At 39.7% G+C, this 122,025-nt stretch overlaps 2 protein-coding genes across 3 annotated transcripts in view; both read left to right on the top strand.

Annotated features, from left to right (window-relative positions):
* Positions 1–30,235: 30,235 nt before the first annotated feature.
* On the top strand, positions 30,236–91,508 carry MMP17 (matrix metallopeptidase 17). Of its 2 annotated transcripts, none has more exons than XM_053471575.1 (10): positions 30,236–30,706; positions 70,203–70,335; positions 73,190–73,319; positions 75,393–75,676; positions 83,289–83,465; positions 84,249–84,348; positions 86,562–86,644; positions 87,027–87,179; positions 89,297–89,554; positions 90,933–91,508. In XM_053471575.1, exons 1-10 carry the CDS (start codon positions 30,578–30,580, stop codon positions 91,244–91,246), a joined length of 1,761 nt encoding a protein of 586 aa, XP_053327550.1. In that variant the 5' UTR covers positions 30,236–30,577; the 3' UTR covers positions 91,247–91,508. The 2 variants fall into 2 exon arrangements, with proteins under 2 accessions (XP_053327550.1, XP_053327543.1); XM_053471568.1 differs by having other exon boundaries at positions 84,207–84,348.
* An 18,904-nt stretch (positions 91,509–110,412) lies between these two features.
* The window catches only part of ULK1 (unc-51 like autophagy activating kinase 1), a 42,328-nt gene continuing 30,715 nt past the window's right edge, over positions 110,413–122,025 (top strand). The window contains exons 1-3 of the mRNA XM_053471558.1: positions 110,413–110,998; positions 112,342–112,434; positions 112,524–112,565. Coding sequence (XP_053327533.1) covers positions 110,909–110,998; positions 112,342–112,434; positions 112,524–112,565 — 225 coding nt within the window. The 5' untranslated portion in view covers positions 110,413–110,908. The remainder of the gene's footprint in view (positions 110,999–112,341; positions 112,435–112,523; positions 112,566–122,025) is intronic.

Here is a 122,025-nt window from a genome sequence, read left to right as displayed (position 1 = left end):
AAAACGTCAGTAAAACTCTGATCAAACACAGACTGACATTATGAAGCAAGCACTGGCTTGATTATTAATGATGTAATTATATAGTATAATTTTACAATTCAGTGCTGTCTGATGTTACCGTTTTGTGTAATTTACTTAATGCAAAATAGGGTTATTGAACTCTTCCATACAGAATGTATTGTATAGTATTTTCTTATTAAACAGTAGACTTGTGCATTCGGATTCGTACAAATTGCAAATTTACAGAATTTTGGTAAATAATGCAATTTGTATGAAGCCACGAAAATGAGGCCACACTCCCTACAAAATGGACAAAAACAAAGCAAAAAGCTCAGAATTTTCATTTGAAAATATGTGGGCTCGTATTCACTAACAAACAAACAAAAATGACCAGAGTGCACTAAAACTGTTGCAACACTGTTGTTTTATTTAGTTTATTTTTTTTGTTATTTTGGCATATAGGTTTAAAGAGGCTCCAGAGCCTTCTAACACGAATACTAGCTTTGATGCTAAGGGCAAGTGCAAATGATCTTAGAAAAGGCATGTTTTAAGTTTCATATGTCTCAAAAGATCAGAAGAGTGCAAAGTGAAACAAGTTGACTACAAACAAGGTATACGTGTCCGTTTTAGAAAATGTGGACATTTAGGATAAATTGTACATGAATTCTTTCTTTTTTGTAGACGGGCTGTAAAATACATATTCCTAACATTTTTAAATGAAAGCTGTTCTATCTCTGAGGCATATATCCTCTCTACTCCAGCAAGGTCCGTGCATGCCTATCTTTCTCTGTGTAAGAAATGAATTTAGTTGATAAATGACATATATAGTATCTGATGGGGCCAACTAATCCTCCTGGAAGGGAATGTGTCTCTCTTTATTGCGCATAAGAAAATGCATTGAGTTTAAAAATGTAGTTCATTCACTTTCATTTCATAGTACATCCACACGAGGAACATCTGCAAGTTGCTGACATAACTCAAGTTTGTAGTATGTTCTTCTTCACCAGAAAATTTATTCTTCAAGAACCATTACCTTGAGGACAAAGGTACCATTTGTTTGCAAGCAAAGTCATCATGAATGTGGAACAATGACATTTTTTCTAAAGCAATAAAAATATATGCACTTGCCAATCCTTGTGGAAAAGGTTTAACATTGAAGGACTTCACTGATATATTTCAAGAAAATACAGGATATATGAACCACTGTATAGAGTTCATATTGATGACTTTCCTAAGAAGTGTGTACTGTCAATTCTGCATATTCAGAAAACTGGATTATGCCCTTATAAAGAACTAAATTAAACCATTATAGAGTTTGATTCACTACTTCAAGTCAACTGATAAAAGATGATTTTTTTTTTGAATGAACAGGTAAACCGGTGAGATTATTTTTATTAAAAATTCCAATTTTATAAACGGCTCTTAAAGATAAGTAGCGTAAACAGATGTGCATAGTTTAACCCGTTCATGACCAGACTGGTTTTCAGTTTTTGCACACTTTGTGACAATGGCTGTTTTAACATTTCCACTGTGTTTGTGTTTTGCTGTAACTTTCTTCTTTCTCATTCACTGTACCTAAACAAATTAGATACTGGTTTTTTTAAAGAGAAGGTTTATAGATACCATATTATTATGATCATATTATTTAATTTACTATAAACAAAATAAAATATGGTGAAAAAAAAATGTTTACTCGTCTACAAAATCTAAAGAAAAAAAATGCAAAATAGATTTTAATATTTGTTTAGAAATTCCCAATGTTTTTTTAAGTTTTGTGGGGTTTTTTTTTTGCTTTTTTGCAAGTTATAGGGCAATAAGTGGTGCATTGTTATTTCAAAACCATTTTTTTAAAATCTGGTCATCCCGCGCCGATGTTCTACTTGGGACATCTTTGAACCTGGCCAAATCAATTTCACCCATCAAACCATATATTTTGGAAAACTAGACATCCCAAGATATTTCAAATGATGGTATTGTAACACTTACCATGCACTAATTCTACCACCGGTCTTTGTCAAAGTTTGTGGTAGTAATTTAATTACACAAAAAGAATTACTACCTTAAACTTTGACAAATGCTGTTGGTATTAGTAGTGCATGGAAAGTGTTTTCCGTGACGTGCCTGGCACATCAATTGTGATTAAGGGGTTAATATTATAAATTATTTCTACATGCAGTCAATTTAAAAAGCGTGGTTTCCAAAGGAGGCGAGAGATATCTTTTTGAAATTTTAGTTGGTGGGTTCAGTATCATTATAGAAAATACAAGGTGAATTTTAATGTATTCAGAGTGTCAATCCATTTATCCCAATTATTAATTCAGTGTTTTAAAACACCACATCAGGGGAGTTAACAATCTCTTGATTATTTGTATGATATTTTTAAACTTAAACTTCTAGCAAAATAGGTTTAATCTTACTACAATACCACCATATGTGTATGTGTGTCTCTGACTTGCCTCTTCAACAGATGGGAGAGTAATTAGGATTTATCTTTGCCATTTCACTCGGAACTAAATACCATTGATTTGTCAAATAGCAGTAAATCTCTGCTAAGTTTAAACAACGAAAATGTATATTACCTCTTGTAAACTCCATGGACCAATCATATACTGTAATTGAAATGGTTATGTTCCTTCTCCCCAGAAAATCTCTCTTTACATAGTTTAGTCTGATAAGATCTAGCCACATTTCCCTCCCTGCAACTATTCAGACCATCCTTTTTTACATTATGGAGTCTCAAAGTATTAATAGCTGTTAAAAGTGTCTGTTTTGTCTGGTCTGGAAGGATAAATCCAGAAAGACCTCTATTTTTCCATAATCATCATGTTGGATGGATTTTTTTGCTCTCTTTAAATATATTTTCCATCATCTTGTAGGAGTAACAGCAAATCAGCATGTCTCTGGGAGTAGTTTCATGTATAGATTTGGGTTTTGGTATCCTGTGGAATCTCTCCAAAAAAATCATTCTGAGATCTATTTTGACCTATTTCTTTAAAATAATTAATTTGGCATTCTTCTAATTTATCTTGTTTTACCAGTTCAGAGTTGTTTCTTAGACATAAGTCCACGGGACCTATAGTCTAATTCATATATTTTTAGTTCAAGATCTTCCACCTTTTGTGACCAAACATCGATACCTTCTTGGGTAGGACCCACCTGGTAATCTAAATTTTCTATTTTCGCTTTATTTTTAAAACAAAATTATTTCCAGAATTATAATGTCCTTAATTTTGTTGGAGATATTTAATCTGTTTAAACTGATGGTTTATGGAAGATTTAAAAAATGTGGCCAATATAGCTTGCGGATCAAAGTGTTCCTTAGGAGGATCTTTTTGTCTCCCAGCTCTGCTCCTCACCAAATGCATGTTTGCATTTCTGTTCCTCAGAAATAAAACACATACACATTCTCAAATGATCAGGACATTATTATTGCATTTTAACCCCTTAATGACAAAATGCATTGTTTTCAATGGGTTTAGGGACCGCCCATTGTCCTTAAGGGGTTAAATGTCAATGCCATGTAATATCATTAACGATTGACTGTTCATAGTTTCACATAATAGTAAAATACAGGTAGTTCAAGAACTGTTATCAAAATAGTCTTACAACATTCAGCTAAAAAAAAAAAGTTTACCAAAAACAAATAATTATTTGTTATTGTTTGTTATTTTTCAGAACAGCAACAAGCCTGTGTAGTAAAAGAGCAAAGTGGCAGTAGAAAGTTCTTACTGGGATTCGGCCATATCCACACTGAAATGAGATAGACACACTGACTGTTAGCTGCTTAAATTCTTCTCCTATTCTCTAGTTAATTTTCAATGGCTTTGCATGATGAGCTGGTGCAGATCCGTTGCGCGACAGACCTGTCAATATCTCTGCAACAAAGCTCTAAAGTGAACCCCAGTCAGCTCCACCAATCAACTTCACACCAAAGTATGTGGTTACGGTGCTGTGTACAGTTCACACCGACATGTATGCCTACCTTGCTTTACTCAGATTGTGTAGCGTGCATTGCATGCTACTTTGTCTTTGTCTTCAAACCTCCCAGTGAGATTAATTTAAACAACTATCTCCAACTGAATTATGTAGAGGGAAGCCCTACATTATGTATAGTTAGATCAGTGTTTACATATTTACATTTGCATAGTACACAAGGTTGAAAAAGACCTAAGTCCATCAAGTTCAACCTTACCTTCCTACCCTAATTAAGCTACTTCAGGGGAGAAAAAAAAAATTCCTTCTTGACTCCAAAAGGCAATCGTTTTCTCCTTGGATCAAGAAGCTCTAAAATATTAATTCTATTTATATCCCTGTATGCCTTTCTAAAAAAAAATATCCAGACCCCTTTTGAAGGCATCTAATGTATTTGATAACACCACGTCCCTTGGCAGTGAATTCCATACCTTTATTGTTCTTACTGTAAAAAATTCCTTTCTTTGTCGTCTATGAAATCTCCGCTCTTCCAGTCTCAGAGGGTGACCTCTTGTTCTTTGTACATTTCTGTTAATGAACAGGTCACCGAAGAGCTCTTTATATTGGCCCTGCATAAATGTATATAATGTTATCCTATCCCCTCTGAGACGCAGTTTTTCCAGTGCATATAATTTTAACTTTTTTCCTCTCTCTTCATAACTAGTATCTCCCAATCCCCTTATTAATTTTGTAGCCCTCCTTTGCATGTTTTCTAGTTCAATAATGGCCTTTTTAAGGATGTTTCATTATGCTGTAATTAACAGTTTAATGAATAATCCCTTTAATATTAAACAACATATAATCCTTTGAACTGTTATACCAAAAAAATATGTCTATAAGAGGTAAACGTGGTTGCAAGATTTCACAAAATATCCTCATAACTATATGTGTTCCAGAAATCTAAAGAGAAAACAAAGATTAACCTTATCATTTAATGCGTCCCTCATACCATAAAACAGGTTCATTGTCTATATTAATCACTGTTGGGGATATTAATTTTAAGTCAATTTCTGGCTCTGTGAAAGCTCAGCAGTAATGACTGGGTGTATACATATGTCAAAGAAGCTGCTGCCTGGCTGATGTCAATCTGCCGCCAGCACACTGAGCTAAATCAGCCTTTCTAGGAGTCCTGTATTTTAGTTAATGACTTTTGGAGGTGCTGATTCAGCACAGCAGGAGAGCTGCCGCAGTGTATTCAGGTAACCAACAGACCGGCACAGCGACTACAATAAACTACCTAGAATATCTCTTGCCAACTTGTCTAGCAATTAAAAAAAACATCATTAAAAAGGACCTGATGTAATTGCCTTCACCAGCCAAGACTCCATCTGTATTAAAGAAATCATACCAGAGCACAGGTCTGCAAACTGAAAATTAGCAAGTGCTCATTACAGCAAACAGATACCGTACCGTGATGAGCTTGAACTTTTAACCATTTACATGTCTTATAATTGCATCTTGCACGTTTGCCAACAAATCTGTGCCAAGTATGAGGCAAGCGATTTGGATGGATGGGCATCAATTTAAAGACTTGTGTCACACTGTTATGGCCTTTTCAGTATGGATTTTAAATGGTATATAATTTAGACTTGTGGCTGGAACAAATTGAATTGATGCAGCTCTGCAAGTTTTGAAAAAAAAGTATTAGGCGTATAATTGGGGTCAAAATGAGTTTACTAAAAGTATATAGAGTCTAGAAGAACAGGCAGTACTGGTTAGCAAGTAATAGGCAAGAATGTTGAGAAACCTTGGTATTGAAACATCCTTTGTTACAGGTATGGGAGACTAAAGCTGCAATTTAATGTAATGTTATGGAATTTTTTTGTACGTACAAATATTTTCATTACGGTATACAACAGCCATAAAGGATAAGGTCTATTCAATGCAATAAAAATTGTGCAAATGTGTTTTGCATCTCATTTGTTGTAAAGAGCCAGTAATGGTCATTTTATACTAGGCAACAGTGGTTGAACCCTGTCACCTTGCTTCCATCCAGGATAATAACAGGCTAACCATACCATGTGCCACACAAACACTATAGATAAAGGGGAAGTTTGAAGTAGGCTAACATAATTAGGGTAAAGAGTAGGAGGGAGCCTATGCAACTGACTGCATGGCTGCTGGGAAGAGGAAGTGGCTAGTTGTTGGGGGGGGTTGGGTTAGGTAGTTAGGCTGAGTTGGGAAGTTTCAGTTTGAAGAAGCTAAAGAACTGTTGACTGTCCCCCCTTTTTGTAATTGTTATTGTATTTATGTTTGTTCTTTCTTATTTTACTGCCGCAGCTTGGCAGAATGTGACCTTGCCAGATAAGGGATTATTTACATGCACCCTGCTTAAGCAGGGGCGGGCATTGGGACACGCCCACAGTTACCCGTGGCTGGCTTATGGTTGATATTTCAGGTTGGGGTTTTTGGTTTAATATGGGATGTCTGTATATTAAGGAGATGTTGTTAATTGCTTTATCTGCTGTTAGAACCTCCTTCTTAACTGTAAAATCACCGCAAATACCATTTTCTCTTCCATAAGCGTGTGAGAGGACTGAGAGAATTTCGGTATTCAGAAAGCACATTTAAAAAATATTTTGTGCTTTGTATGTAATAAATGTTTTGAAACTTATAGGTAACAGCCCCTGAATCACATTTCCGCTGTTCAATAAGGCCAGTTTGAGATATAAGGAATCTCCTGTGTAGCAGACCTACTTACACATAGCCTCCATAGTATTTCTTCCTACACTAATCCTTATGAGACATGGCACCAAGATATGACATCAAGTCCTGGCGCTCAGCACCGAGTGTGCAATATGAGGAAAAAGTAAAAGACCTTGGTGCGAGGGTGCACTTGGGAGGGCTATCCTGGGTAAGACCTAATCAGCAACCCCCATAAATACTTCACTTATTATAGGAACTTCCTATGGCTTTGAAGTTTATTGTTTGTATTATTAGTTTATAACAAGCAATGCAATATTAACATGACTTGTTCTAATTCAAATGTATCTTGTCACAGTATGAAATAGCGAAAATTCTGATACTGTGATGAAAACGTTTTACTTAGTGTTTAAGGGACACTTCAGCAATCATTTGCACCTTAATGCATATGACAGCATATTGTCTCCTTTAAATTATAACTTTTGCCCTTGTGCAAATGCATGGAGAGTTTCAGAAGAGACAGCCATGCATTGGACATGATCTCAATACTTTCAGTGGAAATGCTTTTCGGTCACTAATTGGTTTCTTAAGCTACCCAAAAGTGGCATGAAAACCAGAATTGAGTGGGTCTCGGACATATAGGTTAAAGAATGCATTTGAAAGTACTAGGGCACTATCCTGTAAATGTTTTGTTTTACTTTTACGTTTGAGCAACACATAAAATAAACACAAACTGATGTCTAAATGTATATTACATACATTTCAAAACATTTGTATTCATAGGTGCTATTACAGAAAAAAAACAGCGCACCCACAAATAATTACTTAGCTGCTCCTAGAGTTATTTCAATGCAGTTATCTGTTATAGCAATATTCCAAATCATAAGAAATTCAACAGGCAAGCTTAATTAGCGTCAAGCCAAGAAACCACATTTCAGGAGGTGTGGGCAGTGAACATGTTCTTTCTCAAGGACCTAAGCAAATTGTGAGATGTGGACTTTACCTCCTCTATCCAATTACAGTAGCACAATGTCATTAGGGAGCATTGAAATCCTTCACTAGGCCTACACTGGTTTATGGTAAATAACTGCTTAATTCCTCAGCTGTGGCAGATTTCTCTATCTTAAGCTGTAACCATTGTTGAAAACAAGTGTGACATTTGAAAAAAAGGTGTATATTATATATATATATATATATATATATATACACACATATTTGTGAATAAATTTAGCATGATTAACAATGTACATTTTTGCTGAAGTATAGCTCCTTTCCTCCCATTTTGATTTCCTTTAAAGGCTTGTGAGTCTTTTCATTTCATTACATTTGAGTAATTTCACAACCAACAGGCCTTGCACTCCTGCATATCCTATCTTTGCTACCTAGGATTGTTGCTACGTTTTCTTTTGTTTAGTCATTGGCCTTGTTAATAATTAATTATTAATTAATTGTTCCATTTGCAAGTAATATGACATTAAAGACTTGTGATTCACAGTATTAAAACCTGCTACAATTTATTCTGACCTTTGCCTTTTCAAATAACCTGCGATATTTTTTTTGACTTTGTGTTTATCCTTACTGATTTACTACATAGTGACCTCAGCTCATAATATTTAATATTGGCTACTTCACTGTCCTTTACTTTCATTTTTTAATCTGACTAAAAATATTTGTTCTTCAGGGATGCAGTATTGAATAGTATTAGTCTAAAACAATGGTGTTCGACACAATGGTCTAGATTCAAAGACTGTTGAAAGATGAAGGACCCTCTTGTCATTAAAAACACTTCCTCAAGATGTCTCCAAATTATGCATTTGAAATAGTCACACTACAAAATGAGGATGGTATATTTCATGAAAATGGTTTCAAAGCAAATCCCAAAAGTCACCTTTCTGTTCACCCTCTGGCTGCAGTAACCTGCACAGTGCATTAAAATATTAATATTAAAATATTATTAAATATTCTTAAAGCTACACTTTTATGAGATTTAGAAAACAATTCCCTCTATTGTAACTTTTTATCATTTCAGGAAAAAGTAAGCTGACAAGCATTTACATTATTGAATTGCAATGTATTAACAGAGAATGGCTAGCAAAATAAAACACTTAGGCCAATGCATGTAACATATTTCATCTACCATGGTAAATAAAATAAAACTTTTGTTAAACTTAACTTTTTGTGGTACTTTTATAAACAGAGTGCAAGAAGTACTGTCACGGATAAAGTAATATAAATACCCATACGTTGGTTTCTATGTTGATGACATGGGCGTAGGAACCCCTAAAAATCTGGGGGGGATGCATTTTCCCCCCATCAGATCCCCACTTTCTCCCCATCTCTCACACTATCTACCCTCTCCCTACCGCCCCTTCTCACTAACTACCCTCTCCCTACACCCCCTTCTCACTACCCCCTTCTCACTAGCTACCCTCTCCTCACTAGCTACCCTCTCCCTACCCCCTTTCTCACTAGCTACCCTCTCCCTAATCCCCCCCTTCTCACTAGCTACACTCTCCCTACCACCCTTTCTCACTAGCTACCCTCTCCCTACCCCCCTTTGTAGTTCACTTACTGTGCAGTCCTGTGGTGGGAGAGCGAGGCCTCTGTCTCGCTGCTCTGCCGCGATATGCGCGGCTTCACTGCTGAGCGCCGGCATATGACGTCACCGAGACAGGCGCCTCACGCTCCCACCACTGAGGCAGACAGCTACAGGGAGCACAGGAGACAGAAAACAATCGCTTGGCACCCCTCTCTCTCCTCCTGCTGCGTTTCTATTGGGGGGGTTCCTACGGCCCGGGGGGGGAGATTTCTTCATTATATGTCCCCCCGCATGAGTTACTGGGGGGATCTGTCCCCCCATTCCCCCCCGGTTCCTACGCCCATGGTTGATGAACACTGCCAACAGTGAGTGTGAACACTGAGGTATACCAAACTACGCTATATAGACAAAAGTAACTATTCAATAATTCAGGTGTTTCAATCAGACCCATTGCCACAGGTCACTTCCACAGAAACCCTGCCACTTACCTGTGCGTTGCTTGCTCTGCAAGCAGCATCTCTTGTTCCACCCAGGACAAGCAGGAAACCAGCGGAGTCACGTGACTTTACGTCACGTCACATAACTCCGTTCCGTTGCTGCTTTCCCGGGCAGTACAAGAGAAGAACGCAGAGGGGTGCAGCGGCTCCTGCAGAAGTCTGCGAGTGGCACAGAGTGATCTGCAGTTCAGGTAAGGAGGTGGGGGAGGTGGTGTGAATGAGTATGCGTGATTGAGGAAATGAATGAATATCTGTACATGATTAGTATCTGTAAATGAGGAAATAAATATATGAATGTTTGTAACAATATTTTGGAAGACAAATTTTCCAGTAAAGCTCACATTCTTTGTGTGCTTCTTCAGCCTTGTGTAATCATATGGTTGTCAGTGATAAAACCACCAGAAATAACTTACTTGAAACATTGTATGTTTTTCTGAATTAGTTTACTCTCTGAAGCAGAACTCTCCTGTGCAAACTCAAGCAACTCTGAATTATTCAACAATGTTCATTTGCTTATTAAACTAATCTCCCCTCTGGTAACAGCGCATCTACAGCTCATAGGAGCCTCTGTGCCAGAAAACAGGTATATTCAAAGTGGGAATCAAATGATACCTACCCCCCACACACACACAAAAAAAAGAAAGTATATGTATTGTAAAAAGACAGAACCGCCCTTTAAGTATCCCAAAAAGCATTTTGCAGGTCTGGTTAAAGGTGTGTGCTAACATAAAACGTGGCGGGGTTAATCATTGGTCAGTGAGTTGATGTCTTACAAAATTGAGTACTTACATGACTTAACTTGGCTTCATTTGAGAATGTTCCCTCATTTCTTCTAGCAGATAAAACTACTTGAGAAACAAGAAAGACATAGGACTAACCATCTCGAAAGAAGAGGGCCTGTGGATTGAGTAAACTGAAACCTCTAACTTGTATGTAATAAAAAAATTGAAAAATCAAAAGAAAATCTTATCACATTGTATATTTCCTATATATATTTCCTATTGTTTCTTACAAAGACACTTGGCATTACAATTAAATTCTGCAGTTTCTTCACTGTCCGTATGGAGACTGGGCTATCAGCCTCGTAGACCTATTTCCTGCATTATTCAGACTGATAGCTTTTCTCTGTCTGTAACCAGACAGGATTCTGCAACATCAAACATTTTATTGGTATATTGAATATTCCAGAGAAAAATATAACCAGAAGCTCATTATGTAAACATTTTGGGGTACATTCTCCAGGTCTTCTTGAGATGTTTATTGTCAGAAAGAAAAAAAGATTAACAGTTTTAATTAACTTCATTCAGGTTTTCAACATATGTAATAATCAACACATGTATCAGGCAGAACAATCTGATGACTTTTTATTTTGTTTGTTTATTCTCGTCTGGATTAATGATGCTGTTGTAGGGACATCTAATTGGATTCCTTTTAGATATATTTCTGACTCTAGACCTGGATGTTTACTGGTCTTTCAAATAATTAATAATGCATACTGTGTGTTTAGTTTATGGAGACATTGGCTGACCTGATTTAAATAAGAAATATAAAACACCAATATGCCAAAACAGACACACCTGATTGGAGACTTGGCTTCTTTTTTGCACTTGGAGCGTATCAATAACTTTCCCTGAAACCCAAATATAGACGTGTAAGCATGCTCTTCAGCATTCATTACACCATACATTGAAATCAGTAACCAAGCAGAGAATCTAAGTATACACATTTTTTTTAAAGAAAAATCAACTCTTTTTTTATGCCCTAAAAGTGAGATTGCACGCACACACAAAAGATGTGCTGACGGCTGCCTCTAACATGTACATTATCTAGACAGCTACTTAGGATGCTGAGTTGGTGTGGGGTGCCATCAGGTTCCCTTTTATGTATATACAGAGGAAAGTGCAGTAGAAATGGTTCATCATATGTGCTTATGGCAAAATATATATATTTTTTTATAAAAACAAAGAAAGAAATTACACCCTGTGTCATAAGTTCCACCTCTCATTCCTTTTCCTATAGTTTTATTTGCCCTGTCAGTTTCCTGCATAATTGATCAGGTTTAATATGCCACTATGTTTATCCAACTACACATTTATTGGAAATGCAAGTCTGTAATCAACACCTGTCTAACATATCTGATCTGCTGCACTTAAAGGTCCTGCAACCAGGAGAAACCTTTTCTTCTGGAGACCATACTGGGAGAAGATCAACAGCTGTTGCACAACATACTAAGTGAAATCAGGCCAGCTAATGTCGCCATAAAATCTGTTCTTTCAGTCATTTATAAATCTACCAACACACATAACGCCTTAAGTTAAATATCAAAAAGTTACAAAAAAGCTCTCAGTGAGGAGGAGTAGGTACTCACTGGATACAAATGTATCAGCCAGTATAATAGTCAAAGCTATACATATGGGTTGTGTATTTTGAATAAAATGAAATTGTCAATTTAAAGACCTGGAGTGCTGACCATCTTTTGAAAGTGTTTTATATATATATATATATATATATATATATATATATATATATACATACATACACAGCCCATGGGACTAGAAATACTGTTTTGTACACATAAATATAGGTGATATTGGTGACCCTGCTACTTTGACTTTATAGCAAGGCCTCTAACTGAAACGTTAGTTTCTTTACAGGTTAGAGGTCCTTTAACTTTACTAACATTGCAGCTAGTAAAATCTGTTCTTTTCTCCATTAAGGAAAAGGCACCAAGACTCTCAGAAAACCTGCCACGGGCACCGTAACAAGAGGAGTCCATTAAACCTGCCTTATGCTTCTTGTAACGCCGCTCTCTCTGCCTGTGGCAAACTGCTACATAATGCATCCGCTCATTGTATAAATATGAAAAGCACATCCAAAGCCACAATAGTGCATTATTGAATTGCTCTCTGCTGTTTAATGGGAAAGGACAAATCCATAGAGAGCCTTTACATCTGCTGTTCTGGGTCGCAATTCGACTGGATGGACATCTCCCTTTACTTTGATGGATTTCCTATTATTTAATGGCTGCCTCAGGCATTTTGCGTGAAGAAGTACTGGAGATGGACCAGTACAGACACCCAAATGACTTTTGTTCCTAGGTGAAACTATATGAGGTTTGTTCTTATGATGAATAGACACATTGTTGAACTCAAAGTGATTTGGGAAACCTTTGTACTCTAACAAGTGACCTCTAGACAGAAAGTTTATTTCCCATCGAAATTAGGCTGTGCAAACACAGTTTAGGCGGTGGAGAAATTATTTGTATGATTCAAAATATAATTATTTTATGATAGAGATACCGCTGTACCAAACCATACATTTGTTCTGTCCTTAATAAATTCAAAAGAGATCAGATAAATATCTACAAAGGCTCAAACCAAAACCATCAAAATGATCTACGTGTTTGTTGTTGTTGCCGTACACTTATATATTAGTATATTAATTAACCCTATGCAGAGTCCAGGTGTTTAAGATTTTTACTGAGCCCATACAATATTGGCATACAACCGGATTATATTATGAACAAAACTGTGTTTATTTGCTATATGATATAAGAAGACATAAGTAAGCACACATTCTACACGTGTTTAATAATTTGCTCCAGTTAGAGGCAAAACAGGGTGCATATGAGGGCATTGGCCCCAACACAGCTTGCAGGGGGCACCAGGGTTTAGGTTATGCCACTGTTTGGGAGCTAATAGAAATAGAAGTGCTGTAAGTATGTAACATACATATATTCATATTTGAATGCATGTGTGTCTTTCAGTTTTTAATTTTTATTAAACCATATCAGCTTTGTGACCTTTTGTTCCTATCCTCTGTCTGAGGCCCAGAGCTGTTCACTTTTTATGTAATTTTATATTCGGTTCCTCCATTAACTACGAGAAATGTAGCTTTACATTCTTGACATTATTTACATAAATAAAGCAATACATTCTCTTTCAACATTTTTAAAAAATAACCCACACACGAACTTAGAGACTAATCAAATGTATAATTAAATCTAATAAAATTCAATGAATCAAACGAAACTAAAAGTAAAAGTTACACATTTACCACAAATGGGGTAAAACATAGGACTACTTCTGGACTCACAAAGTATCATTCTTCAGCATTCTTTCTTGAGAGGAAACCCCCCAGGGAACTCCCACCTAGGGAACCATTGGTGACATCATTACCGTTCCTTCTGGAGAGGTTAATTCAGTATAATGTGTGTTGGTTGCATTTGTCCCTTTTACCAAAAAAAGTTACCATGAAGAAAATAAAAAAAGTATTTAGATATCTGCAACCCTGATACACTCCTAGGTAGTCGGCAACATCTATCTCTATCCACAGGCATCTACAAGTGGTGGGTGGGGAGAGAGGAGGTATATTCAGGGTCACTGTCTATTGAGACATCACAGTGTCATTAGCAGTGTCTATAAAATCATTTACTGTTCCCACTCTTTGATATTGATGGAAAACGCTTTGCTTCAAGCTATATTATTTATCTAGGAATAATTTACTGACATTAAGCCATAATTTAATACATTGTATGCCCGGTGTAATTATATGTTCTATTTATAGATTCAGGTGTTTAGTTTTGATTTTTTTTTTGAAAGCTATGGCATTTAATGCAAATTTATTACACCAATCTTAAAATTGCCAAAAAGGGATATTTTTCTTACAGTTATCTTCTTGTAATAGGCTGCTACGTATCTTTTCCCTAGGAAATCTATCTTGTGTCTATGGAAACCAAGTGAGGCAACATTAGTTTTCCATTTAAGCCACTGTTTGTTATTTTTTGGTAATCTTGTATTGCCCCCACAGCATAGGCTAAAATGTAGGTAGTAGGTTGTAATTCACAGGACACCTGCAGTTTTTTTTATTTTATTTAATGTAAGTTTTGTTTAATTTCAGGATTAAATGGTGGATAAGTGGAACAGCCTCCCAGTAGAAGTGGTAAAGGCTAATACAGTAAAAAAAAAATTAAACATGCGATTGGATAGGCATTAGACTTGTGCATTCGGTTTCATACGGACTTGTTTTTTTAACGAAAATTGCCTGTTTCGTCTACAAATCTCTGTGTCAGAAATGGCACTCATCCCATAATGTACCCGTGTCCTCCGCTGTCCTGCAGGCTCTGCTTCTGACCAGACATGAAGGATCCGGCCTCTTGAAGCTGTCTGCAAGCACCAGCATCCAGTGAGTCTCTGTGACACGCTCTGACTCTTAAAGGGACCCGCACTCATTTTTGGCGGGATAACCCATAAGTACCCTGGTACACTATGTAAGTCTCTGGCACCCCTACCTGGGTACACAGTTGTTTTTAGAGCTTGCCTCCACAGCTAAGCATGTATTCCTGCCCCTCCGTCCCTACCCTGAGTCCTGCACCAGTTCCTATACCTGTACCAGAACCTGTTAACCCGTTGCTGACCTCGGCTTGTACTACCACCACGTCTCTGTCTTCCGAGCCTGTTAACCTGTTGCTGACCTCGGCTAGTGCTACAGCCACGTCTCTGAATACTGGAGCTGTTAACTCATTACTGACCCCAGCTTATTCTGAGACCACGTATCTGGTTCCTGGTTTTTGCCTGCTCTGCAGCTCCCAGAGTGTTTTTCCTGGTCTGGCATTCCATTCCTACTCCTCTGAGGTAGGCCCTGCGTGCCTCTGGGCTGGCCGAAAATAAAGGTGATACAGTTGAAACCAATAAAACGAACTGCAAAGCCACTTCAATTTCGTTACATTTTGTTCATTGGTCTGCCTGCCATAGATGTGCCATCCCTCCCTCTATTTCTGGGATGGTTGCCAGTAATCACAAGGTGTTGCTTTATCTGGGGTCACACAGGCTTAAACAAGCTATGATTAGTATTTTGGTCAGGATTCCCAGAAAATGTGTTAAGCATTCAAAGCACAATAAATCTAACAGGTGCTGCTTATTAAGTTTTAACAAACACAAACTCCACAGGAAACATCAAGGGCAGGGTGCAAAAGATACCTACAGCAAATAAAAAATGGCTTTAGTTAACCATTGCAATGTCATACCTATACTGAAAAAAAAAATCTCGGATCACTCTAAAATTAAACTTTTAATAATATCTTTACAACTTTCAACCAAATTACCAACTTAGACTAGAGACGTACGAAGATGAGAAAAGGAAAATAAAGATCTCCTGTGGACCTCAAGCTTCCTCTTCTCTTGCTTAGTAAAGTAAAACTTTATTGCATTAATTAAAAATCTCAGGATCCTGTGGACCTAAGCTTCTGCCAAGAGATCAGAAGAGATGAGAAAAAGGCTGGAGAAAACAAATGCACCACAAACGAAACAAAGAAAACTTGTCCAAAATGGTTTTGGACCCTGTGCACAAGTCAAGACCAAGGACTGATTAATGTTTGAGCCTTTAAAGCAGCTAATACTGGCAGACTAGATAGGCTGAAATGTCTTATTTCTGGTCAAATTTCTGGTATTTTTTGTCTCTTAAAAAGGAAAGAAAAATTCCAGGGACACTTCCCATTTTTACATAATACTCGCTTCTGGAGCTAAACATACACTTTATGGGCAAGGAAACAAATGCTATCAAACTAATACAGTTTATGAAAACAACCCAACAGAGCAAAATGAATATGGGAATGACAATAAACCATTTCAGTGTCTGTGAGGAAAGACAAACAAATATTATATTATACTCTAGGGCAGGCAACATTTGCTTTCTATTGAAGACCCAGCACATTCTCACACACACATACTTCCCTCATTTCCCCTTTGCGCTCTCCTGCTCTTCAGACAGCTGCTATAGAAGATTTGGGGGTGGAGATGCAGGGCTAGGAAGAGTGAAAGGGCAAGGGGGGCAGAAAAGCCTACGGGGAACTGATATAGAGAGGACTAAGGGGATAATGGCAGGGGGCACAGAGAAAGAGACATTTTCATGGGATGAATTTTGTTTCCAAAAGAAAAACACTGAATTCCATCCAAACAAAATTCATCAGAAAATGTATAAACCAAAAAAAGAAATGAAAAGTAAGTCCAAAACTATTTTTCGCTTTGTGCACAACTTTTCTGATTATTATTGAATTTGGCAAGTAAGCTCTCTTCAATGTTGCCACAAGTTTTCATGTCTGAAGTGGTTCTGTGCACACCCGCAAAGAGGGTGCATTTACTTTCTAAGAGAGTTGTCCAAAGAAGGTACTACATTCGTTTATTAAGGATATTTTAGAATTTCAGTTCATTTGAAGGAAAGAGTGATTTCTTGGATGCTAAAATTAAATAAACAAAGTAAAAAAATACACTATGAAATAAAAAAATGGATTCCTTGGATAATGCAATGTTCTTTAGCAACCCACAATACTAGGACTATCGTTAGGACTTCAATAATACTTCCAGGAACAACACTTTTCATTAACTAGCTTTTTATTTGTTCTACTTCCACCCTATTGATTTACTTGACAAATCGCATCCTCTAAGAGCCTTCACAGCTTTGTATATCACATGCAGTCATGTGGTAGTCATTTTATGTTATTTACTCACTAAATGGGGTATATAAACTGATCTTCGCTAACATCCTAAGCTTTTACTTTTATATACAATGAATAAAGTAGATCTTTTGTCTTATTTTTTTTGTAAATCTGTGAATGAATCTACATTTAGAACACTCTTTGAACTTTTTAAAGGACAGATCTCCCCAGTAATCCACATAACCCTTCCCACCCACAATCAGATAAAGCTATGAGATATCACAATTGTGAAACCATGCTTAGTTTTCATATTTTATTTTCTTGATATTTCTAAAGAATTCTCTTCTAAAGAAATCAGAGAATGAGAGTGCGCAATGGTGAGCAGAAAATATGAATAATCTTAGAACTGGATATGTCGATTTACTATGAAATATAAAGATAATTGGATTTAAATAAGAAATTATCCATAAAACACTGCTATATTGAGTAACCTTTATTTAATGATCTACTACTTGCAATAACCAAAGAAATATATTTTGTAAACACCAAAGAAAGACTAACATTCTGTGTCCGGAGTTCTCAAGCTAAAAAGGCTTGCCATTACTGTTCAATGTCTAACTAGTTGTTTTTAAGGATGTTCTCTTATTAAATAATACAGATGGAATGTGCTTTCTGGAAGACCACATTTCCCATAAGGCATAATTTGTCAAAGTGAAGCATATATTTTGTATACAATTTTGGCAATATCGTCATCTTATCATCCATTGTACTTGTAAGATCTAGACATGTTTATGGCCTTGTTTAGGTAAGCGTTAATAATGACTTGGTCTGAAACAGAGGAAATAGATCCTTATTATAAGCACCTCATCATTATTTTTTCCTAGGATCAGCATGGCACCAAGATATACTTGCTTTCTTTTTTCTTCGTCTGTTTGGGTGTCTTTCTTTTGCTCATTAACGTTCATCTATTTCTACCTCGCAAGGTTACCACCTATATTTTCGTGAAGAGTAAGAGATAACTCCTACACATAGTGTTAGAGACCAATTAAATTGGTTTCGGTGCTCAGTAGCTGTGGATTGTGTTCTAATGCCTCATAGGTGTTGCACTTAAAAAAAAATAAAATTGAAAAAATAAAATTGAAATGTGGCTAGATAAAGGGCTTTTGTAACTGCTGTCTCCCGGCACAATTGACCTTCAGACCCCATTGTGTGTTGTGTTTAGGTAAATATGATGCCTCTTCTTCTTTTAATAATCAAATTGAGAAAGAGAATAAACAGCACCACTGAAATATTCTTGCACTTTTCATCTTCCTTTTTTCATGAGTAGTATTTCCTACTTGAAAGTTTCCTTGTAACTTGATCGCTACTTGATTCTTGAAAGTTTCTTTCTATCCTTAAGGAAATTACATAAAATAACACCAAGATTCATTTTATGCCATATGAAAAACCTCAGCTGCTTTAAGGCCTAATCATTCTCTATGGCGTTTAAGGTTCAGATTTTGGAGCAGTTTGGGTAGATTGACTGTGGAAAATCTATTTTAAAAATAGAGTACACTCTACTTTCTAGCAGGTGAAACCCTCCCCAGTACAGTATAAAGTAATTCACATCACCTGATTTCTTTGAAAGAAAAAAATAACTTCAGTGGCAAAGTAGGAAGGCTTCAAAGTTTGGGGTTGAGGTTGAAGGTGCTGTTCCACCGACTCTGTTGAATATAACATTATTATTATAACTAAATGAAGCGTTATAAACATCATTTCTAGTACAGATACCGTAAATGCCCAAACTTGTACACCAAAGTTTGTAATGTTTGTAATGTTATCTGTAAAAAAAAAATTAAGAAAGACAATTCCAACACCAGTTTACCATACTGGCTGTGTTAGTAAATGTGTCCTCCCTTTCATTAGGGTGCTGATTGGTAGGCGAGTTTGTCACATCGTTAGGGGATCCAGGTACTACTTGCAGGTGTTGGTGGGTTCGTCCTAAGATTAGAGGCATTTTGGGAGGATGGCGTGTGTTTTGGAGTTGGAGACTTTGGGGATGGTGGTACAACATGGCTTCCTTTCAATTTACAAGAATACGTTAGTTGAGATCACATGTACAGACAGAGTACTTAGGTAAACTGTTTGTTTTAATAGAAACAAGCAGTTAGGTGAGAACATGAGTCTCTGTATCTGACTCCAATTATATATGAACACACACAGTAAAATGCACTGACTCTGTTTTATGTGATAGGGGGCATGTAGTGTTCCTTTACCTAACAATGGGATCCCTTTTGAATTCTGGCCCAGAAGATGCAATATTGATCTTTTTTTCAGCATGTCTTTATATATGGGGCAGGTAATAACTGTTACTTTTATGATGCAGAGACTGTTATACATCACTCACAACATGTCAGTATAATAGATGCTTTGTTTGAGAAGTCGACTCATTGAATAACATAGGCCAGCAACGTCCTATGAAACCGCTGTGATAGTTAAAAGGCCCTGTGAAGGGCTTCCCAGTCTCTCTAGCTTGCTGGTAAATTGAATTCAGCAATCCATCAATAGTGAACACCAGCCTTGTGTATACCAAAGTTGACCTATAAACCCAGAGACCACTATATCAATTCTGCAGAGGTGACTGATGGTTATGTGGAAAGTACAAATGGTAGCTGACAGATGTCATTTTTCTTTTAATTTAAAAGTCCATGCTCCTGACCTCTGGGAGCATCACAGAGCCGAAGCCTAGCTTCCTATGGCACAGAGTATTAATAGAATATTTCCTGTGTGTTGTAGTGCCTTTATCTCTGCCTGTGGCAATATGCTACTTAATGCAGCAGCTCATTGTATAAATATGAACAGTGTATCTCAGGCCAGTGTTATTGGATTCAGTCTGACTGTATAATTCGCTTGTGCCAACGCAAAAAGGGGGGTTAGTTTACAAAAAGGGGAGTTATTTTAAATTCACGGTAACCCTTTGGTTGACTTAAAGCTTTTAAAATCCAGTAGGTCTAATGCTTATGGTATTAAACAATCAGAGGCCCTGCTACAAAAAGGGTATTATGTTGGACTGCACGCTACATGACATTGGTAAGTCTGGGATTCTCCTCTTCAAAGGGCTGTCCTGGAGAAACCAAGATGAGTGTATGTCCAAGCCGCTCCTCTGATTCAAGCATCTGCTTAGTGCTCCTATGTATAAAATTGCTTATGGAAAAAAGTATATAAAAGTGGTATTATCATCATAGCCATCAAGACAATGATTAATACATAAACTAACTTGCAATGGTAGCTATTGTGGAACTACAGCAATCATGATGTTCTGACAGACTATAGATTTACTCCAGCATACTGAGTATTTAATATTATCTGAGAGAAGGATGAAACACATTTGGCGCCACAATATAATAAAACATCATGGTCCTCCTTACAATTTACACTATATGATAAGCCACTCTTCCTCATGGCAGACTTCTGTATAATAATTTTATTTCTCATGCACCTTAGTGGGGAACACTTTTTTTTGCTCATTGTTAATCCATTCTTACTGAGCATCGTGTGTGTGTGTGGGAGCTGGATTTATTTTTGTTGACTCCCCTTCTCCGAATACTTATGGAGTGAAATAGGTAGAGTCTATGGGCCGTTTGGTTCTTTTGTGGAGCATTTCTCTACACTGAACCCATATCCCTTTTAGTACAGTGCAACGGTAAAACTTAAGTATCCTACCTGTGGTTAATTAACCTTTGGGCATCTGTGCTTGCACCTACCGATGGTTCATAAAATGATATTAATGACTCATGAAAAAGATAAAAGGCTATATAAAAGACACAGTAGGCTATGGACTGAAAATGGTAATTGTGTCTGAGCATTCTTTCCGCCTCTTAGAAAAGATGTGCTGCCTGGGGGATTTATAGATTAGTGCTGGTTAGTATATCTGACCTGCCGTCTCCTAAAATCCAAGGGATGACCTTGCAAGGTCAACTGTTGCTTACTCCACACATTTATCATGATGTGAGGTGACAGCACAAAGGAATTATTGGTAACATATTGATCTTTTTTCTATAGGGTCAAGGGTTAAAGTCCTGCCTAAGTGGCAAGAAACGCAAAATCAATGCCATTTGCAAAATTAAATAATTTTCTTGGGGCTCTCCTGGGGCATTTTATGTCTAGATGTAGTTAGGGTCTATTCATTTTGCTTGTTTGCCTAAGAGACTGCATTACTTAATGTACCAAACATTACTCATGCTGTTTGCTGCTAATGCAAGTTCTTCTCTGTCTGTACATTGACAGTTTCAGACCTTAATGATGAGTTCTAAAAGATTGAGATGTATGTCTACTGGTCGCACTAGCATGTTAAGTGTTATTAACAATCCTTGTATCAAAATACCTGTAAAGCGTTACAGTTCTTGGTAATATGTACCATCTCAAGGAGATTTCTGAATAAGCAGAACAAGGTCAATCCAATAGTAACCATTAGTAGCCTCTACCAGAAGTCATAATGGGTAGGGCTCTTACAGTGGCTCGTGTCACTCATCAATTGTCCCTTTAAAAACATTGAGAAGAAATATTTCATAGTACGAAGAACACTTACAGTGCCAAACACTTGTGCAATGTTTTGAAAAAAAACAATAATATAATAGAGTTAACATGGTAAGAGAAAATACATTTTCCATAAAATACACATTTCAACCTTTTGCTATATATTCCCCCTGGATCCTCAGAAAATTGAGCTGATATCTACTTACCTTAAAATTATAAAAAAAAAAGAAAAAAAAAACAAAAAAAGAAAAACACTTTAAAGTGCAAAACTAAATGATGCCCTGAACATGTAATGGAAGACAGGAGCCATCAGGAATTTCCATTTTTATTGAATTGGCAAATGCATGTACAAGCCGTAGTTTCTATATTATGGTTTGTGCGCTGTTGAGCCTGCTTGTTGTTATTAGCCTCTGGGTGAGAACACACAGAAAAGAAACAGTTTAACTGGTTAAAGTATTAACCACTTAACTTCTAGAGTGACTTCATCCATTCTTCTCCCAAATCAGGGATGTTCTAATATCTCTTGATTAACAAATGGTAGTACATCTCCCAGGTCAGAGTGAACGATCTCATATACATTCACAGTTTGCTGTTCTTTACCCACAGGCACCAAAATAATTCAAGCTTATATAGAATGGGATTGTTTTGTTTTACCACAGTCTATACTAATTACCTTGGATGGAATTCTTTCTTTTGTCCTGGATATATGAATGCAGCTCAATCACAACGTTAACTGCAGAGAAGCTAGAAATTCTTGCAGCTGCCGATTAGTTATTCAAGAAATGAACTCAAACAAATTAACAATTGTTTTTTTAGACTAAGCAGGAAATGGATGTAAAGTACAGCAAATAACAAAGCCGGGCAGCTGTATTGTCATCCACGTGTTTTGTGTTCCAGGCCGCATAAATTAAAGATCTTGTTGTCAGAACTCAGCATCAGGACAGAAACCCATGTGTTTCCTAACCCGTTAAGTGCTTCTGGGGCCTGGATCACACCAGGCGGCACACACAAACTAATAGATGATTTTTTAAAAGGGAACAAAAATGCGAGTCACAGAAAGGACACAGGAATGGAACAGAGGTTGAACTGCATGAGATTAAAATGGCAAACCATTGAGAATGCTTTCTAGGTTATACATTTTAAAGACTAAACCACACAGCAGTGTGAGATCTTAAATCCCATCCGCACAAGTCCCCCAGAGCGCTCTTTTTAAGATCCAATTCCTCCTCTTCATTTGTATTGGCATTATACATTTAATTTTCCCTTCTTCACTTCAGTTTTCTTTCCACTTTTTCAATTATGTTTTCCCCTGTCCTTTTCTGTTATATACTTGTTTTATATATGCCAGCAACCATATATATATGCATTTACATATAATGGAGCCTAAATAGAAAATCCCAGGGAGATAGAGATATTGTAAGGTCAAAACATAGAGACCGGAACAATTTTTTATTGTGTTAATAAAAACAGATGATGGGAAAAACAACTATTTACAATATTACAGCAGTATTCAAACAATTTAGCTGTCAGCTCACGTTTTGTGTCCCACATGTTTAAGCTGGGCTCTTACACGGCAGTAAACAGAAAGATTCAAAATCTAATGACCTGAACACTTGTGATTTTCTAGACTGAATCATTAAGAATGAAGTCCAGCAGTAAAAGTAACCAAATTCCTAAGGGTAGAGATACTGGTCAGTGTAATGAAGTCATGGGGAGGTATCGCCTCTCAATCTATCCCCAATCAGTACTTATTTCATAATTGGCACCTCTAGTGCAACTTCATACAATATGATGTATTCCAAACTGAAGCTTATGCGTGAGATACAATCAGGAAAATGCTGGCATCCTCATTTACTGAAGGTGTGATTACAGTTATATTATATTACATTGTATTTATAGAGAACAGATTCTGTAGTGCTAATACACTACGGAAAGAGTGGAAAATTAACAGCAACATTAACACTGATCATATACAATTTGACAATAAGAATAAAATATGTTAAGGCATATTGGTAGAGAAGCAAAGAGGGGCCTGCTCTTAGAAGCTTACAATCTATTTGGATTGGATCTGGTGCAGAGTGTGACAAAGCTATAAAACCAATATAGAGCTTTTTAAATTGTGGCAATAATAACCTTCATTCAATAATGATAGGGTGTGACCTGGAAAAAGGTTCATATTACAATTTTTAGCAGCAACACAGAAGCAAGATCATGATAACCATGTTGTGTTTTTTTAGTGTTATATGGGGCTGTTGCTTCAGGTAATAGCCAAGTAAAAATGGCATTCATTTATGTTTAGTGATTTTCTTCTAGGACTGTTTGCATCAAATGTTCATGGACTTTGGGATTTGGTTGGTCACCCCAACAAAGCCACCATATTCTACACAACAGCAAAATAACTGACATTGGACCTGATTGCATTAACTCCAATGAGGTAAACCCTTGCAGATCTATTATCTACTTGTTTTCAGCTGGTGCACCATGACTTTGAAAGTTATTCAAAAACACAATGATTAGTGCTGTCATCTTGCCAAGTATGTGTTTTCTTTGTGCTAAACGTTAAATTAGCAATAAAGTACAAGCGTTAAGGTGTACAGTGGGTCAAACAATGTTGCAGAGGCAGCAAGTTCCATTTTTCAATGTCATTTAAATAAAAGGTATGTTAACACACGGCTGTCACTGTATGAAGCTGTCAGTTACATTAATTGGGATGATGCAGTATTTATTTTAAAATCGCCTCATCTCTGAAGTAGAAAATAGGTTTTTAACGCCCAAATAATAAGCAATAAAATGAGCCTGTGTGTATTCTTAATCTGTTGACAGTATAACTATTCTTTCATTCATAACTGACAGTTGCAAATGTGTAGGAGATAATAAGTTATTGCAATCATAAGAAAAATGCATTTCATTTACTCATAATATTAACTCCCATAGAAACAGCGAGGCACACCTGGTTGTAACTGAAATGTTTGCCTAACTAAGATCTGCAGCCGTTGAACAATTATTGTTGAAGGTTGGAGATGAAATACAGGCACTCCAAAGGAGACACCGCTTGGTGTCAAGGGGTTTTGCTAATGGCTGAATGAAGAAAGTTAATTATGATGGATCTTAGTCCTGATGAAGGTGCGTGTTGCTGCTAAAATACAGGTGCAATAAAGATGTTTCCTTCAAGAGCAAGTTGAAAGTGCTTTTATACTTAACCTCCTTCCCCTAATGTGCTTCCAAGCATAGCATGTCTTTGATAATTATATCTTCCTGTTCACTCAAGGTCTGTGCTTTTCAATATGTCTTTGGTACTTTAAACCAACCATTTTAGTGAGCCATATAGGAAAACCACATTAATATTCACCATTCCAGAGTTTTTAGAAGAGTTCCATTTCTAACTAGCCAACTCCCTTTGGCTTTGGTAAGGTCTACAGTATTCCTGGCAAGCATCTCCTGCAAGCCAACACTAATAGTTCCTTCCCAATTTAATTATGCATTATACAAGCCAACCAAGCGTTTGCTTTATAAGATGGCCTTTCATAATGTAGAGTGAAGTTGGTGAGTTTAAAATCTTGGGCACATAACATATTCCCCAAAACCTTGTCATCTGTGTACTACAGGCCACTCTCCTATGTTACAAAGATTTGTAACAAAACTTATTTTAGCACTTTATTAAGTAAACATACTTATAGATTCTTATGGAGACTGTTATGCATGTAATGCGGTATAATGCTGTATTTGTAGAGCACATGAAATGTTGGACTTTAAATTGTAATAATAATAATAATAAAAATCATTGTCACAATGTATTCTATTGTTCACCCTTCATATACTCAAATGCTATAATATTGAAAAGCCATTTTAAATTATTCCTTTGCCTTCTCATTACTTAGACATGAATCTGGAATAATTACACCTTACTTTACTTATACTATATCTGGACAACCTGGTATGGAACTGCATGCGTAGGAGGTTAAAAAGGGTTTGGAGAGAAGTAGGAATGTAATTTGCAACAAGAAATCGAATCACTGGAAGATGACAATATCTGGAAAGCCGCAGCTTTTGCAATATATCTCTTGGTATTCCTTATGGCGATTAGCTGCTTCTGAACGTAAAAATAGCAGCTTTTCTGTTAATTTACCATCGGATTGCATTAGAGAACCCATGAGCTTCCTACCTTCAATTTAGCTAGATGTGTTAACCCCTTCACTACCCGGGGGGTTTTTTAATACCCTAACTTGACTTTGACTTTTTCCATATGTGGGTTTAATTAAGATTCTCCTTTTTTTGATGTGCCCACACAAATTATACATATAATATTTTTTACTATATACTAAAATGAACCCCTTAAGGACAATGGGCGCGCCCTAAACCCATTGAAAGCAATGCATTTTTTCAACTTTCTTCAATTTTTTTCTATTTATTGTTGTTTTATTTTCTTATTTATTTTCACTGTGCAATATGGATCTTGCATGTCAATGACATTACTGAGCTCACTTTATTGTTTATTTTTTTATATTAGTTTTCATTTTTTTTTATATATTTTTGTGGAAAGAGGAAAAAAACATTCTTCTCCTTTCCACTGATCACATTGTTATTGCTGATTGCAATGTGTGCGACCAGCCAGCAGGGGAATACATTGTAGATTCCACCAGGGTTTAGACTTGTCCTCCCGTGACATCTTAGGGTGAGTCATCAGTAACATCTACCAGAAAGAAATGCTGATTGGCCGGAAGCCAGTGACCAAGGGTATGAGATTGTACAAGAGGATGTTGATTAATCCACACATTCTCCTGGAACAAAACCTGCCTTTAGAATATAACTACCACTTTCGGTTCTGTCCCTACATGAAAGATAAAAGAGGTAGTTGCAGGGATGTAGGAAAAGTTGAGAAATCAACACAACATGCTCCTAAAATCAGACAGTTTAAATTGCTGTTGAATGAGAAACATCTTTAGTATTATTTTGTTGATTTTATGGTTCCTTTAAATGGATAGGCAGATTGTGGGAGATGTATTTATAGGATAATGATCTCATTAATGGTAAATTGCATAGAGAAGGGTAGAAAAATAATGTTATATTTTATCATGTAGACCTGGCAGTACATTTCCAGTAGTAGAGAGATGCAAATCAGAAAACAGATGAACAGACTTAAACATTGGATAATGGTGATGAAAATATCTAAATGGTTGAATCTAGACTATACAAACATCTGGACTCTGGAAGAATGTACATTAAATAATCCGCCATCTGCCTCTGTTCTTTTTTCTTATTCTGTAGGCGTGCTGCATTTTTTGTTCCTTGTATGCTTTACATTTATTTACACCATTGGTCCTAATCATTATCTTTGCACAGGACCCAGGAGCCTGGTAGCTGAGATGCCCAGTGGGGTCACATAACACACGTGGCAGCTTGCAGAGAGTGCAAGCTGTACTAAAAACAGCTATAAATGAGGTAAGGGAGAGAGTTATGTGAGCTCCACTGAAGTTGGGAGAGGGAGTATGTGTGTATATAAGTATAGTGTATGGTGTTTGAGAGTGTGTGTGTACCTGTATGGGGTTCGGGTGAGTGTGCATGAATATGATGTTAACATATTATGATATTGTGGGTATGTGTCAATGTATGGTATTTAAGTGTGACCCTAGCGTTAGTGGCACCATAGAGAGGGGAAGGGAGAGAAGGAGTAGCAGGAAGTGCAGGAAGTGCATGTGTGTTTGTATGTGTGATTATATCCTGTTAGATTGATTGTGTAGCAGAGTGAGCGGAGTGACAGAAGTAAATAGAAACGTAACTCACCCTCACCCCAATGGGTTATGTAGAATAAATGACATGAAAAAAAGACAAGAAAAAAAAATAAAACTGCACTCTGTATAATAAAATATAACATTTTTTTTAAAAAAAAATTATAAAAAACTCACATTCTGATGAGTCAGACAGACTGACTCAAATCATCAACGCCTGGTGTGATTAGGGATCACACACCCAACTGTATTTGAATGGAGATATCTACAAATGGATAAAATCACATAGAGCAGTATTGCAACACATCCAAAATGGACCAGAAACAGGTGGCTACAGTTAGCCTCTCACCTTGCCTAGAGCCTGTAACCTGGCTCCAGGGATAAAGAACACTGCACTGACTTAGGGCAGTACTCCCCCTTTAAGGTGATGGACAGCAAAGTGGATCCAGCAGAGTGTATGGAGTATATGTATATAAATATAATATAAAAGGTGATGTAAAATGTAGAATAAATACTTTATTACATAAATTACACTATCATAAAATATACTCTATTTAAGTGTCTCTGTGAATCCTCCGATATGCGTTTTGCCAGAGGGCTTGAGAAAATAGTTATATTTTACTATACAGAGTGCACTATTATTATTTTTTTCTACATAACCCATTGGGGTGAGGGTGAGTTACGTTTATATTTACTTCTGTCGCTCCGCTCACTGTTGGTGGGTTGTACCACCAATACCTGTCTTTTATCTTGTTGAAGTATGGGAGAGGGGGATTCCCACAGAGTGTTGTAGCGCATGTACACTTTAACCTATTGTTTTTTTATATATTATATAAATCCAATTTTGTGGGAACAGTTTGTGGAAGGCCCTTTTCTATTCCAGCATGACTGTGCCCCAGTGCACAAAGCAAGTTCCATAAAGACATGGTTGGATGCGTTTGGTGTAGAAGAACTTGACCGGCTAACACAGAGCCCTGACCTCAACCCCATCCAACACCCTTGAGATGAACTGGAACAGAGATTGGGAGCCAGGCCTACTTGTAAGTACATCATTGACCTCGCAAACGTTCTACTGGATGAATGTGCACAAATTCCCACAGAAACACTTCAAAATCTTGTGGAAAGCCTTCCCAGAAGAGTGGAAGCTGTTATAGCTGCAAAGGGGAGGACCAACTACATATTGATGTATATGTATTTGTCATAAATGTCTCTGTTAGTGTAATGGTCAGGTATCCCAATACTTTTGTCCATATCGTGTTAATAGAATGACAATCTTCTTGTAGACTGCAATGAATAAAAATCTCTCCCTTTCACTCTCCATCACTCTCCCCCTCCCTTCTCTCTCTCTCTGTGTCTCTATCGCTGACTCTATTTACAATCTATGTTTCCCATTGCAGTCTATGGGAGGATGACTATTCAATTATTTGTTATTAGATTTTTTTTCTCTGGCATTTAATAAGCTCGAGGATGTTGCCTGGCCTCACTGTTTTTAATGTGTTTTTTTTATGCTCAACTTTTTAAAATCAACCTATATGTAAAAATAACAGGTTTTCCAACCAGTAATATTGCTTTGCAGTGTTTTTTTTACTTCTCCTTTGGACATTGTCCAAACTGCTCCATTATTTGCTGTTTCATGGAAACTTAAAAAAAAAAAAAAATTCATCCTTAATATCTGTGGTGCAATGTGTTAAGGGGTTATTATTTTTCACATAGCTATAAATATATTAAGGTAAATTCCTTGATGTACATGGTATAAAATGTTTTATTTACTACTATGTATGTGGTTATACAGTTTAATATTTCATATGTTTATTTTTATTAACACTATAGGGACACATGCAAAGTATATGTGACACTAACACACTTTAACGCACTGGGTTGCCATGACAACTATTTGTTAAGGGATTCTAACATTCTAATAACGCAAAGGAGAAGACTGGTTAATACGCACTCATTTGCGTTGTTTTTATAAATGCCTTATTTAAAATGAGGATATGATACTCTTTTCTGGTATCCGCTTTCTGTCCCCAGTTATTTGCTTTTCACTAAAAGTTCCCAGTTGCATATCATAATTAAATGTCATTAGTCATTTATTCACACCAACAGTCAATAATGGTAAAGAGGACATAACAAATAGTGCATTGCGTAATTTGATTTAAAGAAACTGGAGCCATGCTCAAACAAACAAGTGCATTCTAGTGGGTCAGATGAGATTTAAATGGGCTTTCTAACCTTTTTACTCCAAGTGAGCCCCATTGGACATCAATATATTTAGTGGGTGCCACTTAGTAAAGTATTTTATTTCCTATTGTGAAGAGAGAGAAAAATAACAAATCTCCCCACTGATCAATTTTGGGGATCCAACTAGATATTATGCACAAAGGTAAGCATACATTGTTCTTTATATGCCTTCAGGCGGGTGTATAAAAACAAATGTTCTTAATTGTACTTTATGCTCCATGCATTTTGTTGCAGTTCTTATCTTATTTCATGAAAATTTAAATACAGAAAAAAATACTTCTATTTAGCCATTGTTTTCCTTTTAAAAAGACTTTAAAAAAGCAAGCATCCTACTAGTAGTGGAAATGTCAAGGATCTACCCTATAATGCACATATCTTCTGAATACCAGAGCCTGCTTTCAAAGCAAACCAAAATTCCTGCAAGGCTCAACCCAGCCCTCTATCGTTCAGTAAAATTGTAGCATCTACACATCTCCTTGCTTTGAATCCACACAAAATAATAATAAGGACCCCCCCTCCCTTCCTTGCCCAAGCCTCTCCCAGCCACAGACCGCTGGCACTTATAGGTTGCTGAGCATCCCTTCCCACCCCAAAGCACCTCCTACATCATCCTCAACTCTGCACCTTCTCAGCACAGTTCCTCTTCAAGCTACAGTGCTGGACCGAGAAGATCTCATGACGTTGGCTGCAAGTCCATAGCTGACCCACAGGTCACCACGCAAGCTCCAGCACACTTTGGGATTCCTTCACCTTGCGTGTATTTTCCTCCTTTACACGTGCCTGGAACTGTCCTTGGTGCCGAAACCTGCCTTCTTGACCTGTTGTGCAGAATTTTGCAAACTTAACTTGGATGTGGGGTGATGGGGAAGGTGTGATGGCATTCAGATGTTCTTCAAGCAGACCTTTGGATGTGTGTGTGCACTGCTGATGGTGCAGTGGAGATGTGAAGAAGGATAACTTGCCCACATGAATGTCTCCTTCGCATACTCACGGCTGAGGAGGAAGACAAGGGATGTTGTTGACGATCTCCCCCAAAAAGAGTTATTGGCCACGGGAAATGTTTCTGATCGGCCTTTTGATAGCTCTGCGGGAATCCATGGCAGTACCAACCCCTACAGCTGAGGATATAAACCGAGGAGTTGTAAGTGATCAGCTGGACAGCTGTTTCTCTTATATAACAGACATGTCACCCTATAGACATACACATTCCAGCGAAAGATGCGTGATTCTGATGACGAGTGTGCTTTTTGATAGCGATGGTAAAGCTAACGGCTAGGTTAACCTCTTACTTGCCGATGGGATGGTGCGAGAAGACCGCAGGCTGGACTTTTACCCAGGGTTTTTTTTAAGAGCTTTCCATACAGGCAGTAGTTAGGGTCTCCGACTTATGTATTTTTAAAGGTGGGTGTGATCTTGGTTAGATCACTCTGCAGTAGGTGAATCAGAAATTAGGAAATGTAGGGAGAGAGGTATAGAGAAACCCACCGGATCAAAGCAGATCTAGTACATATTGCTGCATGTGCTTCACCAGCCGCGATCCTAAGAATTCTATTCTTTTATTTTTTTTTGTAGCATCAGAATCTACGCGGAAAAACTAAGCTGTACAATGAAATAAAACGCAGGGAGGGGTGTAGACGGTTAAACCGGTTTCAGGTTTAACTCGTTGATAGTCGCATAGGGATTAGCCACCCCACTCTGTTACCCAGATGGTTATCCTCCTCGGAGTTAATTTATGATTTATCTAAATTAGTGCCTTTCGTCCCTTTGAAATGACCAGCTATTAAAGGAAGAACTCATGTTGCATGCAGATATGAATATGTCACATATGGTTAGAAGTGATGTCCTCAGTGGAAGCTGCTGGGTGTCTGATCAGTTGCATAATTAGGATGAGATGTTTAACCTATTCGGATTAGGCACATTCATTTCCCCACCAATTCTTACAGATGCTGTAAACTATATCTATATCTAAGTTCTGAGTGTCAAATGAGTTGTCTGCAGCAATCCCAGTGCTTTAGGGTACCTATTTGTCTAGGGGTTAACCCTTACATGCTTTAACCCCCATTAATTTATGTTTTCACTAGTACTTTGACTATTATGCTGCCGAAATAACCAGCGGATAACATTCTTACACAGACCACAGGATGTATTTAACTTCTGCAGGACTGTAAAATAACATCATGTCACAACAAGGGGTTAAGCTAGATGCCCCCTGCCCCTTTTGAGGGTAATGAATGGGTCAGTCCCAATATCTAGTGGATTTTTAACCTCATTCATGTGTTTTATCCTCCAAATTGTTGAATTGATAGTACCAAAAGCTTCAAATGCAACACAAAGCAATTTTGTCTTAACATCATTGTATATTAATGTGTTCACTTTTCAACCCAGACTAATATTAACTTGCCCTAAAATATCAACTTGTAATTAATCACCCTCACCATTTAAATTTCTTGCTTAATTCAAGTCTCTTTACTGTCTTATGGCATTCCTATCAACAGGTGTTTTTGAGCTTGAGAAGGATCCCTCTCTTCAGAGTTAAGTTAATGTCAGGTGTTTTAATCTATTGGCTTTATTCCTTTTTGTTACTTTTGTCTCATCCTCTTGTAACGTAATTCTTCAGTAGTCATCATTATTAAAATATAAATAAGATTGGCATTTTGTTTCATGATTTTCTAACATGATTATATAAATGACTATGAATGGCCCTTATGGATCACTGAGGAAGTGGCTCACATTGTCTTTCATGTGAGGTCCTACAGATGGAAGGCCTAGATTTGTTACATGGTAATAAATCTTAAAGGGGAACTGTGGGGAAATTGCAATTCTTGTTTTTAGTAGGCTCACATCAATTTGACAGCCTTCTAGAGAAAACCAATAATGTTTGCGACTGAAGGACCTCACTGTCTGCCCATACAACACAGCTAGTGATTCTTGTATGTTTATCAACATTCACAAGACCTTCCTGGGCATGGGACATTGGCGAGTAAGCATGAATGTAACCCTACCACAATGCTGTGGGTTACGTTATAAATGTGGTGCCCTGGTAACTTTTGAAAAAACACTCTTGGGATCATCCTCAAAACCCAAAGATTGGTATTAACAACTTTCATGCAACTGGGCTGCCTGGTTTCTACGACTTCCCAGGCGGTTGAAACATACACATTTGTTGGAGCATTGTTTTTTGAAACAAGCCCTCTGTGCTCAACATCTTGATCAGCGCCCCATGACTATTTGTTCTTTATGTATGTTGTTAAACTGTAACTATTTGGCTGTGGATTTGTATAACAAAAGTATGAGGTGTAAATGTGTAGAAAGGTATTGTGTGCTTCTATTGGCAAGCAGTGTTTTGCAAGAGATAAAAGTTGCAGGAAGGTAGTGCCTGATGAACTATGTTTGAGGATCCAGAGGTAAGGCATAGCGTACATGTCGGCTACATGCATGTCTTTTTTCACCCTAACCCATCTGAAACAAGCTACCGGTTCACTATGTGTGATTAAAAGCCATGTGTTAAGTGATCAGCAATAAGATCACTAGACAGCATTTCCATCTTCTCCAGCTCTGGGCTGGTTTTCAGTAGGGTCACACAAGGTTGATAATCCACTTCCCTGCAAGGTTTACAGTGGAGTGAGCAACATCTGTGTGCACTGGGCATTAGTGGCATTATGTTTCATGGGATGCATTGAAAAATTGCCTGCGCCACTTTCAGCGCCAGCACTTACCTTGCTGTTTTTAGAGGAACCTCTACAATGAAGTTATTCTGCAGAGCCTGTTGGAAAGTTATTCGATGTAGTGCATTTATTTTATAGACACACAAGCCCATGCCTTTGAGTGGCCAGTTTGCAAGGACAATATTTTAACGGGAGTATGACTTCATGTTTTACAGCGTGAGCACATACATAGATTCCATAGAAGTAATGTATTTGGTGTAGCTTAGCAATATATTCAGTTTATGTTATGTATACATTCTATTTAGGACATTAGCTGTAGCTGGGGTTTTTTTTAAGTTTTTCTATTAACCCCTTGACTGCCAGTGAAATGGTTTTATAAGTAGGATTATTGCAGTTGGAGTATAATAAAAACAGTGCTAAAAATGATCTTAGGAGATGTTTCCTGCAATGCAAGAAACACATGTAACTTTTGTGTTTTCTGCCAAAATATGAAAAAAGGGGCAGCATATCTCCTCATTATTGTTGTTCCTGTGGAGTGTCTGTGTCAAGCTGACTCTATCAGTGCCACGCAGAGAATCCATGATTTGCTCTTGTGTGACAGATGGAAGTTCATTTTGATAAGATCTTGCAGGCAGACCAGACCTGGTGTTTGCTATGACCAAGCCGTGACAAATGCAAATCCATTCAATTGTTTCGGCTGCTGAAATATCTTATAGCCCCTATTCAAAACCTCATTTGTTGCCTTGAGCTTCGGTAATAGGCATACCCTTCAGGATCCATTAAAGTAGCTAGTAGATGTATATAGAAAATAATTGTTCAGATACAGGGCATTAGGGAGGTATGTAGCTGTTCATAATCCACTGTTAAGATGCATTTTAACAGTGTTAGAAATCAAGCAAAGATAACCTGTCAATGGGATTTCTCAGACAAGGTTTTTGTTTTCAAACCAAAATCCTGTCCTGCCGTCAGATCGGAAATTGCCTGTCTTAAGTAGAGACACAAAGAGCATACATTATGAGCAGACAGCATTCTCTCCTTCTCCAATTCACCTTCAGGCATCCCTGGATTAAGATCTTGCAGGTAGGTAGATAGAGTACATTTTGGCAAATGTTCTGGCACTGCAGTTTTGTCCACGAAAAGGAAAAAAATAGAAACATTTTCCTACAACCTATGGTATCAAAGCTGGTTTCCCAATATTCACTGAGCAATATAGCTGACTCCTAAGTCACTCACTAATCATATCATTAAATCCCCTTGAAGCTGTAGGGTCTTGAAGCTTGTTGCGCCACCTTAATGGCCTCTCCCAAAGTCAGTGGGTTAAATCATTATCATCCAACAGAAGGAATAATAAGAAAGAACCCACCCACGCAGCCCATTTTTTACAATGTAATAAGGCAATAATGAAAATACTCAGTGACAACCATTTCCCATAAAGCCTGAAAAAACTGCAATAGAAAATGATCTATCTAGATATAGGTTTTACAGATGGATATATTCATGGGTGTAAAATTATAAAGATTGAACTTACTTGATGTGAATGAGAGCAATCCAGGATTAGATGAAAATCTGGCTGTGGTGCTAATGTTCTGTGTCGGTAGGTAATGTAATTCCTACAGATCCAGAGGGGAAACCAATGCAGCACTTCGCAATATGTTCCTTACACATTGACACTATTTCAGGGAACCCTTCGAGGCTAAAAGAGTTACATTTTATGCAGTTATTTATTTTGGTATGGTCAATAATGTGACCATGTTACCTCCTTTTGTTGTATTTGTGCGTTGTGTTTGAATAGAACTCATTGCAAGTCAAATCTTGTACTTGGAATATTGAGTCTTGGCTTTTATTTGGGGATTTGTTCTGATAATTAAATTAATGTAAGTTATATGTTTTTTTGTCTGTTTTGAAAAACACAAAAGAATGAGCAGCGTGTGTTATGATTGTTGTTTGCTTTCTAATTTCATATAATAAATACATAACATATGTGTTATGTATAAGAAGTCATCTGATTTACTTTTCACATAGTGAGAAGAAGGTTCCTTCTATTTGGGCCTTTCTGTTGGTTGCTATGGGGATAAGACCATCTTTTAAACTTTACAACAAATTCACATTTTATACATAACCTCCGTAGTTTAGATCGTGTGGGTTGCTTCATTGTTGAAATAGAGTGGCTTGTAAAAATGTTACTGAGTATCTAAATAGAGCTGTATTGGTAGCCCTCTTATCGATATCTTGTACTATGACAAGGATAGCCAAATAATAATAATAATAATAATAAAAAAAAACATGAAGAAATAAAATCAAGTGCCAGTGTTTGGTAGGTTTAAATCAATCGGTTTTCAGGCTATTCCTAAAAGTTGAATTGGTAACATTTGTATTTATAACTTACTGGTTCAAAGTAAGCAGACAATGGATCCATGCAGTCACATCTGCTGGTGTTAAGCTTAAACAATCCAGAGTGCATGAATTCATGTACCCTGCAAACCTTATTGCTTCACTTCAGTATTGCCTTTGTCCACATCATAGCTGTATAATGATCCACAAAGAAACCTTAATGAAAATATATAATTGTGTTTTCTTAGTATAGTAGATGATAGGGAAGGAGGGAGGGTTGATTTAGTAATTCATTCTCAGACTAACTCGACTGGAGACGGTTGAATGAAGGTTTTTTTCCAGTCTGCCAGTTAACTAAATATGATCTTGTATTACTGTTTCCAAAGGGTCTGATCCTCCATTAAATGAATCCTAATGGCCTGTGCTAAATACAACAATGATGGTGGAAATACATCATTGTACACAATACCATAAGCTTTCATAAATTATAAAATCATTACCCAGTACTAAAATGGCTTAAAATGTATATTTCAAATTACAATGCTTTTTAACATCTAATGAAAAACAGTTTGTCTTCTGCGACTCCAGCTCTAACAGCAGTGGAAGAAAGCATGGTTGGATTATTGGTCCCCTGTGCATAGACCACTGGAGACCCCATGCTTTCAAAGAAAGAAGAGAGGGAATATGCATGAAAGATTATTAAAGATTATTCAGCCATCGTGATAAGCAATATCTTACTACATACTTGATGATACTTACTACATACATGAAAAGATCTACTGTAACTCTCATCAAGCTCAGTTATCTGACTTTTAAGGGTGAAGGGAATGGCTCTTAAGGAGCAAATAGAAGAAGGTGGTACAGGTTGAGCATCTCTTTCAAAGAAAAATGGTTTCCTTAGAAGCTGGAATATTAACTCATTGGATAATTGCAACTGTTGTGAGATTGTTAGATATAGACACTTAGCAAGTTACAATCTTTTCCCTCTGTGTGTTAATAGATGTACTGTAGATGCAGTGAAAATCCATTGCTTTGTCATTTAAAAAAAATTGAAAAGGACTTTTCCCTATGGTTCATCTGTCAGGCTTTAAGTAACACAAGTAGTGTGACCTGGTTTATAGGTGGCACAGCATATTCATTTGTTATGCAGTCATGCTTGCTTTTCTAGACCCCATGACCATCTGGGAAAAGATGCTCTTTCCAAACAGGTGCCAGATATATTGGCTTGCTCTTTGTGTAATTAAATTCATCTGTCAGGCGTTAGTGATGTTTCCTGCAGGAGCCCCTTCCAATTCAAAAGGCAGGGGCTGTATACTCCGTTGTCTGTCACAGCTAATGTTTGATTTCACTCTTGCTGGAGATGTGCTTTGAGAGCGATTGAAGGACAAGACCCAAAGAATGGTGATTTTTACCATTCAACAGCATGCCAAGGAACGCGAGCCTCTCTAAGCTGATGCTGTCAGCTCTTCTTCGTCTTCTTATTACTATTATTATTTCTTGTAAAAAGCAGTGATTCTCAGCTTGTTTATCCAAGTGTCACCAGTATACAACTTTGGTTTTGTAATTACCCTTTTCATTAACTATTTATAGATAAAAAGTGATACCAAAAAGGGTAGATCAGATTGGCCAACTTGTTTTTTTCTGCCATCACTATTTATATCTATATAAACCTCAAAGGGTGCGGGTACTACAATTCTCTGAAGTATTGGCAAAGTAAGTAATAATGATGTGCCCTAGGCCACAACATACCCTTTCTACTGATGTTGACATTCACGCAAACAGACTATAATCCCATAATGAGGCAACATTTCAGTCCATGTCTGATTTATGAAGTAATTTCTTTTTCTGAAAGAAAAATCATTATCACAACAGAAGATTGGAAAATTTACTTTAATGGCTAGTGGTATTATTATATTTTTCAGTTAGGTTCCCCAAATATTTTCGTCACTAATAGGACTTTGTGTTTAGCAAACAATACTTACAGTACAATATGTTTTAATTGTACTCTATGTATTTGTGTGTGTGTGTATATATATATATATATATATATATATATATATCTATCTATATATATATATATATATATAGATAGATATATATATATATATATATATATATATATATATATATATATATTGGTGGCAATAGCAAAAGTGATTTTATGCAGTGGTCACATACCATACATGTGTTGGTTTTTACAGTAATATATGGGAGAAGATCCCTTATGAATTATACAAATACTTTCATACCTTGGAACTGAGAAATTCTATTGAGGGACTTGGCAGAGGTGACAACCATCACATATTTAAGCAGGGATTTCAACTGTGAAAAGATTGGTTTACAAGCCTAAATGTTCCAAGGTATGGTTACCTAGGATTTAGTGCCTTCATGCAAACTATATTATGGAAGATATTGCCTTATACCACTATCTCATTTGGATTCTCAAAACTCAAAATTATGGTAACATTGTAGCTGACAGAGTGGTGTGAATCTATCTAAAAGTCAGTGTGGGCAGAACAAGTCCAATATCAGTCAGGCCAAAGTTCATGCATAAGTGTCAATATCCAAGGTCCCAATACAATGGACCAACAGGACAGAAACATCAACCGAGTGGTATGATAATAACATTGTAAAGAATGTATGTCTATAACCACTAATGTGTGAAAGATGTTAATATCTGATAAATTGCAGTAGGAATCATGAGAGCCTTGAATTGCCATACAACGTATCTTCGGTTAGAAACAGAATAAACAATTACGTCTTTGTTAGCAAGGAATGGCGTTAGAATCAATGTTTTATGATCCTACAGTCATTTTGAAGAGATCTGTGAAATACTGACATAAATCTCCAATATCTTTGTGACTGCTATAATAAAGATGATCATGTTACAGCTTAATAATAGCCGTTTCTTCCAGAAACTGTAACTGGCAGCGTCAGTAAGCGCGATAATGATAATTGAAGCTTTATCTTGACTGCCTGGGTTAAAGCATTCCTTTCACTGATGACCTTACCCCAATACCTACCATATCTGAGATAGGACATTTATAATACAAAGACATATGTGCTGGAGTGATGTTGTTTGTGAAACATAATAATCGTATTATTTAATATAATGTCTTATAGTATTGTAAACAATTTAATATGGTTGTTTTGCAGAAAAGATGGCTTTCCAACATGATGGGAACATTAGTCCATGTGATTGATGACCACGTGTTGCTTATTTCTGTTCCTCCGATTGAGATGTTGGTACATACACACTTTCACCTGCTTCGCAAGTTATAACAAATACATCTTGTGTGTCTCTGAGAAAGATGGTGCTAGATCACTTACTGCAAATAACATGATCATAAAGCATTAAAGTCCTAAGCACAGATCCTTCTGCTTCATGTGACAGAGACCTCCCACATCCCACCAATTCTGTTTGTAGCTGTGCTGAATCTTTGTCCCAGACTGTTTTTCTAGTTTATACAGCTGTACCCAAAGGAACTTTCAAGGGCAGAGGTAATGGTCGGAATGGGGGCGAGGGGATAGAGAAGGTCACATGTCCGCTGAGCAATTCTTTGTGGAACCTGCTATAATTAGGCAATGCGCTCATCTATTTATACATCATAATAGGGAGAGTACAGAGAACGAAACAAAGTGTGCGCTTGTTCCATTCAAAGAACCCAGTAAGAGCTCAGTACTTAGGCATCAATTCACTGAACCATTAAGTCATGTGGAAACAGACATCGCAAATGCAACCATTTCTCTGTTTTTGTATTTTTGTGTCCACACACTGGGTTATTCTATAGGATTGACCATCTAACCAGAGCATTATACAATTCAGTTACAGCTTTTCGGATTTCCCCAGACTTCCTGTAGGATGCTGTATACAATATATCTATTGTCAATATATATCAGAAACATCTGTGCGTCTCACTGGTTTTCATTGTTTACATTTCACATTAGTAATAAGTCATATTTGTAGCCTTAATATAAAGGCTGTGTTAAGCTCAGTGGCATAGCAGCTGCATTTTTAAAATATATTTTGAGCAGCTATCCAGAATTACTTTGCTGCATAACATTGAAAGAAGACGCAAGAGGTAGAGGAAACCATTACAGATCAATATATATTTTTGACAGAAGGATAATTCCTTTTGTGCTCTATTCTACCTACCGTGTAGTAGTAAAGCCAAACCTTTACCAGAAATAATGATTTAATTGAGTAAACTTATGCCAGATGTTTTAAGTTATTCTACGATTGGATGAGATAATAAAATCAAAGATCTGCTACGGTTTATTCTCTTAGCATACTAGATGTGCCTAAGTGGAACAGCACCTTTAGTATTTATTGGTTTAGATTGTGTCATTATATTCTGTAGTGCTGTACAATGGGTAAACAGGACAAGGCAAACAGTGCATCATATAATTTGGGTTTACAGAAACAAAAGATGAGGAAGATTCTGTTCAAGAGACCGCAACGGTATATTATACAAGAGGTGAAATATTTAGTGGACCAGCCACACAGCCTTATTCCAGTGTACCCCTAATGATGCGGTGTTACAGTTAAAATAATCAGTTTTTCCCACCATAGGTGTTTTTTCCATAAAGCTACTAGGATTGGGTAGAGCTACTGCTTCACGCTACCAGAAGATTTGTTTTACACTTTACTCTGCTATCTCAAAGTTTCATTCTAAATTAAAGATAAATTAAGGTCGTCCTTGTACGTGCTTCTACCTTTTGTTTTCCTTATTGCAGGGAACAAAAACAGCTTTTTTTAAATTAACTACCCTTTAGAAAGTCACAAAGGAATATGATAATTTATTCTTTAAAAAAGTAATAGGTTTCATGTATTGTCATCCTGATTGTTTTAGTAATTTGTGACTCACTTGACTAAACTCTGTGACACACTTGGGTGTCCTAATACTTAGGGTTGATAAACCCTGGTTTAGCTTAATAAATGTTGTCAGAGCTCCCTCTAGTGGATTAGAAAAAAATAATGATATCATCAAAGGCATTTCTTTGCTCCAACCTGTTTCCATTTTAGATTATATTCCCAGCGCATCTGCTTCGGTGCCAGAATCTTTTATTGTTGTCTTATGAACTGTCACTGCTACCCAGGTTGTTAAGGAGGGGAAGCTCTTTGTATAATGAGTGTTTAGCTGTTGTTAACAGAATATAAAGTAGATTCTTAAACTTTAAAGTAAATGTGGCATTGAAACATTTACCACCTGTCTTATCTACCCTGCCCTACAATTGAGGCAGCAGCTTACAATATAAAAAATACCTGCAGATCACTATATGCACATGTACTGTACATGTACCTCATTTTACGTGTAACACTTTGTTTGCCATATAGAAGTACTTTTAGCATCACAATAGAGTTTAATTCATAAGGGGCCTGCCATTCCTGAATCTATCCTCATAATGCAGCCAAAAAATGGTCTAAAATGTTGTGTTGCTTGGACCCTGTGTCCATGCAACTGATGTTGGACCTCTGCTGCTATTATACACAGATCTTGAAGGACCTAGCTCTAATAATACTTTGAGAATAAAGGTCATATGCTGCGTGAGCCTGATTTCTCATTATGCTGTATTTCTGTATTACACATGAATGTGTCTCTGCTCTATAAGCTGACATCCTGCAATAATAGTGATTAGCTTCCCTCTGATAGATGGCTATCCCAAATCTACTCTCTGTTCAAGCAGTGGGAGCTTCCAATTCACGGAGTGAACCAGCTGCTGAGCTATTAGTACACAGTGTGTTCCAGAAAGGCTTTTAGCCACATGAAAACAGTTGGCTTATGCAACACTTTCAAAGGCTAGCAACGGCATACTTTACTTTGTAATGTTGTTGTAGGCTGTACTATGCCATCTCCTTCACGGCCAAAGTAGCCTGTGGAACTCGGCATAGGGTGAGATAAAAGTGCAGTCCAATAACTGGTAACTATCTTTATAGAACTGATAGGTTTAACATATGTGTGAAGGAGCAGAAGACCAAGGCCAGAATAGGCCTGCTCTTCATGTGAACATTTAAAAAAAAGATTGTATAATGTACTCCTCTTGAGATTAAACTATGCTGATTTTGTCCCTCTCGCAGGTTTTGTAATGCATAGGCAAGTTGGTAACATGAAATAGCTCAGCTACAAATTCCCTGGGCCAAAGCATACATGTTGATTGCATCACTATAGTGTATAGTTTAGAGCTTGAAGAGTGTGAGTAACCAAAGATGGAAGTTAAATTGCTTGACTGTGACTCAGATGAGCCAGTCAAGGCAAGTGTCTACAATATAAGTTTGTCGCAAGCTCATCAATAATAAAACATATTTAGTTTGTACTTTCTTGGCTGTTAAAACCATTAAAACCATTTAGAACGTTACTACTGTGAGCCTTGTTGTAACTGGCGTAACTTGAGTAACTGGTGTTGGTAGAGAGTAGACCATAGTTTAATTATGTGGAGTGATGATCATTTGTCCATCTACTCTTGTATCTAAACAAGCCAACTATCCATTTGTTCATACCCAGAACCTACAATGTGATATCTCTCTCAGGAACAATTTTTGTTTGCATAAAGGATTTCACAAAAACATCAGACATGATTTTGGTGTATTTTGCTTTTGTGTCTCTTTCCATTTAATTGTTTTCTTTCTTATTTAATTATTTTCTTACTCAACACTGATTTTTCTCTGTCTTCTTATTCTCTCTTCCTCAGCCTCTCAACTGTCTCTCTTTCATCCTTTCTTTGTCCTTAGCCTGCTAACCTATATTTATTTTGTCTCCTCATCTCCATTACCTAATCTCCCTGCCTGTCACTGGGGAATTACTGTACTTACCATGGTTGGTAGAATCTATTTGATTTAAAGTGATCAAAGAAATAAAACAATGCTTAAAAACAAGTCTGTAATCCCCTTACCGTCTGTATATGGCAGACCGTATTATGCACAGAAATTTAAATCCTGATAATACTTCAGCTTTCTGACTGTTGCAGATTATTCAGATCTGACAGCAATATGAAAGATGAAAATCAGGAACAGTTAGCTAGAGTGTGGTGCAGCCTTTAAATTATTCCTACACAGTCGGACTCGAGCTGCTATCATCTAGGCTACTAATCTTTCATTCTTAGAAGTGTTCTCATTATCTTAAAGTCTCAGTGCTGTGTCTTTATTAGTCTTCCAATGTTCAGACAAAGGATGCGATAGTATTGTTTTCACCATTTATTTATATAGTGTCAACAATATATACAGCATTTTGTACAGTGTGGGGGGTAAGAAACATAAATGACCATTTGAGCCATGTCGTGCAGAATGTATTTTGGAGTCGATTTCCATGCAAATCTGTTCATGCATTCCTTAAAGGAATTTGGGACTTCTCCTCCTCCCCTGGCTTAACTGAATGAGGAAACATGCCTAAGAATGCTTCTTGCACGTGATCTATAGTGTAATAGGAGTAGTGGCACGTTCACCCAGGGCCGGCCGAAGACTTAACGTCGCCTGGGGCGAAGTTTAAAACGCCGCCCCCCCCGCCGACGCCGGGGGGGGGCGGCATTTTAAACTTCGCCGACGCCATAATCTACGACCCCCCCCCCCGGTACTTACCTTTAAACAGTCCTGCGGCGAGTCTCCCTGCTCTGCCACGGTGCCGGCTTGTAATGCTGAGCGCCGGAAATTGACGTCACTTCCGGCGCTCTGCATTACAAGCCGGCACCGGGACCGAACAGGGAGACTCGCCGCAGAGGAGAGAGAGAGAGAGGGGCGCCGAGCGGGTAAGCGAAAACCACTCGGCGCCCCTCTCCATCTTCTCCGCTACAAAAAAAAAAAACAAAAAAAAAAGCGCTTGGGGCGGCAATTGCCCCAGTCTGCCCCATTATAGGGCCGGCCCTGTGTTCACCTATGATATATAAGCAACTGGGTGCCACTAATACCGATGTTTGTATATATACACTCGCTGGCCACTTTATTAGGTACACCTTGCTAGTACTGGCTTGGACCCCCTTTTGCCTTTAGAACTTCCTTCAGCTTCATGGCAATACTGTCTACAAATTGCTGGAAACATTCCTCAGAGATTTTGGTCCATACAGACATGATGGTATCATGCAGTTGCTGCAGATTTGTTAGCTGCACATCCATGATGCAAATCTCCCGTTCCATCCCCTCCCAAAGGTGCTCTATTGGATTGAGATCTGTTGACTGTGGAGGCTATTGGAGTACAGTGAACTCATTGTCATGTTCAAGAAACCAGTTTGAGATGATGTGAGCTTTGTGACATGGTGCATTATCCTGCTGGATGTAGCCATCAGAAGACGGGTACACTGTGGTCATAAAGGGATGGACATGGTCAGTGTCAGGATTCGGCCCCAGCCTTGCGATGCTCAATTGGTACAAAGGGGCCAGGACTGCACACTGCCAGTTCCGCTGACGTCGGGGGCATTCCCCCATTTAAAGGAAAAAATGGGCGGGGAGCGGGGCGTGTGAAGACCCTGCTCCCGCGACCCGGAAGATTCGGGTCTTGACCCAGAGAACCGGAGGAGCAGCGCTCACCCGGCAAACTCCGGGTAAAACCCGGAGAGTTCCCAGGTATGTATATATATATATATATATATATATATATATATATATATATTCTGTAATAAAGCAGAAGACAAGTGTACCCATTTTTGTATGGCAATTGAGAGCTGGGATTTTGATTCTCCCCAAGGAACACAAGTTTTGCTTTAATTTATCAGAAACAGTCCTGATTTGTAAGCCATAGTTAACGGTATTTACTTTTATCATTACACAACGGGACAAATAGTTTCTTTAAAAGCAAGAAAAAATGTGGTCTCCCTTACTTTAGTAGAAGATGCTATATGCCCCTGTTTGAATAAATTCAGGACATGAAGTCAAAGGTTGCATTGGTTGCCATCGCTAGTCTGTTACTTTGAGGTTTGGTGACTAGGTACCTTATGGATGAATATTCCTTCACTATTTTCAAGGTGTCTGTAAGTAAGAGTGCAGTGTTTGATCGGGAAGATTAGTGCCGCAAGTAGGATGGTGTGGCAGAACAGGAATTCAAGGCAGGGGTCAGTGTCTCCAGGAAAACCATCCATACCTCCAAGGCATGCTCCAGTGGCATAACTCACATTTTCTAGATATTGTAAAGGGGACATAAGATTCAAAAAAAGGGAATCCACTGATCCACCCTGCATATCACCACAGAAGTGTAATGGCGTGTAATTCCTATTATGAAAAGACACATAGACATATAGATTTTGACAGCAGATAAGAACCATTTGGCTCATCTAAGTCTGCCCATTTTCCTGATATAGAGACTAATGCTTTAATCAGTCTTTTGCTCTTGTCATAGATTCAAGATAGCTTTATTCTTCTGAGCATGTTTCAATTCCCTCACTGTATTAGCCTCTACCACTGATGGGAAGCTGTTTCGAGCATGAGATTATATATATTTATTTATATATATATATATATATATATATATATATATTATACCAGCACGCAAACATAGGTTAAGAACCATTATTATGTATCAATGCATAGTCATTTTGATTTGTTTGCAGATGGGCTAATGTAGAATTGCCATGGTTACTTGTATAGAGGATAGGACTGTTTGTATTCTCACCTGTAATTATTTCCAGGATCTCCTGGGGATGTAAATGTTAATTCTTTATTTACAGTCATATCTGTAGTTGAAAAGAGTAGATAATCTACAGTTTTTTTCCAGCACTTTGCTTTTCTGTCATCGCATGTTTCAGTCTTTGACCATCTATACACACAGCAAATGCTCTCACTTTCTTTTCATCCTGATGCACTATAATCATCTCCCCTGCAGAGATAGCCCACCTGCACTTCCGCAAGCCTGCATGGAAACTGATTTCTGTCACTCAAACACCCCATGCCTTGAGGCTGCTGTCTCTTTTCTTTGTATCAACACAGCACTGCCTAAAGCCAGAGGCTTAAAAAAGATCCAAAGAGTCCATTACTGCAAAGCCTGCTGACAAAGGTGGGCACACAAGGTTAAAAGCTTTCAGAATCCACATCCATTGTCATCCACCACTCAGAGGGGCGTCAGGCTTTCTGTCCCTGAGCTTTCCATCGCCTAACCATTCCACCAAGGAACGACTTGTTTGCATTTGGTAAACACTGAGCTTGAGGTTGCCTGCCAACATCCTGATATTACGCAGTTAGCTGGCACCTAGGTTCTCACAGCGCCTTTATCTCAACAGGGGATGCATGTGGTTAGCATATAGAAAAATGTGACGCATCATCCCCACTTCACAATATAAAAACCTTTATCCTGGGTAACAATCAAAACCTGCTTTTCAGTGCTGATGCAGAGATGCTATCTTTAAGGGAAGTGTTGTGCATTCTTATTTGGTTCCTATTGTATTTAGAATGGTTTGGATATGTCCAAAGAGCTAAAGTAATTAATAAATCTGCAATGGCAAAATATTTTCTTGAGATGACTTAGTATACTTGTTAAACAGTTTAACAATATGATATTCTATCAGTTAAATGATAGGTGCATTTTTCTGAAATCCCTACTTTTGAATTTGAGACATATTTATTCCACATTACATTTTAATATAAAAACTACATTAGTTTTAAACATGTGAAATTACCATTGGCAGCAGTTTAGCTCGTAACACCCTTGTTGCGACACTCGCTCTCTGAAAACAAATTTCCTAGTGGTCTAGTGGGGGGAGCCACTATAAACCCAGATCTATATTTTCCTGCTCCCTGGCTGTCCATACACAAGAAGATCCTGGTCGTGACCATATTCCGGTGCTCCAGGTCTCAACAACGCACCCAGACCAGCAGGGACCAGCACAGATCTGTTTACTTCCCATTAGACCACCAGGGGCATCTGTCCTAGGGCAGCCTCTTCCACTCCATACAGGTAAATATACAGTATCTCACAAAACTGAGTACACCCCTCACATTTTTGTAAATATTTAATTATGTCTTTTCATGTGACAACACTGAAGAAATTACACTCTGCTACAATGTAAAGTAGTGAGTATACAATCTGTATAGCAGTGCAAATGTGCTGTCCCCTCAAAATAACACACAACCATTAATGTCTAAACCTTGGCAACAAAAGTGAGTACACCCCTAAGTGGAAATGTCCCAATTGGACCCAAAGTGTCAGTATTTTATGTGGCCACCATTATTTTCCAGCACTGCCTTAACCCTCTTGGGCATGGAGTTCACCAGAGCTTCACAGGTTGCCACTGGAGTCCTCTTCCACTCCTCCATGACGACATTACAGAGGAGGTGGATGTTAGAGACCTTGCGCTCCCCCACCTTCTGTTTGAGGATGCCCCACAAATGCTCAATAGGGTATAGGTCTGCTTGGCCAGTCCATAATCTTTACCCTCAGCTTCTTTAGCAAGGCAGTGGTCGTTTTGGAGGTGAGTTTGGCTCGTTATGTCGGAATACTGCCCTGCGGACCAGTCTCCGAGGGGATCATGCTCTGCTTCAGTATGTCACAGTACATGTTGGCATTCATGGCTCCCTCAATGAACTGTAGCTCTCCAGTGGTGGCAGCACTCATGCAGGCCCAGACCATGACACTCCCATCACCATGCTTGACTGTATTTGAGACACACTTGTCTTTGTACTCCTCACCTGGTTGCTGCCACACACGCTTGACAACATCTGAACCAAATAAGTTTATCTTGGTCTCATCGGCCCACAGGACATGGTTCCATTAATCCATGTCCTTAGTCTGCTTGTCTTTAGCAAATTGTTTGCGGGCTTTCTTGTGCATCATCTTTAGAAGAGGCTTCCTTATGAGACGAAAGCCATGCAGACCAATTTGATGCAGTGTACGGTGTATGGTCTGAGCACTGACAGGCTTACTCATACGTTTATCTCTCAAAGACAACCTCTGGGTATGATGCTGAGCACGTGCACTCAACTTCTTTGGCCGACCATGGTGAGGCCTGTTCTGAGTGGAACCTGTCCTGTGAAACCGCTGTATGATCTTGCCCACCGTGCTGCAGCTTATAGCCTAGGCCATCTTTATGTAGAGTAACAATTATTTTTTTCAAATCCTCAGAGAGTTCTTTGCCATGAGGTGCCATGTTGATCTTCCAGTGACCAGTATGAGAGGCTGGGAGAGTGATAACACCAAATTTAACTCACCTGCTCCCCATTCACACCTGAGACCTTGTAACACTAACTAGTCACATGACACCGGGGAGGGGGAATGGCTCATTGGGCACAATTTGAACATTTCCACTTAGGGCTGTACTCACTTTTGTTGCCAAGGTTTAGACATTAATGGCTGTGTGTTGAGTTATTTTGAGCAAATTTACACTGTACACCATGTACACCATGTATAAATGTATCATCTCTAAAGGATATAAATAATAAGTTAATAGTAGCACATCGATCTCATTTTAACACAAAGCCAAATTTCTATCTAAAAGGAATGCATGTACTGCATCCTTCATCTTTGACTCTTAAATAAAGTTTCCTAAGTTGGCTGAATTTAAGTTAAAGAATGAATTCCCTAGTGATAAGTTTCAGTTTGTACATTTCACAATCGCTATTTTGCACATATCACCAGATCCCTTTTCCCAAGGTCAAAGTGATTTATGAAAGCATTTGAGTTCTTGAGAAGTATCACTGTAAGGAGTTCCAGAGGGAGCAATTTCCCCATGAATTAATCCATGAAGTACAAATCCTTATTTTGTAGTTGAACTTCCAGTAACAGAAAATAATGGTAACAGGTGATGTGTCCCTAGTTTGTGTGTAAACTGCCAAGAACATTCTGCCATCTGGCTCAATAAAGAAGTCACTTGAAAAGTGGCAGCTTTTCTGGATAGGGAATTAAGGAGTAATTTAACTGTGTGTACTGGCAGCATTTAACTCTATGAGAATCCTGAAATTCAGAGAATTCTGAAATCCATGTTAGCTAAATGTGTTAAAGTTGACCTGGCAAAGTATGTTTGGTGTCTTGTGGGCTGAAGGAAAATTTGTCAGTATGAAGTACTTAAGAGACCTTTAATGTTTGATTTGCATTCCTGAAAAAATCTGCGGATTTCACTTAGAGGTTCCAGAAATCAGAGCTGATTGCCATGCCTTTGGATCACTGTGTTTATTCTCCAGACAGAGGAGCAGCACATGTTTATGTCCACTCTCTGCCCTAGTTCTGGCTGCTCCCATGGTTGCAAAAAAAAAAAAAACACCACCCCTTCATGCATGGAATTTAATTTCAACTGGAAAATGGAGTGGGGTGAGACCTGTGTTTACCAATCCAACATTGCTATAATATATTGCTTCTTGACAAAAGATGAAAGTCCATCCTCAGTACTTTGAAGTTACAGCTATCCCTTTATATAAGGCGGATGCCCAGTGAAAATTCAGCCCACATCAAGAGTGCTTGACTCTCTCATTTCTGTTGACATGTCAACCGTTATATAAGGCCACATCCAGTGTATGGTTGCACGTCATACAACTGGCAGCCCATCCTAGAACAGCAAGATGTCCACCAAGATTGAATTTATATTTTGTATCAGACAAATCACTGTATAATGTTGAGGGGTTTCCCATTGTCATTTAACAAGAATATTTGGGTTAGGGTTATGGTTTGACCACTCTGAATCCAGGAAAAATGTACATAAGATTTTTTTTCTACAGCTATCCTTCTAAAACATAGAAGCTCTATATGCTTGTAAAAGTGGCAAGAAAAGTAGACAGACAATAAAGAAATCAATAAGGTATGAGAGGAGAGAGGGTGACAATAAAATGAGACAATAAGAGGAGATAAGTGGAAAGAGAAGGAAGAGACAAAAGGAGAACAAGAGAAACAAGGGAGAAAATGATATGATGGTAGACACAAAACTGAGTGTCTTTGGACCGCGGAGTGCTATGACCATAGGCATAAAGCCTCACTTAAATTTGCTAAAAACATTTCCATGTGCAGTTACATAAGAGTGCTGCACTGTGCACATATATTACAAATGAATATATTATTATTATTATGACAGCATAAAGTCAGTAAGCCCTAACTGCAAAGAGAAAGAGAACATGATTCTTTTAATCTAAAGTACTGAAAGTACTGTGCTGGGCAAATATACAACACCTCCATAAAGACTTGCTACTCTTACATTGCAGGTTCATTGTCATTGAAATATCTGCTATCTCAGTTGCTTTTACCAGACTAAATTATGATTAAGATGATAACTTGGACAAAAGCGCGTAATTTCTAAGTGTAAATGTTACAGATCATCAAGGATGTCCCTGTAGGTCCATCAGGGAAGATCATATTACTTTATGGAGAGCCTACCAGTACCCATTTGCATTCACGTGACAGTTCAGAACAATCTTTTCAATAAAAATTGTATTTCCCGTAAAGAGTTACATAGATCATGTTTGTGAAATAGGCTTTTAAAAACAGTTGTTAGAAAACCTAACAAATGGTGATATAACAGAGCTCAAAGATATTCTCAGACTAGTTGTTAGCAGCATCTCTCAGGTCAATATCCTAGGGCTTAGAAAAAAAGCTGCTTATTTTATAAATAACAATTGAGGTGGTCTCATGCTGTTTATTTCCATTCAGGGATGGCACAGTTATGAAAGATTCAAGTCCCTATCGATCTCTAGATTTTTCTGAACATATTCACAAATCTAATATTTTTCCTTGTATCCCTACAAATACAATACCATAATAACTGCTGTGCTATAGAACTTATAGAAATTATGTACTATAACCTTTGGTGTTTTCAACATTGATTTTTAAACTAGTGGGGGATTATGGAGATGTACAGTATGTGCATACCTCCCAACAGTCCCGATTTTTACTGGACAGCCCCAATTTTCAGGGACTGTCCCACTGTCCTGCGTAGATGTCCTTCTTGCTTTGGCAGGCAATTGGGATCAAGGGCAAGGGACAGATGTAAAATTAATGGAGGTGTGTGCTGTTTCAGCTACGGATCGGGTATAAAAAATGTAACATGCAGCCGCATAGATGTAATTTGGCGACCACTAGCCTTAAAGTGCCAGGTCTACTTAGTCATCTCCATTCTGGCCCTGCTTGCCACGCCCACTTATGCTGCTGGCCATTTCCCTTTGTCCATTCCCCCCATCACAGGTCTCTCGATATGGACACCTGAAATGTTGGGGGTTTATGTGTTATAAGAATTGCAGAAGATTACAAATCATTTCTGTTACATGCATGATTGGGAATGCCAGCATGAAATGGAAATACTTTATATTTTACAATGAATTACCGTACTTACCGGCGTATTACACGCACCGGCGTATAACACGCACCCTCGCCGGAACCGGAAGTGCGGGAGACGCGGCTGCAGATCGTGCAGCACAGAAAGTTATCGGCGTATAACACGCAGGTAGGGTTTAAACTTATTTTTTTAGATATAAAAGTGCGTGTTATACGCCGATAAATACGGTAACTTGTTAGAACCTTCATAGTATAGCTACTTTTAGTGTTCAACTTGACACGCTGGCATTTCAGGTCACTTTACAAAATCCTTTTGGTGACTACTGCTTCACATACTGTGACACTTTGTGACAAATGTAAAAATTGTTTTCATTGTTAAAATGCTGCATTCTGACCACTTAGTCATCTAAGATTTGGAGGCAAAAACATCCACATGCATTTAAAAGAAAGTCAATTTAGTGAAATAATAATGTGCAAATATGTAGCGTAAAAACAATAAAGTCACACACGGTTTATATGTCAGTTTAAAAACTTTGAAGAGGCGTAAATTTCTGTATATCCTAGATACATGGATGTGGATGCAAATTGATTATTGAAAAAGAAAATCCTACCTTCAAAAATAAATAGCAGTGTTTTTCTCATTGTCAGTATGCTACTTATACTACTACTAAGTGGTGAAATTAGGGGCACTTTAAGACTGGCATCCTCCTGATGACTGCTAGATGTGTGCTGTCACACATTACTTTTTTCTGCTCACATCATGTGTGGCTGCACATATCCAACTGTTGGCCACGCGCTGCAGCACCCAGCATATGCCCAGTGTAGCAGATAGCCAGTTTCGGACTGGGTAAGACGGTGACCTGAAAATAGAATATATGACGGCAACAAAGAACAATAGCTCACACATTGCCAAGTATCAGTATTTGATTCATGGATGAAAATAATCAATAAGAACCTGAGATCCATGGATAGTGTGGAGTGCTCTCCAGAAAGACATGGATATTTCTGGGAACAGTGTAAAGAAAGAGGGTGTTTGTGGTGAGAGTGCAGAATAATGTCTGCACTGGGGGTTACAGAAAAGACAGTCTGGAATTGTGACAAGAGGCTGGCAGTGCTGTGGGCTGCTCACTAATCATACAAGATTTCAGTTCCAGGAAAGGATTGATGACAAGTGCCAGCTCTGAATGCTCTCTCTGTCTCAATCTCAGCTAGTGGCTGATGACAGTAGTTTTATCAGTCATCACAAATTTTACATAAATTACCAAAATCCCAAAAATGGTTTGCTGTGGCAAAATTGCATAGCTAAAATTTCTGAGGTTGAGCATAAAACACAGAATGTTAAGGTGGAAGAATGTATCCAAGCAAAATCTTTCAGATCGTCTATACATATATAATGTAATCCTATCAAGTAAGGGATATTGAGCAGGACTTGTCAGTCTATGGTACCTCTACTACTTGGGTACTTCAGGGACTTTAATGGCATACCATCCTAAATACTTAGACATTAATATGTAGTTGGTCCCCCCTTTGCAGCTATAACAGCTTCCACTCTTTTGGGAAGGCTTTCCACAAGATTTTGGAGTGTTTCTGTGGGAATATTTGCCCATTCATCCAATAGAGCATTGGTGAGGTCTGATGAAGGCACTGATGTTGGATGGGAAGATCTGGCTCACAATCTTCATTCCAGTTCAAGGTGTGAGATAGGGTTGAGATCAGGGCTCTATGCGGGGCATTCAAGTTTGTCCACACCAAACTCATCCAGCCATGTTTTTATGGACCTTGAATGGTGTACTGGGACAATTTCTGGGTCTTCACCAGATCATACAAAGACCATACAATAAACTGATTACACCCTTAAGCATGCTGGAGCTTCCCAGGTGCATTAAATAGTTAAATTCTAAATGTTCTTTTATTTTAGATTCTCTATGTGTGGCTACGGAACAAAAATGTCATTTACAGCTACTTGGACCATACTATACATTGCAATCTCCTTGTACCACAAGGTTTAATTACCGCCCAATATATCGAATTTTTAAGCGCCAGATGTGCAGGGCTCACTAATGACTTTATTCACAGATTCATTTGTCCTCATGAAAATAATGAGGAGCAGAAAATGCTGCTGATATTGAAACAAATGTCTGCAATTTGTACGCTGTTCACAAACATTTACTTTTAAATGACTGAAGCCCACTAAACATGAATATTACTTTTGGCCTTGGCAAGACGAGTATCTAGTTTTATGTCCTCTGAGCCAGGTTATTGGCTTAGTGGTTTCAAGTACAGTGCATGGACTCCCAGAAAGCCTACCTGCTTATTGCATTGAATATAACAAATGTAGATTTTTCAAACTTTACAATTATTTGGAGGTGAAGCGGGATGGTCAGAAAGGTCAGGGTAATAAATCATACAAGAGGAAAACAGCTACTTTATAACTGAACCTATTTATTTATTTTCTAGTGCTTGGCACAATCCAAACTATAGTGTCAGCTACTCAAGACAAGTTTATCGCAGTATATCATAGTGGCCTATTCTGTTCTAGGACAACTAGGGAAGCAGTTTCGGGGGCCGGTGCATAACAAAATGCAGTTCACCCTACTAGGCAATCAGGGTGCCGCTGCTCCATAAGCCGGTAGGGGAGATATCCTCTAGAGATCCCGCTTGAAAATGGCCCATATTCACTATGAGGACTATACCTAGCTGGACCAGGCTGTATGACAGACTAACTTGACCCTATGCATCCTTACATTGCCATGTGCTGGAAGTTTGCACTCCAGCACTGAAGTTAACAGCATAAATTTCACATGAAGCAGACTGAAAAAAGCCAAAAGTCAGTGCTGCATTTCCATGGTTACAGTATATGCGTTAAATTGTATCTGTCTGCTTCCACCGCACTCATTTTAAAGGGGCCCCCATTCATGAAGAATGCATATCAAAGTACATTAAAATCCATATGATGGTAGCAAAAAGACTCACCTGGTGAAAACACAGAAGCTTGAGAGCTGCAGCAGAATGTCGCATCCACTGTTCACATTTTAAAACAGTTTTTGTCTAAATCAATCAACGTGAGCACTTTCTGTACATGAAGGTCTCATTACACCCACTGGAACTCGGGACTCAAACATAATCCAGAGCTGTGCTGGAGTGCAAATAGCTGGGGAAAAAGGACATCAAATATATAGATGGGATTCTACTAAATATCTCTATTTGCATGCAAAACGATGGAAATTGAATGGTCAAACTTAGCTATAATAGGTATTAAAGTGGTATCTGTTAGTGAAGACCTAGCAATGCCAACTTCTGTTAGAATGGAGACCAGGATCTCAAGATTCTTCTTTCTGGGAAAAAAGGCTCTCTATGGCGACAGTCAGGGTATCTAACAGCCTGGCCTTTACAAAAACATGCATGTCAAATACTTGACATGCGGCAACTCTATTTAGGCTGTTTTTATCAATTGTCACTTGGTTAACCTTGTCTTCCTGGGATGAATGTTGCCATCATCTAAAGGGATAGAAAAGGGGACAATTACCGCTTGGGCGGCTTTGATTCAAAGATTTTGGGCTAGGACCTAAAACTTCATTGTGTGTTTTACTTGCAATTTCACAGAGTCACCTAGGGTTTTGGAGAGAGTTGACTCATTCACTGAATTCTTTTTGTGATTTTAGGCATTACCTTTCTTTTATTGAGTTTTGTACACATTGGTTATGTTGTCTGTATTCTCCCTTGGCCACCAGGCTGATAATGCCCCTCCGGCTAAATGTTTCTAGCCCTCCCATTCTCACAAATGTATTACCAAGATAAAAAGCCAGAAGCAATCCTACATTTAGAAAGATCACCTAAATGGAGGAATGCACAGACTAATGCATTAGTGTCTTTAAATCAAAAATGATTTAGTGGACCCCATCTCAAAAACTCAAGATGGAAAGAATGCATAAGGTAAGGATCACAATACTTATGAGCATTCATTTTTAAACAAATCTTATAGTGATATAACCTCATTTGCAAATACGGTAATTCACTCTTCCTAGATCATCTGAGGGGTCACTAAACAGATTCTTGATCTTCTAATATGGTAGATAGCTTTGAAGGACTGGACTTTGAAACCTAAACCTTGCAGTATAATGATTTTATAGGTCTAAACCATTTGGCGTTGGTTTTCTAGGTTCTGTAATCATGGATTAAACACAACCTTGAAGAATACATTGTGGGGGTGTTTCTTACACATATAATATTGCATGATTTATATGATTTTTTTTAAATTCTACCTGATTAGGCCTTAGATCTCCATTTTCAAGATGCCCTCCACCTAGCTGACTCAGATAAAGTCAGTCTTCATTATAGGCAGCCATGGTTGACATTCTTTCATAACTCGATGTACCATGTTACAAAAAGGATAAAAGAGATGACTAAAGAAGCCTTTCTAGAGGTTCAGTTGAATTTAGTGTGTGTATATATCAGGGCTCGACAAATCCCAGGCGCCAGGTCGCCATGGCGACTCAGAATTTCGTCCTGGCGCCTAGGAGTTTGTCAGACTCTTACGTCCACAAAAAAATGCCCCCGCGTCACCACGCGGGGGCGCTGCTGTCTGCCCAGAAGTCTGGGCAGACAAAACAGCCACTCAGAGCCCGCCCCCAAGCCTGAGATCACTCCCACGGAGTGATCCGGTAGGCTGAAACCGCAATTGCAGGAAAACCTGCAATAGCGTTTTCAGCTGCCACAGGCAGCTTCAGGAAAGGGGGTTGAGTGTTGATTGGGTCCCCACACAAGTGTGGGGACCTGACACAACATCCCCCTACTGCCTGATCGCTCCATGAGAGCGACAGGGCAGCGTTAACCCCTTCAATGCCGCGATCGCGGCATTTAGGGGTTAATTCCCGTTTTGTACGGGGCTCTGCTGCTGGTGGTCTGCCTGGAAGCCCAGCAACAGCAAAAACGAGCCCCCCCACAAGCCCTTTGATGACTCCTGTAGGCATGGAAGCCTACAGCAGTCATCAGAGAGACTCCCCCCTGCAGTGGCTGGTCTATAGACCAGCAGTCGTGTCCCAGCTGCCAGAGGCAGCTTCAGGGACAGGGGGAGAGGGTTCTTTGGTCTTCACACTCATGTCAACACCCCTCTGCTGCCTGATCGCTCCATGAGAGCGATAGTGCAGCGTTAACCCCTTCAATTCCACAATTGTGTATAACACATTCGTGGCATTGCAGGGGTTAACATTTGTCCCCACAAGCTTGTGGTGACTAAATATCAGTCAATGCTGTGCTCCAATGGAACATCAGTATTGAAAGTGTTATATTTATTTATTTATCAAAAAAAATAATAAAAAAAAAAAAAAAAAAAACAGCACTGACTTGAAAGTCCAGGGTGCTTCCAGGTCAAATGCTGTGAGTTTAGTAAGTGGGCTGATGATGATCAGATCACTCCTAACCAACTGTTTAAAAAAAAAAATCCTGGCTCCTAACTTTTTTAGCTGGCGCCTAGATTCACAACAAATTTGTCGAGCCCTGGTATATATATATATATATATATATATATATATAGATATATATATAAATGGGAAATACCGTATTGGCCTGAATATAGGCCGCACTTTTTCCCCCCACTTTAAGTCTTTAAAGTGGGGGTGCGGCCTATATTCGGGGTCTAGCGCCCGACGCCCGGGACACACAGTCCCGGGCGCCGGGCAGGCAGCGGGGTTAGGATACAGATCCCCCGCAGCGGTGCAGGGGACCTGTATCCTACTGTCTGATACGCTCGGGGGGAGTGCCGGCACGGGAGGTTGTCTAAGCGCATCGTCTGAACGTCCGCACGATGAATTTTACACCCCCCCCGACTTACCAGAGCAGACTCCCGGGTGTCTTGCAGGGCCACTGAGTGCCGGCACCGGGAGTTGTATACACGATGTGCATAGATGTCCCCCTCCGGCCCCGCAAGACACCCGGGAGTCTGCTCTGGTAAGTCGGGGGGGGGCAGAGTGGCAGCATATCTCGGGGGGGGAAGGACAGAGTGGCAGCATATCTCGGGGGGGGGGGAGGACAGAGTGGCAGCGTATCTCGGGGGGGAGAGGACAGAGTGGCAGCATATCTCGGGGGGGAGGACAGAGTGGCAGCATATCTCGGGGGGGGAGAGGACAGAGTGGCAGCATATCTCGAGGGGGGAGAGGACAGAGTGGCAGCATGGTTTTTGGTGCTTTTTTTAAAAAAAAAACTTTGGGGGCGGCCTATATCTGAGCCAATACGGTAGATTAATCTATGATATAAATCAACACACAAACCAGGGTTATGTGTTGGCATAAGCCAATGATGTACAAGCCTGGGAAATATTTGGCTGTAAAATGGCAGTTCACTATTACTATTTACAGACAAGTTCATGATGCTTTGACTTTTTAGTATTGTTTAAAATCCAATAATGATTGTGCGAGCAATAGTTTTCCTGAAGTTAAAACAGGAACTATGCATCTCCATTTGTTATGGCATTAGATGCTTTGCTAAGCTCATTTCCAGACTTAATTTTTACAGTTAATTGGCCATCAGTGATAACTAGGCTACTCTTTCATGGTTTCACTTGAAGTGATATGATTACTGTAAAATAATTTCTAAGCTGCCTATGTGATTGTTCACAGATTTGTTAATTTGGTTTTAATGTGCTTTTCCTTTTTCGGCTTCTACAGTTTACTGGCTGTATGTCTTACAATACAATTTCTATACAACACCAGCTGGTTGGACCAGAACCCAAGTGTCCTCAGATAATTAACTAATTGCCATTGTAGAACTGCAACACACAGTCTCCTGCTAGGTACATGCAGTCCCATGATTCTAGACCCAGTGTGAGTAGCTGATGCAGCTACATCTATCCAGTACCACATGGCTGTGGTTTTGGGGCCATAAGGCTTAAAGTATCAGAGGTGATTGTTGGTCTCAGTCCAGGCCTAGACTTAGCATTTTTGGTCCCTGTTTATCACTCCAATGGCTTCTGTAGGCCCAGGGAGGCAGGAACCGAGCTGTACACACACTGTTGAGCTGTATGGAGTGAGAGGTGGGAAGTCTAAAAGTGTTTGTGAGCATGCAGTGCAGAAGTGAGGAACATAGGGAGAAAATGGGAGATAAAGATCTAAAGAGAAATGGAAAAATATGGAATAAATAAAAAGGGGAAATATAATGAGAAAGAGGGGTCATAGGAAAGGAGGAAAGATAAAAGAGAAAATTGAGAGGTAGGGAGAAAAGGCAGAGAAAGAGGAGAGGCCTAAAGAGAAAGAGAGATAAAGAACAAGGGGAGAGAGAAAGAGCATGAGAAATCAAGAGAAAGATCAGGGGAGATAATGAGAAGAAGATCGAAGAGAAGGGGAGCAAAAACATGGAGAGAAAAATAGATAAAGGGAAAGAAGAGCAAAGTGAGAGCTGCAATAAAGAGAAATTGGAAAGATAATAAGAAAGGAGACTGTGAGAGGAGACCAGTATATCCGCAATGTGGGTGCAAGGTAAGTCGTGTGAATGCAATCTAGAGAAATCCTGTGTGTGCAATCTAGGTGCTGGGGCAAATCTTGTGGGTGCAATTTGGGTGTTGGGGCAAGAGTTTATGTAATTATAGAGTTAAAATTGGAAGTCTAAAGTAGATAGATCTGGTTGCATATTTCACAGAGGTTGCTGGAAATGAAGAAATCCAAATTTAATGTTAATCTATTTTTCAAAAAATTGTGTGTGTATATTGTGTGTGCGCACCGACCCCTCCCAAATTGGACTCCACTACTATCAAATCTGCTGTGGGCTCTTGCCGTGGATCTTTTGGAGACCTAGCAACGCCCCTGCTTAAATGTAAAAAAAAAAAAAAAAAAAAAAGCTGGGAAATGTGAGTTACAGTTTTGTGAAATTACATTTTTTCCCTCATATGCTTTTGCTTATGATGACATATATAAGATCACAAAGTACACCATCAATGACATTTCAATTGAAATTATGCTTTCAATAATAATATACATTATCTGTCTTTGTCCAAATATGCGTAGGACCATTTTTTCAGCAACTCAACAGCTACTGTCCAGAATCTTCCAAATAAGTTATTTATGGAGATACTGTCTTGAGTATTTTCAGGATCAGTTCATTTAAAAGTTCTCAGGTATAAAAATAATTCTTCACTACCTACACTAACCCCTATTCATCATTTACTATTGTGTTTGGAGAACAGAAATTGTATTCCAAATACACATTTGGCAGGTCACAGTTACGTTTTGCCAAAATGTGATCTTTTGATGAGCTGCTTTTTTTTAACAAAGAACTGTAGGGGATTATGTCTGTTCATGCAGCTCGTTGTTTGTTACAGGTCAACAGTTGGTGGTTAAGATAATGTATCCTAGAATAATAAAACAGGAATAAGAAAATGCCTGAAAAGCTTTTCTCGGAATATAAATCACATTTGAAAAAAAACTAAAAGGTTGTGCTTTCATATAGGATGATTTACTTTGTATTTTAATTATACCTTTATAGTAGTTGAGGGCGTAGCTCTCATTGCTAGACCGAGAGCTGAATAGTCACATTAAGGGCTAAAGAGCCTTGGCCAATCACTCCTGCTGCGAACACTCATTTATCCAATTAAACAAGAATCAGGCATAAAGAAACTATTATTCTGTATTATGCCTTGAAAATATTCATGTAATATAGTCCAGTTTTATGTCAAATAGAAATGGTCCAATTATTTGTTGAAGACTTGCATTCTCTATCTGCAATAGCTGTTGAAGAACTTAATTATAAGAATTAAGTGACCAATAGACAAAGTAAAAATGTAGCAATGACTTGGCAAAGCATAAAAAAGAAAAGAATTCTAAGGAAAGGATGAGAGTCATTATTTGCATAGCAAGTATAGCAGGTGCAAGTTCTCTTGAAATCAGAGTAAAGTCTGTTACTCCTAAGAAAATTAAGAACATTTTCCCAATGTGTCAGGGTTGAACTGGTGCTCACGTAACGTGCGGCCAGGCATATCTTGCCATTGACCACAAGCTGAAGCAGCAGATTGGGGTAGTATGGGGCGCAGATGGTTGGCTAGATATCCAGTCCAGGCCTGTAGGGTGTTTGCAGTGATATATTTACCTTTGGGACTTACCTAGGGCTGTGCTCCCAGCTGCTCCTCTGTGGTTAGCATGTGTAATACATTCCAGTTGGGAAGATTAAGGATCTCCTTTGTAACCAGCCCATTGCGCAGAAGAGGTCAGGGGCTACCCTCTTGTTTTTGTAGATCTGCAGCTCTAGGCCAGTCCCTCCTTTATCCTTTTTTATGTGTTGCTTGGTTTGCGGCTGGATGTCACAAATGTCTCTATAAACCTAACTCTAGTGAGCACGTTTTGCTTATCTGCGGATGTGCTTTAATATTTGTTGATTTTCTGGTGTTTCACCTTGGCTTGTACGTGATTGTTATGAGCAGAAGACCTACGCTCTAAGGATTTTTAGTCTTCCTAGACCAAGGGTCCCTCTGCAGGCCATTAAGTTTACAAACAAAGCCTCAAATGCAGTTTTCTAGATCTTATTCTTAAGGTCATGGTAACAGAAATGTACCCCTAAGGAGAACATTTCATGCAGCAACCGATATTAACTTGATATCGATCCATCTCACCCTTAACCTTTGAGGAGTCATTCAGCACAATATTAAATTGAAAACATAGGAAAGGTTCCCTTTCAAATTAATAATCAAATAGCTAAGTTCAGATGAATTCAGGGTAGAGTTGGAATCATCTGACCAAGTCACCTATTAGCACAGTGTGTAGGGCTCCCGTAATATGAGCACAAAATGACCCAGACATTGTGTCTGAACAACAACAAAAGGCTTCTAGTAGTTGCCCAGAATGTTCAAACCAATTCCCCCCTGTCCCAACCCTGGATGAGCTATGAACCACACATAATCAAGTCTTCCTAGTCCTAGGTTATTCTATGAACTATAGACACTTCCACGTCTCCGACCTAAGGAAAATGTGCTTGATACAATATGTCATATACATGTGTCCTTCTGTAGGTACACAGAAAGCTTCGCTACATATATCTAGTTTAGCTGCTATGCAAAATACTATATGAAGTAAAACACAACATGGGTTCTTATAGGACAAGATATTTCCAAGGCCACCTAACATTCCTGGGTTCAATTTAAAAATATAGCCTTCCTCCTTTCTTGTGAGTGTTTTTATTCTTTGCATTATTTTCCAATTAGTTTTTACTGTATATTGAGCTTATTTTTGCCTACGGTGAAATAATTTTATAATGTCTTATGAGAAATAATTATTCTATTCATAAATATGAATTCAATTTCTAGAAATTGCAGAAATGAGAAGGGCATGAAATATTAAGAACTAATTGCAAAGATAGGGAAGTAAAATCCAGAGGTTTCCTCTTAGACTACTGGCTAGGGCTGCAGGGTATCTAAGCTTATTGGAGTACAGTCATGCATAGCTGCCAGCAGTCTCGAATTTGCTAGGACAGTCCTAGCTCTTAGCCCTCCTGGTCAATGTTCCAGTTATTTGGACTGTCAGCATACCAAGACATACGTTGTGGGTGAAGTCACCCACATAATGATGTCCCACTATGGGGCATTGCAAATATTTGTAAGTATCGTTAACATAATGGGATGAAATGTGTCATCTTGCCACAGCTCACAGTTTAGAGTAAGGCTACGGCATAAGTTTTAGTACCATCAGTAAATTTTATGAGCCATGGCTACCTGGATTCTGGGATTCTTCCAACCCTGGGGCTTACAAAATGATTTTAAAATGTATTTAACAAAACATAATACTTGCTGGTCAAGATCACTTAATGCTTAGATCCATCATAGTAACACAAAAACACAGCTCATATAGATGTCCTTATGCAGTCATGGACTGAGATATTGAATTAATATTTTTTCTCCTTTATCTCAAAGTAGGTTTCCCTGTAGGTTTAAAAAACAAATAAAAGAAGAATAATGTAAAACGTTTTTTAGATATTATCTCATGTGTCACCGCTTTTCTTTCCTCTTTTAGAATTTTCTAATCTCTGACCAAGATATTGGTTTGCAGCAGATATTTTCTCTCCTTTCATTTTTCTGTATTATTGTGATTATTAATCTTATTAGCGGATGAGTGCAATCAGTATTTTGAATACTTTGCATGTATGTTAGTAATATTCTGATATACCGTATTTGCTCGATTATAAGACGAGGTTTTTTCCAGAGCAAATGCTCTGAAAAATACCCCTCGTCTTATAATCGGGGTCGTCTTCTCAGACCCCCCAAAAAATGTCTGCTGGGGCCATGCTGCTTACCGGTCGCGAGCAGCGTCTCTTCTGTTAGAAGCAGGAGGACAGGAAGCTTGCAGCGTCCTCACAGAGCTCTATCTCCCCCTCCCTCCTCTGGGGGCGGGGCCAGAGAAGTTGCTCTACAGCCGGTCCCCTGCAGAAGTCTTCGAATGAGAGATCTGCAGTTCAGGTAAGGGGGTGGGGGAGGGTTTTTGGGTAAGTATGTGTGATTAATGTGTGTTTAATGTGTGAAGTATGTGTGATTAATGGAATGAATGAGTATTTAAATGTGTTTGTGTGTGATAGCATGGATGTGTAAGGGGGGTGGGGGTTGTAGCATGGCATAGGGAGGCTGTAATCCCACTACTATCATCCCCAGGTTCCAGCATGTACTGGCTGCCTTGGCTTGATAGGAGTGTGATTGCTGTTAGCAGTTTGATATATATATATCAAACTGCTAACAGCAATCACACTCCTATCAAGCCAAGGCAGCCAGTACATGCTGGGTTAAAAGGCATATCATGGGGCTGAGTGGCATATAGGGGGTTAAAATGCATTTCTGGACCTCCAGAAATGCATTTTAACCCCCTATATGCCACTCAGCCCCATGATATGCCTATATACCTCCAGAAATGCATTTTAACCCCCTATATGCCACTCAGCCCCATGATATGCCTTTTAACCCCCTATATGCCAGAGTGGCATATAGGGGTATAAGGCATATCATGGGGCAGAGTGGCAAATAGGGGGGTATAAAGCATTTCTGGGGGCAGAGTGGCATAACTGGGGGGGCAGGTTGGCAAATAAAAGGAAATTTAAAAAATATATTTTTCTCAATCATAGCTTTTATTAAACATGAAAAAATAATTTACATGAATTAATATTTACTGGTAAAACTTTTTTCCTATAGGGTCATCTTATATTCAGGCTTTTTGTTTTTTTCCTAAATTAATATTTTGATTTTGGGGGGTCGTCTTATAATCGGGGTCGTCTTATAATCGAGCAAATACGGTATATCGCTGTTGTCTAACATAGCTATTTCATTTCATTTTTTTATCCATAAAGACAGGATAGGGTGGAAAATGTACCGGTTATTCAATAATGGTAAGGTGGAGATTTGTAGGGGCAAAATCAGGACTGTCCAGGGCCGACCCAAGACATAATGCCGCCTGGGGGAAAGTTTGAAATGCCGCCCCCCCCCCCTTGTACTTACCTTAAAACAGTCCTGCGGCGGGTCCCTCTGCTCTGCCACGGTGCCGGCTTGTAATGCTGAACGCCGGAAATTGACGTCACTTCCGGCGCTCAGCATTACAAGCCGGCACCGAGACTGAGCTAGAGGGCTCGCAGAGGAGAGAGAGAGGGCGCTGAGCGGGTACTGACAACTTGGTAAGCGAAAACTATTCGGCGCCCCTCTCTCTCTCTCCTTTGCTTAAAAAAAAAAAAAAAAAAAAAAGTGTTGCCTCTTCAAAAGTGCTGCTTGGGGCAATTGCCCCACTCTGCTCCATTGTAGGGCCGGCCCTGGGACTGTCCCACACAAAGTGGGACAGTTGGGAGGTATACCCAAGTGTCCCACTTTTTGCAGAATAGCCACAATTTCTGGATACTGCCCTGCTTTTCTGGCCATTGGGGAGCATGAACTGCTTGGGAAGAGCTTCTGATCTCTCCTGACAAAACCTGGAAGCTATAAAATCGATGGGGCTGTGTGCTGATGCAACACAGACCTCCACTGCATCTCCAACATGCAACCTTGCAGTGCTGTGCAGCTGAGCGCCACAAGGCGGATACCTCCACCCCTGGGGGCGTGCCCACTTATGGGACCAGCACCGCCCCTCCGGTTTGTTCATTTCAGTTATTATTATTACTATTACCTAAAGTGACTTAGGCAAATCTTTTAGCACTATGTTTCTAATCTTTGTGCGCAAGGGGAATTCCTACCATTTTCTAATTACTAATCAGATCTAAAAAAAATAATGTTTTTGTCAGTGCTAACCTACTTGATTGTATACAGTGCTGTATTTTATGTTCAGGGAGAAAAATATTTTTAATGAAGTTGGTTGCCTCAATAAACCTCCCCTGAACCTTTTCCCTAGGATCGTCTTTGCAGTTGTCCTTTCACAAGATGCTTTTTTTTTTTTAATAAACAGTACTATGCTAATGAATAAACTATTCTGGTGTATAATACTTAGCAGTCATCCCAGGAGCCAGCTGCAGAGAGATGTGAGCATGTAAAAAAAACATGTCACAAAAATACCCTTCAAGCCCCATGATAATTTCTAATTATCAGTCGTTATGCATTGCATTCCAGGTATCTCTGGTGCTGCTTGCGTGCATCTAATTCAAAATAAAGGAATTCTATCATTAAAAATATATATTTATAGTCACAGACACCAGGGGGCCATTCCAGCATCTTTTAAAGGCACACTGCTCCCTAATATTTAACATCCGAAATGTTCATTCATTGTTACAATAAGGCAGCAATGTTTGAGGCACATTATAATTGCTTAAAACATTGGCTCATTGAACTTGGCATAGAAAAGAATACTTTTCACAAATTATCCTAAACAGGGACCTGTTGGGTTCAGATGATCTTCCCAAACTGACCCACTGTGTTCTGTACGACAAGTTAAGTATTAAGTTGATGTTGATACCGACACAGGAAAAAAACATTACATAAGCTATAGGAATCTCAGGGGTCTCCTTTTCAGGTGGAAGGGATGGGAAGAAATGGCAAGAAAGCGTGTCCCTCTTCTGTCAGCATGATTTTGGTAATATATTTTCTTCTCAATAAATCCCACAAATTAATAAGTCACAGTCAGGTGCAAATGTCTTCATCTTTTTTCTTTGCACGGGCTTCATATTTTTCTTTGCAGTCAGTGTGCTTGTATTTAGCAACCTAATGTACTATGAGCGTTCAGGTATTGCTGTTTTCCGCACAGTACTCCAAAGGGATTTCTCTGTTCAATAGATGGGGCAAGTACTTGGGCAGTGAGGCAGAAGCAGTTGATACCCTCACTAACTAAGTTAAGTCGAGACGGTGTCTAGTATTAAAACATCCTGCCTATGTTTCGCAAAGGAGCTAAGGAAACAGTCCATAAAATGGACGTGGTACTGGATTTTACTAAATATATCGTGTCCTTCGCCAGGATTTTACACAGACAATCAACAAAAGTACAGGTTCAAATGAATAAGCTGAACAGATAATATATTTGAAAGATGTTTAAATCTTATGTAATCCAACCTTATAAGGAATTTATAACAAAAAAAAAAGAAAACTAAAGAGCCTTTGGGAACGAAGTATCTCAACTGTACTAAAAATAATAATGGGATTTACAGCACAAATCCAATGTAACTGTTAAGTTACTTTAACAGTGTAGATGTAGAAAGCTATTGGGCTTACAGATAATGTTCTTTCTTTAAATTTTATAATAACTGTGAAAGCATCCGCTGGGGCCTCTGAATGAAATGTTTTAGTATACCATACCTCTAAGACAAGCCATGGATTGAAACATAAATTAATTAAGGAACATTATACATACACTATGTTCAATTTTGTGTATGTGTGTTTAAGAAAAATATGTAATAAATAAAATATAACATTATCTCTGTAGCATTGACAAAGGTCACTATTCAATCCATCCTCTGATAAGAGGTAGGACCACCTGTGAGCAAATGAAGATGCTCAGGGCAAAATTCTACATTACCCAAGTATTGACCGAACATTCACTCAATGGGTTAAGAGCTGACAAAAACATTAACAAAAAATCACTTTGTTCTTCCACACAATGTAGGTCAAAGCACCTCCAAATGTCACGTCTCTCTTCTTCATGTTTTGTCCATCTTCTTGTAAATATCAATTACATTACATTCTGTTCTTTATTCTGGTAGCCTATTCTCCCCTTCCTTCTTTGGAAACCAACTTCTCCTATATCCCTTCAATCTCTTTCTTTTCCTACTATTACCTTCATTCCACTCTCCCTGCCTTTTTTCACTGCAACATATTTTATTTTATTCTCTTTAATGAGCACATTCTTGCCATATCAGTCTGCTGAAATAAACACTGTTTCTGATCTATATCCCTCATCCTTGCCAGTTGCTCGGTGGGACTGCACAGTAGGGAGGAATAAACATGAGTCTACAATAAACCCACATGCTAGAGCACCACTGCATACTAAGAAGAGGCAACAAGTGCAACCCTTGTGCAGAATCATATCTCAGGGGATTGGGCCCAGCCTATTTATTGCTTTTGCTTGTTGGTAAAACATGTTATTAGCATCTTCATCCAAAGGGAAAACATATATGGATTACTATTAACCGGAACCTTATACTATAATATCTGTCTGTATTTATTAAAAGTGCTAAAAATAAATTCTCACTAAAGCAGTTTACAATAGGCAAATACAGAAAGTTAATTAAAAAATGAAATCCTCATTCCCCTGAGCCAAAGGGTTAACGCTGGTATCATTAATCCCACACATTTCATATGTCAGGAAAATGCTGACAGCAAAGTTAATGTTCTTTACATTTACATGTGCATTTACATTTATTATCTACATAGATAACACTTTCAACAAAATTGATAGACAGATAGATAGATAGATAGATAGATAGATAGATAGACAAACTTCATTCAGTTCACATGCATATCTATTTGTTTACAAATCAAGTTAATAAAGTGTAAGGTATTTTAAAATGTCTCATTATTTATGAACGACATCTAGTGAATGTAAAATAGACTCTAACTCATGTGTCAGAAAACCATATGATAATCAGCACTAGTTATTTGAAAGGTTTTTTCACAAGTTGCTGGTTTAGATGGTAAAAATAGTGACATTTAATTTCATACATTTTCCATTAGGTGCTAGTTACTTCCAATAAAATGTATTTACGATTAAATACACATAGTATCAGTGGTGAAACAGAATACAGTTGTATAAAAAATTCTCCTCATGACAAAGTCTGCTAACGTATACATTAATGAAAGTGTTTTAATCTAATCACAGTGTTTAGACTGCTTAGGAATTTTGGAAATATTAGATGTAATAGAAAAAAAGCTAATAAAAATGTCATCAATGTACCCTCTACATGTCTCTGAATTTATCAAATATAATTCTAAAATACTTCTTGTTGTTTCTACTGTCCCAAACCATGAGACATCATCTGTACTGAAGCCTGGGAAGGGTGTGACAAATCTGTTTAATTACATATGTAATATAAGAAGTTAAGAAAATTATAATCTGTTGATGCTCCGTAAGGATATGAAATGGAGAGGAAAAAAGCGGAGCAAGAAAGTAATCAAAGTAGTACTTACGTTAATGAGTGAACAGAATTTGGCATGACATCTATTAACCACTTCTGTTATTGTGTTAGGTTGCGCCAGGAGTTGGGGCTTGTAAGTGTAAGTGATGAGATAGGGCTTGGAGTCAGGACTGCTTTATCCAGTAGACAATATGTGCATATCCCTGGGCATGTATCATCATAGTAGCGGTTACCATCCAACCACATGTGATTCAATGGTGTTCCTTTTTTCTGTATGTTTGCCAATGTAATAAATGCTATAGTTAAGATTAACCAGTATACAGATGATTGGGGCACAAATACATACAGGGAAAAAATAATATAATAATAGTGCAATATGTATAAACAATAATCAGTGCTGTATGTGATGTGATTTGCACTCACAAACAATTTAGATGCATCAGGTCTCTCCACATTCACTTGTGAGCACGAGAATTTGGTTGTTTAAGTATTTTTATAGTTAAGATTAAACCATCTTGAGAAACATGGGATTTGAAAGTAAGAGAGTTGGAGATTGTCTGATATCAAAGTTCATAGACAAGCAGAGATGCAAGAGGAAAATATACCATATTGGCTCGTATAGGCCGCCCCCGTATATAGGCCGCACCCTAAAAGTTTGGTGCTTTTTTAAAGAAAAAGTTTTTTTCTTTAAAAAAGCACCAAAAAGAAAATACTGCCACTCTGTCCCCCCCCCGCCCCCCGAGATATGCTGCCACTGTCCTCCCTCCCCTAGATATGCTGCCACTGCCCCCCCCGAGATACGCTGCCACTGTCCCCCCCCGAGATACGCTGCCACTGTCCTCCCTCCCCGAGATACGCTGCCACTGTCCTCCCTCCCCGAGATACGCTGCCACTGTCCTCCCTCCCCGAGATATGCTACCACTGTCCTCCTCTGCCCCCTCCCCAACTTACCGGAGCAGACTCCCGGGTGTCTTGCGGGGCCGGCGGGGGACATCTACGCAATACAACTTCCGGTGCCGGCACATCCGGCACCGGAAGTTGCATTGCGTAGATGTCCCCCTGTCAGGGTCCTACCTCACTCCCCCGTCGACGGCACAGGTTTTCCCCCGATGGTGGGGTCGTGGGACGCCCGGGACTTCGTCCGCGTACCACGCGGCTCCGTTGTACGCGACCGCGAGCCACGCGGTCGCGGCTCACTACGGCCTACGACAGGCCGCATCCCCGGACTCCAGTGCGGCGGATACCGCACGGGAGAAACGCCACACGTGGAGGGATGGCGGGGAGGCGTGGTCAGCGCCTCCAGTAATGATTTACTCCTGGTCAGGGGCGGGTCGAGTAGTGATTGACAGTCACTACTCCATTGTACATACCGAGGAGGGGAGGGGTCTCTGTTATTGTTGGGGAGGAGCTGACTTCTAGAGGGCTATTTAAACCCACAGCTTCTAGGTCTCATTACTTGATTGTTCAAGTCTCTACCTACCTGTTTTGCTGATACCCGTGCTACACTTGTATGCTGATACCCCTTTATTGGATTTACTGGACTTTTGACCTCGGCTTGTTTATGGACTTTGATATACCTCTCCTACCCTTGATCTCGGCTTGTTCAATGGACTTTGCTATACTTCACCTGCCCTTGACCTCAGGATTGCTACACGGTACAGTTTATGCCTTTTTCTATTCTGTGGAATAAACTTGCTGATATTCCTGATATTGCCTGTTTGCCTCTATTGCACATCTGGTGCCTCACTGCGCTACGCTCCAAACCCCGCATACCCTACACCCCCGCCGACCCCGCAAGACACCCGGGAGTCTGCTCCGGTAAGTCCGGGGTGGTGCAGAGGTAAAACGCATCCGCACGATGCGCTTAGACAACCTCCCGTGCCGGCACCCCCCCCCCGTGGGAAGTGCTGGTAGGGGAGGCTGTCTGAGCGTATCGGGGAGTAGGATACAGGTCCTGTCTGAGCGTATCGGGGAGTAGGATACAGGTCCCCTGCACCGCTGCGGGGGATCTGTATCCTAACCCCGCTGCCTGCCCGGCGCCCGGGACTGCATGTCCCGGGCGTCGGGCGCTAGACCCCGAATATAGGCCGCACCCCCACTTTAAAGTCTTAAAGTGGGGGAAAAAAGTGCGGCCTATATTCGAGCCAATACGGTATATAAACATTGACCATTCCCTGCAAATCCTACATGTCATCCAATGGTAACTTGAAGACACCACAGGGTCAGTTACATAGGTGAAGGGAATAAACATGGCATCAGCTCACAGATCTCTTAGGTACAGAAAGGTGACATAAAAAGACAAGAAAATATTCATAAGGGAAGGATGTTGGCAATGAAAAACAAATCACAGAATGGATCAGTGATCAGTCGTAAGAAAATATTACGAGAGCCTGGGTGGGAAAATCAGGAGGAAATTGGTGGAGTGGGTGCATGTCAATTAAAATTTCAAATAAATCAAGGGGAAAGAGTCAGACAGAAGTCCAGTTGATATGTATTAGTAGTGACTAGAGATGTCATCCAAGCATTGCCTAAATAAACCCACATGCCTTAGGGTAAGTGAGTAAAGGGATATCTTATGGACAAGTTATGGGTTGGTAATTTGGATAGTGACATAAAGGATCAGCTCGCCAAATCACACATGATCAAATCAGACTTGTCTATCAGATACAGAAAGTCCTTCTTTCCAGATGCTCACCACGACCTACATGTGCTCTGATGGTTTACCCCTTTATTGTCTGTCTGTGAAAATTCTTAATTCATACCTGAAAGTTTAGCGTAATCATTAGATATTACATCATTTGTTCAAATGACCATTTTTATCACTTGGTATGAAGCAAAATGTTTTTAAAATTGTCCACTATAACATGCAGATGTTCATTTTAAATGCCTAAGCTAAGCTTTGGATTCCATGTTGTAATTTAAATAGAGGTATGAGTAAGGAGCAGGAATAACCTCCAATTCTTTTTTTATCTCTTTTTAACAGGATTGGCTGACTAAATTTGGCTATCTGCCCCCACCTGATCCTGTTACAGGACAATTGCAGACTCAGGAGGAGCTCTCTAAAGCAATCAAAGCAATGCAAGAGTTTGGTGGACTGAAAGCCACTGGACTTTTGGGTGAGTTCACGCCCTCAAGCAGTATTAAGAAAGTCATGTGACTCTATGAATGGGTTGACCAACTAAAAGGTTTCCTAAATTATTAGGAATATTACATCCATAAATTTAGTACACATTTTCCATTTTAGGAATCAAGCAAATATTATGATACCATGAAACAAACATACTGATATTAATGCACTAATGTTATGTTTGACTAAATATATGTATTGTATCAAAACTTTACGGTTTACTTTAAACTTCAAATCTGTGGAGTCTTTGAGTATGTGATGACTAACCCACTCTAACAATTTAGTTGAAAGTGATTACCTTAGTTTTAGTGCTTTCATGCATGAGTGGCAAGTCCACATGTGCGGTTTTAAACCGATATACATAATATTGCTTTCTGTTTCATGTATTTCAAATGCACTCAATACATTTACATCTTATAGATATGCCCATACAACAGAATATAACAAAATATTGTTCTTATCACAAAAGAAAAAAATGATACTTAAGTAAACTGTTAGAGGGTCCTGAAGAGCTTCATTTGAAAATAACATTTATCTTCCCCTTCTTAAATTGTATTTTCAAATGAAGCTCTTCAGGACCCTCTAACAGATACAATTGTATCATAGTACTCCATCTGCTTTTCTTTCTCAATTTTGTAAAGAGTGTTAAAGGGAACCAGCACCTTAAATGTTGTAGAGCAGCTTTGTCAAATAAGTTAAACATCAAAGATAGCGCCTAATAACATCTCTTGCACTGAATTCCAGGTGTGCCACGTGCAGAGGCGTAGCTAGCTAGTATGGAAAATTGTGCCCCCAGCTATTTTTACATTTAATTTACACTGCCCTTACACACAACTGCCCATACACGCTGCCTTTACACACACCTGCCCATGAACACACATATACACATACACTGCCCATACACACTGCCTTTACAGACACACACCTGCCCATTAACACCCATATACACCTACACTGCCTTTACACACACCAGCGTATAAACACGCATATACACATACACTGCCCTTACACACACCTGCCCATACACCTGCCCGTACACACACACGAGCTTACAAACACCCCCCTTTCTCCTCATCTCTAACTTTTCCCAACCTTCATCCTGTTGTGAGAGTGCAAAGTCCATCACTCCAGGCCTCTGCTTTAGTGCTCCCTCATTACTATCATCCCCCCAGCGTGTAGTGATTAGGGAGCAAGGAAGCCAAGGTCTGAAATAGACAGACCTTGCGCTCCCTGATGTTGGGCCGGTTAGAGGGAGATTGTGATCTCCCCAACCAGTCCTGCAGCTGCTGATTGGACGGCTGTGCGCCCCCTCGCAGCTGTGCCAGAGGCAAGTGCCTCTCTCACCTCACCCTTCCTACGGCCCTGGCCACATGCACTTCTAATAATTCTAGAAAGTCACATTTTTATACAGAACCTGAACAAAAAGAAGAGGTGTAACGTAATGGGGAAATCTCTGCCCAGGGTGTAAGTGAAATAAGTTTTCATATACTGTTATTGGTTTATTTTTACATTTATCGTATAGTTGTTTAGTGCAAACTTTCCAGTCTTTAGGACATATATATATATATATAGATACCAATATTTCATAAATGTATTAAAATTTGTGTTAACGGTGGTTAAAAATGCAAGGTTTATAATTCCCTGACTAAACTCCATGTAGGTATTGTGGATTCTAGACTGTGACCACTAAACACAGCTTAATTTAAATCAATAGAGAACATATTCTACAGTGGGTGTGCAGACTAATAGTGCAAACATAAAAGTGCTAACACTACTGACTGCAAAGAGCTTCTGTTGTGACAGCCACCTGCACTAATGTCAGATATTTTTTCTTTGAGCTTAATAAATATGTTGTAGTTAAGATATGGAAATAGCGACACGTGCATGCTAAACATAAACATGCGTTTAGTGACCATTTTTTTTTATTTATGCTCTAGGAATTTAATTACTTAAATACGGAGAGCAGGTTAGAGATGTTGATCATAAATGCTAATCATTTCAAGAACTAACGTTGGGCACTTAACGCAAAAATGTAAGTTCCCAACTGAGCCATCCATCTACAGCCAGACATTCCATAAAATATATTGGGTTTCTGCAATGTCTAGCTTGGCCCTTTAAGAAGCAGATGCATTAACAAGCATCCGTTTCCAATGTTCCCTCTTTACATATTCCCCATTAGACAAAAAAATCGTTCTTAATTATTAATTACAGACCTATAGGGGTAAACTTATTTCCTATTTGGTATTTGCTGGAAAGCGCAGCAGCTGCCTGAGTGTCATTATAATGTCTAAACCGTAGAAATGGGTTCTACGGTTTACCCTTCTTTTATTGAGTGTTAAATACATTTATGAAATGAGGATATCAGTTATCTTTGTTGGGTTGTAATTTTTGATGTCAATTTAGGAAACATTATAGAGTTTTTGATGTATGAAGGATAAGTCCTTTCATTGTTGGGTAATCCATTAATTCAGGACTTAACCGTAGCAAACAGGATTCCACTCTGTGCTAATTATCTTGATTATATGCTGATAAAATTCATTATATTAAGCTCCCTGTCAGGGTCCGTTGACTTGAGTGCAAGGCAAATTAATGTAGTTTTTATAAACACACTTAATAAGCTCAAACAATTACCATAATTTGGGAGATAAAGCTATTTGGGTGCATAACTTTTCTGTGGTCCCATTCATCTCAACTAGAATTAATAAATAAAAGACAAATATCTGAATATTACTAAAATAACCTACAAATATACGACTTTCTTAGCAGTGTCTGACATATAGTTTAGAAATAAATACTGAAGGCTCTGGAATATCTAACTGGAACCTTTTAACTCTTTGTTACAGATGAAGCCACCTTAGAATTGATGAAGACTCCTCGCTGTTCTCTGCCTGACCTGTCCCACACAGATGCAACCAGAAAAAAACGAAGTGTCCTGCCAGTGACAAAGTGGAATAAGAGGAATCTGTCCTGGAGGTAAGCATAAATATTATTTTTTTTTCTCTTGATGTGCATAAAGGAAGATAATACGCAAATAGGGTTAAAACGTATTTAGAATAGGGTTAAAAAGCATTATAACCCAACTTAAAGATATAACTCAGGCCTGCTAGATGCAACCATCATTGCTCATTCCTTCACAAAGAGTAATTCCCATAAAAACACCTTTTACTGAGCACACTTGTCTACCTAGGTCACCTGTCTTAACTTACCATTAGAGCTAGTCATAATTTATCATCTGTTATTGGTTACAGACAAATCCATTTAATCAGAATTTTTTCTTAGGTATCACAGCTGGTAAGCTGAAGATCTAATAACGTACCTGTAAATGGGAAATCTGATGCTGTTATGACCCAGTAGTGGACTTAACATTTTAGCAGCTAAAGTGTATACCAGTTTTGAAGCTGTGGTTTAGATACCTATACCTAGTTTGGCTGAAACAAATCCCAGCACATATGTCCACCTGACCATTGCCAACTAACGTACTGAGGGAAGGGCACTTTGTCAGCATTGAAACTTTGTTAGGCTTTGCTCATGCTTTGTGTGAGGAGAACCAGGGCATAATGTGGGTCGGGAGTGATTTCACTGCCAGTGATATATTCTAGCTGAGCACTTTTCTGCAGCTGTCATGTTCTATGCTGAATGCAAGGATGTTATGTCATATAATGGTGTTCTGCCTTTTGAGGCACAGACCTTCATGGTATAACTGGGCTAGTAACAGGGGGAATCTCTGACCTCCCCAACTGGTCCATGGCAAGCATGTACCAACTTGATGCACACTTTTCATATTCATACATCTACATAAGTTTAATATTTATTCATTGTCTTACCTGACAAAAATATTATTTGTGGATCTCTTGGTGGATTCTTAAATATGTTCATTGGTGCTCCACAAAGCCTAAAGCTGTCAAACCTGAAGGTTTACTGTCTCCAAATGAATATTGCTGAGGCTACTCTGTAGTATTATCCACATTCCATCTCTGCAGGTCACCAACTTTCGTGCATTCATACTCCTTAGCATCAGCAGTGACAGAAAATCCATCACATCACTGAGTTAGTAGAACCTCCAGATGAAATGGTGTTTACCTAACCTCTATTTCTGCTGGAGTTAGGTTGGTAGCATTGGTAACCTAACATTCTTTTACAAATGACCCATTGCTGTGAAGAAGGTTAATATGAATTCCACCGCCAACCTTGCTACGCACTTACAAAAATGCCAGTGGCAAGTTAATCTAAGTAAAATCACGGAAAGCTTTTACAGTTGCTGAAAATGACAGTAGCGGTTTGGACTCTTCTTTTGAGCCTAACTCTGCGATTTGAGAATGTTGAAAACCTGTTTAAGAATACTTGTTTCAACAGTGCCATCTGGAGGCAGACAATGTTTGTACATATTAGAGGTCTACACTTTTTCCACAACCTACATTTGACTGTTGTGTACACTAAATAAATCATTGTAACTGAATTTACCAATTAAATTAAACACTTTATATATGTGTGATAAACGTTCCCTTTTTTCATGAGAGCCGCTTTACTACACAGATCTTGTTTACTGCATATCTGGTATTTTTTTAATCAAAACAAAGTTTCAGAATCACACAGCAGGACTGCATTAAAATTGATGTAAAATGTTCACAGTCTATAGTCAAGTGAGACAAATAAAGGCTTTGTTGCTATAGTAGCAGAATATATTTTCAAATATATATGTTTTGTTGCCATGTGTCTTAAAGAAATAATGACATTAAAGATGGGTTTCTGTAACATTTATGTGAAACATACTACATTTGGTTATTCCCTTGGTACATCATCAGATATCTTGATTCCTGGACAAGTTACCAATACATTGGCAAATATTGAATGTATCTCATTCAACCAATCAGGAAGAACATGTAAGGTTGGACAAAACCATAAACGCAATAGAAAGTTTGACTTGTTGAATGGTTATTTTTCACACACATTTTGCAAACACAACCATAGAGATTAACTTTGGAAGTGGATGCTATTAAGATGTTACTTTGATGCCAATAATATTTTATTTAATTTTCTTCTCCCTAGAGTTAGAACATTTCCTAAAGAGTCAACATTAGGTCATGATACCGTTAGGGCACTGATGTATTATGCCCTTAAAGTGTGGAGTGACATCACCCCATTGAACTTCCATGAAGTAGCGGGGAATAATGCAGATATTCAAATTGACTTTTCGAGGGCTGACCACAATGATGGCTACCCTTTTGATGGACCTGGTGGAACAGTAGCTCATGCTTTCTTTCCCGGTGAACATCACACCTCTGGGGATACGCACTTTGATGATGAAGAATTATGGACCTTCCGATCATCAGGTATGTCAGGGTAAGAGACTATAGATAAAAGGTAATGAAAAACTATGTGTGGCTCAGGTACAGGAATCAATGATATTTTTTATTAATGGACTTGATAGACGCATGTCTTTTTTCAGCCTATATAACTATGTAACTATGAATTTAACCCTATAACTGTCACGTCTGCAATACAGCAGAGGATCCTCGCTGCAGAAATTGGGAAGGCGCCTCCTGGCGGAGATGGAGGGCCCAGCAACGAAACACCAAAGTGAATCACGGACACAGGAGCGTAGCGCAGTACAAAATCCAGGAACGAAAATAATAAATAAAAACTAATAAATTCAGGGGTCAGGCAAAAGAGTAGTCGGGGTCACGAGCTGAGGTCAGGGCAGGCAGCAAACATCAAGGTCAAAAACTAGCCGGAGTCAGAACCAATAAATAACAAAGGAATAAGGAACGCTAGTGAAGGCTATTAGGCACTATCACAGGCAAAGGTGAAGTGCCTACTGAGGGTTTAAATATCCCTCTCACTTACAGGATCCTCCTACCCACCTAATTAGGGGGAGGAGGAAAAAAGATAAATGTCGCTTTAAGAAGCGACATGAATATTTATGAGTTAGCCGTTCGCGCATGCGCGAACGGCACTCCTGACGTCGAGGCGCGCGCCCCGTCAGGATCCAGTGATCTCTGCGGGGACGCGCGTCTAACCGCCGGACGGACCTGGCGGCGGCTCCCGCCAACGGAACGAGCAGGGGGCTGGACGCGCGGGCTGCGTCTCAGCTCCCCTACCCGCGGGACCACGGAGGAGGTAACAGTACCCCCCCTACTATGAGAGACATCCTGGCGATCAGGGGCAGGTTTCTGTGGAAATTTTTTATGGAACGCACGAATCTTAACAGGAGCATGGACATTGGAGGCAGGAATCCAGGAACTCTCCTCAGGACCATATCCCTTCCATCTGATAAAATATTGAAGCCTCCCTCGTGTCCTTCTAGAATCTAAAATAGCCTGCACTTCATATTCTTCCTCCCCTTGAATAATGACAGGATCAGGAGTGCGAACCGTGGGGGAGAATTGGTTAGAAATTACAGGTTTCAGTAAGGAAATATGAAATGCATTGTTAATGCGTAATGTTCTCGGTAAGACCAGAGAATACGTAACTTCATTAATTCTTGTCTTGATTTTATAGGGACCGATATATTTAGGACCTAAAGTTCTGGCAGCTTGTTGAAGTTTCAGATATTTTGTGGAGAGCCACACATAATCACCAGGGTTAAGCACGGGTCCTTGCGAGCGATATTTATCGGCCGTTTTCTTTTGCAGCTTTTTAGTGCTCTTCAGATGTTCAGCAAGAGCTGCCCAATGGTCCTGTAAAACACGAAATTGTGCTTCAGCTGCCGGAACCCCTGTGGTACTGGTGTCCTGAGGCCAAAATGAAGGTTCATATCCATGCACTGCTTTAAACGGAGACATTTTTAAGGATTCGTGATATGAACTATTGTAGGACCATTCAGCAAGATGTAGCAGCATTGACCAATCAGACTGATCCTCGGAAACATACATTCGCAGATACTGCTTGAGAACCTGGTTGGTTCTTTCAGCCTGCCCATTAGATTGAGGATGATGAGAAGAAGAAAAATGTAATTCTATCCCCATGAGTTTGCACATTGCTCTCCAGAATCTGGAGATAAATTGCGACCCTCTGTCGGAAACTATTACTTGTGGAACTCCGTGAAGACGTATAATCTCCTTCATGAATGTGTCCGCCAAGATACTAGCTGATGGGAGTTTGGAGAGAGCAATGAAATGAGCCTGTTTGCTAAAAAGATCAACAACCACTAAGATGGTAGTGTGACCCCTGGAGGAAGGTAGATCCGTGACAAAATCCATGGCTATATGTTGCCATGGACGCTCAGGAACCGGTAGCGGACATAATAATCCAGCAGGTCTGGTGCGTGGTGTTTTATTGTGACCACAAACGTTACAAGCTTGTACATAGTCCAATATGTCCCGCGACATAGTAGGCCACCAGAAATGTCTCTGTAGAAGAAACTTGACGTTACGAGTTCCCCGATGACCAGCTACAGGTGAGGCATGACCCCAGGAGAGAACAGCATTACGAAACCGGGGTTGAACATAGAGTCTACCAGGAGGGGTTATATGTCCTTTAGGCCGAGGCGTTTGCGACTTAGAAATATGCCACAAAAGTGTACTATGGATGGTGGCAATTATCTTAGTAGATGGTATGATAGGTTCAACAGGAGTCTCTCGATCAGGTGCCTCATGCTTCCTTGACAGTGCGTCAGCTTTCGTGTTCTTGGAACCCGGACGAAACGAAATTGAAAAATTGAAGCGAGTGAAGAACAGAGCCCACCGAGCTTGTCGAGGATTGAGTCTTTTAGCTTTCTCGATATATACCAGATTCTTATGATCAGTCAGAATCGTAACAGGAATCGCCGTCCCCTCAAGCAGATGTCGCCATTCCTCTAAGGCCAATTTAATAGCCAATAGTTCACGGTTTCCGATATCATAATTTTGTTCGGTGGTAGAGAAAGTCTTGGAAAAATACGAACACGGGTGAAGACGATTGGAGATTTGATTCCGCTGGGACAGTATGGCTCCCGCTCCAGTTTCTGATGCATCAACCTCCAAAATAAAGGGCAAATCAGGATCAGGCCGTTGTAAAATAGGTGCTGAAGTGAAAGCCAGTTTCAGTTTCTCAAAGGCTCCTTTAGCTTCCGGGGTCCAAACTTTAGGATTAGCCCCCTTCCGAGTGAGAGCAATTATAGGAGCGATGATCTGAGAAAAATTTCGAATGAAACGACGATAGTAATTGGCAAATCCTACGAATCGCTGTATACCCTTAATATCAGAGGGTTCCTTCCAGTCTTTGATGGCTGCCAATTTGTCAGGATCCATTTCCAGTTGCCCCGCAGATAATATATAGCCCAAAAACTTCACCTTGTCACGTTCAAATTCACATTTCTCGGCCTTAGCAAATAATGAGTGTTCTCGTAATCTTTGTAATACTTGGTTAACATGTTGCCGATGCTCCACCAGATTCTTAGAGTAAATCAAAATATCATCGAGATACACCATAACGTGGGACAGCAACATGTCACGGAAAATGTCATTTACAAAGTTCTGGAATACCGCTGGGGCATTACATAGCCCAAAAGGCATCACAAGGTATTCATAATGTCCGTATCTGGTATTGAAAGCCGTCATCCACTCATCACCCTCTTGAATCCGAACCAGGTTGTACGCCCCACGCAGATCAAGTTTAGTAAAAATGGTGGCATCCCTCAGTTGATCATACAGTTCTGTTATGAGCGGCAGAGGATACCTGTTCTTAATGGTTATTTTATTTAACCCACGATAGTCGATGCAGGGGCGTAATGAGCCGTCTTTTTTAGAAATAAAGAAGAAGCCTGCTCCCGCCGGGGATGCTGAAGGTCTGATAAACCCCTTTTTTAGACTTTCATCAATATATTGAGCCAAAGCCTGATTCTCCGGTTGAGATAAGGGATATGTGTGTCCCTTGGGTGGGTTGGTGCCAGGTAACAACTTTATTGTACAATCATATGCGCGGTGGGGAGGCAAAGTCTCTGCTTGTCGTTTAGAAAACACATCTAAATACTCCCAGTACTGAGAAGGTACCAATTGACGAGGATCTGTAGCAGGAACTTCTAGAATCAAATTCAACTTAGTGGGAGTCTTGCAGCAGTTCTCCAAACATCTTTGACTCCAAGCCAGAATCTGTCCTTCTCTCCAGTCTATGCTGGGATTATGTTGTTGAAGCCAAGACATTCCCAATATAATGGGTATATGTGGGCTGGACAAAACATCAAATTGTATTTCTTCAGAGTGGAGAATTCCGACTACGGCACCAATAACCTCCGTTTGGAGGGACACGATCCCAGTACCTAATGGAGAACCGTCAAGAGCAGCGATAGAAGTCTTCAGAGATTTTGGCTGTAACGGAACATTATTCTCCAGAGCCCAGGTTCTGTCTATAAAGTTCTCAGCGGCCCCTGAATCGATGAAAGCTTGAGTGGCCACTTGGTGGCCTGGCCACTGTAGCATGATGGGAACAAAAAGTCTCTGAGTCTGAGGAGGTGTAGCAACAGTAGCACTTAGTGAAGCACCTCCTAACTTCACTAAGTTCTGGCGTTTCCCGACTTCCTGGGGCATGTATAAATCAAATGTCCTTTTTTGCCACAATACAAACACAACCCCAAAGTTCTGCGGCGCTGTTTCTCCTCAGCTGTAAGATGAAGTACAGGGCCTATCTCCATAGGTTCATCAGCAGTAGCAGTAGCAGCAGCATCAGCAGCAGCAGCAGGTTTTGTAGGGGTCTGAAAAATTGGACGAACAGGAGGTCTAAACTGACGTGGCCTTCTGTCGCGTTCTCTGTCTCGCTCGAAACTTCTTTCTTGACCTCTGGCTTCTAGACGCAGACATAATGCAATCAGATTTTCCAAATCATGAGGTATGTCACGATAGGTAAGAGCATCTTTTAAGGACCCATTAAGACCCCTACGAAAGGCGGATTTCAGAGCGCTGATATTCCAGTTGGTCTCATATGCTAACGTGCGAAATTCTACGGCATACTGGGCCACCGTTCTACTTCCCTGTTGAATCTCCAGCAAATTGGATTCAGCCGACTCTCGTCTCCCGGGAGCATCAAACACTGCCCTGAACGAAGCAATAAAAGCGTCAGCATCTTCCAGAATGGGTGAATTCTGTTCCAACAGAGGTGATGCCCATGCTAATGCTTCTCCTTTTAAAAGGTTGATAATAAAAGTCACTCTGTTATTATGAGAGGCAAAGGTGTGAGGATGAGCTCGGAAGTGTAGAGTGCACTGATTCAAAAAACCCCTGCATTCTTGAGGGTCTCCGGAAAATTTATCTGGCAAAGGCATCTTGGGTGCTTTGACCGGCGTACCGAATCCAGGTGCTGGTGAAGATGAATCAGATGCTGTACCTTGGCCGACGGGAGGAGACAGATTGGTGGCCATGGATCTGAGGAGGTCAGCGACATCATCCAGTTTCCGTTCCAAAGACTGTAGTTGCGATGCATGAGCCGCCAGGACTTGATCCTGTCTGTCTTGACGATTGGACATCCTTGCCAAGTCTGCGGGATCCATGTCGGGCCTGTGATAACTGTCACGTCTGCAATACAGCAGAGGATCCTCGCTGCAGAAATTGGGAAGGCGCCTCCTGGCGGAGATGGAGGGCCCAGCAACGAAACACCAAAGTGAATCACGGACACAGGAGCGTAGCGCAGTACAAAATCCAGGAACGAAAATAATAAATAAAAAATAATAAATTCAGGGGTCAGGCAAAAGAGTAGTCGGGGTCACGAGCTGAGGTCAGGGCAGGCAGCAAACATCAAGGTCAAAAACTAGCCGGAGTCAGAACCAATAAATAACAAAGGAATAAGGAACGCTAGTGAAGGCTATTAGGCACTATCACAGGCAAAGGTGAAGTGCCTACTGAGGGTTTAAATATCCCTCTCACTTACAGGATCCTCCTACCCACCTAATTAGGGGGAGGAGGAAAAAAGATAAATGTCGCTTTAAGAAGCGACATGAATATTTATGAGTTAGCCGTTCGCGCATGCGCGAACGGCACTCCTGACGTCGAGGCGCGCGCCCCGTCAGGATCCAGTGATCTCTGCGGGGACGCGCGTCTAACCGCCGGACGGACCTGGCGGCGGCTCCCGCCAACGGAACGAGCAGGGGGCTGGACGCGCGGGCTGCGTCTCAGCTCCCCTACCCGCGGGACCACGGAGGAGGTAACAATAACTGATTAGGTGAAGCCCTATTTTTAATAATTAATAATAATTTTAACAAAACACAACGTGTTTGCGTGGGATGTTTATTATCTACATGGCACATGTACAGAGTTTCTGTTCAATTAATAGACAAACCATTAATATTAATTATATTAAGTTTATTCATATTACTCAATATGTCCCATGCAGCCTTTACCTGTAGACAAAAAATAGTCAATTGTCTTTAAGAGAAGCTGCAGATTTATAGCTGAAATGCACTCCCTCTTATTTTCACACCACTTATGGCTGCACATTGTCAAGCAAAAGAAAAGTTGGTTGATGAGGAAAGAGTGAAATGCATAGGGACAGATGAAGTGCATATGATGGCTAGAGTTTCTCTTTAATATTTTTATTTTACTGTTGCTGTTTGCTATTTTTATGTATCATTTTTTAAGTGTTTCTTATTTTCCAAAAGCTTAGAAATTTATATTTAATCCTGTCTAGTAGTTCTGGATGTAGACCATTACATACAAAATACATTTATTATATGTAGAAAGGTCTTTAATTTGCAAGTTCGTCGTTATAACTAATATAACACAGTCTAAAATTAGGATTTCCATTATCATTTCCTCCATTTAATTCTGTAAAGACACGCAATAGGCTAAAGATTTCAGGCCTTTGTGACTGTTATTTTGTATGAATTCTGGAACACTTTACAAGTACATGTGATTTCTCAGAATGAAAAAGCAAATCCTGCTTTAGACTGACACTTTAAAGAAAATCTATCAGAACAAAGTCAGCTCAAATATGAACAGAACTCTCTTGTGCCAAAGAGCTCTCATGTAAGTGGATGAATCACGCCCAACTCTTTAACTTGTATTATGTGCTGGAGAGAAAGCACAGCACGATTACCATGGCACTATGACATGTTTAGCTTGACTCATGAACTAACCTAGCACCAAAAGAGATAAATAATAAAACTTTTTAAAAAAATGATTCTGTTAATGAGCTACATGCAAGCTGTATAGTTACAGCCGTTAGTAAGTATTACGTTTCCTTAGAAAATGAAAACAATTACTAAATTATTATTATTATATATTACCTCTTAAACATGGTTACTATGTTGGGTTTAGTATATTAAAAAACTGTCTGTGGCTTCTAGAGCATTTTCATAGCAGTGGTGAGAGATATATGTCCTATTTCATGCTCCTATGACATTATTCCCTATAATTCCAAAAGCCCTGGGCTTTTTAGAGATATTTCAAGACCATCACTGTCTATTGACAGATGAGTTAGAGCTTCCTCTCTGGAATTGGCTTGCAAGGTCCTCTAGCACGTATTGATCATGGACACCTTCAAAGCCTGTAAAGGTTTATTAGGGCCGCCATGAAGACATATTAGATTTACTTCCCTTAGGTGAGAGGTGGCTAACATGTATCTCCATTAACAGTTTAAACTCCAGCCACTGTCTAAGTAAGTAAGTTCTAACTAATAATTGAAAGACCTCAGGTTCAATGATAGGGCAGGGGTGGAAAGTCACAGCTGGACTTGCTACGTATGTATATACAATATACCATTGGTCTTTACTATACATGATCCAACATTACTCACAAATCACTGTCCAAGACAATGAGCAACAGCTGCATTCAACACAGCTGTCTTTTGGAAAACCACTATCACTAAGATACTTGCTGTGCACTTTAGTAGGGAGAGCTAAAAGACCCAAATTGTTGAGTGGGTTAGAATCCTCTATTGTGACTATAACCTGCCAATGCCATTTAAATATTGTTTCTGTGCTTCATTTTTGTTTGCTCGGAATTTCTTTCAAGATATTACATTGTTTTCTGCATCCAGATATTCACGGCATGGATCTGTTTGCCGTGGCAGTGCATGAGTTTGGCCACGCTATCGGACTGACTCATATATCTGACATGGAATCAATAATGAGGCCTTATTACCAAGGACCAGTGGGTGACCCTCTGAAGTATGATCTGCCCTACGATGATAAAGTTAGAATATGGCAATTGTATGGTGAGTTATTTTTGCTCTTTGCAACAATTATTTATTATACCATTATTAACTGTTAGCTCATAGGGCTAACAATAGAACCAGAGACCCCTACTCAAAAAACTGACAGTTCATAATTGTCCAATACTGCAATATCCTTTAGGCAGAAAACATAGATGTAGACAGCAGATAGAAACCAATATCCTGTCTTGTCTGCCCAAACTATTTTTACTACACAACTTCCATACAAGATTTTCTGTCCATGCTCATTATGGCTATGTGTCTCAACAAGGGAGTACTGAGTTCTCGCCCACCATCTTTATGATGAATGCGCATGATGCACTATGCAGTTTATACTCATTTCTTTCTCTAAATCTGTATTTTCTCAAACAGTTCCTTAATTCTAAATCCTTTTTAGCTTCACTGTTCTACCCACCCACTTTTGTTGTATATAACATACACATCTATTCTCTGTTCCTTTATGAGTAATACACTTATATATGCTTGCACATGTATATATTTTTTCATCATAATGTATACTGTAAGTTATATAGGGTTCATGAAAAATGCATAAATGCATTATCTTTGCTTCAGATCCTTCGCATTTTAAACTAAATGCTGCCGGTGAAATGAGAACTGGAGAATGAATTTGCAGAATATCCAATTAGTTTGTTGAATTATCAGCTTTCCGTTTTTTTCTGTCTGGGTGCGCTGGTTGTGAAATTAGTTTTTGAAGGAGATGCTGTGTCTTATTTTCTGTTCCAGTTTCCTACATGGCTTCTAATCCTTCACCCTCTCTCACCCCAGGAGTCCGAGAGTCTGTGTCCCCTACAGCAAAGCCAGAAATATCCAGAGCTGAAGATCATCCATTTCTGCCTGATCTGCCAGAGAACCGCTCTACCATACAGTAAGTGTCACTATTTAATGACAGCTGGCCTTGTGTCTGTCACTTACTTTTTTATAGTTATATTTCTGGGCACCTGAGGAGTTCCAAGCTCTAATGACAACCTGAACAATATATGTTTGCAGTACTGTGTGATTTTAATACGTATATTTTTAACCCCCCCCATAATCCTTGCATACAGAAGTATTAGGTAATTAAAGCCCTAGCATAGATAGCGATCCCAATAATGTATGGCTATATAAGGAGAGTATTCTCTTGCTCTTAACTTTAAATTACAGAATACCAGACATTCTGTATTGTTCTGTTATGTCAACTAAGAAATAGGACTTAATGAAAATAAGAGGAACGCTTAAAAGCATATTTACTTCTGTCAATTACAATCCATTATTCCTATCAAGTTTGCAAACATATCCATGATCTGTTGAATTAATCGCCCAATTCCCTGCCCATTGCATGAAATGTAAAAGCGAGATTTGCCATAGTGCCCATAAGAAACTGTGAAGGGCTGCAACTCAAAATAGCTGTGCAATGTGCAGTGCCAATCAAAAACCTTTTCATCTATGACCGTTTTCTCAGTCTGGTTTGGATTAAGGATATAATATTAATCTAAAGAAATATCCTGTATTTTATCTCTGAGCCTAAATTCTTTTAGATAAATAATTTAAAATGAGACATTATACCACCACAATAGTCAATCAAGATATTATTGTGAAAATATACCCTACAGTATATCTATATGATCTGTGCAGTGCAAAAGATAAAACAGAGAAATTATCTTCAAAACATGTAATGAAATAAAATAGTGTATTATTACTGACGTATGGGTCGAACACATGCAATCATTCAACAGGTGAAACATAGCAAATTGAATATACATCTCAAATTAATCAGATTGATATAGCCTTAGATCAACAGCATGTGTTAATATCAAAACATTTAACTTCCAATCCACTCATCAACAGCAATTATAATTAGGTTGGTAACCAAAAGAATCACTATATCTCACCATAATAGTCTTTTGCAATGGTACTTAAGCAACAATTAAAAAAAGAACTCAGGTGGATCTGTACTTTATTAGCTTCTACAGATTATTAGCGAGATTTAATGTTAATAGATGCAAATAATATCAAACTTTAGAAAGATATCCTAATATTACGGGTAAAAATACTATCACATCATTGTCATATTTTCGGGTTATATGCTAAATTCACCTCTATTTAGAATAATAAAACACTATTATATTTACCACATCTTGTTACCGTGGTCCAACTGGTCCCTTTTAATATAAATATGTGGATAGAAAAATAACTTTCTAAAAACTGGACAATTGCCCTAAAATTCCAATTAGCCAGGGGAAGATTATTAAATAATCAAAGTAATTATAAGAGTAAAACACAAAATTAATTAATATATTTATACGGGAGCCCCTCATTTGTCTAAACATAAACTTTTAAATACAATCCTCACTACCATAGTCTCTGCATATTGATTGCAATACTCCAATTAGAATTATGGATTTTACTTATATATTTAGAAGCTTCATAGCATATTTCTACAAATGTATTTCCATAATTTACTGCTAAGAGACACTCTGGAATAATGTTAAGAAAAAATATTATATTAATAAATTAATTAATAAATCTAGTGTTTATCCTTGACCACATGGTGTATCTCTAGAAAACAATACCTTCTCAGTTATTAATCAGTTTCAGTGGTCTAGCAATGTAACAACCTGTAAAATTCACTTTTTTTGAGCAGTTTCTTCTCCCTTAAATTTCTCATATTATTGAAACCAACCATATAGCGTATTAGACCAGAAAATACGTGCTGATTCAGTTATTTTCATTGAATCTCCTTTGTTTTCAGTATAGATAAAATGGGGGGGTTATATGGTTTATAGAAAACAAGATTTTGCCTTTTGAGTGTATAATATACACATTTTCCAGCCCAAAGTATCTGACAGCTGTCAAACAGCATTAGAGTTATTAAAAAAAAAACAAGAAACATTATTCTAAACAGTAACCCATTTGTAGAAGCCTCTTACAATAATTTAGTTATAATTATATTTAAAATAATCACAATTATTAATCCTGAGCCTTGTAATATCTAATTTGAAATAATGATAATTTTGTATTTAGAGCAGTGGAATACATTATTAAGAATAACAGGCAGATTATTATTATTATATTATTATTATTATTGTCTTTGTTTTTTAGACCAAGGAAAGATGAGCCTGACAGATGCAACACACATTTTGACGCTGTAGCTCAGATCCGTGGAGAAACCTTCTTTTTCAAAGGTAAAAGCAGTAGGAAAAGGAAAAGGGTACTGCCATTGTTTGTTTTAATGTTTACGTATTTTTAAGTAAAATTATATGTCAGACAAAATTTGTTTTATAAAAATGGGTTTTACCCGAATTAAACTAAGAATAGAATATCACTTGGTTAGAAAAAGTGGTGCTTTGATACAATAAAATGAGTCTTGGAATTATAGAAGGAGCATCGATTCAGAGATAATGTTTTTATCTTTCTAAACGTCTCTAAAGAGAAGCTCATTTTGATACCATCTGCTCTTTATTTGATGGAGCTCCAGAATTAAAAAAGCTTAAATATTGACTGTCTTCCTAGGGGGACATGTAACCTTTGATTTATTAACCCATAATTATTTGCTGTTTTTTACAGGGAAATATTTCTGGAGACTTGCAAGGAATAAGCATTTGGTCTCCCTCCAGCCAGCCCAGATCCATCGTTTCTGGCGGGGACTACCTCTCAACATGGATAGTGTGGATGCTGTTTATGAGAGAACAACCGATCATAACATTGTCTTCTTTAAAGGTAAGAAACACTGATACCAGCATTTGTAGATGTATTATTCGGTAATACTAGCATACTTGGAGACTCAAAGACTTTACTGCGAATCGGAGTAATCTTGATTATGGTTACTGGTTTTGTGTCTGATTTTTTCAACCTCTGCAACTGTTCCTGGTGGTGTGCCTGCATCACTGGGTTATGATTATGTGACAGAATGTGGGCCCAAAGAGTCAGAGACTTACCCCATGGTGTGTATACAGTGAGGTTGAAAAACAAGTGTCTGCAGGACAGCTATACAAGAGAGGCAGAGGTGTACCTCTCATATTTGTGGAATAATAAGATTTCAGAGAGTCAGTATGCAAGAGTAGTTAAAAGAGACAGTGAGAGACAAGGGGAGGGAAGGTAGACTAATGTGTCATCACAGCATAGAGGCAGTACCAGAATCCAAGAGAAGCTACTTCTCTTCAAGAGAGATTATGCTTTCTATTTATTATTAAAATTATCTTGGAAAAAAAGGTTAGAAGGCTAACTTGGAGACACAAGATGATATTAAAAGTGGAAATTGGATATATAGGGCTGCGAGAAAGGGAAGGGATTATTGAAACAAAGTAAGTTTGTTGAGTAAAATGGAGCACATAGGTATAGGAAAGAAATACGACTTTGTGGAAGGTATGGGGGTGGTGGACAACAGCAAGAGCAATCTCACTTATGGTTTAAGCTAGAGTATGATTGCTCTGGGCTGTGGCAGCATCAGGGGAGGGTAATGTAGGGATGTTGGAAAGGAGAGGTCTTTTAGTTGGATTATCAATGAGGATTTTGACATCACATAGGATTAGAGCCATGCAGCAGGGTGATCAATTAATTAGGATATAGGACCAGGGGGTCCATATATCACCACCACACATGACAAGTGGAGATAAGAGATGGATAGAGTGAACCTCAAAGAAAGAGAAAGACAGAACTGGTGGTGGATACTTAAGGGTACAGTGTGAAGAGAGAAGGATGCCCACACCTCCTCCTATATCTCTAGGTATAGTGGCTGAACTGTAAACTACCGTATGAAAAGAGGAGCAAGGGAGGTACATGATGAAAGTTTGATGTCATTTTGAGTAAAATGAGAAGTATATTAAGCAGAATATCTGGTAATGCCAAAGGGGAAGGTGCTGCAGTTTCCCTCCAGTTTAATTCTGTTTAATCTAGTATCTGTCCATTTGTGATAGACAGTGTTCACATGGTGATGAGTTGATTACCTACAGGAATCAAATGGTTAATGCCTAGTCTAACAAATACAAACAAGCTATACAGGAGGGAAATAAAAGTGAACCATTTGAAATCAGCAGGATAGTGACAGAAATGGAGACATGCCAAGCTAAACAGGGGATAAAAGCAGGAAATAAGGATTTTATTGTAGACCAGTTACAGTGTAGACGTACCAAGCAAAACAGGGAGTTAAAGCAGGAAATTAGGGGTTCAAGGGTGGACCAGTTGCATCTGGTACAAGGTAAACTTAGAAATGATATCAAAGATGTGTGGAGAAGAGAGTAAAAGGAACTATAGATTAAGTCACGTAGACAGCATGACGACACTGGTGGACTGGTGGATTATTTGTGCCATTATTTGTGTCTGAAAATTTAAATAATTAGCAATGCCCCGTGACTTCATTTCAGTTATTTTATATTATATTCTTTAGGCATGTTGCCAAAATTGTATATTCAGATGAAGAGAAAAGCTAGATAAGGTCATTCTTTACAGGTTAAGCTTCTATGGGGAAACAGAGACCAGGCCTTCTCTACATGAAAGATGGCAGAATTACAGCATAAATTAGAAAACCAAATCGGTAGAAGAATATGCACAAAATAAATTGGAAAAATGTAAAGTAAAAACGTGGCATAGACAGAAAGCTTTACCCAGAATGCAATCTGAGGAATAAGTATGTGAAATATTATAGCAGAGAGGTGAACAGGCAGACGAGGTGGGCTAAGTGATTATTTATGGTTCTTAAAATTGCATTTTCTTATGTAATACAAAAAAAATATTTATGTAAGAAGTAAACACTCATACTTCTTCTGTAGGAATGCTTTTTTAGTGAGTCTTTTGAATTGATCACAATCTCCCACCTCCTCTCCCATGGCTTTTTTTAGGAGATCGGTACTGGGTTTTCAAAGATAATAACGTGGAGGAAGGATACCCTCGTCCAGTCACAGACTTTGGATTGCCTCTGGGGGGTGTAGATGCTGCCTTCTCCTGGTCCCACAATGATAAAACATATTTCTTTAAGGATAACCATTTCTGGTGCTATGATGACCACAAGCACAGAATGGATGAAGGTTATCCCATGGAGACCACAATGTGGAGGGGTATCCCAAGCACCCTGGATGATGCTATGGGTTGGTCTGATGGTAAGTACATGTCATTCGTCTATAGAATGCAAACCCACTGTTATCATGTCAAAAAGTTTCAGGCATATTTACTACATGGATATAAAACTATTGCCAATAAAACTAAAGGCTACAGTTAGTGACAACTGAGTGCAGTATTTCTTCAGTGCCCCCTCATTACAAAAACACCCTCATATACTAATGAGCAAACACGCTAACACCAACTCACTCTTAACACCATACACATTATCTTCCTTGCACCACTAACCCTAGGCGCACCCCTGACACCCTTAAGGACAATTGACGTCTACTAATCTACTAAAAGGTTTGTTTACTTCTTAAATGATGGGATTTTTTTATTGACTCCTTTCCACTATCAAACTAAGGAAAAGCTGCAGTTGAGGTAAGAGGGAAGGAGGGAGAGGGGGAGGTAGGGGTATGCATGTATGATGATGTACGTTAGAGTGACTAAGTGTTTGTATGTGAGCATGTATGTATGTGTGTGTGTGTGTGTCGGCATGAATGCGTATGTATAAATGTGTGAGCAGGCACTGTTAAGCTGTTTGGGGACAAAGATGGCAGAGACAAGCTGTTTGGCAACAAATATGTCACTGCTAAGCTGTTTAGGCACAAATATGACACCGTTGAAGCGTTTTGGGAGAAAAAAATGCATTGTTAAGCTGCTTGGGCCCAAATATGGCACTGTTGAATAGTTTGGGGAAATATATGGCACTGTTACCTGGTTAGGCACAAAGATGGCACTGTTAAGCTGTTTGGGGCCAAATATGTCAGAGACAAGCTGTATATCAGGGGAGGGCTGGCAGCCTAAGGCCTGGGGGGCAAGTCTAGTCAACTGGCCCATTGCACCATCAAAGCGGCTGCGAGCGACATTGAAAGTGGCCGTCGTGCGGCAGTCACTCCCCCAGCGCCTAATGAAATTAAAGTGGCCGGCGTGCACACACCGCATGCCTCAGTTCTTCATCACACCCCTTTTAAGATGTGGGAAGAGGAGCTGAGGCATGACAACTGAGTGCAGTATTTCTTCAGTGCCCCCTCATTACAAAAATACCCTCATATACTAATGAGCAAACTCGCTAACACCAACTCACTCTTAACACCATACACATTATCTTCCTTGCACCACTAACCCTAGGCGCACCCCTGACACCCTTAAGGACAATTGACGTGCCTGGCACGTCATCGGGTTATACGAGACTAGAAAGCAATCAACATTTGCTGTCTTCACTCATCTGGTGTTGCTGCAATGTCTCGATATCAACTGTCGCCTCTTATGCTCAGCCAGTGTTGCTGAAGTGCCTCTATAACATACGGTAAATTATGTGTATGTTTTTCTTAAAAAAAAGCAGAATTGGCTAAGATGAGCTCTTTCTACTTGCAGGTTCTATATATTTCTTTAAAGGAAGAGAATACTGGAAAGTGGTTGATAGTAACATGGAGTCTGAGCAAGGCTACCCACAACCCATTGCAAGAGACTGGCTGGTATGCAGTGACATGCAGGCAGATGGTCCAAACTCTGAAAGCAGTAGAACTGGTGCCCGTCCGAGACAAGGGCTGCAGGATGAAAGCAGATCAGAGAATGGGTATGAGGTCTGTTCTTGTACATCGTCAGCAGACTCCCTCTGTATCAACAGATCTACTGAGTTCGCACTGACTCTGACAATAATCACAGCAGCCTTGGTAACGTTCCTATGATGGTGTAGCAAGACTCTCCTTTGAACAAGAGACTAATGGGTCCATCAAAATGATCCCACCAGAGCCACACTTATGTTGGCCAAACATTCCGAGGAACTTGGAAGTGAAAGATACCAAATTCTCCATGAGAAATCAAGTTTTTTTTTCTTTTTAAGATGTCCTGTAAACCAGTGCTCTAATTATTGGAAAAGGCAAAGGGAACTACTCCATGAGCCAATATACAGAATTGAGAAGCCTCAGTGAAAGCAGTGAATAGAGAAAAGATATATGTCCATTCAGTTCATATTATAAATGCAAACCAGTCTGTAATTGACTGTGTCTGAGGCGTGTCTTACCTGAGCTCATTAGTTAAATTTTTTTTACCAAAGTCTATGTTGCTGTTGAGCATAGCCACATTACCAATGGTAATAATGCCAAAAAATGAAGATTGCAGTGCGTGATAAGATTTTTTTTTGTTGACTAATATTTATATTAGGATATAGGATGTTTTTTAATAGCATCTTCCCTTTGTCAGGCATGATAAATCCGGGTTGATACTCTCAGAACCAAGTTCTATAAACTAAATGTTAGCTCAACAAAAAAAATAGAAGATATTACCGCAAACTGCAATACTCTTTTTTTAATTTATGCCAAAGTCTATGAAATCTTATAACAAGTGTACAAGGTGCAGGAAATTCAGTGCAGTGTTTTTTTTTAATATTTTTGGCCTCAAGTCTGTAGGGTTAGCACTTAGTTACCGTCATTGTTTCACACTGAGGGCTGGATTGCATTACTAGTGGTATATGTATCACTGTTTTTGTTTTTTTGTTTTTCTAAAAATGGGTGGTAATATGCCTTACTAAATAACTACCATAAGTTCTACCCCTTGACAGATACTTCAGGCACATTGTTTTATACAAAACCTTAAGTATAATTTCAGACTTTAAGTTGGGTACATGGATGATATTGTTTGCTTTGGTGCAAGTCACTGCATAGATATTGAAAACTATAAATTAAAGCTGCATTATGCCCATCTCTGAGGCTGCTATATCAGCAGCTGGCTAGTCCCACCAGTGCCCTCAAACCCATAAGGGCCGACACAGGAAGTAGAAACGGGAATAAGGTTTGTTTTCCTCATGGTAGTAGAAAGTACAATAAGAAAATTCAAGCACACCAACAATGCTAAGACTATTTGGGTACAATGTGTTTTAATAACTCCACAACCTCATGACTATCACTTTATCAGCATCATGACAGAATTATCTTTCTTAGAGAAAAAAAGATCTTTATAAAAATGATTAGATAAGTGTGCCTATAAAATGCAGTTAAAGGGGGAAGCGTTATCAGTTACTCATAACAGAAGGTCTACTGCATCTATGCAAATATGTGAGACTTTGGTAATCCAAACAAAGCTTACAAAGCTTTATTTTGGTGGTGTGCCTTGGGTCCAATTTACTATATAGGCAGCAAAGAGCACTTTTCAAGTGGATGATGCCTGTGATCTTTTAGGCTATTCTAGTTCACTCATGAAGATACCAAGTGTCTACAATCACAAAGAAATGTTGGCAATAGGCATTGTTGTGCAGCAGACTAAGCGTTTTCTAAGCAGTGATCACACTATTTACACCAACCAAAAGATATCATCCAAGATGTGAGTTAATTGAACTCAAGAGCGTGAAAAGGAAAAACTCAATATGTAGTCCCTCGGTTATTTTTCCAAAATTGAATGTCTAGGTTATGAGGGATCTATTCACTAAGCTAGCACTTCAATATTCCAACTTATTTAACTAGCCCAGCAGCAAAATCTCCTGACAAAATCACCAAATGCAACACACTATTTCAATTAATTCTGAGAGATGTATGCCCAGAGGAAGAAAAATGTGATTTGGTCTCTTGATTGAAACTCTTCATTTAATTTGCCCTTTAGTAAAGAGATCTCTGATATACAATGCACTCAATTTAAAAACAAATTAATGAATTTTTGTTTGGTTAAGTATAAAACAGCTGCTTTCCTGAACTATCCAAGTAATTTGAGCACTGCCACAAGTAAACTCTGTAATATTGCTTCTTTGGATAATTGATGAGTTGTACAATAAAGAGGCACATCTTGTTTACACCAAAGAGGCATAAGAGTGATTTTCTCATAAGGTATGACACTCTGGCTGCTGAGGTATTCTTCAATCACGTCCCAGTTAAGTATATCTTGCAGGGTAGTAAATAACTGCTTTATATCACTGTAAGGTCAACATATCTATGTGAGGACAACATATATATTAATCGGCATTCATTGTATGATTCAGAATATATCACTTAAAAACTGGAATAATATGTATGTTAACAGAAAATGTGTTTAGAGATTAAACTATGTAAATACACAGTCAACATATAAAGTCTGGTCAAAGCTCTGTCCCACATCTATGCCTAGAGTACCAGCTACATAAGAGGTACAACCAGCCAGCCACATATCTCCAATGTGGTAAAAGTCTGAGACCTATACTAAGCAGTCACCTAAAGCTGACCTTGTCAGACCTAAAACACAAATAGCTGAATTTCATTTGTACAGGTGCCTCAAAATACTGTTTCATCTAAATGATATATCTTGTTTTATCTTGGAGATTTTTTTAAGGAGAATCCATAAATGAATATACTCTGAACTCAATATTTTTTGACACTTAGACAAGACACTTTCTGCTCAACTGGAGCAATGCATTTAGGCGTTTTTAAGTTGGACAAGTTGAAATCAAAACAAGACATGCATGATTATTTTTGGAAGGTTGAAGGTAAAGCTATTTCAAGACTGTCGTGCCACTTTCCTGGTTTCCTATTGTTATGAACCCTGCTTTATTATAAAACAATATGTTCATTATTCTTGCAAAGGAGGTAGACTTCATTCCCTGAGCTTACTGGAAGCATAAATCCCCAAATGTTGTCGTAACCATGGTCACTAAACTAATCTTCTAAAAGGTTTGTTTACGTCTTAAATGATGGGATTTTTTTTATTGACTCCTTTCCACTATCAAACAAAGGAAAAGCTGCAGTTGAGGTAAGAGGGAAGGAGGGAGAGGGAGAGGGGGAGGTAGGGGTATGCATGTATGATGATGTACGTTAGAGTGACTAAGTGTTTGTATGTGAGCATGTATGTATGTATGTGTCAGCATGAATGCGTATGTATAAATGTGTGAGCAGGCACCGTTAAGCTGTTTGGGGACAAAGATGGCAGAGACAAGCTGTTTGCCAACAAATATGTCACTGCTAAGTTGTTTAGGCACAAATATGACACTGCTGAAGCGTTTTGGGAGAAAAAATTGCATTGTTAAGCTGGTTGGGCACAAATATGGCACTGTTGAGTAGTTTGGGGAAATATATGGCATTGTTACCTGGTTAGGCACAAAGATGGCACTGTTAAGCTGTTTGGGGCCAAATATGTCAGAGACAAGCTGTATATCCAAAAAGATGGCACTGGTAAGCTGTTTGTACACAAATATGGCCCTGTAAAGACAAAGGTGGCACTGTATGGCATAAATGGTGTGTGAATGTACAGATACGGCGGTTGACATATCATGTGCACAGTGGCACGGACTGACTGTGCTACTTCAACCAATTTAAGCATCTGTGATCTTTCTAGTAGGGCTGAAACAACTAATCGATAAAATCGATAATGAAAATCGTTGTCAACGATTTTCATTATCGATTAGTCAAATAGATTTTTATCGATGTTATCCTTATATAATCCGACCTCAAACAGAGATCGGATTATAACACTAGAATCCAGATCCCCCGCAACGCTGCAGGGGACCTAGATTCCCCTCGCTGTCGGACGGTCTCTCACTTCCGTCTCTCTCCCCCCTCCCATACACCCCTCTGACTTCATAGAAGCCTCAGCGTAAGTGCCTGTCAGCAACGGAGGTTCACAAAATACCAGGGAGTCAGGAGAGAGGCAGAGTGGTGTATGGGAGTGGGGAGGAGTCAGAGGGGTGTATGGGAGCTACCCTCCGATACACCCCTCTGGCTCCTCCCCCTCCCATACGCCACTCTGCCTCTCTACCCGGCTCCCTTGTGTCTTGTGAACCTCCGTTGCTGACAGGAGGCAGAGTGGAGTATGGGACGGGGGAGGAGGCAGAGTGGAGCATGGGAGGGGGGGGAGGAGGCAGAGTGGAGCATGGGGGGGAGGAGGCAGAGTGGAGTATGGCGGGGAGGCAGAATGAGTATGGGAGGGGGGAGGAGGCAGAGTGGTGTATGGGAGGGGGGAGGAGGCAGAGTGGTATATGGGAGGGGGGAGGAGGCAGAGTGGTGTATGGGAGGGGGAGGAGGCAAAGTGGTGTATGGGAGGGGGAGGAGGCAAAGGGGTGTATGGGAGGGAGAGGAGGCAAAGTGGAGTATGGGGGGGGAGGAGGCAGAGTGGAGTATGAGGGGGGGGAGGAGGCAGAGTGGAGTATGGGAGGGGGGAGGAGGCAGAGTGGAGTATGGGAGGGGGGAGGAGACAGAGTGGAGTATGGGAGGGGGAAGGCAGAGTGGAGTATGGGAGGGGGGAGGAGGCAGAGTGGAGTATGGGAGGGGGGAGGAGGCAGTGGAGTATGGGAGGGGGAGGAGGCAGAGTGGTGTATGGGAGGCGGGAGGAGCCAGAGTGGTGTATGGGAGGGGGGTGGAGGCAAAGTGGTGTATGGGACGGGGGAGGAGGCAGAGTGGAGTATGGGAGGGGGAGGAGGCAGAGTGGAGTATGGGAGGGGGAGGAGGCAGAGTGGAGTATGGGAGGGGGGGAGGAGGCAGAGTGGAGTATGGGGGGGAGGAGGCAGAGTGGCGTATGGGAGGGGGGAAGGCAGAGTGGAGTATAGGAGGGGGAGGAGGTAGAGTGAAGTATAGGATGGGGAGGAGGCAGAGTGGCATATGGGAGGGGGGGAGGAGGCAGAGTGGCGTATGGGAGGGGGAGGAGGCAGAGTGGAGTATGGGAGGGGGAGGAGGCAGAGTGGAGTATGGGAGGGGGGAGGAGGCAGAGTGGAGTATGGGAGGGTGGAGGCAGAGTGAGTATGGGAGGGGGGAGGAGGCAGAGTGGTGTATGGGAGGGGGGAGGAGGCAGAGTGGTGTATGGGAGGGGGAGGAGGCAGAGTGGTGTATGGGAGGGGGAGGAGGCAAAGTGGTGTATGGGAGGGGGAGGAGGCAAAGTGGTGTATGGGAGGGGGGAGGAGGCAAAGTGGAGTATGGGAGGGGGGAGGAGGCAGAGTGAAGTATGGGAGGGGGGAAGGCAGAGTGGAGTATGGGAGGGGGAGGAGGCAGAGTGGAGTATGGGAGGGGGAGGAGGCAGAGTGGAGTATGGGAGGGGGGAGGAGGCAGAGTGGAGTATGGGAGGGGGAGGAGGCAGAGTAGTGTATGGGAGGCGGGAGGAGCCAGAGTGGTGTATGGGAGGGGGAGGAGGCAAAGTGGAGTATGGGAAGGGGAGGAGGCAGAGTGGAGTATGGGAGGGGGGAGGAGGCAGAGTGGAGTATGGGAGGGGGGGCAGAGTGGAGTATGGGAGGGGGGAGGCAGAGTGGCGTATGGGAGGGGGGGAGGCAGAGTGGAGTATAGGAGGGGGAGGAGGCAGAGTGGAGTATAGGATGGGGAGGAAGCAGAGTGGTGTATGGGGGGGGAGGAGGCAGAGTGGCGTATGGGAGGGGGAGGAGGCAGAGTGGAGTATGGGAGAGTTATAGTGGTGTATGGGGGGTATAATGAATTTCAGGGAGGCAGAATGGCATATCTGGGGGAGTTAGAGTGGTGTATATGGGAGGTAGAGTGGTGTATGGGGGGGTATAATGGGGGTAAAAGGTATATCAGGGGGCTCAGTTGGATATCACTGGCATATAAGGAGTATAAGGCATATCGGGGGCACAGTGGTATATCAGGGGCACAGTGGAATCTCTGGCATATAAGAGGTATAAGGCATATATGGGGCAGAGTGGCAAGCTGGGGGTCAGATGTGCATAACTGGGGGCAGTTTGGTAAATAAAAGAAAATATAAACGGCTTTTTTCTCAGTTTTTCTTAAATATGAAAAATAGTTAACATATGAATTAATATTTACTAATAACTTTGTACACTGTGTTTGGGTTCTTGTAGCTTTTATTATTATGTCAGTAAAATAAGAAGGTGAATAGCGAGAGGCCATTGCAATAAAGAGATGAAAGTGTAAATTGTACGTTTTTTATTACATTATTTTAAATAAAAAAACTTTTTTAATTTTTAATCGGAAAAATAATCGGCCAACTAATCGATTATTAAAATAATCGTTAGTTGCAGCCCTACTTTCTAGTATAGTTGACATGGATGATTGATCTTGGTGAAAATGATTCAATTTACATTTTCGTTATTTTAATCAAAGATTATTATCTCTTAAAATAATAGATAAAACATTTGCAGAAAACAACAAAATGTACAATTAGGTACTCTGTATCCACAGAGGTGATGCCTGGGCAGGAAGGGGTGGGGCAAATTAAGATTGTAGTGTAGTTGGCCTAGAGCAGCACAAAACGTAAATACACCACTGATGGTTTGTTTTTCAGAGTTAAGGCAATGCCTCTTAGTTCCAGCAAAGAGTAATATTAATGCGATAGCATACAAAGACATTTTAAGCAATTGCACGCTTCCAACTTTGTGGCACCTGTTTTGGAGAAGATCCTTTCCTGTTCCAGCGTGACCTTGCTTTTCCAAACTGACCAATAAAATGCATGTTTGCCAGTACAGCAGACAGCTGGGACATTTAGCCTCTTTGTCATCTTAACAAATTTGGATGTATTGATAACTATATGGTCACAAAGCCCTTTGGGACATTGGATGTCCTAGGACATCGATGGTAAACATTTTTGGGCCAGAGTGCCTAATTTTCTGCATGGAACCAAGTTGCAGACCTCAAAGTGCCAACACTGCATATTAAACATTGGTACAAAATTACTATACACAACAGTGTGCATCAATTTGCACATATAAATTATGTTTGTTTTTTAAGCATAGAAACATAGAATGTGTCAGGAGATAATAACTATTTGGCCCATCTTTCTGCCCAAGCAGAAAAACACATGAAATTGGATTTTATTAATTACCATTAGCATCTGCACTGATATTATATCAGTGTATAACAAAAACAAAGGGAGTCACGCACTCATTCACTCTTTCATTCACACAATCATTCATTCTCTCACATTTATACATATTCATGAATGCATTTTTTTAAAAATAATTCAAGCAATTCATCCACACATTAATTGATTCATTCTCACATTCAAACAATTAATTAACACATTAATTTTCTCCGTCATTCACACAATAATTCATACCCTCACTCATTCACACAAGTCATCCACTCATTAATTCATTCATTCTCTCATTTACCCACACATTAATCCTCTCACTCATTCACACATAAATTATTCATTTTCTCACTCATTCTGTATTTCAATATTTTTACTATCCCCTCTTCTCTACCCCCTCCCCTTCCTTTGTAGACCACTAACCCTGCTGAAGTCCTGTGGTGGGAGCGCAAGGCCCCTGTCTCGATGCCACCGCGACCAAAATGGAGGCCTTGCGCAGAGCAGCACCAATGTGGGTGGCGGCAGGGAGCAGAGGAAACCACCGTTCGGCGCCCCTCTCTCACACCCCAAAGGGCGGGCCTGTCAGTCGGCAACCTGGCCGCGTGCTACAACTGAAGGCTTCGCGTGCCCGTTGTGGCACATGTGCCATAGGTTCGCCATTGCTGTCCCAAGATGTACTTCTGGTCCTGTTTACATCTATACTGTAAACCCCCAACATTAATTCCGAGCAGTGTGTGTGGTTTTTGTTTTGGCCTTTACCAGATCAAGTCGTGCTGTTCATCGCTTACCAATATTTCCAGCTCACCCATTTTGTTTGCCAAGCTTCTCGCATTTGCTAAAAGACATTTAAGGTTACTACCCATTTTTGGTTTATCAGTTGACAAATATTTCTTTACCGCAGCTCCACATTGTCTATGCTAACCCCACCACTGCTCTCACCCCCTTTTCCCATAGCTAGACCCCCTTCCCAGTCTACTCTAGCTAGCGCTTCATTTCTATCTTTATCATCCCCCCAGAACCTAGTTTAAAAGATCCTCAATTCCTCTAGCCATCCTCTTCCCTAGCACTGCAGCCTCCTCTTCATTGAGGTGCATTCCATCCCTGCTGTAGAGTCTGTAGTCGACTGCAAAGTCTGCCCAGTTCTCCAAAAACCCAAATCCCTCTTTCTTACACCACACTCTTAGTCACGCATTTATCTCCCTAAGCTCCCGCTGTCTCCCTGATGTAGCCCGTGGTACCGGTAATATTCCAGAGAATATTACCTTGGAGGTCCTTTGCCTAGGGAGACAGCATACGGTTTGGCATTCGGGGTCCTGGTGACAGATTACCCTATCAACCTTCCTATTAATTGAATCCCCTACCACCAGCACCTGTCTAGCCTTCCTAGCATTCTGGCTTCCCACTATGCTGGAGAAGCTACTCTCCTGGCTGCTAGGAGAGTCAGCCTGCCCCAGAAATGCTTCCCATGAGCTGGTCTCCCAAGCATCTTCACACAAACTGGCAAACATGTTGGGGTGATCTAGCCCAGAACAAGCCACCCTAGCTCTCCGGCCCCTGCTGCCCCTTACACCACAACTAACCCAGCTCTCTGCCCTCAAGACCTCTTCTTTCCCATCTCTACCCCCCCCAGCCAATGCCTGCTCCGTAAGCAGTAAGCTCCTCTCCATGTTGTCTATGTCCCTCAGTGTTGCCAGTCGCCTCTTTAGATCTAGTATAGTACATTCCAAAGTAGCAACCTGCTGACGATTCCAACAGCGATATGGACCCTGGGGAACTTGCTCCAAGAGTATATACATTTTTGCAAGGCATGCATGGCATTATCCAACATACCTACTAATGTAAGACACACAATAAATATATATAAAATTACAAGGATTTATACTTTACCCTCCTTCTTGCACACAAACAAACACAGTGCTCCCCCTTGCAATAGAAATAAAAATACTCTCCTTCTTTGCTTGTAACTCCTCACTTAGAGATGTCACTTAGGAGATGGCAGTAAGATTCGCCCCAGCTCAGGATTCCCTTGTTTGTCCAAGCTAAATGCATCTGCAAAAAAATAATCCAAAGTAAATGTCGACAAATGAGATAGAAATGGACAAAACATTAAGTGCTAAGATGAGTGCAAAGAATGTGAACATTCTGTCAAACTTGATTTAAGACATCTGCCCTTGAGTTAAAGATACTGACATATTTCAATTCCCAGCTTTTTGGCTGTGTGATTGTGATGTTAATCTTTAAATTAATATTGAGAAATGTTGGCCAACCACTGTTCTCTTCTTTGGGTTTGATGAAGTTTGTCTATAGTGGTTAACTTCATTAAGCACCGATTGCTTGGTTTCACCCATCATAAAATAATTGGGTAAAACCAAGTATTTTATGTTAACACATTTCTAGCACTTTATGGGATGTACTATGTTGTTGGATTTTCAAGTGAATATAAAAATTGATTCACTACCAGTTACAGAATTCAATAAAAAGGAAGGGACTCTAACTGCCCATTATAGCTTATTGACAGAGTTTTTTGTGTGTGTACTTTTATGTGACCCTGTGTGCTTTTGCAAAAACAGTCTATGTATGTGTCAAGGCTGGTATCACATCCAGTTGATGTTTCTTCACCCTATTTATGCAAGAAGAGACAAAAATGTAGTTACTCATATCTACAAAATGCTGGGTCAGTTACTCAGGTGCCAATAATAAAATTGCAGCAATAACCTCAAAAAGCCACGAGGGGGCAGAAGAGAGGTTTTATGTGACAATCCCTTTGGTTTCAAGATGGCATGGTGAATTTTGGATTGCCACAGTCGTCAGACAGATAAAACACAGTGTATTTTATGTCATGGGATGGGGAATACAGCTTTATTTTCAAAAGCCTTAGAAATTACATGAAGCAAATGTTTCATAACAAAATTAATTTATCTTCTTTTGAGAAAAATTGTATACAGCACATCCAGAAGTGCATGCCGTTTTCACTCCCCCGTTTTTCCCTTTGTAAATAAACCCACTACAAGGCCTGTATGCTAATTCAGATGGGTACATGCTGTGAGTTATGCCCAAATCTCTAACGCCAATAATTCACCTTAATTGTCTCCATTTTCTGGCTATTGAGACCTTAACTGCAAGAACAAGTATCCTAGCAATATCCTAGAAATGTGTTTGGAAAAGAAAGAAAGAGAAACAATATAAAAGGGGAGACTAGGTAGAAGGAGAAATGAAAGAGATGAGGAGAAGGGGACAGAAGAAGAAGAAGAAATTATAGCGATGGGGAGAAGGGGGCAGATGGAAATGAAAGAGATGGGGAGAAGGGATGGCGCAGAGAGAGAGATGAAAGAGATGGGGAAACGGGGGCAGAGGGAGAGGTGAAAGAGATGGAGAGGAGGGGGGTAGAAGGAGAAGTAAAAGAAATGGGGAGAAGGTGGCAGAGAGAAATGAAAGTGATGGAGAGAAGGGGACAGAAGGAGAAATGAAATCAGTGGGGAGACTGGGCAGAAGGAGAAATAAAAGAGATGGGGAGAAGGGGACAGAAGAAGAAAAGATAGAGATGGGCAGAAGGGAGGGTGCAGAGAGAGAAATTAAAGAGATGGAGGGCAGAGGAAGAAATTAAATAGATGGGGAGAAGAAGGGGACAGAGTGGGAAATGAATGAGATGGGGACAAGGGCCCAGAGAGATTAATTAAAGAGATGGACGGCAGAGGAAGAAATTAAATAGATGGGGAGAAGGGGACCCTGTGAGAAATGAATGAGAGGAGAAGGGGGGCAGGGGCAGAGGAAGAAATGAAAGAGGGGAGATAAAGAGGAAGATGAGAGACTGTGGAGAGAGATAATGAATAAGGGGAGAGATAAGAGCTATGGAATTTGATGGTGCTATATAAAACAATAAATAAATAATAAATAAATAATAATAATAGAGATAAGGATATAGGGAGGGGTAGTGAGAAAGTAGAGCATGTTTGTATTTTGTGCGTATATGTTAGGGCAAGTAAGCACATGGCTGCAAAGAGAAGTGTGAGCTACCGATTGTGTTGGTAACGGTAAAGGTGAATGTGTTGTATGTATGTATGTATGTACGTGTGTAATCCTGAACTACCCCAGCCAGGAGAGTTAATTATTAATTTGCATAAATCTGCTTTGGTGCAGGACCACTTGTTATAAACATTTTTTGTAAGATGTATGATATGGAGGTGGTCACATTTATACTTAAATAATTAATATGATCTCTCAATCAAATTTTGGAGCAGGGATGTCTCAGACTAAAATCTTAAAAAAATAAATTCAAAGAAACGGACTCTTTATCAATAAATGGCTAAAAAGGGCCGATTAACATACACTAGAAGCAGATTGAGATCCTCTCATAAGAACAACGTGATAGTATGTATGACTCAGTGTGGCCCTTAGTCAAATACATTTCTATGACCTGATGAAACATTATGTAAAGAAGTTTCTGACAAACCATCAATCACATTGTGGACAAAACATGTGAGATTAATTAGCTCAGAATACATGGCTTCTTCTGGATTTTTCAGGTGTGGACACTGCAAAGCATGTAAATCCATTAAATCACCTATTATTATTAAAGACAATATTTTTACTATCTTTCATTTATATAGCGCCAACAATTAACACAGCTCTTCTTCCAATACATTTACTCAATGGGTATGACAAAACTAAAATTGTCAGACTAAGATAAACTGATACATTAGGTATAAAGGGCCCTGCTCATACACTTACAATCTAAAGGGGATGGGGTGAGGAGAAACATGAAGTATGGAGAAAAGAGGAGAGGTTCAGTGTATTAGTGACAGGTAAGTTCTAGCTTCTGAGATTGTATGTTTCTCTGAATGAGTGGGTTTTAAGATTCTTTTTTAATATTGAGAGGGAGGGTAAAAGCTGAAGGTTAAGTGGAAGTGAGTTCCAGAGATATGGGGCACGCCAAGCACGGGCGTAGGAACCGGGGGGGACGGGGGGGACAGATCCCCCCCAGGAAATCATGCGGGGGGGACCGATAATAGAGCAATCCCCCCCAGTGCCCTCGGTGCACAGCTGCCCGATCAGCAGCTGCAGCGTGCAGGACTGGTTGGGGATTTCCCTAACCAGTCCAACACTTACCGGTGTGCTGTCTGTCACTGAGTGCCGGGCGATGGGATATGACGTTTATATCCCAGCCCCGGCGCTCAGCAGAAACAGCTCTGCGCAGCTGCACTGCACTAGAGCGGCAAACCACCAGAAGGGGAGGAGGAAGAGCAAGCAGAAAGCAGAAGAGAAGAAGAGAAAGGTAAGAGATGTGCAAAACGAGGGGGGGGGGTCTGATGTGCAAAACGAGGGGGGGGGGTCTGATGTGCAAAACGAGGGGGGGGGTCTGATGTTCAAAACGAGGGGGGGGGTCTGATGTGCAAAACGAGGGGGGGGGTCTGATGTGCAAAACGAGGGGGGGGTCTGATGTGCAAAACGAGGGGGGGTCTGATGTGCAAAACGAGGGGGGGTCTGATGTGCAAAACGAGGGGGGGGTCTGATGTGCAAAACGAGGGGGGGTCTGATGTGCAAAACGAGGGGGGGGTCTGATGTGCAAAACGAGGGGGGGTCTGATGTGCAAAACGAGGGGGGGGTCTGATGTGCAAAACGAGGGGGGGGTCTGATGTGCAAAACGAGGGGGGGTCTGATGTGCAAAACGAGGGGGGGTCTGATGTGCAAAACGAGGGGGGGGTCTGATGTGCAAAACGAGGGGGGGTCTGATGTGCAAAACGAGGGGGCAGTCTGATGTGCAAAACAGTGTATATGTGTATGGGCAGTGTATATGTGTACGTGTGTATGGGCAGTGTATATGTGTATGTGTGTGTATGGGCAGTGTATATGTGTACGTGTGTATGGGCAGTGTATATGTGTATGTGTGTATGGGCAGTGTATGTGTGTATGGGCAGTGTATATGTGTACGTGTGTATGGGCAGTGTATATGTGTACGTGTGTATGGGCAGTGTATATGTGTACGTGTGTATGGGCAGTGTATATGTGTACGTCTGTATGGGCAGTGTATATGTGTGTGTATATAAGGAGTGTATTTGTCTTATAGTGTATACGTCTGTGTAAGTATGTGCAAAGGCAGTGTATATTTATGGGCAGGTGTGTGTGTGTGTGAGCAGTTTATGTATGTTTGGGCAGGCGTGTATAAGGGTAGTGCATATGTGTGAGTACTGGCAAGTGTGTATGTGCAGGCAATTGCAGTGTATGTGTGTGTTTTTGTGGGCAGGCATGCGTAAGGGCAGTGCATATGTGTGTATGGATAGTGTATATGTGTGTATGGATAGTGTATATGTGTGTATGGATAGTGTATATGTGTGTATGGATAGTGTATATGTGTGTATGAGCAGGCATGTCGTACTTAAAGGGAAGATTATGATTCCCTGTAACACATGTTTAACTCAGGGGCACCTAGGGTTAAATCCAGGCCTATTTCTGGTTAAAATGAGTATGTGTGTCACTGTATGTCACAGCATTCGGACACAAGAGAATATTTCGGGGTGCTACTTGGTCTAGGGCATCACTAATACAAAGCACCACGAGTTAATCTAGGGGTAGGCAGAGTAAGTGAAGGATGTGTTTGCGTGTCTGGGTGTGATAGCGTATGTTTGTGGGTTTGTTATTGTGCACATCTGTTTTTATGGGTATGATAGTATGTTTCCAGGTGTGTTATGGTGGGCATGTGTCTAGGTATATTAGGGTGGGAATGTTTTGGGGTGTATTATTGTGTGCGTGTGTATGTTATTCAAGTGTTTAAGTGTGTGGATATGTTCCTGTGTGCATGACGTGTTAGGAGTCTTAGATGGATCCTTCAATACATCATAGTAGTCTCTGTGGCCGTGTCCAGTGGGGTCCATCTGTGGTTGTAAGATTTTTCTGTTTCTGTGGGAATTTTCTCCCATTCATCCAGTAGAACGTTTTATGAGCTGTAGGTGATATACCTTTTTGGACAGCACTATGCTTCTAACTTTGTGGGAACGGTTTTGGGGAAGGTCCTTTTCTATTCCATCATGACTGCCCCAGTGTACAAAACAAGGCCCATAAAGGCATGGCTGCAAAAATTCCCCACAGAAACTCTCCAAAATCTTGTGGAAATCGTTCCCAGATGAGTGAAAGCCGTTATAGAGGCAAAGGGGGACCAACTTCATATTAATGTCTATGTATTTATAATGTGATGTCATAAAGTCCCTGTTGGTGAAATGGTCAGGTATACCCTACCAGAAAAAATGCTATCCCCCCCAGATTTTTAGGGGTTCCTACGCCCATGACGCCAAGTGAAGTCATGTAAGTGAGGAAAGGAAGAGATAGGAAGTAAGAAGGAAAGCTTTAGCCATCAGGAAGAACCTAAAGATTGATGAGGTATTTTGTTGTGAGGGCAGAAATATATATAGGATATACCGTATTTGCTCGACCCTGATTATAAGACGACCCCCCAAAATCTGAATATTAACTTAGGAAAAAAAGAAAAAGCCTGAATATAAGACGACCCTAAAGGAAAAAAGTTTTACCAGTAAATGTTAATTCATGTAAACTATTTTTTTTAATAAAAGCTATGATTGAGAAAAATATTTTTTTTGTTTTTATTTCCTTGTATTTTCCAACCTGCCCCCAGTTACGCACATCTGCCCCCAGACTTGCCACACCAATATGGCACTGTGGCCCATGATATGCCTTTTAACCCTCTATATGCCACTGTGCCCCATGGTATGCCTTTTGACCCCCTATGTGCCACTCTGCCTCCAGAAATGCCTTATACCCCTATATCCCATTCTGGCATTTAGGGGGTTAAAATGCATATTATGGGGCAGAGTGGCATATAGGGAGGTATAAGGCATTCCAGGAGGCAGAGTGGCATTAAGGGAGTTAAAAGGCATTATATAGAGCACTCTGCCTCCAGAAATGCCTTATACCCCTATATGCCACTCTGGCATTTAGGGGGTTAAAAGGCATATTATGGGGCAGAGTGGCATATAGGGAGGTATAAGGCATTTCAGGAGGCAGAGTGCTCTATTAAATGCCCCCTTAACGCCACTCTGCCTCCTGAAATGCCTTATACCTCCCTATATGCCACTCTGCCCCATAATATGCCTTTTAACCCCCTAAGTGCCAGAGTGGCATATAGGGGTGTAAGGCATTCCAGAAATGCCCTACACACACACACACACACACACACACTTACTTACTTACCGGTGCTTCCAATTTCCTGCTGTATTGCCGGGGCAGCGGGTTGACGTCTCATTCCGCGGCAGCCGGGAGGAGGTGGAGTTGGCAGCGGGGGTTTGTATGCGTCCGTCGCAAATACCTTCCCCGGCTGTCAGCGATCAGGAACTCTGGAACTCTGATCTCTAACAGTCGGGGAAGGTATTTGCGACGGACGCATACAAACCCCCGCTGCCAACTTCACCTCCGGAAGCACCGGTAAGTGCGTGCGTGCGTGCGTGCGGGGGGGGGCGACGATAGGAGGATCCAGGTCCCCTGCAGCGGTGCGGGGGATCTGGATCTTAGTCTCCTAATCAGACCTCTATTTGAGGTCTGATTAGAAGACGACCCCGATTATAAGACGAGGGGTATTTTTCAGAGCATTTGCTCTGAAAAAAACCTCGTCTTATAATCGAGCAAATACGGTATAAGAAGTATCTGGACAATTGTGTGTATAGATGCCAATTGTAACATTTTGGTAGACAGTACAAGAATAATGTAAACGGGCAGGATAGGTTCGCATAGCAATAGGAACAAAATACCTCAATTAACCCCTTAAGGAGTAATAGAACTTTTTTCACACTAAAGAACTAATGGTTCTTAGTACTTTTGGTATCTTGTTTTCAAGCATAATCCCCCCTTTCTTATTTAGATTAACCACAAGAATTACATATTGATTTCAGGACAAGTAAGGTTTTATTTTAGGACAGGAAGTGAGAGAATGAGAAATTTGGACGCTTGTCCTGATTTCAGAAATGCATCATGTGCCATGGTAAGTTGGCAATGTGCATATGATTGGCTCTATTGGCTGCTGCCGGTGTGCCTGGTGGAACAAACCAAATGGCAAGTGATTTAAGTAAATTAGAAGAATGGTTGAGAGTGTGGCAGATGCAGTTTAATGTTGATAAATTTTAAATAATGCACTTGGGACCTAATAATCCCAAGGCAGAATATAGCATAAGGAGCATTGCTCTGTCAATAAGAACAGAAGAGAGGGACTTGGGAGTAATTATTTCTGAGGACTTAAAGGTAAGTAAGCAATACAATAAAGCATCAGAAAAAGCAAGCAAGGTGCTGGTTTGTATAGCTAGAGGCATTAGTAGCATAAAGAAATAGATCCCTGGTCAGACCTTACGTAGGGAAATGTGTACAGTTCTGGAAACCCCATCGCCAAAAGGATATTGACATATTGTAGAGGGTTCAAAGGAAGGCTAAAATTGTAAATGGATTGCAGGATAAAAATTATGAAGAAAGATTAAGATCTCAATATGTATAGGTTGTAGGAAAGAAGAGAAAGGGGAGATGTGACCAAAACAATTAAATATTTAAAGGGACTCAACAAAGTACAAAGGGGCTTTCATTTCAGATGAGAAAGGTCATAAACTGAACCTGGAGGATCAGAGGTTTAGATGTAATGCAAGTTTTATTTCACTGAGAGGGTGGTAGATAAATAGAACCGAAGCGGTAGAGGCTAATACAGAATTTAAACATGCATATAGGATCAGGAAAAAATGGGTAGACTAGATGGGTGAATGGTTCTTATCTGCGGTTAAACTCTTTGCCACTGTCCTGCCGCAGACCGGAACCAGTACTGAATGTTATGTCCTCTGTCCTTGAGGGGTTAAATTCAGACCTGCCTCTGAAATATTAGCAAATGTATAAAATGCACATTGCCATCTACTTGTTAAAAATAGTTATGGATCTTGCTGACTTTTAGGGGCAGATTCACAGAAACAGTAGTTGGAAGACATCAACACCTTTTCATTTTTACTGGGATGAAAGTGATGTCATACACACCTTGTAGCAAAATAGAATAGTAAAGGGATAAAGATCCTGTCATGCAGAGCCTGTGTTGGGCTAACGCTGGGGTTTGGCATTGGAAGGGCTAACCTAGCCAGATGTGTTTAACAGCCTACAGCTTGCCCTCTTAAGCCAGACAGACTGACCAACACCTTTTATATACCAGAGCTCTGCCATAAATGAATTCAGGTTCAGCCTCAGTGACCATTAGTGGTAACTCCCCTATAATATGGAATTTAGGGTGATAGTCTCTATGATGGGTTTGGGTCATCTCAAGAACACAATGAGATCTGTCAGATGCATGTTAAGGGTATATGTTTGACACTAAGGGCTAGGCCTGGGGTGTCTCTCTGTGGCACTGGAGGGATGGAACATCTCACCAGGGGATAAAATTGAAACTGAAAACCCTCAACAAGGACATTGAGATTCCCGCAGATGACCCATATGGGTTTTATATAATTAGGTCTTTGTGTTCTCCTTGTTTTATTTTAAAAATTGTATCGTATTATTTTTCTACATAAGCACTGTGACATTTGTAAGATTTAACTACATATTAATCCAGTATCCATCTCTGTGCTCTAACCAAACTCTACCTTCAGAGAAAGCCCGAATAAACCACATTGCTGAATTGTTTTACTTACATTGCGTTTTATACATTTTTGAATCCGTTCAATGTTGGTGGTGACATCATATTACCAGTCTGGTGTGGTACTTGTGGAGTGTTTGGGGTTAAGTCAGTTACCAGAGGGCTGGTATCGTTAACCCTTGCACACCCACACCCTATGCGTCACGTTACTCGATAGATAACTGTGGCAGATCCATATTATCTGCCACAGTTCCATCCATAGCTGAGGGGCATTTCATATAGAGATAATCTGGTACTATTGCTCATGAAATACAGTAATAGGTAATTTGTAGAACTGTCGTTAGCAGTTGCACATTTTCATGCATTCTATGGAGACCGGGCGATCTGCTTCCAAGTTTTGCAGCAGAGTAACTGCTTCCTAGTACTAGCCAGACCAGAGCAGAGAAAATCGCTGCTTCCAATATTTTGGAATCAGAATAATAAATGCATATAAAAGTATTATGTAAGTCCTCTTACATGCACTTATTTAACCTACAAAAATATATAGGGTTACATGTGCTCTGTTATAGTCCTGTATCAACTTAAATCCCAATAATAAAACTAGTCCACAATGGTAATTTATTGAGGTGGCCTACATTAAAAAAAAAACTTCCATTTAAAAACTGTGGTAACGGAATTTTACTTATGGCTCAACTGTTTATAAATTCCCACAGCCATCCCCAGGGATCCTTTGTATAACAAAAAAACACCTGCATCTTCCCAGCATCCCCATGTTTTTTGTTTTTAAAAAAGCCATCTTCCCCCCAAGCCCTCCAGGAAAAGATGGGGGGCTGCGGTAGGCCCAAGACCCTCCTGAGTCTGGTAAGGGGAAAACGCATTTTGACTGCATCAACCTGTCCATACGTACTACTAATAAAGTGAGCCAGTAGCTGCCATCAGCAGCACTTCTCAGTAACACAAAGGGAGACAATGCCATGGAAACAAAGCTAACCTGCGTCCCTGATCGCTTAAATAGCTATTGGGCATCACAACCCCATTTTAACCGATTGAATGTTCATAAAAAAATATATAATGGTGGTTGACTACCCTTTTGTGAGAAAATATGTCTCTTTCCTTGCATAAAAAAATATTAATAAACTTTACTAAATATCAATTGAGGAAGCAAAGACAATTATTGTTTCACGATTTAAATTCTCTCCAAATGTTAAGGATCCTAACCTTATTGTTTACTTCTTTCAAGTATAAAGTATTAACCCAAAGTCATTCAACATAACCTTTCATCTCGTAATAACGCGCTGGCGTCATTTGGGAAACAAAACTTCCTCTTAATGTAGAACAGTAGAATTTTTCATACTAGAAGAACATAGAAAGGTGAGATTCGGTCTTCGTAGATTAACACCGCCGGTAAACGAGAGGCCTGAAACACGGCGCATGCGTAGTTGCGGCTGTCAGATTGAACTCAACTGCGCAGGCGCGGCTGCTGCTATCGCTATAGGACTGTGTTGTTCAACCACTCGGGGCCCTTATTACCTCCCCTGTAATAGAAGCAGCTGCAGACCGATCGGGTGTTCTTCACCTCCATCCAGACAGGGAAGGCCTAAACAAACCGAGTCAGTAACTATTAGGCTGGACAGTGACAAGCTACGGTGGGAACGGATGACATTCCAGGTTGCATCAGCCTTGTAACAGCTCCTTATTATGGGTTTCATCAACCACTTTAAAGGAGGGGGACTCGATTTCTGTCCACTGTGGTAGGGGATCTGCCACCCACCCCACCTACACTGCCCTCACCTCACTTTTATGCCCATTAACATGCATCAAGGAGGCTCAAAGAGCCGGGAGCAACAGCCAATGCAAGTGGCATCCAGGAGTGTGATCCTCAGCTGCAGGGAGGTTGACAGAAGAGCAGCCTTACTGTTCCAGCTGGTCCCCAGCTCTTGATTCGGACTGTATTTTAAAGACCACCTTTACTAAGTTATTATTCATTAAAACCCCCGGCCACCCTGATACCGATCGGATCCTGGAGCTGAAGATGGAGTCGGTGGGGAATTTTGAGTTCAGTAGGAAGGACCTGATCGGACATGGAGCCTTTGCTGTTGTTTTTAAAGGCAGACACAAAGAGGTAAACTCGTATATGAAGGTTTATGTCCTATGTATCTTTTATTATGAGATGGGGGTGCCAGGGCCGGATATGAGATTTAAATGGGGCACTGCCCTATCTTCATAGGGATTAAGATTATGTTTAACTGAGAATCCGAATCCACAGGTGATTGGACTGTACCCATCAGTAATGCTGAGTATACCGATTCTTTTTTGTTCATAAAATCCAGTTGTATAGTCGGGTTCCAAGGCCTCATTGGTCCTTTGTTCAGATACTGAAAACCATGAAGATCCTTGATCTTTTAAGAATTTATGAAATTCCCCCCCCATGAATAAGATGGGCCACTAGTTGTCTTCACTATACTATAAACATGTCAGTGGCCAGTATGGCACATACTTTGGTCCAACCTTACTGAGCTTCTGCTACAGCAAGCTTGGCTGGACCTTGATAATGTATAGCCACTCAGCCTGCTTATCTATTGAACTATACACTATGCAGGGCCAACTCAGCCCTTCTAGTTGGATTAACCAGCCAGCCTCGGCCCTTTGTAATATATAATGGAGCAATTTTTCCTTTTAGTGAATAGATGTTGGGTGTGTGTTTGTGTATCGATGCTTAGACATATAACTCACACTGTTTGCAAAGTGTATTACGCACAAACACAAAGTAATCCCACTGGCATTGTCCACAATCTGAATATGTATAACACCTTAATTCTTCTTTTGCGATGGACAGCCGAGGAGGACATCAGCAGGGGGTAAAGATGTGTGTAATATGAGTGTTTATCTGCTAATAACAGCACATGACACGGGACACAGTGGTGCAATTTAATAGGGTACACTCTATTATACACCACTTCGCTCTTCTAAGATTAGATTGATTCTAGGAATAGTTTCACAGAACACAAGTGAAATCCATCTTCTGCTGGCTCAGTCTGTTAATGCTGTAATTAATCCTCCCCATCATCATCAATTTAGATTTGTTTTCTATTAGTACTTAAAAAAACTCCCTCATTCGGGTAAGTTTCTCCTACAAGATGCTGAGCTGCCCCTGTATAGTGCAAAGGGTAAAGAAACATCACTGGTTAAACTATTCATTACACAGGGCCGGCTAAGCTGATTGCGTTTTGGCCCTTCATAATGTATAGTGAAGTCAAGGAGTTGAAGCCACAAACCCTTTAGTGAATAACCTTCTTTTGAGGTAACAAATGCAGCAAAGGGCAAGTCCGGACATGTGGGATTAGGGCACGTGGTATCTAACCGTGTATGGAATGGGGCATTTCCCGTGAAACATACATAACACGCTTGAGTTCCAGGTCAGCCCCCGTCGTGATCTTACTCTACTTTATATCTCATTTATTTCAGAAACAAGATTTGGAGGTTGCTGTAAAATGCATCAACAAGAAAAACCTGGCGAAATCTCAGACCCTTTTGGGGAAGGAGATAAAAATTCTAAAGGTGGGAGAACTGTCTTATGTGGCATTCTGGTATTTTAGCAGTTCTGATGATGTCATCAGCATGTAACTTATTTTTTTTCATCATTTTAGGAGCTGAAACATGAAAACATTGTTGCTCTGTATGATTTCCAGGTAATGATTTTATATAAACATTAAATCTGAAAGTCATGTTATGTGTTTTGGATACTTAATTTACTGTGTTGTGATTGCTATAGTATAAATCAGCAACATTTTTGTGCATTGTTGGCACCTGATGATACATGTAAATGCATGTGCAGCTGTGGCAGTAGATGTCCACGTATTACAAATGTAATTTGTATATTAAAAAATGTTTTTATTTTGGTTTTGGCTTATTTTTAAAAATGGCTACATCATCATCCATTCAAATAGTTCCCCTTAGATACACAAGCCGTGCTTCCCTGTCACGTGCTCTCTCTTCTTGTTTGTTGACATTCCACTTTGTTGTATCCTGATTGGTTTGTCTGTTTTGTAACGTCACGGGATTCTAGGAAAGGCCCGCCTGGCTGTCAACGTGCGTTGCGTGCTCGCGGAGGCCTTCGGGAGTTGTAGTTCTTTGTTCTTATATAGCCCGTTATCTCGCTGGGGAAATAAACTACAACCCCCAGATATTTTTGCGTCTTGTAAACAGCTAATTATTTTGGCAGCCGTTTAGCCGATTCTTAGTAAGAAGTGTTAGGTTCCGTTGAGTCTTCCGGGATCTTGTTCATTTCTACTAGCGCGGGAGAAATGCAAAGTCATTCGGAGGCCCCACAACAAATAAATAGCTTTATTGAACTTTTCAGTAACATTGAAGTATGGGTACAGGGAGTTGTCTGTGGTATTCACAGACTGTAGGTTAGGGAACAGTCATTGGTATCCAAGTTAGGCTGAATTGCTTGACTGCTTTTGCCCCCCACCCCCCTGTTTTCTAGTGTAGTTTCTGGTTGTCATATCCATATGATACAACAGACTTAAAGGTGCAGAGCCAACTAGACCTACAGTAGTTATAGTGATAAAACATATTTTGTCAGGTTAATTAGTTTGGGGAGCAATGCGCTCACAGCTGATAACTATATTTAATCACAGTTACCTAGGTTGTGGTTCCCATTTCAAACGGTTCCGGTTAAAATGTACATCTTTTGTATTGAGACTAATCTGATGGTTTTATTTCCTTAATTATGGGTGGTTGCAGTTAGATATCTAAATGATTGTGATCTATTGGTGGGATAGTACTTGTAGATTAACAGTTAATTTTCATGTGGCGCATAGTGGATACCAAATAACTGGTGAAAGTCTCATAGCTTTGAATTTACGTTATATTCAGACAGTTAACATTGATTCATTTTCACTGTCAGACAAAAATAAAGCCTGGTGCTTTCCAGTTTGTGTGTTGTCGGGCCTGGAATTTAAAAAGTTAAGCCTGGTTTATTGTATGTCTATTTTTATAGGAGGTCTACGCAGCATTGATTTATAAACTATGCCTTTTCGTTTCAGTTACTTTAATAGTTTACAGAAATATGTTGAAAAGTAAAGGACTTTCCTGGTCTTCAGCAGAACTGAAGTTCGGTGACACGTAGGGCAAAAAATGGACAACGTGCTGCTTCCTTGTCCTTAATTTACCCTCCTTTACCTCGCTCCACCCTGTAAGGCAGCAAGAGCCATAATCATTTTTCACCTTCAACAAAAAATAAAAGAATAATTATATTTGTAGTAATGATCATTCAAATTGTGTGACATAGTTAAGATCTATTTCTACCATGTATGTTTACATGTACTAGTTCGGTTCTGTTAATGTAACAGTGTCAGATCCACTTTTTCTTTCATTTTTTGTCGTATGCTTTGTAGTTAAACAAAGGCTCATTGATAATTTTTTTTCTATTTTCCACAATATTGACACATTCTAGTAACACTGCTTTAGTTCCTCTTCTTTGCACTGGCTAAAAGTGGCAAGGAGAGGGCATCATGGGGTTAATAGCTATACCCAGATGCGGGGGGGCTCTAGGGTGGGTACACCGGTTTTTGTATATGTGCACATCATTTAATGAATAGAGGAATGGGTAGCAAAGCAAACATAAAATCGCTGCCCTGATAAATGAAAAAAATATATATCATGATTAACCCTTTACATAAACACACATTCGGATAAATCATGGGGAAACGTGGGGTTCGGAGAGACTGCCTGGCTATAGAGCCTACATATAGACCAAGTGTGTTTTGTAATAACTGCTATTTCTGTACTTAAAGTTTTGAAATAGCTATCTGTATTTACTTACAAAGATATCTCGCTGTGTACTTTGGACTCTTTAAATACTAATTACTGAAGTACCAGCAATAATCAGGCGGAAAGACTGTATTGAGGTTGTGTACCCCCCTTTTATGTATGGGAAGTCTTATACTATCATCCATTTTTTAGCATAATCATTATCTATACAGTATATAACTAGAATATAATGAAACAATTTTATATTTTATTATATATGTAAAATATAAATGTGCGTGTCTAGCACCTTTTTAAAGACTTGCTGGTCCTATATGCCATTCCATTTTTGTTCTTCTTCTTCGTGGTTCTTTGGCAATATTAAGCACTTCAAAAAAGGAAGTGATGCCAGACCGCAAGTATTGCAGTGGCTTCATCACTCTGCAACCTGTAATTTTCTGCGTTTTCATGTGTTGAATATTTAGGAAGACTCCTCTAAACCTGTTTTGTTATGCAACAAGCTGTAGTTAAGTTGTTATGTCAGTGGCGCAGGTACAATGCGCTAGGGTGTGCATCTAATGTACTTTGTCAATTTGTTGGCATGTATACTTGTAGTGATTCATAAATAATTTATAACATATTAGGAATATCCTGATATGTCATTGTACGTCTGGTTTGAATAGGGATTGCAGTTTCATATCCCAGTGTCCTAAACAGTCCAGGATATTAGATTTAATGCCTTGGGACAGCCATTCCATAATGTTGAGAGGGGGGTGATTAAAACAATTTCCGGTGCCTTTGTACAGGCGCTGTAAATGCTATGTCTGAATAGCGATTGGTATGACGACTGAATAGCAATTAGTGTGACGCCTGTAAAAATAATGCAGGTTAACACCCATGTTTTAAATTTATTGTTTTTAATTGGGCCCATTTTTCCCCATAAACACCTCCACCCTTTCAAAAAATTCTGGTAATTTAACAGGTAATCTTGCATTTGCAATTGTGAAAATGTAGGTCAGTGTGTCCAGGCTGTTCTATCCTTTTATTTACAGGTTTGCATATATTTGTTTGCCAGACTGGATGGGCCGAATGGTTCTTGCCTGCCGTCACTTTTACTTTCTATGATATAAGTGTCATATTAACCCCTTCATGACAAAGCTTGTACATGTACGGGCTTACAATGCATTGTTTTTAATCAGTTTAAGGACAACCCATTGTCCTTAAGGGGTTAAAATTGAACAGTGTATACAAGGCCTTTAACAGTGTCTCCTTTTAAAATACAGACTCTTATAGCTTTGTAAATATTTGTTTTTATTGTGGTCCAAATCCTTAGTAACCTAGTAATTTTAGATCAGACACAAGTCCACCAAATTCAGCCAATATGTAGTCCCTTTTAATGCGCTGAGGGTTTTAAATGTTGAAGAATGAGAAGGAACAGAAGGTTTCCATGGCGATTGCTCCATACCTAGAACTTTGCTCTAGAACTTCTCTTTATATATGTGGCTCACAGCTTCAATATAACATTCCAAAGTATAATAATGGATTGAAAGTAAAAGATGTGATCTGGGAGACGAAAAACAAATATATCAATGCCTTCAAAGAATTGCATTCATTTACAGTCAGTAAGAGCAACATTGTGTTGTTGACAACATTTGACGTTGGAGGAAGTTTGGCCAGGTTGCAGTAATTATTTTCAAAGCTTTGACTCATTGAGCTGTCATAGTTGGGCTATGAAGCAGTGGAAAGTTTAGTGCTCACTTGAGTCTTACCACATCTTGCGTGCACGGGTTACTAAAATTAATCCGTTAACTCAAGTGCAAGATTACTGAGCTGTGTGACAGGCGCACAAGTGTTTTAAGGAGGCCTGGAGAATGGGACTTAAAGGGAGACTCACACCCACAATTGTTTATTACTAGTATAAAATAACAGATTTTTCCTGTTTCAAAACGGCTATTCTTTGCACGTATATTTTATGTTTTTTCAGAGCTGTATATTTGTCTTGTGTAACTGTTATCTTAGCCCAATCTGCCTTGAGAGAAACAAAAGAAGAGCTCAATCAGAACTACCTCTCTGACTCATGAAAGTCTGTGGAGGTTAGGACTTCATTGACATTGCCATAAAACTCAGTGTGGTGTTTTAGTAGGGGAGTCACCACAAAATATCACAAATGCCTACAATGGCTTACAAGTTTTTATTTTATTGGAACAAAATAAGTAATTTTAAAGGTTTCTTTTATCCCTTGTTATCCAACGCTAATCTATTAAACAGACACATTTGCTTATTATCCTGATGCCTTGTGATTAACCATCGAATGCCTGTCTTAAATACCTAGAGGGACCCTCTGATTCCTGGAAGTGTGTTGAGGAAAGGACCTCATTACTACCATTGAGATGCAACTCAGTGTTGGTATCTGAGCAGGGATTACCAAATAAAATATTGCATGACTTTTTTCAAAGGCGACCTCCAGACCTTGAGAATAAGTGAGTCTATTGTAAGGTTATAAAAAAACCCAGGAAATAAAATGGACACACACATTATTATTAGGGATGCACCAATACCATTTTTTGAGACCATGTGATATATTTTCACAAAACGGAGCGATACTGACACTGTAGGATCAGTCAGTGAATCAGCATTGGTATAGGAGCTGAGTGGCGAGCGAGCGGCGCATGACTGACACTGACTGGGGCAGCATGCACTCGCTGGGTATTGGTTTCGGCATCGGAACAGTTTGCACGAGTACAAGTGCTCGTGCAACTGCTGTGTATTGGCACCGATACCAGTATCGATGCATCACTAGTTATTATTATTATCTTTTATTTATATAGCGCCAACAGTTTACACAGCGCTTAATGCAATACATATATTGAAGGGGTATGACAAGATGAGAATTGACAGACTAAGACAAAGCGATACATTAGGTGCAGAGAGCCCTGTTCGCAAGCTTACAATCTTGAGGTTGACAGAGGGGGGGTCTGATAAATAAACACTATTTTTAATTTTTAAGATATCAAAAAGCTGTTAAAGTGCATTAAGCTTTTTCTTCCTGTAAAGAAAACAATTCAGCAACCAGTACTTATATTAAAAATAAAGTTAAGCAGATCATTTGTAAAGTATAGTTGGGGGAGGTGAGCATTGGTTTAGTCAGTAAGGATGACCATGGTTTTTGGACACAGCTGGCTACAGTATTACTGGAGTAGTACAGGTAAACAAATGCTGTTTTAAAAGCTACTTTAAAGGAAACAGCTCTGCAACCCCTACTTTTAATGTAAGCAATGTTAATCAATGCTTAATCATTTTTGGTTTTGAGAAAAATTAAATGAATGCCTCTTTAAGTGTTACTCTTCATCTCCTTGAAAGAAGAAATTGTCTTGTCATATAATCAAAGCTAGATCATGATTTCAGAGACCCCAGGCATGGTGTCACATTAGGATCTCCTTTTTTACACCCTTACACATAATTGAAAGAATCTGAACCGATGAGCCTGTTATATTGTATCATCTGCTGTGGTCTGCAGCGGGGCCCCATGTTACCAGGGACCATAGCCTAGGTTGCTTTATAATTACATTATAGGCAAATGGCACCAAGTAGCACATATAATGCCACACAATGCTGATCAACCCCAAGGACCAGGCTATGTGTGGTCACCAATGCTGTGCACTACTCAAGCAGATGGAACACGCAAACGTTTTGGAGAACACAGAGGCCCTGGCTGTGCCGCTCAAGAGGGGGCCTGCATGTCCTTCCTTTCATCATCTATTCTAGATAAATATTTAATTTTCACATTGGTCTGTTGTCTGTTAAAGTCGTCAAGTACCAAGAGTAGTGCAGTTCTTTTTTAATGGAGTAGATGAGCACAGAATATGATTGATCTTTCAGTCCTGATCAGAAGAGATCCTGAAAATGTGCTCTGCTTATGTTACTAGCGGACCAAAAAAAAAATAAAATATGATCCAGTATCAACACTTGAAAGTCTGTATGTTCCCCTATTGACCTATGTTAGGTAGCGCCCCAGATGTACACAGTGTGTTTTATAACCAGCAAGTTATAAACTGGGACATAATCTTTAGTGGACCTAAGGCTTGATTCAGTGACCCTTCTAAATGTTGGGCTTCACGTTTAGTGTAAAGTGCATGGTTTGCAACTCCACCACCTCACTGATACCTAAATAGTGGCTCTGACTGCTTAAACTGATAGACAACAATTTCTTTCAAGTGACTCGATCGGTTGTGCAGTGTTAGTGTGAGTTCAAGGTGTACACTTTCATAAAAACTGTCCAGAATCCACAAAATGTCCAAAGAAATTGTACGCTCCTCACAACGCCCAATGTATACATGGGGGGCATTTAACCCTTTCAATGCTAAAACACAGCTTGGAAGTACTCTAAATGATATGCCACTGAATTAGCAATATATTTATTGCCATACCACGTTCACAGTCGCTTCCATAGGGATAGGTTGTTATCCATTTATATATATTTACACTTTCTTCCCAATATTCCGTATATAAATGTAGAATACAGAAATGTCCTTAATCTAAAACGTGTTTTTCTTTCTACTGTTCTGCTTCAACTATTTCTTGCTGAATGATGTTCTTATTGCCATTGAATTGTTTGTCTTTTAAAAAGGGTTAAAATTTCCTCCAGGCGTCTGCCGACATGACAGCTTTTGGATGTTAGTAACAATATGATAAATAGCAACAGTGCAGTTAGTCATGCCCATCAGCAGCTGCCTTGTCCACCTGTAAATACCTCCACCTGTCGCAGCAGGTGCATCCCAGGCTGCATCCACTGGAAAGTTACCAGTGCCAATGCCTGCGGGGCTGATGGGATTTAATATGTATCGTTTGGATCCGTTCGTAACTGAAATGAGAAGAATCCCCGGATCTTGTTGCAAGAAAAACGTGGGCAGTTAGTAGAAGATATGCAGTACCCCGTACAGTAGAGATTTTCGGAATGTATTCTGCTAACAAATGAGCCATGCCCGGCAGATAAGGAGTTAAATCCTAGTCTATGGTATTTCATTTCTAGGCTGTTGTATGGGAAAGTTTCGAAGATGCATCACACCAGCTCCTACTGTACACACTGCATGTTTTAAGACCTGCGTATTTACATATACGGTAGCTGAGATAAGAATAATTTATAGTTGCCCTTAGTGCATCCTTGTCCTAAACTTACCTACTTTAGGCAGTCTGTAACCTTATTTGTTTTTCCAAAGCGTGGGATTGTATAAGGTCAGGGATTTAGATGATCTGTATTCACATGAAAACCGAAACCAACCACAGAAAGACCGTTAACTCTTTATGCTTTATTACAATGTAACAGTAACTCTATATTATTATTATTATTATATTTTTTTATATAGCGCCAACAATTTACGCAGCACTTAATACAATACATAAATTCAAGGGGTCTGACAAGACGAGAATTGACAGACTAAGATAAACTGATACACTATATTCTAATATTAAATATGGTGCCCAAATTGCGATACAGCCATATTGACAGGCTGCAAAAGAGATTTTTCATATAAATGTACATATTTTATAACTGATATATAATGCACACATTTTTTTCTTTTATAAGTATTAACCCTTCCTGCTTCTTTTCACATCTCTAAAGCAGCCTTTTGTCTTTCATTACAATAAACATATTGTGTGAGAGGTCCCGGATACCGTTCTAGGGTACAGGTTTAATTCTCCATCCTCATTGTGTCATGATGATATACCTCCCGACTTGGCTCAATTGCTGTCAATAATCTTTGTCTCAGAAACCCCCGGAGTGTGAAGGAACAGATGTCCCGCTTAAGAAGCAGGTGACACAAGGTTACGGGTGGCAGGGCTGGAGCTGTATTAGAAGACGTCTTTACTAAGCTCAGTAAATTAATAGGCTTTGTTCATCTCATTGAATGGTAGATGAATAGTATGTGATAAACACCACCTACATTTTAAGGTCCAGGCTTACTCTGTTAGCTTCTTAATGCACTGACATTCCCATTATTTATTAACTACTTATTTACCCATACTCAACACACACCAATCAATCATAATCAGTTGATGAACAGATTTAATAGCTTATATCCGATTGAGCTGGAGATTTTTAGTAGATATGCATGCTGGTAACTATTCAGGGGTTGTTACCCTCATTGATAAGCAGGCAAGTCAAGCAGATATTAGACTACCATATATCTAGAATCTAAAACATGTAGTTTGTTGATTGGGAGTACATTATGATTATAATGATATTATCACTATAGTGACCACTTCAAACATTGTGCACCAGAACGGACATATACAGTAGATTGTAAGCTTATTTGATGGCCCTCCTTACCTTTAGTTTCTGTAAGTCAGTTTGTTATGAACAACTTATGTCTTGTTTACCAATTGTACAGTGCTGCAGAGTATGATGGTGCTATAGTAAATAAATAAATAAATAAATCATAATATATAAAACATTTTTACTTAACACTGGCTTATGGTTATAATAGTAGAACTGTACCACAGTCTAAGTAAAACGGTTCATTAACAAATGACGGAAATAACGGAGTTAAACAGTAGTTGCACTTTTTCTTTGTCCTGTCTAGTTCCTTGTGTATGATACATCCTCATAAAAGCCTAATGGACACTGATATTCTTTCCCTAATGGGCTATTGTAACATTTTTTTTTCTCTCTCTCTTTGGAATGCTGACATTCCTTTCCCTTCTACCCTGTGAACATCTGTACATTTATCTTCTTCACCGGTGTCAGAATGTACCCTCCAACCTCTTCATTGTTGTTTTATTTTCACTACTTGTTACAGCTCTGGTACCAAGCCCTTTTTTTCTCTGTTAGATTTTCTTGGCATTACAAGTGTGCAGCGCTTGTACTGAAAAGCTTTTGTGTCAAGCCACCCAAAAAAAAAAAAGCTTTGTTACATAAGAGGGCTGTCAGAATATCAGATGAAACAGACGGACAGTGCGGTTTTAATCTCGTCCAAAATAGCTTTTCAGGGACTTGGCAGGTAGTATGTCCTGTCTGCTTCTATTACTCACACGGTAATACGTTCTGTAAAAAGATGACAGGCCACACTTAGCCTGCTGTACCCCGGCCCTTTTGTCCTTAGCTAAATAGAATAAAAGCTGGCCTACGTGTTCCTTTCATAAACAGATGGCCTCCCATGGCCCCTTATCTTCCCAAGGCAGCTGGCTGCGGATCAGCTGGGAGAAAGGGAGGTGTCTCCATGTTTCTTCTATGCTGTTACCAGGCAGAACTGCAAAGACAAGCAATTAACTGCGTCTCTCTATGTGAATCTCTATGCACGCGATCTAAATGTACAAAATATCCGTCGCAACGTTATTAAACCTACAGTGATTTGGTTCAATGGCAGGCGGTTTGAAAAGCCAGTAAACTTTATTTTT

This window comes from Spea bombifrons, chromosome 1, assembly GCF_027358695.1.
Source record: "Spea bombifrons isolate aSpeBom1 chromosome 1, aSpeBom1.2.pri, whole genome shotgun sequence".
NCBI lineage: Eukaryota > Metazoa > Chordata > Amphibia > Anura > Pelobatidae > Spea > Spea bombifrons.
Note: the sequence above shows the minus strand (reverse complement) of the source record. Positions and strands in the feature narration are given on the sequence as shown.

Excerpts from the sequence above, each read along its gene's own strand:
- MMP17 (XM_053471568.1), top strand. The coding sequence starts at position 30,578 with ATGTTGTTGACGATCTCCCCCAAAAAGAGTTATTGGCCACGGGAAATG. Across the intron at positions 70,336-73,189 it reads GAAAGCCACTGGACTTTTGG|ATGAAGCCACCTTAGAATTG; the intron begins GTGAGTTCACGC and ends TCTTTGTTACAG. Across the intron at positions 89,555-90,932 it reads TGCTATGGGTTGGTCTGATG|GTTCTATATATTTCTTTAAA; the intron begins GTAAGTACATGT and ends TTCTACTTGCAG.